The following is a 144,179-nucleotide window of genomic DNA, read 5'->3' on the forward strand; positions in this document are numbered from 1 at the left end:
AAAGATATTACCTCACCTACTGTGTCTCTCTAATATCCTGGATCCAACACAGCTATAACAACACTGCAAACAAGTTAGCAGAATCACTGATTCAGAATGCAGCTGCCTCCACTGATGATATGGGAGAATTCAAACAGTACTTTGCACTTCCTGCACTGAATTTTATGCCTAGAATTGCAGGAGATGGGAGAGGAGGATAGGCTCTTTGTACCACATTCTTTCCTCAGCAGGTGATATCAGGAGCTTACTCCTTAAGTATTTTACAAATACTAATTTATTAATTCTCACAATGCTCCTGTGAGGTATGTGAATATTATACTAGTATTTCTAGGAGGACTGAGATAGTGGGTAAATGGCTCGTTCAAGGCCAAAGACGATATATTTCAGTGCATGGATTAGGTTCCTCCAACACAAGAGAATCCCTAGGTGTGATAAAGCTGGGAGCAGAATATACTCCATCTCCCTGTCCCTCAACATAATAAAGACAGGGCTGAGGAGAGGAGAAGTGGCCCAAGCACTGCCATGCTCTGTTGATCCCTGGTTTTATCTTGCATTGGAGGCTGAACTGGTGCATGATAGCCTTGGGGTTTGGGAAGCACAGAGGCTTACCTTTTTGCCCCATACTCTTGCATCCTATCCTGTATGGAACTTGGCCAGTCCTGATATCCAGGGCCAGTGTTCTCAATAGAAATGTAATGAAAGTAAAGCTAAAAAATATAACACCTACAGTAACAGATGATCTGTTAAATAATCACATTAACTAATGTTGCAAAATGGTAACAGTGAGCAGTGAATGCCTCAGATAAGATGGTAATTAGGTTTAATCAGGCATCAATTCTGACATTTGTGTTGTTTGAGGTTCAGTGCATCCAGTTGCCTTGTAACTAAATGAAACAAAGTAAAAGGACATGTAACTGCTTTCTTGTTATAACCTTGGAAATAAGGTACAGTATTTCTAAGCTTCAGAATAGGGCTCATGCTTCCTTTTTATGTGCAGTTCTCTGGTTTTATAAGTCACTGTTCAAATCAACACACAGTAGACCTTCTCTAGTGCTCCATCACATAATCAAATGCATTCTTGTAAAGAAAATTTTCTCACTTTAATAGTATATTCAGAATAGATAATACAGCCACTAGTGACTTTTTTCCCTAGCCCTCCTGCGTGCTCCCAATAAATGAGTTATAATGGAAGTAAATTTTGGTAAGACATTTGAAGGTGTACAGCATAACATGGGGGAGAAACAAGGTTCAACAATGAAAAAGGAATTGACTCCTTCTTCATTACTAATCCCATCTTTTCAGACTTATTAGCACACCCAAATACTATCCTTAAGCATATGTGACATGGAAATTTATATACAATCTGAGGTCATTGAATAGAATCAGAAAACAAATGTAAAAAACCTGTGAAATCATACCCTCTTTCTTGTCAGTGAAAGAGTATGGTGTGTTCTCAAGTATTTTGTCTTGTTTTTGTACTAACATGATCATCACCATGGCATCTGTGTGTCTTAGTCCAGAATTAATTTTCGCATTGTGGGGCTTCCCTCGGCAAGAATATTCTGTACGGTAATAGATTTTACTGCTAAGAATTTGTTCTTGATTTTTATAGCCTGTTTTCTTTTGCTCAGTTTTAGCCCACTCATTCCTAATTATACAATTCTGATCCATCTGCAATAATTTCTTTATCCTTGAGTCTTGACCTTCATTTACTTAGCTGATCATGTTTTGCATAGCTGTAATTTAGTTAAACTATATATTTTAAGCTTTCTTCATAAAGGACTGCGGGGACTGATTTGTTTTCCTCTTCTGCTGTTGTCCCACAATATAGAAGTCCTCAGACAGGTACTGTCTTACTCGTGATGTACAGAGGAGGACAATCACTTCTTTGGTCCATGGAGTGGTCTCTGTATATGCTGCCTGAAATTGCATTAACTGACTTTCGTTTGTTTGTTTTTATTTTCTGGCCATATTGCATGGCAAACATCATAGATTAATTTCCTATTTGTTATTGTCATGAGTTCTTTTTAAGGCTTGCAGCTATTCAAATATTTATTTAACATCTTACTTTTGTGAGGTAAGATGTTAAATAAGATTGTGTCAAGAATAGATCCTTTAGGACAGTGGCTCTCAATTTTTCCAAACTACTGTAGCCCTTTCAGGAGTCTGATTTGTCTTGCGTACCCCCAAGTTTCACCTCACTTGAAAAGTACTTGCTTACAAAATCAGACATAAAAATACAAACGTGTCACAGCACACTATTACTGAAAAATTACTTATGTTCTCATTTTTACCATATAATTATAAAATAAATCGATTGGAATATAAATGTATTTACACATCAGTGTATAATATATAAAGCAGCATAAACAAGTCATTGTATGAAATTTTCATTTCAACTGACTTAACTAGTGCTTTTTATGTAGCATGTTGTAAAACTAGGCAAATATCTTGATGAGTTGATGAAACCCCTGGGGGTATGCAGAGGTCTTCTAGGGGGATGCATACTCCTGGTTGAGAACCACTGCCTTAGGAGTCATTAAATTTCTTCTTCCCTAAACTAATACTGGAGATTGGAGAACATCCAAAGGTGCAGATTATGGGTTGGCTTTACATAAGCATAATAAACATGGGCTCCCACCTCCTATTGATGTATTTCTCCATTAAATCCTCTCCTCTCTCTTCCTCCACATTGTGCTGTCGTCTTGGGAGACCACACTGCCATTTAGAGTTTTTGTTGAGAAGCCAGCTATCCTAGTCTCTAGTCATTAGAACTTCAGGTGCAGATGAGACTTTCCTCTCCTCCAAATCCCAGATAAGGCATCTTCTGGAATGTAGACAGCCTGCCTCATCACCTCATTCTTCAGCTTACAGACAAGTGAAATAGGTATTTTTGTTTTACATCAGCTTTAGTGTACATAATATTTTAAAGAATCAGATCAACAGGAAACAGAGGATCCGCTGGAACCCAGCTGAAGAAAAATAATGGGATTGCAGCTAGAAAGGCTTTTGGTTCTCCTAAAGATGCCTTACGAAAAGGCAGTGGGAAGAAATGCCCCTAAAGTACACACTTACACAAAGGCATAGTGTAAAAGCATGGTGCTCCCGAGTGGTGTGTGTGTGTGTGTGTATTCCCTCATTTCCTTTTAGATTGTTTGTTTTACATTTTGTTTAGAATTGTTTACGACTGTGCAGGACTGTTTCTAAAGTGGTTCTTAAACCTTTTCATGCTCTGAACCACTTCATAAGAGAAATATCTTCCCATAACCCAACTTCCTCTCCTCAAATGCCAGCCCCAACTGTCTGTCCCTTAAAATATTTGAATCTACAGACCATCAGCAATGTCTCTTCAGACTGTGTTTGCAGAACAGCAACGTATATATTTCAGTATTTAAGTGCCCATGGAATGTGTTCTGCTGCTACTTATAACATCTCACTGTAAAATGTCTTCATGAGTATATGTTAAAATTAATTGTAAAGAAGCATCACTGATGGTGTGCACTATAATGTAAAATAGCTGTGAATTTTGATTGTTTTGGGGAGAATTTTCATAGGGCTTGTCTACACAATGAAATTATACTGCAATAAGATAAGGTGTAAATTTAAATTGCAATAGATATTGCAGAATAGTGCCCTGTGTGGACACTTTTGTATGTGAGGGGGGGAATAAGGGTGCCTTTTCCTGGTTTTAGCATATTCCAGAATAGCTATTTTGGTCAGTTCCTCATATAGACAAGCATTAAGGAAAAAATTCTTGATTTGGTTTGTATCTGGTGCATAGGGGATATCCACCTAAGAAAATGAGCACCTACCTACCATTAGAGAAACACGGGGGGTAGTCTCAGTCAGTCAGGAAATTAGAAGGAAAAACACGGGTGACTTCCACTGTATACATTGGTCCTGTCCCTATACAGGAAACTGTGTGGGCAACTGTGCCTGTGTAGCACCCCACTGACATAAGTGAGGCTCTGTGAAGATGCAGGAGGCCACTCCTATGATTCTCTTTGCAAAAGCTGAACCTCAATGCATGTTGTGATTTTTTTCTCTGACTAGTAAAGATGGTGTCAAAGGTATGAATTTCATAGGCAACTCCAAATCTGAACATTCACAGAGTTCTGAGGTATTTAGATCCTGGATTCTGGTTAGGTCTCATTATGATCTTTGCTATGAATTTTAGATCTGGAGCTGTCAAATATTGCTAATATACAGTGGCTTTGGATCTAGATGTCTGTTTCTGGTCCTGTTGCCAAGGCCAAGTTGCTCCTTCCCCAAAGTTCAAATGTGAAGTGATTATGTTAGTAAAAGTGAGCCAGTGGAAACATGTTATTGCAAAAGAACTCAATGGTATAAGAAAAAATGTATTTTATAAATGCAATAACTTGTGTCCTGTCCTTCCCTCGCCCCGCCCAAACGAGAAGCATAACGCTCTGATCAAAACCCACTGAAGTCACTGGAAAGACTCCCACTGATTTCAGTGGGCTTTGGATCAGGCCCTAGGAGACCCAAACATAAGAGTTACAAGTAACACACTTTCAAATATACAGTTAAAATCCTTTTTGTTCTCCAGTTCCTACTCTGTTGAAACTTATGACATGAAGTAGAGCAGGGATCCAGAATCAGAAATGTCTTCATTAACTAAGAACTAACAAATTCTTTTTGGTCTTATTACATACCAATTAAAGATCTAAACAACATTTTCAAGCAACAATGGGAGTTCATTTTAAAACAATAAGAATATAATTATATGTGTATTGCAGAGGTAATTTTGCATAAATGAGTTAGCAACTTTGCATATCTCTTGTATTAATACTGAATTTCAGTAAGTGCTCTTTGAGCAATCAATATTTAATTAACTCACAATACAGCTGCTTTTTAAAATGCAAATTAAATAGTTATTTAAGACACTTAATTCAAGGTTGAAAAGTGAATGGACCAACTTATGTTGTGTGTATATATATTCACCAGCTATTTGCAAAAACTTCTCACTGTTGCTAACGCTGATTGCTAATTCAGTTAGCAATGCTGGAAGCTCAAGTATAGAACTGTTGCCAGTATTCTAGGCATTCTGTTGGTTAGACATGCTTAAAACACTGGCTGGCAGATTGTCAGCCTCAGGCTCCCGAAGTTGCCATTTCCAGTGGAGCTAAGTTGGTGTTGGCAACAGTGGTGATACTTCTGAAAACTTTCCATAGGGTAGACGTGTTGGTAATGTAGTGTAAAAGCATGTTCATAATGCAAAGCAAAGGGATATGCTTAGTGTGGGGACCGATTCCAAGATAGTTCAGAAGGCTCACTGCTTCAGCTCTGGCTTTTATAGCTTTTTGTTTAAAATCTTAAGCCATGAGTTAAGACTGCTATGATTGATACTAACATGTCAATCAGTCTGCTAACTTGTTAGTGCTCCTTCAGAGAAGTAGTGTATCCAGCTTCCATATATTAACTACATTCCAGTGTCTCAATGTTTCATGATTTGGGGTCTAAAGCAAAAATCCTTTTAAGAGCCATCCATGGTCATTGTTTAGATAATCTGTAGATGTAGAATGACACATTCATGTGAGTAAATGGGGTAAATGCAACTGGTGGGTGGCAGCTCAAAGAAGTTTAGTACTGCAACTACTGGCTCCTCTAGCATCTGAGACAAAACCCATTGAAGTCCCAATGACTTCAGTGTGCTTTGAAGAAGTCTCCAGGGAGAATTCCCATTGACTTCAGTAGTGCTAGACCATGACCCTGCCAAGAGGCTTGGAGTTTGAAATTGTGGCTGGGTTAACTTGAATGAGACACATGCGATGTATTCAGCTACTAGGTGGGGAGTGATCATCCATGAATTCGTTAAATAGACTCTTGTTGTATCTGCCAATTGGCAGGCAGAAACAAAAATAATGTTTTTTATTTGTATCTGGGCTGTAACATCTTTGAAACAGGGACTGTTTTCTTCTGTATCTTCTATATGGCTGAACATGATTAGCAAATATACGGTCCTGTCCACATCTGTGCAAAATCAGAAAATGCTTAGAGATACTCTACCATAAGTTCCAGGATGAGGGAGGATTTAGGTGAGATTTAAAGAGATGAAATGATACAGGACTGAAAGGGGATGTTCAGAAGCACAAGGTAAACAGTCAACTGAAGCAGAAAGTGTCTCACAGCTGTGATTAGAGAGGTAATAGAGAAAAGACTTCGATTGAGGGAGCAGAAATAGCGGTAACCAATGCCACACATTCAGTACAATGACAGACTAGAAAGCCATATTTAGTTCATTGTGAAAAGGAGAAAACAAGTGCTGTATCTTAACAATGAAACAGGTGGGTGATTTTTTTTTCTGACTTCTAAAACAATTCACTCGACTTGAAAGAAATATGTCAGGTTTTAAAAATTCAACAAACAATTGTTCCCAACTGTATACTTGTTTTTACTTTGTGCAGTCAAAATCATTCCAGATCTGTTTAATCAAAATTATAGTAATCAAAAATAACTTTATTTAGAAATGTGTCTACAGAAAGGAGAGATCATATGTTCTAGCTGCATAAGGGAAATGATATTAAGAATCTATAGGAATTTATAGCTCAAGTGAAGTATTTCAAGATTTGCAAAGGAGAACCTTGTTTAGACAACAAAAATAGCTCTGATCTGAATACCGTATGCAATGAATGCATGTGTGTGTCTGGTTCTGGCAACCTTAATGTAAGAAATGTTGACATTTTCCTTATTGGGTGTATGGGTATCGTGTGGAATTTGCTTGATAGGTGGAGGGAATAATTTACATTTTTAAATATTGTAAGTAACATCTTGGTTTTGTTTCTAATCTTTGTTTTCCAGATGCCAATGCAATGTGTGATACACATTTTTATATCGAGCTAATCATGTACTTCTGTTCCCATCACTGCCATTTCCTATACTCCAAAAAGGAGAGAGATTAAACTATATATTACAATACTCCCAACTGCCACTTCAGTGTGTGTTGCTATGCAGCTGTAAGGAGATATAATTCTCTGACTGTACTTTTAAATATAGATTAGTGTCCCTGGCTATTGAAGGATGAGTTGTGAGGGAGATAGCATTTCGTGTTTCATTTCAGATGCAGAATGTTACTCTGTTCTCTCTCTAATGGAGATTTTGGGACAGATTCTGTGCTGTAACCGTTCCCTAATAGGCAGCATGAGATGCATAAAGGAACAAGTTGCAGCTGTATTACACTCTGGCCAGGCCTGCAATGATTTGGTCTCAACATAGTTTAGAGAAGCCTCAAAATTTCTTTGAATTGCACCAGCTGGTAATAGCCCTCCAAAGCATCACCCAGCTGGTAGCATCAGCCTATGCCACGTCTGAGAATTGTCCCATGCTGAGGGAATTTTTGGAAGGGAGAGATTTAGCTAACTGCTGCCAGAGCAGTGATGAGAGGGCCAGACTGTAAGAGAGAATCTTTCCCGTTGTTTTTGTTCATCTTCTAGATTTAATGAGTGAGTTTTAAGAATTAAACCTGTTTGTTTGTGTGGCAGTCCAATCAGAAATATACTTTCCTACTTAAATGCAAATATTGAAGACAACCAAGAAAAAATAATGTGTAGTACTCTGCTGCTGCTCGTATTCAGGTCCCTTAGAGACTTACTACAGTGCACTGCCTCAATGAGCTTCATAAGTGGGGGGGAGGAGGGGGTGTTGGATTTTGTTCTTCTTAAAAAGAAGGCCCAATGTGCCAACCATGAACAAATTACATGCAGGCTGATGTTTGGGGTTTATGGCCCAGCACACTATTTGCTGCTTTCTTGTGAACCAGCTTGTTGGATTTTTGTTTTTTCAGAACACTGATGTTGCTTTTCATGAGATGTAGCAACATGTTACCTTTCCTGTTACCACCTCAGCCAACCACTTTCTTAACTGATAAGGCCTTGATGTTTGGGTCTACAGAGTAGTGAGTTTATGAGCATCTCTCACACATGGCAATGTAGTAGACAGCTTATTGAAGAGAAGATAGCACCCATTTTTGCCATTAGGGTATTATTATTTGAGTAAGTCTCTAACTTTGCAGTAGCCACGGGGCAGTAGAATAGGTAGCCCAATTTAGGGAGAAACAGAAGACTATACTCACATGTAACCCAAAGCAATGGTGGCCCTAGTGTTTGATCCACTGCTAGCAGCAGCTCTGTGCCATAACAGAGCAACAACTGAGGGAAAATGTACAACAGGTGGCATAGCATATTATCTCCCACTGAATGAAGCTGAATGACCTGTTTCAAAGACATTGAGTCACAGATATATGTGGATGCCTTAAACTCTAATATTTCATATTAGCACTTTGCTACTGTGCTATGAGGCAGCAATTACATGGAGAGCTGCAAGACAGTATAACTGGTAGCATAGCACAGCTACTGCCTTCTATTACTTTGGCATTGTGGGCCACTATTAACAAAATCTATCACTTCACAGAATCTGCCTGTAGAAGCACTGATTGACAGGACATTATAACCAGGAGTATTATCTTCTTCTAAAACTGAGGGTGGCAGAAATAATGTCCTGTGTGGTGCTCTTTTTATTTTCAGAAGATTTTATTTCTCTAGAACGACCTATTTTCCATATCCTCTATAATCTTTTTATTGAAATTTTTTATATCAGGCAGGTGGGGGTGTATGTGTGTGTGTGTGTGGAATGTCCAGTGTTTTCATAGGCGTTGTAACTTTTTTCAGTTATTTCCTTTTACTCTGAGTTTTGGATTGAAAATATATGTAATTTCCTCCTTTCTCTGATCTTTTTCAGAAAGTGTTTTCTAATAAAGAATAGTTCTCACCTCTGCTCATTTGACAGCGCTCCTTATGTTTAAATTCCATCTTTTACAGAGCCTTGGAGTTGAACAGAAGCGCTCCTTTTCTCTCTGATGCTTTTATAGAGGTTGTATGGGAGTTTGAAAGGTCCTTTCTGTATTTTGTCTTCTGTTTTTCTCCATTTCTTCCTGTAGCCCTCTTATACAAAATGGCCCCAACCACTTGACAGCCAACATAAAGGTTGAAGACTCTTGAGACAGCAGTTATTTCCAACATATTAAGCATTATTTCCATCCTTATTTCCAAACCATGGAGGAGGAGGAAGGTGCCTCTGGACTTCAAAAACTCAAGTTTTTAACTAGGAAGGAAGCCTGCATTTTGTTAAGCATAGCTGAAAGTGTTCAAGTCTGCAGCCCAAGAGACTCAAATGAGTACAAAGTAAGAATGGGATGAGACAAATTGCCCTGGCCAGTTAAGCTGGCCTTAGGGTTGCTTCACACTAGAGTGATGCTAATTGTCCCTAGTATACTGGTGAATCCGGCCTTCTATTCCTAAATAACTCCCCCCCCCCCACATAAGAGATTAACCACAATTGTGTGGCATTTGTCTATATCCAAGAGCCAGCCGCATGTTGTTTGTATATTTTACTTCCTTTGGTTTTTATGCACAAGAACATCTGCTCAAAGACAGACACTTAAAATAACCATGCAACAGACTGGGAGAAACAGCTGTTCTATTTGCAACAGACTCCAGTAGTACATAAGAGAAAGGTCACAAGGAAGGGTTCGTTCTCAGTTACAAATAGGTCAAGGAGACTGAGCGTGTGGCATGTCTCTATGCTACCTTCTTGACTTCCACTCTAGACAGAGAAAAGGCATACACCTAAAATGGCAATGAAATATCTTATAAACAAATTCCTCATCAGAAGACACTGTTAGCCCTCTTCCTTTACCATCAAGGGGTCTGCCCTGTCTGACTATCACCTGTCTCCCAAACTTGAGCCCATGCTGGGTTCCATTGTCACTTCCAGCCCCCCCACCCATGGAAGTTCTCAGCTGCTGCAACAACTGAAGGTTAGCTTGCAACAGTTGTGTAATGACACTAGCTTCTGTAGAAGGGGTTTGTACCCCAGACATCCCCCACCACAGCTACTAGGGCACCAGATATCCCCCTCCCCTCCCCTGTAGCCTATTGGCTAGTCCTGCTATCGTAGGAGGTTTGGTGTCTCCTGCACTCTGGGGGTAGTGGGGTAAGTGACCACCCTTCCCTCCGCACTTAGGTCCCCTGAGAGGAAAAGTGTCCCTGAACCCCACCAAGGTTTGCCCAACAGACACCCAATGCAGCATTCCATGACAGGGACTTATTTCACACCCTGCCCATGCTGCCTCCAGCTGGTCACACTCACCCCTGCCAGCTATGTTGCTCTCCTTTCCAGCAATCTGATTGTTCAAATGTTCTGGCTCTCGGTGACCCAATACACCTAGTAAACCTTATAGTGCTGTGGAAACAACTTCACAAGCAACTGAATCAATTCTCTGATGCATTCTCACAAATGCAGCTAGCTCACCACAGGGAGTATTTGATTCCCCAGCATCCTTGTTACTTCCCAGTAGAGGGGAATCCATTTGGTAGACAGAGCATAGTACACTGGAATCTGCCAGCCCCAGTCCTGGGTCAAGCCCTTTGCCCATACAGCAAGGATCCTACCCTCCCAATTTCCCATTGCCCTTCGAGCCCCACTCCATCCGTCCTGATCTGGGAGGAGTGGGGACACCACAACCCATTATCACTGGTCTGCTATGCCCCCATGCTGATGAGTTTGAAACTCCCTTCCCTTCCCTTCCCCTTCTGCTATAAAATGCCTGCTTCTGCCACTGTAGGCTGGAAGAGAAGGCCTCCTCCCTCAGTTCTCTATGTTCTCACCAGTCTGTTACCATGAGGTGCCAGGAGAGATCGAAGTTTGCTGTGCTGCAGTTCCTGCTGCTCTACCTGGCCTAGGTAAGAGGGCTTTTTCTGTATTGGCATGGACCTAAATATTACCCATTCTCTCCTAGTGACCTGGGAGGGGATGGATCAATGTACCCATGCTCACTTGGTCTGAAGCCACTCTCTGGCTCTCTAGCCTTTAAAGGGGCCACACACTTTTCCTGACAAGTCTGACAATGAATCCCACTGCTTAATGTGCAGTGATGTTATTTTAAAAGGCAACAGAATAACATGAACCATTCTTGGTTTTCTGGACTATTAATTCATTTGTTAATTCTTCTACTCATGGAGGATAGCGTGCACACTTTGAATCACCCGTATGACAGGAGACCAGGCTCTCTGGAATGTTCTGGCCTGCTCTATATGAAGGCTGAGGAGAGAGAGGTTGGAAGCCATAACATCCTTCCAGCATCTATGAGGCTGTCTGTGAGGTCTTCTCCAACCAGCGTGTATGGGACTGAACACACAAAGCTGGCAGGCTGGTATGGATTCCAGCATATGGAGCAGATGGCCAGGCACCTGAGCCAGCACTGATCATTTGGGAAGGTATTGGAGGGTGATTGGTCCAATGCCTGACCTCATTAGTAACATGAGGTATCACCATGGGCCTTCATTATGTCATTGCTATTTTCATCTCAAAAGCATCTAGCTGGTGCAGTTGCTTCTCTGTGGTGACCCAGGTTTCAGAGCCATACAAGAGGACAGAAGTCACTGCTGTTTGATAGATATGCATCTTAGTTTGAGTAGGTATGTGGCATTGACCCCACAGAGGCTTCCAAAGAGTGTGCTTAACATCCATGGCCTTGCTGATTCGATGTTTCACATCACCTCCCTCCTTGGTGACAACAGAGCTAAGATATTTAAACTTCTTGTCCATTGATTTATGATGGGTAAGAGAAAGAGGCTCATCAGTCACTTTCATCAATTTAGTCTTCTTCCAATTGACTTGAAGCTTACTTGCTTCTTCCTTAAATATATTCAGGGCATTGATGTGATTAGTTCATGAGGATGTGAATATACCTGTGTAATCTGCATATTCCATGTCTGTTGTGCAGAAGTCATGCAGTACTGCTCCCATGCTATGCGGCTAGTGACAGCTTCCATCTTTCAGTCAATAACAGTGTTAAACCAATCAGGGGCAGCCATGCCCCTTGACAGACACTGCTGTTGCACTCAAACCAGTTGGACATTCTAGTACCTAAGTGGAGATAGCTCTCACTTTAGCGATGCATTTCTATGAGAAGTTTTCTGGCAGAGCCAAAGGAAGTAAGGATCATCATAGTCAAAGGCAGCTTTTAAATCAGTAAAGGTTATATACACCTCATTTTTCCTGAAACTCTTGGGCTTTTTTAGATAATGTGTCTAATGGTAAAAAAATATTCTCTATGGTTGATTGGCCGGGCATAAACACAGCTTGCTGTAGATGGCATAGATTCCTTAAGGTGGTCTTAATATGCTCATGAAGAACCAGTGTGAACAGTTTTCTTGTAATAGAAAGAAAAGAGATGCTGCAATGATGGGAATACACCAGAGCATTGCCTTTCCCTTTCCAAAATGGGAGAATAATCCCCTGTCACCAGTCATCAGGCAGTTTTCCAGGAAGCCATACTTGGTTGATAATATAGGTCATTTCCTTCAAGATGGAATGACTACCATCCTTGACAGCTCTGCATGAATACTAGTAGCAAGGCCATTCTTGAGATTACAGGCTGTGCTTCAAACCTCCAACAGTGACATGCTCTATGTTATGTGGAGGTGTGGTCACTGGAATCTTTGCATCATGCTGGAGCTGCCGCTCTGCAGCTCTGATGGGGCAGTTAAGAAGCTCCTGAAGGTGTCTGAGTAGATGGCAAGAACATTCTGCCTCAATATTCAGCATGTAACAGTGTCCCTCTTTGGCAAACAAAGATTTGTTCCATAAACTGGCTTTTAACGTGTACAATTCTTTGTAGGAATTTCTGGATGATTAAGCCTTATTTGCCCAAAACATCTCACAACCCCACTTTATAGCATTGCTACCCATTAGTATTCTTGGTTGTTCCCGTTTAAGCAAGCCACACATCTTTTTTTTTTATGATGTCCAGAATCTGTTGCTTGATCCATTGGTGTTTGGGGCTATGACACCTTTTCCTCCACCAATTTGTTGGCAGCATCCATAACAGAAGACTAGAAACAGCCCCACAAATTGTTGATTTGCTTTCAGGTATTTCATCTGCAAGGTCTAGCACATCAAATCATCTGCAGATTTCAGCTTAGTATTCCATTTTGATGTCAACATCAATCAACTTCTGTCAATCTAAATGACTAATGGAAGGCTTTGTTTGAGTTGTCTTCAGCTTCAGTTTCATCAAGGCCACAAGCAACCGGTGGTCAGTATTGCCAATTTCAGCCCCGCTGAACACCCGATAGTGGTGTATACAGCTTCTCCACCTATTGGATGTGACAATGTGGTCTAGTGCTTTGAGGGATTGTCCATCATTTGAATACTAAGTCCATGCATATAAGTTTTTCCATTGGAAATCAGTATCAGAAACATGGAGTGCAGTTGTAGCACAAAGATTGAACAGTTGTTCTCCATTGTTGTTCATGGTTGCATCCACAAGGACATGTCCAATGCTTTCTGATCAAGCTGTTCTAGCATCAGCTCTCAGCATGCCATTGGTATTGCACAGAACAAAGATAATGTTAGCAAATACTCTGCTGATGTCATAATTGGTCATGCATGTTGTTCCTTGTCCTCCTGTCATAAAAATAAAGGGAAGGGTAAAACCCCTTTAAAATCCCTCCTGGCCAGAGGAAAAATCCTCTCACCTGTAAAGGGTTAAGAAGCTAAAGGTAACCTCACTGGCACCTGACCAAAATGACCAATGAGGAGACAAGACACTTTCAAAAGCTGGGAGGAGGGAGAAAAACAAAGGGTCTGTGTCTGTCTGTGTGATGCTTTTGCTGGAGACAGAACAGGAATGGAGTCTTAGAACTTAGTAAGTAATCTAGCTAGGTATGTGTTAGATTATGATTTCTTTAAATGGCTGAGAAAATAGCTGTGCTGAATAGAATGAATATTCCTGATGTGTGTCTTTTTTGAAACTTAAGGTTTTGCCTAGAGGGATTTTCTATGTTTTGAATCTAATTACCCTGTAAGGTATTCACCATCCTGATTTTACAGAGGTGATTCTTTTTTTTACTTCTATTAAAAGTCTTCTTGTAAGGAAACTGAATGCTTTTTCATTTGTTCTAAGATCCAAGGGTTTGGGTCTGTGGTCTCCTATGCAAATTGGTGAGGATTTTTACCAAACCTTCCCCAGGAAGTGGGGTGCAAGGGGTGGGAGGATTTTGAGGGGAAAGACATGTCCAAACTCCGTTTTTTCAGGAACCCATATAAAGTTTGGTGGTGGCAGTGGAAATCCAAGGGCAAAGGGTAAAATAATTTGTACCTTGGGGAAGTTTTAACCTAAGCTGGTAAAAGTAAGCTTAGGAGGTTTTCATGCAGGTCCCCACGTCTGTACCCTAGAGTTCAGAGTGGGGAAGGAACCTTGACACCTCCTCATTAGTGAGGTTAGTGAGTGCATAACCATGGACCTTTTACCCAGACAACCTTAATTCTGACCACTTCATATATTAAAGTCTTTTTAGTTACATGATAACATATTATTTTTCATATAGGATTCCTGCATCATTCAGTGCACAGGATGGACGGTGAATAAGGGACAGGATTGAAATAAGAGAGAGGACATTCTGTTGTGTTTAAAGCACTGGACTGTGTCCCATAAGAGATGGATTCTGTCCTTAACTCTGCTATCTAATTGCTATGTGATGTTGGGCAAGATAATTATGATGTATATGTGGAATAGGGCTAAATGAAGGTTGCATTGGCAACCTTAATTCTGTCCTTTCCTAACTTCTGAAGGCTTGTCTTCGTAATATTAACATTTTAATATAGTTTTTAATGTATTAAAGATACATGCATCTGCGCACACATCCCCACAGATGTGCGTGTGTTTAATTATCTATAACTTTTCATTTCTTTATACAAATCCACCCTAGCTTGCAGTTACTCAATTTAACAAACTTTAGGTAAAGCACTGGTGAAACAAAACCAGATCAACTCAGGCAAAAGTGTTTAATGTTTTTTTGTTTTTGAATCCTGACTTGGATCTTTGAAGAATACATACTTTTTTATCTCAAGGGCAGCATTCTTTTGTATGTAGACTCCTGACACCCCCTCCCTTTCATTTCCCCCACCACAGTGCTATTATGAATCTCCTGCTGAGGTTCAAATTCCCATTACTTTAATTACATATATTGTAAATAAAAGTGAAAAAAGCAGCATTTTTGCTTTTGCCATTTATGAACTAACTCTAAGATGCTGACAACTCAATAAAATAGTTTTTCATTTAATACACTTTGTGTTTTGATATTCCTTTAAAAATGGCATGTATATGCACCCTGTGTATACCTCAGTATTGTAATACAATGAAGTGTACCTCTCAATGGCAAATTCCATCAACAAATTTCTAAAGATTCAGGTGATTGTGATATTAGTTACCAAACCTACAGAATTCTTAGCCTGGCTCATGTAATCCACTGATCCCCCTGTGATCAGATTCCCAGTAAAGATGCACTGTGAGGCCCAGTGGTTTATTTCCTAGACTCTGGCATCTCTACACACAGTTCTGGCATGCACTGATGTGTGAAAAACCTCAAACCAAAGAGTACATGAGAAACAAATGTGGACCCCAGGACACATCTTTAAAAGGAGGAAAGGGAAAGAATTGAAGGACTGGGCAGTGCACAGTCACATTCTTGTGGCAGTAATAAAACATAGGATTTGTTTGGAGAGATCAGCTTTGGGGAAGGAACTGAGAGTTGTCAGGAGAAGGGGAGGAAGACAGGTAATGGGAGTCAGGAAAGAAGTAGAGGCCTATGGGGAGACTGCAGAGAAGAAAATCAGTCTAGTTAAAGTCTTCAAGTAGTTCAAAGAAATAAAAACTATTCTAATTCTTATAATCACCCATCCCTCATTACAATCTTCAGACAGACTTCAGTGTGTTTCCTTCACAAATATACCTACTACTATTTTACGTGTATTGTTGTAAATACTTTATATATTGTAATTGCAGAATCATGAAATGAGTTATAAAAAGTATCATTTATGCTAAAGAAATTATTGTACGCTTCCTGCACTACTACTTTTCTGGTGTCTCTCATTTTGGCATCTTTACTCCCACATCCATGTTCCACATTGGGCCATGAGAGAGGAAAGGTACATCTAAAAATAATGCATTTAAAGTACAGTAACCACTAAAGAGCAATCATTTTATAATCTCAATGGGAGGATTTTCCCTAATGTGAATTCAATGAGAGCAGCAAGTTTATCATCACCTCTGTAAATGCAGTCATTATACTGTGATGTATTTCCCAGTCATAACTCTTCACTGAAAAAAGGGGAAACCATATATTCCTAAATGCATGCATCAGTTTAATGCAGATATTGAAAATAATGTATGCAGTTGATATTGCTGGGGAAATTTAGGTAGGCTAAATATACTAGTGGTGAGTAAATGTTGGTTGGTAACATACTACAGGTATATTTTGCTTTTTATCAAGACGGCTAAACTGTTCTTTATCTCTTATCTGCAAAGCAATTACATTTTCAGCACTGCTTGTGAGTTATTGTCATGTTATGGCAATAATCATGCTGAGGACAGTTTAATGTAGAAAAAAGGTTGGATTAAAAATAAAACAAAACAAGCAGAATGTTAGCAATTATGTTGTCTTTTTTTATCTTAGGCAGTAAAAATACTCCATTAATAGAAGCACACAGCAGATTTGCTCCTCTATTGGGATATCACTGCTTTATGATGCCCTTTTGTTAACAAGGTGAAAAGCTATTTTGCCACATGCCAGTACCATACATCGAACACTGAACTATTTCTCTTTGTGTCACTGCTCTCACAATGCATAAAAACGTCTTCCTTTGTTCACTGTTGTTCCATTAAAATGTTTCAGCAATACTGCCTCTGTAAAGGGAACAAAACTTTCCTATTTTATAATGAGCTCTGAAGAAAAGGTTGCCTTTGAGCAGTTCAGAGAGTTTTTCCTTCAATAGGCTTAACATGTGTGACCCTACGAGCCCCTAAATGCCAAATGGCAGAGGGCCCGGCATACTGTAATTCCTATCAGACCTGACACATAACAGGTCATATGTCATAACATATCTAAAAGGTGTCATATTATGTATCAGATGTAAGCTAGGGACAAGCTAGTCCCAAAAATCATTGTGTGATCTATGTATGGGTTATGTACAAAAAGTAATATGTGTGTACTGGAAATAAGTTCTTTAAAACATCTTTGGGAGGCCATACACCAAGACAAGAAATGTGGATTTACCTCTGACTGGCTTGATTACAGGCAGAGGTCAATGAAAGTGCATTTACACATAAGGTAAACAAAGACACCAAGCTAACAAATGGCAGAGGAGACAACTTAGTACATATGCTGGGGAACAGTGTCTGCATCCCAGGAGGCCTTCCAGGCTCTTGAGACAATGGACTTTGGGTAATATGAGGGGAGCAAAAAAATTGAGTTATCCATCACATAGGAAACATTTGGTACAGAACCCTCTGAACCTGTGAAAGTTGGATCTTCTAGCCTGGAGGGCTAGAGATGCTGGTAACTTGGTGTAAGTTAGAAAACTGCTTAGGCAAGGATTGTAACCTCCTAAAGTTGAGTTTTAGTCACTAAAAAGGATGTTTTGTTTGTTTGTAATCATACCTCTTTTTTTTTGCTTAGTATAACTTTAAAATTTTGTTCTTTGTTAATAAACTTATTCTTAGTCTTACTATAAACCATTTCAGTACTATTTTATTGAATTAAAGTCGGCGTCCTCATCTAACCTAACAGGCTGGTGTGTGGTCTGTCTCTCTGGAGGCAGTAAACTTAATTTCTGTGAGTGTCCAGTGAGAGGGACTGGACATTGCAGATAAATGTCTCGGGGAATTTGAGAACTGGGATTCACTTATTGTTACTGGGAAGGTTTGACTGGCACAGTCTAGAGGAGTTTTCTTGTGAAGCAGGCAGACTGGTATGGCAGAGAACTGACACACAGTCTAATCTCCAGCAAAGTTCACTCTGGCTGAGTCAGTGGGGTAACAGAGTGGATCACAGTTCTGGGTGTCCTGAGCAGAATGTCACAACATTGTATAAGAAATGTTTAATATTTATTACAGAATTGCTGTTGTAATCAGCAATAGAAATTAAACTGTGGAAATAAACAACTGGAATTTAACCATGAGAAAGAAGACATGATATAATAAAAAACAAAAAACCTAACAAATATAGCAAAACTTATTTTTCAACCAGCTCTGCTGCTGATCTTTAGCGTTAGGAATAACAGGTTGTCCTTACTACTAATAAAGTTCAGGATAAGAGATCTATCTGGTACAGGGTTAAGAAAAGGGATGATATCTCCTTCCCACAGACAGACTTTTAAAGTTGCAAATATTTTTTAAAAGATTTTTTCCTGGAATACTTTTGTTTTTACTTTACATTGTATATAAACTCACATATAACTGACCTTAAAAACATTTAGAGTAAGCAAGTTAAGAACATAAGAAGGGCAAGACTGGGTCACACCCATCTAGCTCAGTATTTGGTCTTCTGACAGTGGCCCGTGCCAGATGCTTCAGAGAGAATGAACAAAACAAGGCAACTTATCAACTGATCCATCCCCTGTCATCCAGTCCCAGCATCTAGGAGTCAGAGGTTAAGGAACAGCCAGAGCATGGGGCTGTGTCCTTAACCATCTTGACTAATAACCATTGATGGACCTATCATCCGTGAACTTATCTAATTCTTTTTTTAACCCAGTTACATTTTTAGCCTTCACAACATCCCCTGGCAATGAGTTCCATTGGCTGACTGTGCATTGCGTGAAGTATGTCCTTATGTTTGTTTTAACCTGTTGCCTATTAATTTTGTTGGATGACTCTGGCTCTTGTGTTATGTGAAGGGGTAAGCAACACTTCCTTATTTATTTTCTCCACCACCGTTCATGAATTTATAATCCTCTATCATATCTCCCCTTTGTTGCCTCTTTTCTAAAATGAACAGTCCCACAGTTTTTAATCTCTCCTCATCTGGAAGCTGTTCCATACCCCTAATCATTTTTGTTGCCCTTCTTTGTACCTTTTCTATTTCTAATATATCTGTTTTTGTTTTGAGATAAGGCGACCAGAACTGTATGCAGTATTCAAGGTATGGACAACCATGGATTTATATGGAGGCATTATTATATTTACTGTCTTATTATTTATCCCTTTCCCGATTGTTCCTAACATTCTGTTGGGTATTTTGACTGCCAGTGTACATTGAGTGGATGTTTTCAGAGAACTATCCACAATGACTCCAAGATCTCTTTCTTGAGTGGTAACAACTAATTTAGTCTCCCACATTTTGTATGTATAGTCAGGATTATGTTTTCCAATGTGCATAACTTTGTATTTATCAAAAGCTATTATTTTTTAACTCTGTTTGACTATAATTTCAGTTGCTTCCCTACTGTAAATTTGAGCAAATGTAATGAATTTAACATAAGCAAGATCATTTGTCAAGTGTCAACAAAACGTAAAAGCATGTGACAAAACACTCTTACCTCAAGAGACTGGTACTTGGGATGCTTGGTTTATATGAGTATGTATTTCAGGTTTTCAGCCAGATAATTGTGCTAATCATTCAGACCTGTTCTGTAAACCTGGAAAGATGAAAGCATTATTTAAATAAATTAGGGTCATTGCTCAAGAGATAATAGCATTAAGGAGGCTCTGATTCAGAGTTTTTCCTTTTAATTCAATCCGTAGCAAGATCGTCACAAAAAAAGAGCTAGAAACCTCAAAGTGCTGCAAAAGATACTCTGCACCATTTAGCTGTAAGTAAGCCTCTAAAATTAATTCAAGAAAGGCTGCAATTCATGAAGGTTTGGACCATCAAAATAACAGCAAACGTGCTGTATATTACACTCCCAGCTGCGCAGATCTGTGTGTTACTAGTCACTGATCTGATTCACAATTGTGCCATTGGTACATCAAAGTTCAATTTTAAGATGACATTTAGTAAATAAGGCCAATGAATCAGGAGACTGTAAATTTTAGAATTATGTATGCAGGAACTAAACTGATTTAGTATCTTAGTGGTCACTATATTTGCCTATTCTAAACTTTTTCTGACTATTGTAATAACTAATAAGGACTTGTGTAGTAGTACATTTTTGGTGAGGATCTGAACTATTATCCCAATTTAAAAAAAGGAAAACCTAGGCATATTAAGGTTAAGTGACAGTGAATCAGTGGCAGAGGCATAAACAGAACGATGTCTTGAGGAGTTTTCTGGTGAAGCAGGCAGACTGGTATGATATGAATACTTCACTATAAACATACATAAAACTGAATTATTGAATAATTCATCTCTTTCAGTTTGAAACCTTTGCTGCAGGAACATTAAGAGTGTGAGAATGACACAGTAAGGATGTTTACTGGAACAAATGAAGCCACTAATATATCGATTAAAAACAACAAGGAGTCCAGTGGCACTTTAAAGACTAACAGATTTATCTGGGCATAAGCTTTTGCGTGTAAAAAAACCACTTCTTCAGGTGCATGGAGTGAAAATTATGGCCTTTCCTCTACAGAGTTGTCCATCACAGGTAAATGAAACTCAAATTATGGTGGGAGTTTCTAATTACTCATGACATTGCTAAATATCACATCAATGTTTTCAAGTGTATTCACATTTTCCCCCTTAGGGGCGGTACGAGGCATCCAAGCATAGGGTTGTCAGTTGTCCCTTGTATCTAAAACATATGGCAACGAGGTTCATAATAAATTAACCAGCCTAGTCTGAGGAGCATGGCTTTCACAACCACTTCATTCCAGACCATTTTTGTCCCTCTTTTTTACACACACAAACACACACACACACACACCTTCATGGCCAGATCCTTCTCTCTCTTCACACCACTCTTCAGCTGGAGTTTGCACGGTGGGTTTATCAAGGGCCACTGGCTGTAAAGAAACATGTCTCCTTTTAAGCCGCCAAAGTTACGTCTCTAAGATTTATTAGTCCTTTTGCATGCCACTTCAGAATTATACTTTGAGTGCAATTAAGGAAGTGGGATTGTAAACTCCCTGGGTCAGGGGCTTTGTTCTTCAAAGTACCTAACACATTGTTTGTGCTCTGTAAATCATAAATATGGCACCAATGGATAGGTACAGCCACTTTCAATAATGGAACATACAGAATGGGATCGAGGAGCTTACTAGTCAGCAAAATAAATACCGACTACTTAGCCTGTATTATCACATCATCATCAGTGGGGGTACCAGTATATTAGAGAACTCATCAATGACACTGAAAACTGTCTTATGTTTCTGTTGTTTGACAGGAGTTCTTAGGAAGTGTATGAACTCCCTCCTGTACTTCGACAGTGCCAATCAAAATCTGATAAGTGTTCTGAATATAGATGACTGTGACGTGTAACATATTCCCTACAGCTCAATGGGAAGATTCACCTGTTATAACAGACAGAAAGCTATACTAGTCTCTACAGACAAAGGAGAGCCTAATGTTGATTGAGGCACTTTTCTAGAGCAATTGACACTAAACCAGCATTGTACTTCCCTGAGTCTGGTAACATACTGTTCATCTGCCATCCTTAGTGCTGGGATGTACAGTTGATAGATATATGTCTCATCTCCCAGGAGGAGTCTTGTCCCCTTCATCACTAAACAACCCAAAATGTCAACAGCACCAGTTCCTCAAGTGTCTTCTGTGATGTTGAGTGAGTGTCCAGAAGCACTCAGTTAGAAATGAATGCATGTAAGAGACAAATGGTGGTGAAAGCGAAGGATAATCTCCACATTTTAAGCATGTGAATATCTATGATCACATTACAGCCAAGCATTACAGGTATTCATGAAACTTGTGTAATCCTCATACATGCAAGGTGACATAACTATTTTGTAAATGGCTGTCAGAGGCACTCATGGTATGATGAAACAGTCTGCTCATAGAGACAGCTAGACCTACTTATCACAGTATTTAGATTTTACCCAGCCAAAAAAGTCAAAGTCCTCTAGGCACCAACTGTGCACTACATACAATTTGTGGCATTTACTCACAGGGAGTAAAGTAAAATGGGGAGGAAGCATGTTGAAAGCTTGTTCATCATTTCTCTCCGTTTTGTGTAGAATGCTGTCAGTGCCCCAGAAGCAAATGAATCAGTTCCCTCATTAACACCAGAGCACGATGAAATTGTTTGCCCAATAAAATAAAAAATAGAGGAAAGCGAGATTTAGGGGTGTATTTTAGCTGAGTTTACCGCTGTTGGGTGCAGTAAATGAAGCATAAATGGTGGAATATATTGCATTCTGTAAAGAAAGATGGGATAAACACCTTAGCAAAGGCACTGGTAGATAACCATCCCCATTGACCCATGTTTGTCATTCACAGATCACGTGACAACTGAGACTCTTGAAATCTTCTTAACTAATACTCATAAACCACAAGCTGCTTCACAGTCAGAATCTACATTGCCGTATCTACTCTGCTACATGAGGTCTGTAAATCACTTAGTCTTTCATCTTAGTCTTTCATGTCTTTTGGATTTAGAGTCTGGAGTTCAATCCCTATGTTATTGTATTGTCCATATGTAGGATGCCATGTTCTTATGTCTTGGTAGGATTCCTGCCTACCTTTCCTCCCCACACATAGTGCACCTTGCAATAGTTGTGTGCAAGCTTCATAGGGGAACATTTCTTTTTATTTACCTACTTGTTTTCTTGCGTAATGCACAACAATGTTTCTTTATAAACAAAGAAGAAGTGACTGCTCAGTGGAACAATTGACCTTTGGGCCCATCATTTGTATTCTGCACAGCATGTGGCAGGATTCTATGTGTGAAAGCAGAAAATATAAATGTATCAGCAGATGTTAACTTACGAAAGCTTATGCTCAAATAAATTTGTTAGTCTCTAAGGTGCCACAAGTCCTCCTTTTCTTTTTACTCTTGCTTTGCTAGTTTCACTGACTCATTCTGGGTTCTCTGATCTGCTATGGCCACATTTCACTGTTTATGAAACACAAAGTGGCTATAAATAAGCTGGAGATTCCTAGTGGAGAATATGTCTTGTGTTGGTGGAATCTCTGCAGGACACAGCTGGTAAAGATAGCATAGTCCCCTCCTATGCTAACTACCCTCACTCACTCCTGATGTAAGAGGGAAGAGGGTGCATTTTGGAGGTAGGATGGGGGGTGGATGTCAGAGTTATGATCAATCCTTTGTTGGCATAAGGAATCTTATGCCAGCAGCACCTGCAGTGTTCTTTAGATCAGAACCTCTCCTGCTTTAACTTATATCAGATGTCGGTGGCCCTGAATCAGGGAGCTGTAGGCAGCTGTCACTCGTCACTCTGGCTGGTTTGGGCATAACTAGCACAAAGTTGCCTTAATGGACTGGAGAGTCCAACTCAGTCAGTGAAACCAGCAAAGCAGGAAGTGAGAAGAAGTGTGAGGAAGTGTTAGGCACTGGTTTGGGACAGTGCAATTCTGTATTCTGCCACCGACTTCCTGTCGGACCTAGTCTTTTTGTACCTCATTTCCCCATAACAACACTTCCCTACCGCACGGGGTGCTCTGAGAATAAATAAATTTAAGACTATGAGGTGCTTAGATACTATGGTAATCAGGGACATACAATTACGGAAAATAAAATCAGGACCATTATTTCATATAAAATTCAACATTTTAATTTACTGACTGGGTTATTTGTCTGTGACACTAAAACAAAATGACCACAGCTCTGACTGCTTTTTAAAACAGTGGAAAATAGAAACAAAGATGCCAGTTATGCTGCAAATGTGTGACAAATAAAAGCAAAATTTATTTTCCATGCTGATCGCAAAAGTAGAGTTTCATGCTTATAGGGGAAAACCTATGATGCAGTATTTGAAATATTATTAAACTAAAGTAATAAATAATGTATAAGTTGCATTGTGCATATTCATTGCAGAGTGTCTGTACTTCAGAGTGTCTGAGTTCTTTAAACAATTCATAATATTAGTTTCATTCTGACACAGCTCACCAGATGTAAAAGGTTCAAACTGCATGGATTTGAGCCAAGAAAGCAAATAATTGCAGAGGAGATATTTCCTTTTGTCTGTCCAGAGCAATATATGTGGGCTTTGCTGGCACAGAACTAAGTGGGTGCTGAAGTGCTGCTCTAAATATACTTAGTAACCTGATCAATCTGCATTATTCACAGTACCGGAAAAATACTAGTTGGATGTTTAGTAGTAGGGTAGTAGGAAAAATTGGCCTATAAAGATAATCCACTAAAATTATGGATGATTCAGCATATTTGCAAAGGTAAATTCTGTCCAAAACCCTTTCCCTCCATGTAGACACTAGCTTCTCTCTGTCCCCCACTTTACTTTAGAATATTTCTGAAGGGACTCCCAGTGATATATTTGAATGTATTGAGCAGAGAGTTGAATCTGTTTATGTGAATTTCCAATTATAGTTCTTTAAGCAGTTGCTTATGTTGACTCTGTAATACAGTGTATACACTATGTTTCTCTCTTCTTCTGAAATACAAGGCAAAGTCAGTCATCATGGCTCCAACCTTGTGTACGCGTCTGTGTTTCTGATCGGGGATTTGTGCTACATCCACCATACACAACAAATGGTGATGAGGATTTAAAGAACCTCCTATGCACAAGAGTAGAAAAACAATCTACAAGATTGTTTGCAGCCCAGGGGTAGCGGGGAGAAGAGAGGGAGGAGAGTCTGCCACAACTGTGAATACTCCAAGCCAATGAACTGACAGCAGGTAGGTGAAATAGGAGGCTTTCAACCATGCCATGGAAGACTGGCCCGCATATAGAGAGCGGCTGTGTTAGGGGGCTTATTCCTTCACCCACTTACTTCCCTGGTCCTTCTCGCATGAACAGAGAGCAACAATACCCGAAGTCCAAAGGTGCAAACAATTCGATGTTTATTGGGGTGAACTTCCAGCAAGCATGATTCCAGTTTCCTTCCTTAGTATCCTCCTTCCCAGCTCTGACACCATAGAGCCTTACACCTATGTCCCTGTTCCCATTCCTGCCCTTAGCCAAACATTATTCCAATTTCCTTACCCCCATTCCCTGGTCCCATTTCCTCCTTTAGCAAAACATTATTCCAATTTCCGCACCCCCATTCCCTGTTCCCATCTCCCCCTTTAGCAAAACATGATTCCAATTTCCTTACCCCCATTCCCTGTTCCCATCTCCCCCACCCACACGCCCACCCCCTCCCACCCCCACCCCTCTACTTCCTGATTGACTGCAGACTATATAGTAAGTGGGAACTATAATGACAAAACAATACAGAAGTGAGGATTTCACATCCCAGTATTGATAAGTGAGTTCTTGCCAGACAGGATGCTGTTTCCTTTTACATTTTCTAGGCACTTCCCTTTCTCTGGAGGTGATAGGCATTATCAGGACAGGATTGTATTCCTAACAGCCCAATAGCACCTTCTTTCAATGTGACTAGTTTGGAATGTGAGGATGTGACCGGTCGCTTCCTAGCTTATGGCTGCCTCTGCTGCTTAGCCAAAGGCCTTAGCCTAAGCACAGGGCCTCAGACTGTCACAGTAAGAGAAGGCCCTTACACCAGCAGACAGTGATTTTGATTCTTTCTTTTATACCTCTAGAACTAGCCAAGTGATAAGAATACACCTAAATTCTTAAAGTACAGGCCTTTGCAGACAGGCCTGAATATCTATATCCTAACAGGCTGGAGCAGTATTTTGAAGTAAATGAGATTCCCCCAGAAGAACATTTAGCAGCATTACTGAGTGTGATGGGTGGAAAAATATAGTTTAGTACACAGTCTGACTGCTCCAGAGAAGCCAACTAGAGAGAGAGAGAGAGTGCAAATTGTTCGAGAACAGTTGGTCTCTGAGCCCCTGACTATAGAAAAAAAGTTGAGATTTCAAAAGCTGAATCAACTGGAAGGAGAAACTATTTTCTCTTTTGCAACAGAGTTAAAAAGGTTATCAGAACACTATTCTTTTAAAGATGGGCTCAACAAGGCACCAAGAGACAGATTTATATGTGGACTGTTAAGGAAAACATACAGAAGAGGCTCTTACCTGAGGAAAATCTTGCCTTTATACACACAGAAATTGGCATAGCAATGCAAACTGCAGCAAGGGATGCCATGGAATTGCCTGCTGGAGCTAAAGCAGGGATGTGATGGGTTGGATCACGGGAAACCCCTCGGGAACTGACAACTGATATGCTGAGACTACCCATGAGCCTGTTTCCCTTGGCAGCTTGGGACTTCAGTCCCCTGCCTGATCTGAGCCAGACCCGCTAGCCTGCTGCAAACCCAGACCCAGCTCTGAACCACGTCCCCTAAAAGCTTCAGGCTTAACTGAAAACAGCTTAAGAAGTGTTCCTATCTCTGACACTCAGATGCCCAGCTCCCAGTGGGGTCCAAACCCCAAATAAATCTGCTTCAGCCCGCATAAAGCTTATACAGGGTAAACTCATAAATTGTTCACCCTCTATAACACTGATAGAGAGAGATGCACAGCTGTTTGCCCTTCTCCCCCAGGTATTAATGCATACTCTGGGTTAATTAATTAAGTAAAAAGTGATTTTATTAAATACAAAGAGTAGGATTTAAGTGGTTCCAAGTAATAACAGACAGAACAAAGTAAATTACCAAACAAAATAAAATAAAATATGCAAGTCTAAACCTAATACAGTAAGACAATAATTATAGATGACATCTCACCCTCAGAGACGTTCCAGTAAGCTTCTTTTGCAGACTAGACTGCTTCTAGTCTAGGTCCAGCAATCACTCACACCCCTGTGGTTACTGTCCTTGTTTCCAGTTCTTTCTGAAGACAAAATGGAGGGGTTTCCAGGGACTTAAATAGACTCTCTCTTGTGGGTGGTCCCCCTCCTCTCTAGAATTCAGCTCCAAGATGGAGTTTTGGAGTCACATGGGCAAGACACATGTCCATGCATGACTCAGTTCCTTACCAGCCAGGCCACATTCCTGGGAAAGCTCAGATGTGGACTGGCGTTGCCAAGTTCATTGTTGGCTTAAGTGTTTCTTGATTGGGCACTTACTGGGAATAGTCTTTTCTCAGGAAGCTGACCAACTGCTTCACGGAGGCTACTTAAAATTAAACAAGTACATAGCCAATATTCATAACTTTGAATACAAAGATGATACATGCATACAAATAGGATGAATATTCAGTAGATCATAACCTTTACAGAGATATGTTACATAGCATATGTAGCATAAAACATATTCCAGTTATATACATTCATAAGCATATTCCATAAAGCATTATGGGGTGCAACGTCACAAGGGGTAAGAATGTATAAACTATCTGTAACCCAAGGCCAGAGCCAGTCCACTCAGCGGGCAGGCACAGGTTATCGATGTGGAAAAGGGTTCCATGCTCCTTCTCATCGCCAGATTAATGATGCATAATGCAGAAGCTGTAGCACAAAAGGGCACATCCAAGCAGTCTGTCACAGAGAAATGAGGAAGAGATCAAGTCAGGATGTAGAAAAAGGAATATCAATGTACGCTCTGTAGAAAGAGGCAGTAGTGACAGACTGTGAGAGTAGAGTAGCCAGGCTGGATATGTATATCTAGTGTGGGCAAAAATGGTGGGAAGAATGCTCAAAATGGAACTGGACCCAGGCTCCGCAGTGTCCATTATGTCACCTTTGGACTATAAGAAAACTTTTAAAAAATACTAAACTGAGAGAGATCAATGTTGCTAAAACATATAAGGGAGAAAAAAAAAGGTGCCATTTGGAGTGATGCAAGTGAAGGTGGAGTATAACAATAAGCAATATCTATTGGACTTATATGTCATTGAGAAGTGGGGACTGGCTCTGTGGGACTGTGAATGGTTACGTAAGGTTCCTCTGGATTGGAAATCTATAAAGATGGTGCAGTCCATTTCAGCAGACCCTCACTATAACAGTTGAGCTGCAGCTGGAAGGGATACTAAGTCAGACGCTGGGAGTATTCAAGGAGGGGATAGGAACTCTAAAACACATGAAGACTAAAATATGCCGCGCAAAGGCAGCTCGGGCCAAATTCCACGAAGCTCTACCTGTCCCTTACAGTATTCACTTGAAGGTAGAGACTGAATTGGAATGTCGAGAAAAAGAGGGCATACTTTCAAAAGTAGCTTGCAGTGAGTGGGGAAACCCTATCAGTTTAAAAAAAAATGTGGCGTAGTGAGGGGTATGTAGAGATTTTAAGGTCACCATAAACTCGGTACTGAAAGCTAAAAAAAATACCCACTGCCTCAAATTAAAGATATTTTTTGCTACACTGGCAGGAGGACAATGATTCAGCAAAGCTGATTTGTCATAGGACTACCTGCAGATGGACACTGAAGAAAAGTGTAAGGCATACCTCACAATCAACACAAAAAAGTGTTTGTACCAGTACAAGCAGCTAGTTTTGGGGATTGCTTCAACTCTTGCTACACGGAAACAGGCAGTTGACCAAGTTTTGCAGGGTATTCCAGAGCAGTGTTATTTGGATGACACTATTGTGACTGGTGGAAGTGATGAAGAACATCTGGAAACCCTGAAAAGGGTATTGAGCCAATGGCATAAAATGCAAATTTTTCAAGGAGTTGATAGTTTATTGTGGGCACATTATTGATGCATAAGGCCTACATAAATCTTAGGAGAAGATTAAAGCAATCCTCTGCCAAAGGATGTTTCACAACTTAAATCATTTCTAGGATTTATTAACTAATATAGCTGATTTGTACCAAACCTAGCAATTGTATTGCATCCACTGAACTGTTTACTGCAGACTGGTCAAAAGTAGGTATGGTCACATGAGTGTTGAAGCTTTCCTGGAAGCAAAACAATTGGTCACATCAGACAGTGCGCTTACACATTTTAACCCATCCTTGTCTATCAAGGTAGCATGTAATGCTTCCTCACATGGAATTGGGGCAGTTATATTGCACACCATGCCAGATGGCAGTGAGAGATCCATAGCGTTTGCCTCCAGATCTCTCTCAGCAGCGCAATGTAACTATACACAAGTAGATAAGGAGACCTTAAGTCTGGCATGAGGAGTGAAGAAATTAAATCAGTAGCTATTCACCCTTGTCACAGACCACCAACCCCCATCTCTTCATCCCGGGAATGGAGTTTGTGTCAACTGCAGCACATATGCAGTGCTGGGATCTCTTTTTAGCCAATTACATCTATGACATTGAATTTAAAAGAACTGAAATGCATACAGATGCAGACCAGCTCTCCCACCTGCCCGTGCTAATTGAAGGTCAATCTGTAATAGAGACAGAAGCTATTCAATTTGTCAGTTTGTTTCTGATGTGACTAGTGACTAGTTTTGATTGAACAAGAAACCAAGAGGGATCCCATACTTGCTCAGGTTTCTGAAGTCACTCTGAAGAGCTGGAAATACACTGACAGCCCTAGTCTGACACCCTTTTACACACACACAAAGGTGAGCTCACCATACATCAAGGTGGAGTCATGTGGGGAATTTGTATTGTTATACCTAAACTGTGACCAAGACTCTTAGAGCTCCACGTATGTCACTGAGGGATAGTAAAAATGAAGGCACTCGCTGGAAATTTTGTGTGGTGACGAGGCATTGACCAACAAATACAGCAGCTTGCTAAGTATAGTTTGGGATGCCAATGGGTACAGTGTGTACCTCAACCAGTGCCATTACAAGCCTGGGAATGGCCATCAGCTCCCTATCAATGTCTCCTGTTGATTTTACGGGACCATTTTTGGGAATTATGTATCTAGTAGTGGTTGTTGCCCATTCCAAAAGGCCAGAAGATTTTTTGAATGAAAACCACCAAAGCTGCATAGGCAGTAGAAAAACTTTTGAAGTTTGTTTGCAAGAACTGGGCTTACAGAAGAAACTGTGAGTAACAACAGTCCTCAGTTTAGTTCAGAAGATTTTCAGTGGTTCATGAAGAAAAATTGTTTTAGACATAGCACCTGCGCACCATACCACCCACCCGCAAATGGCTTGGTTGAAAGATTTGTACAAACTTTTAAAGAAAACCTGTGATCCATGACAGATGAGAAGGGGTCATTACAGCAGAAGCTGGCATGAGTCTTGCATATTGAAATGCAATACATGCCACAAATAACCAAACTCCTGCAGTGCTGTTTATGGGCTGAAATCTCAAGTCATGCTTGGACTTATTAAAACCCAATCTACATCTACAAGTCAGAAAATGTCTAATAAGTCAAGCTATGGTAAGAGGGACCAATGCACCTCATCAGTTACAAGTGAGTCAAACCGTGTTGGGGAATGATTACTGGGGACCCAGGACATGGCTTCCAGCAATTGTTAGGGCAAAAACAGGTCCTTTGTCCTATACAGTATAAATGGGCCCAATACATTTTAGTGCTGCCACAGAGACCAATTGCAAGATGCAGGGGTGACTCCATGGCTGACAAAAGAAGTAAAATTCAGGGAGCCACCAGCTGTTCTGAAATTGGTACCCCAGCTTGATGCAACAATCAATAATGTTATACTGGAAGGCAGGTGTGCTGAACAACCAGCATTATCCGAGGAAACATCTGAGTCAGACATTGCTGCAGGCATGCCACTTCCTCAGTGAGGTGTTCAGAATGTTGGCAGGTGCTATCCAGAAAGAAAACGCAAGCTGCCTGGAACACTTGACTTGTGACTGTACCTTTGGTGTTTCCCCTCAAGTACTTCTGAAGGCTTCGGCATTTAATTTCAGGGGGAGGTTAGATGTGATATTTTTGAATTTATTGAGCAGAGTGTTGAATCTATTTAATAGTTCTTTAAACGTTTATGTATGTTGACACTGTTGCTGCATAGTGGTTACCATGTTTCTTCTGCATTACAATATAGCCAGTCTTCATGGCTCCCACCTGTGAACGTGTCTGTTTCTAATCAGGGATTTGTACTATATCCACCATGCACAACACGCCTCCCTCCTGGAATCAGATGGATCCCTCCATTTGTTACCTATGTTTTCAGGGATTGGTGCTGTTAAGCTGGTCATATAAGCTGCTGGGGTGGCATTCTGATTTGTGTTAGAACCACTTCTACTTTATAACAACATTTTTAAAAATCAAAAGATCATGCAGGGTCAGATTTCCAGATCCAACACCATGAGTGAATTGAAAATATTACCACACTATTTTTTGGGAAAACAATTGCAGAGAGACCATTTTTCAAGGTATTTGCTAGAGCTGATCAGAACTTTTTTGACACAATGAAAATGTGTTTTAGGCAAACTAACCATGCATGACCTTGTATTTAAATTATTTAAACTAACCTTAGGGGTCCTTAGTTCATGTCCCTGCTCTGAATCAGGCAAAGCAGGAACTTTAATTTGGATCTCTCACAGGCCAATGCCCTAACCCACAGCCTACAGAGTACTAGAGTTGGTCTCAGTCTCCCTCCCTCTCGCTAGAAGTGACCAGAATGCTCTGAATGTAAAAACCTTCCTGAATCAAAAAACTCAGGTTTCAGTCTGAAAATTGACATTTTGATATGATTTGGTTTTGTGAAAATGTTCAGAAAGTTTTGGGTTTCATTACAATATGGAAAAACAAATTTCAAATCCTCAAATGTTGTCACAAAACTGTCATCCCCTGGACAGCTCTAGTAGTTACCTGAACATCGCAGGCAGCTGGAGACTAAGGCCACAGAAGGTAAGTTTTAATAATTTAAATACTAGGTCACGTACAGGTAGCATAACTAATTCATAGGTCAATGTCACCTCTTGCAGAATTAAGCTCAGTTTGTTTTACCTAGCAATACCAGACACTAGCAATATCTATGCTGCAAGGTAAATGTCTGGGATTTGTTTGATACATAAGATTTTAGAAGTAAAAGAACTTACAGTATTCATTTGAGAGAACAAAGGATTTCCATGTGCAATGGTTATTTTAAACCGGATATTATTCTTCAGAATTAAATCCAATATTCTGAGCCAGATACTGGCCTTGATTTTCCTATACAAACCCTATCAGCACCTGTGGGACTGAGGGGCATTCAGAGTCCTTTAGAACTAATGTATACATAAATGTACAATATTATGTGAAGTTCAGTTATCTGGACTGGTATTTATGTTGGCTTTCTTTGCTTATTGAAACTATTCTGAATTAATATCAATTTCTAAACTGAGGGATTGCTCTGATAGATCCTTTTGGTTATATGATTTGAATATGCAAAATACTTTTTTTTTTTTTACTTTGTAAATACTCCATGTTTCCTTACTCAGGCAAATTAGTGAGTTTACAACACAGGTTGTGTGAAAGGTCTGATGGTGACCTTGGCAGGCCAGTGAGTATTGGTGTCTGTTTTTCCCCAAACACCTCCCCACAACTGCTTTCACTCTGGAAAGAAAAACCCTTTTTTAGCCTCTGGTTCCTCAGCCTGTCTGGGTATGTCTACACTGTAGCTGGGAGAGAGCCTACAAGCCCAGGTCGATAGATTTGTGCCAGTGGGGCTTAAGCTAGCATGATAAATATAGCAGTGTGAGCATTGCAGATCAGGCTGCAGCTTGGATTCCCATACCTAGGGGGTCAGGTGGGCTTGAGAGACACAAGACACTAGAAAATATACTTTAGATTACCTAATGGTTCTTTTTCATTTTTTTATACCACTGATCCAATACCTATTAGATAGAAGTTCTGCAGTTTGGCCACGCTGTGAAGCCTGAGTTGCAAAGGCCAAGCTGTGATTTTTAGCATGCTAACTTGAGCCCTACTAGCGTGGGTCTGTCTTCCTGGGCTGGGGGGCCACTCCCAGCTACAGCACAGACATACCCTTCTGGCCTTGGCATTGTCTTGTAAACAACCCTCAAGTGTTTGCAGAGGTTTGGTTTACCTTGGACCATCCTTTCCCCTGCCTGCATGCTTTCTCCTGCAGCCCCCTGTTAAACTAAAGCAACCTACTCATAAAGCACCCATCCCAGTAACCAGGTTAACATACTGTACTCAAATTATTACAAAGCAGCTCAATTCCATCACAACCATTTAATGTTTTGTAATTATGCAAAGCGAGAAAGAGCTTAAAATGCCATGTTTTAGGGTAAAAAGTAGATTGTTTCCCATTGGTTAGGTACTTTATCAAATATGTTTGGGGAGGTTGTTATTCTTCAGGTACTGGACACTAGTTGAGTCAGGTCACTGGACTTAATGGACCAGTAGTCTGATTCAGTATAGCAAAATTTATATTCCTAAACTACATGAATTAGTTAGTGGGACAGGACAGTCTGCCCCTTAAGAGATGTAGGGTCTAATGGTCAGCCCGCCCTGTCACTTGGCATAGCCCTTTAAGAACATGAAAAAAGTCAGATCATATATAAATGACCTGAGGGATATAGGGCGAGATGAAGCAGTCCTGGGAGTAAGAAGGGTTTGTAAGGAAATCTCATCACTGTTTCTTTAAGGTGGTGGGTCAGGAGCCTTGCAGAGAGGATGAGGCAAGGCTTCTTTTTTGCCCAACCAATTAGGGATAAGCTGAGAAAAGGGGACCAATAACCTGTCCCATAGCAGAGCAGACCCCAGGAGACATCAACAGGGAAAGCCTGGTCTGCTGAGCTCCCCGAAGCCTAATTAAGGAGAAGGGGCCAGCTGAGAGAGAAGCTGCACAGACCCTACAGCTGGCTAACTCAGAACCCAGCTCCAGAGAGGATAGCCGAAGGCTCCTGCTTAAGGACCGGAGACGCTGATTAACAGAATCCAGCTCTAGACAGGAGAGCTGGTGAGACTCCTGTTTAAGGAGAGAATGCGGGACTAACTAATGCAGCCCACTTCCAGAGAGGAGAGCTTAAGGAAGGAGTGAAAATCAGTAACCCAGAGTAAGCTCCTACCTGTGTTTATGGCTGTCATTAACAAACACCACCCTTGAACAGGGGGTGCTCTTTTATAAAAAGGACTGTCTGGACTTATCACCCAGGTGATGGGAAGTGAGGCAAGGCTCGCCTGCAGCACTATGCCAGTATCGAGCAGGTAGGATAACTCTTTTGAAAACTATCTTTCTTTGTTTCTGCTGAATGCATCCGATGAAGTGAGCTATAGCTCACGAAAGCTTATGCTCAAATAAATTTGTTAGTCTCTAAGGTGCCACAAGTACTCTTTTTCCTTTTGTTTCTGCTGTAATTCAGTGCAGAGATGATTAGTTCAAATGGGGAAAAAATACATAAACTGCCTACCATGAATCCTGTAAGCGCTCAGTGGTTTGCTGATCTTGTTTAATAACAGTAATTTACATTTTCTGGGCCAAATTCTGTACTTTGCCATCCCAGTGGGGCTGTAAACCAGTTTAACCAATCCTAGCCTAGCACCCTTTTCCACCATGTTCTCTGTGCTTGCAGCAGGAAAAAAACAGGAGCCACTGTGCTAAATGCACTGCTGAAGGATCCAGTATAGTGGAATAACCCTCTTATGGCCATGTGCTCCAGGTATGGCCGTGCCTTGCAGTGCAAGACAACTCCCAAAACGTAGGGGAGAATTTGGGCCTCTGTTTTCCATTTAAGATGCTGAGGTCTGAAAATCAAACCTCATATGTAGTAGCAACACTGGGGCTAGATTAAGAAAAATAGGGTTTCCCTTGGTTTGCTTTAGAGTGAAAGGCAGCTGCATAGCTTATTCCAGGTTTAATTATTCATGTGGACTGAGACTGGACAGTTCACAACAGTTAATCATTTTTTTTTCATTAGCACATACTATATATCAAAGCAGCATTAGTCCTACACTCCAAATAAGAAGGATTTATACTAGTAATGAGGTGGTGAGAAACCATCAGGTACCACCACATAGTCAGAAATCCTTTCATTATACCATTCCCTTCTCCAAACCGCACAGCTTCTAATAGGTATTGGATCAGTGACATTAAAAAATGGAAAAGGACCATTACATAATCTAAAGTATATTTTTCTAGTGTCTTGTCATATCTAGGCCTCCGCCACCTACTTTGGCGAACTATTCCACTCTCTAATAGAGTCTCAGTGTGAAGAAGCCTCATCTCCTTCCCTGGGTCCCAATAATATGAGTGATTTAAAATAAGCTTTCTCCATTTGAAATCCTTGGAGTGTGATATTAGAATATTGTGTTGTATTTTATATTCTGTTTATGTTTTGCTGTAAAGCATTCTATGCATTTTGGCATGGACATGAGTCACGGTATGAATAATAATAAGTCTAGGCCTGAGCATCCAGTCCTTACTCAGGCAAAAATCTACTGCAGCTTTTCCTGAGAAAAGATTGGGTTAATTATTATCCAACCTAATCTATCAAACTAGGTGCAGATGTGGCCCCCACTTCCATAGTATCTGAGCTCTTCACAAACATGAATGAATTTACTCTCTCAACTTTCCTGTGAAGTAGGGAAATATTATCCCGGTTTTACTGATGGCGGGGAACTGAGGCACAAAGAGGCTGGGCCTCAGGAAATTTGTGGAAGAGCAGGGAACTGAACCTGGAGCTCTGGTATCCCAGGCCAGTCACAGCATTAATCTTAAGACCACCCTATTTGTCACATTACTTCAACAAACTGAAAAATTTATAAGCTTGAAGTGCTATATCGTTTGCTATTTTATATATTTTCATCATATCTCCTGATTCATCTCCTTTTTAAGGTAAACAATTCCAGTCTTTCCAATCTCTGTTCACAGGAGAGTTTTTCCATGCCCTGGATTCATTCATATCACCACCCTTTTCTGAATCCCATCTTATTCTGCAATATCTTTTTTGATACGGGGTGACCAGTATCACACACAGTATTCTAGGTGGTGCCACACCATTGATTTATAAAGATACTATAATAGTCTCTGTGTTGCATTTGTATACTCTCCACAAGAAATGCTAAGTATTTTGTATGCCCAGTACATTTGTACCTAGGGTGGAGGCTACAAGAACTGTGAAACATGATTAATTCAGTCATTTGAGTTACTGGATGGACTAACCGTAATAACAATTTAAATATTTGTTCATTAAGTTGCACTGGAAAAATGGCTGCCACCTCTGAGCCATAAGTGGTTTCAAGCAACTGAAAAAATAAGGAATTCGAGCAGAAATATTTCACCCAAAGAATGAAACATCTATTAACAATTTGTCAAATAAGACCATTTGAGTTAACAATAAAAATGATGTCAGAAGTCACTAGATTTCTTTTTTTCCCTTCTGGGGAGCAAAATGGATCGAAAGACACATTGACAAAGGCAGGGGATAGGATTGCGATAAGCTAAAAGGACAGGCGACAAATATTTTTCATTGCACGTGAAGCTTAAATTTGAACCCGTTTGCTATTGCCAGTAGGATCTGCAAACCTAATTTCCTGTCCACCATGCAAAGAATATACACTTTCCTATCCGCAGTTTTCTTACATCTTTATCTCTTTGTGTCTCACAGGTGATATGTTACTTTCCCTTTCACTCCTTTTATCCCCATCTTAATCAGAGTCCAGAAACTCTCCCACTCTGGAACTGGCAGAATGATTACAACTGTTATAAGTAAAGGAAAGGGGAAAATGTGGAGAAGGTCCAAAGTGCCATATCTTGTCACATTCTTCCTCTTTCCCAGTATGCCACTCCGTTTATGTAAAACTTTTTTCTGGCACCCCTACTAACAGTGACTACTGCATTACTTGGCAAGTAATCCAACTGAAAGTAGTGAGTTCACCAAGTAAAGACTCACTTTGAAAGAGCTTGCCAGAATTGGGCCAGTAAGTTGTGTGGAATCTTCCTTCATGTCTTGTAGCATTAGCCCGTCAGCTCTTAACAAATAGGAGTAAAAGTCAGCAGCTGAATCCAAAGTGAGTTTCATGCTCAGAACAATTGCAGGATGTGGCTCAAATTTAAGAAATCACTCCAAAAACAGGGCACTGCCGGCATGTGTCTACTATAGACACGCAATTTTAGGATGCTTATCCCCACTTGCTGTGTATGATTAACTCCCATTAACATTAATAAGAATGACGTACATCCAGCAAAGGGAGAATGACCCTTTGAAACTGAAATCTGTAAGTGCCTCTTCCAACCTCTTTATTTAAGAAATAATCCATTCAAGTTACAGCAGCAATTTTATCGGAAGGAAAAAACCAGGCTTGTTTTGCAGTCTGTCTCCCAAGTACAGATCCATGTCAAGTTTATTTTTGTTAAGTACAATACTGTTGAGTTGATCTGTGATGCCGCAGCTGCTCTTGCCTGGTATAACTGTCCCTGAATAGGTCATTTTAGATTACCCTTTTCTTAATCAGCCCAAGAAACCTTTTTTAATGAAGCACTGGAACAAATGCAAGCCTGTTACTGTACAATTATTCCTAAATAAAAAGAAAAGAGTGCTATCACAGCACATCAAAGTAACAGATTTAGAAATAGCATCTTCTTCATGTAGGTGCTGTGTTCTTATTTTAAAATGCATCAGGCTTGTCACGCATGGAAGCTTACTTCTTATACTGTATGCCATGATTCATAGAGCTCCTTTTAGATTGGTCACAGAAGAAACAGGGCCTGATCCAGTGCTCACAGAAGTCAATGGAGATACTTCAATTGTCATCGAATAAGTACCTGTCCCCTAGTGACTATCAAAAGCTGCATTGGATAGAGGGTTTTTTGTGCATTTGCTTGAATTTAAATGTTGTTTGTGGATTAAGAGTCATTGTTCCTTCAGAGTAGTAGCCGTGTTAGTCTGTATCCGCAAAAAGAAAAGGAGTACTTGTGGCACCTTAGAGACTAACAAATTTATTTGAGCAAAAGCTTTCATGAGCTACAGCTCCCTTTATCGGATGCATGCAGTGGAAAATACAGGAGGGAGATTTTATATACACAGAGGACATGAAACAATGGGTGTTACCATACACACTGTAACGAGTGATCAGGTAAGGTGAGCTATTACCAGCAGGAGAGAAAAAAAAAACCTTTTGTAGTGATAATCAAGGTGGGCCATTTCCAGCAGTTGACAAGAACGTGTGAGGAACAGGAGGGGTGGGGGGGAAATAAACATGGGGAAATAGTTTTACTTTGTGTAATGACACATCCACTCCCAGTCTTTATTCAAGCCTAATTTAATGGTGTCCGGTTTCCAAATTAATTCCAATTCAGCAGTCTCTCGTTGGAGTCTGTTTCTGAAGGTTTTTTTTTGTAATATTGCGACTTTTAGGTCTGTAATTGAGTGACCAGAGAGATTGAAGTGTTCTCCGACTGGTTTTTGAATGTTATAATTCTTGACGTCTGATTTGTGTCCATTTATTCTTTTACATAGAGACTGTCCCGTTTGGCTAATGTACATGGCAGAGGGGCATTGCTGGCACATGATGGTATATATCACATTGGTAGATGTGCAGGTGAACGAGCCTCTGATAGCGTGGCTGATGTGATTGTTCCTTCAGTCGATAAGTGGATATTCTGTTTGTTAATGGAACAAGCATCAGAACATAAAAACAGCCATACTGGGTCAGCCCAAAGGTCTGTCTAGCCTAGTATCCTGTCTTCCAACAGTGGCCTATGCCACGTGCTTCAAAGGGAAAGCACAATATAGGGCTATTTAAATTGGGTGTTAAGTGAAGCAAATTGCTAAATGTTAAAGCAAAACTGTTCTTTTTAGCACAGTCTGGTGGTTGTACTGTGGGACTAGATCCTTGCATACTGTGTTCTTGATTCATTCTCTTAGTAATGAATGACTCTGTACACCTTACAGATTTATACAGCAGAATGTTGGACATAGAGAAACATTAGTGTACCTTTGTCAACCCACTGTATACCACTCATTCCAGTTCAGCAGGATAACATTTCTTTGTGAGAGTAGAAGCAATGGTTTTATAAATTAATCCAAGCAAGAACTGGATTAGTGATGGCATGTCCCCTTAATCTCAACATACATAAACAGTATTTCCAGTAGTTTTTACTTTCAAATACATGTGAAGCTCTTTATATCTACACTAACCCAAAAGCACCTTTCCCAATGGAACTTAATTTTGTGAGAATAAACTTTTTGCCATGTCTCTTTCAAAGAGTGCATCATTTTAGGGATACCACAAAGACAAATTGCATGTATTAGAACCAATTAAGCTGCCATAGATATTATACTGCTGTAGAGGAGCACCAGCTTTGCCTCGGGGCGGGGGAGGGGTGTCGTCCTGCGCTTCTAGGCGGTTAGGGTTTGCCTCAGAGGTTTTCTGTGACCCTCAGTGTAACCTCTCTCCCCTCCTAGAGGCAAGGGTTACAGCTTACTGAGTCACCTTCATCATCATCCAATCAACAGGTTTGGTGTAAGAACCCTCTTTAGTCCCTGTCTTCCTTCTCAGGGAGCATCGCTGTAGAAATGTTGGGGGGGACCCAGGCCCACCCTCTTCTCCGGGTTCCAGCCCAGGGACCCTAATTGGCAGCAGCTTCAGGTAGTTTTCCTATACTACTGGAGCTATAGCCCTTCCCTGGGCTACTTCCCCAAACAGCCCCTCCTAGCACCCTCGTTGGTACCTGACCACACTTGTTCTCTCAGCTCTTTTATTGCGCACCTTCTTTCTTCCTGTCTTCCCACAACACACCTACTTACTCCCAGCTCCTACTAGCTGGCCTCTCTGAAGGGGCTTCCTTTTAAACTAGTCCCAGCCGGTTCTAAATGGGCTTCAGGTGATCTGATTAGCCTGTTTCCCTCGATTGCTTCTAATCAGTTCTTAATTGGTTCCAGGTGTCTTATGGAGTCTGCCTGACTTAATTGCTTCTAGCACCTTCCTGACTGCTCTGGCCCCTGCCCTGGTCACTCAGGAAACAGAAGACTATTCATTCAGTGTCCAGTGTGTTTTCCTTCTACCAGACTCCTGCACCCAATCTGTCTGGGTCTGTCACACTGCATATACAGTAATGCATTTTGGGTGGTGTTTGTAGGCGAGGGGAATATTAAATGCATATAAACTAAATACCAGACACAATACATGGTGGCACAGCCTTCATTTCATTATGAGTGATAATGTGGAAGCCAGCACTGAGAGATTAGCTACAAACAACATTACTTAGAAGTTTTAGGATCGTTTTTGTACTTACTGTATGTAATTATCTTAATTTTGTTCCCATTTAAGATGATCATAGTGTCGCATAAGCAACTATTAAAATATACCAGTTTGTTTCCTTCATTCCTGCCATATTCAGTGACCAAGAGAGACTAAATAGATTGGAATAAATAGGATAAAGGTATTAACATAACCCAGTCACTGTCCAACATTAAACAGTGTTAAACAAGGTCCAGGGATTTGGTATATAGAGGCCTCAGCCTGTTTAGTACCCTGGCAAACACACCATTAAAAATCCTTTTTACCCTTTTATTAAAGATACAGAAAAGCATTTGAAATGTAAAGCATTAAATACAACTTTCATTTTAACAACATCCCTTGTTCACTTTCCCTTTGTTTGACAGTCTTTTAGATGGTATTAAAGATAGTAATAACTGTCCTTTTGGGGAGAGAGAAAAACAAAGAGTCTGTCTGTGTGATGCTTTTGCCGGGGACAGAACAGGAATGGAGTCTTAGAATTTAGTAAGTAATCTAGCTAGATATGCGTTAGATTATGATTTCTTCAAATGGCTGAGAAATTAAGCTCTGCTGAATAGAATGGATATTCCTGTCTGTGTGTCTTTTTGTAACTTAAGGTTTTGCCTAGAGGGATCCTCTATGTTTTGAATATAATTACCCTGTAAGGTATTTACCATCCTGATTTTACAGAGGTGATTCTTTTTTACTTTTTATTTCTATTAAAATCCTTCTTTTCAGAAACTGAATGCTTTTTCATTGTTCTTAAGATCCAAGGGTTTGGGTCTGCGGTCACCTATGCAAATTGATGAGGATTTTTACCAAACCTTCCCCAGGAAGTGGGGTGCAAGGGTTGGGAGGATTTTGGGGGGAAGACGTTTCCAAACAATGCTTTCCTAATAAATAAACCCAGATAAACGTTTGGTGGTGGCAGTGGAAGTCCAAGAGCAAAGGGTAAAATAGTTTGTACCTTGGGGAAGTTTTAACCTAAGCTGGTAAAAGTAAGCTTAGGAGGTTTTCATGCAGGTCCCCACATCTGTACCCTAGAGTTCAGAGTGGGGAAGGAACCTTGACAACCCTGTTCATGAAGGATGAGGGCCTCATGTGGAAAGCAGGTTCACTGTTTTGAGGAGAGGGTTAGTACTCAGTGGGGGATTTGAGTGATTCATGCAATGAGAAAGAGAATATTGGTTCTTTTTTAAAATATTTGGAAATAGGAACCCATCCATCTCAGACATGTGTAGGCTTTTTTGCATAGGGGTGAATTTCTTCGATGGGTTCTGGTAAATTGACACCTAAGACAGCAACAGAATTGTCATGATTTTTGGAAAAATCAACAATTTAGCAGTTTTTATCATGAGAAGTAGATAAATCCACTCCCAACCCAAATAACTTATCTCTTTTTTAGAAAGGAGCAAAAATATTTAAATTGTCCTGTTTCCCCAGTACAGAAATATAAAATTGATTTGCAGTCACTTAAGCAGTAATTGGGATTGATTTCTGTTGTTTTAGACAGAAGTTGGTTTGGTGTCTTCTCCCACTGCCTTGCAAACTATTATGCTCACGGCCACTGCAAATGATTGATGCGTTTATTTGCCTGAAAATATGCAGGATTGAGGGCTGGTAACTTTAAAGATATACACATAAGAATGGCCATATTGGGTCAGACCAAAGATCCATCCAGCCCAGTATCCTGTCTACCGACAGTGACCAATGCCAGGTGCCCCAGAGGGAGTGAATTTAAGAGGTAATGATCAAGTGATCTCTCTCCTGCCATCCATCTCCACCCTCTGACAAACAGAGGCTAGGGACGCCATTCCACAACAAATGATGACTTCATTTTACTTTGGAAAAATAGAGGTTCCGGAGGCATAAGCCACAGATTAACCTTTGCTCCTTGCTAGGCTAGTTGACATTTGTATTCATAGAACTGGATCACTAGATAATAATTTAGTTCCTTTTATTATAGAGTGTATTCAGAGCATTTAAGAATGCAACATGTTAAAATGCAATTCCTGTGTACACAAATGAAACAGGTATTCTGAATTTTCAATAGAAGTTTTGGTATTCCCAAAGTTCTTGCAGAATGCTGTATAAACTTAGCAGAGCACAGCACCATTCCATTCCCTCCCCCCGCCCCCCGATTCTCTAGTGCTATCTTTGAAATGATTACTGCAGGGGTGAAAGAAACTTAAAAGACTTACCGGTACGCCGGAGTCCTGAACGGGGGCATGGCCTCAAACGGAAGAGGCATGACCTCAACTGGGCCTTTAAATCACCCCGGAGCTGCCAGCTGCAGAGGTGACTGGAAGCCCCGGGACTCAGGGGCAAATTAAAGAGCCTGGGGCTGCAGCTGCGGCGGAGTTCCAGGCCCTTTAAATCACCTCAGGAGCCCTGCCGCTGCTACGCTGGGGCTCTGGCAGCACTTTAAAGGGCCCAGGGCAGTGGCGGCAGGGCTCCGGTGGTGATTTAAAGGGCCCGGGGCTCCCCGCAGTGGTAGGTGCACTGGGCACTTTAAATCCCCAGGGCTCCGGCAGCAATTTAAAGGGCGAGGGGCTCCAGCTGCTGCGGGGAGCCCTGGGCCCTTTAAAGCGCCGCCCAAGCCCCGCTGCTAGAGCTCTGGCAGTGATTTAAAGGGCCCGGCACTCCCCACATCGGCTGGAGCCCTGGCCCTTTAAATCACCGCCAGGGAAGCCGGTCCGGTCTGGCAGAGCGTACCAGCTCTTGCCGGTATGCCGTACCGGCCCGTACTGGCTTGCTTTTACCTCTGGATTACTGTGACTTTTGCTGGATCACACTTAATAGCTATCACTGTGAGAATGTGACCAACATACTCTTCTTCAGTGCTATCATGATACATTTGTCCAAATTTAACTTAACCCTATTTTCTCTAGATCTCTGGATCGTGGCACATCAATTCTGATCTTTTGAGGGTAATTCCAAACTACAATGGTTGCAACCCCACAGATCCTGGAGTATGTTTAGTCTCTTTCTTTTGGAATACTTTAATGGGCATAATGAACACCAAAGTATAAGCAGGTGAATCTGCATCTTCCTTGGGGGGTTTATTAAATATAGTCAGAAATGAACCTTGTTTGTGCAGATGTAGCTGCCAGGATCCACATATGGCATCTAGATTACTCAGTAACTGGGTGTCAGCCATTTTATTTATTGCACCATCAGATGTAGGTATTGGTTACTGCTCATGTTTGACTGCCTTGGTCATGTCTCATGGATCTAAGCACAATTTAAGCTCTGTTGGGACTGGTTTCTCCACTACCAGTATGGAATCCATTGTTTAGTAGGATCATCTAATTTGACAATCATTCCTCAATTTTCCAATATCAAAATCTTTAGACAATCTGTCTCGCAGTGAAAATGAAAAATTTATTTGAGCATTTTAGATCCATAGAGATCCACTTTAACCTTGAAATTGCCTATATCCATTGAATGCATCTTGCCTATTTATTTTAAGATGATCTGCTTTAGTATTAGTAATGGCCCTGGATCTGGGCTGATTCCCAATCTCATTACCAATTTGATCAGGTTATTCTCAGACCAACTATTAGTGGATCTTTTATATTTACAATTAGAGCTGATCAAAAATGGCAATTTTATTTTCCACAAAGCAACAACAAACAATCAAAGGAAACAAAACAACTTTTGTTTTCAAATGATTTCATGGAATTTTTCATTGAAACCAAACTATTTATTTCAATTTGATTCAAAATTTAAAATGTTGTTTTCGTTGGATTAAAAGTGAAAATTGAAAAAGTGTAATTGAAAATAAATTTGATTTGAATTGACGTGAAAGTTCTTTCTTTTGGGGTTCCTTGGAGGGTTTTTGGTTGTGTGCTTTTCCTCCTTTCTCTCCTCCCCCTTTCCCTTTTTCCACTGGAAAAGGTGGGAGGGTAAAAAATGAAAACCAAAACTCCAAAATTTTTCATTTTGATTCAAATCAAATTGAATCCAAATGATATTTTACATTTTGAATTGTATTGAAATGAACTTTCTTTTTCTTTTTTTGACAAAATTGGAAAACTTCAAGGTCCATTTTTATGAGCATTTTTGTATAATTTGAAAAGCCATTTTTAATCAGGAAATATGTCAACAAAATTTCAAGTTGCTCTATTTACAATGTGAAGTTTAACAAATGTGGTCCTGATTCTCCACTCTGTTATGCCACAACTAATGAAACAAAATGGAGATTCTAGCTTTTTGCATCCTCATTGTGCTTATACATTGCAGCACAGTTCTTTGTCTCACTTCCATCATCAATTTCCAGGTGATGTCTGTGAGGTGTTTTCAGAGCTCAGTCTGATCTAATGCTCTTGCTGGAATTACGTTAATTTGTATACCAGTGTCCAATTTAAATTTAGCCTGTTAACAGGGGGGAGATCAGCACACATCCTGGTGAGAAAGGACGAACAACTAAGCCAAGAGAGAGAGGACCAAGAGAGAGAGACTAATGCAGAGGGCTGATGGCTGTTTTGTGTTTGGACTTCTTTTTACACCAAAAAGAGAGGACTGTAATTGGGTTTGGCTAAAGGGCTAAACCCCAAAGCACTAAAATTCCTCAAGCACCAAGAGAGCCAGGGGAAATGGAGGCAGCACTATGTCCTGATGCCTGGCAGAGGTAAAGCGCTGTTACACTTAACATGCATTTGGCTTGTGTTGTTACAGGTATCGCCTGTTTTAGGATATCATGTAAATTTTGTTTTTGTGACGCTCTGAAAGCATGATCACTCTCGTCTTTAGTCTTGGATTTTAGTTCAGACTGCGTATTCAAACTACAGACAGTGTGTCTGGAAGTTACTGAGGTTTCTGAAATAGATATTGGTAACAAGCTATGGTACATAGAGTTTGAATAAGCTTGTGATCTTTTGTTCAGCAGCATGTGAGCTAAGTGCAAGGATAAAATATATTTCTCACCTCATTCAAGCTTTAAGATGAATCTTCCCCCTGAGATTGAAACTAGAAGGATACGAATAGTCTGATCTATCAAAAGCCATCAGCCAAGAGCTGTCACTGCTATTCTGATACTAAAACACAGGTATATCTCTTGCCATACTGAATTGTTTTAATATTAGCCAATGGTACACTTAAGCAGGGAAATCCCCAGGTAATATCAATGCAGCAGTTTAATTTACGTATCTTATTGAATTTGAGGGAAACCTTAATTCTCCTGCAATCAGAAGATCTGGCTTCTTCCCAGACTATCTGCAATTTTTACACCAGCAGCAAGTCTTTTCCTGTAGTGGCCCTTCCAGCTTGTTGCATGTCAGCAACTGAAATTAGAATTATTTAAACAATAAGAACAAAATTGTGATTAAGCAAAGATCTGATTAGACATAGTGCATTGACTGTTCTGTAGGCACATGCTAGAGACAGCCTTCTGCTTGTGGACAACTTACAAAAAATAGTATTTTTAAATGGACAACATCCAGTAACAACACAGTGTCACATATTGACTAAACTGGCTTTTTGTTGTCTGCAAACCACATTTATTTATTTTTTGTATTTATCGTCCCATTTGATTGAAATAATACAATCTGTAACAAAAACACAAATCAGTTTACCACAAAAAAAATGCAGTACGATGGGGTCCTTTGCTAAATGTGAAATTTAGCTGGTGTGTCAGTTTTGCACAAATATGGCAAAATATTGTTCTATTATTTTATGGCCAAATGCCTCTAACCAAGAAGAATACATGTGACTTATTTCTTAATAAGGGTAAGGTGTTTCCAGTTCTATCAGTGCTGCCAGTAGCAGCTGCAATGATGTCTGTGATCCCTATAATATTTCAGTCCAACTCTGAATAAGGAGTACATCCACAACCGGGATGAGTCAGAACAAAACAATATAAGATCAGTTGTCCCAAAAGGTAAATGATATGTCATCTCAACTATGTATATATCCCCTAGAAATGTTTGCATATCAGGTAATAGCCTTGTGCCACTGGCAGACATTTTCACTCCATGTAGCAGAAACTGTTGCTTGAATAGGATTGAAATAGTCCATTGAGAAATGGTCACTCTTATGGTATAGGCTGAATTCCCTCCTCCATTACCCCTTCTGTGTTTGTTCAGCCCTGTTTTTTTACAGACTAGAAATATACAACAGGGAGAAAACATGGTCTGTCCCTTCATAATGCTATAGAATAAAGTGTGGCCAATTTACAACATTAAGATGCAGAGAGGCAAGGCAAAACATGCATGAGGAGAATTGATAATAACTAACAAGTGCGTGAAGCACTATTGTGCTATCAAGGAACTGATTTCATAATGTGGTTCCCTGTTACCCCATGGCTGTCACTGGAACAGGTGTTTAGCCTTCCCTGTAAGATCCTGATGTAGATCAGACATAATTCTCAAGTCTTTAAATGTTTGCACAGAAGGTTTATTTTTGTTACATAAAGGCTTTCTAATCCCTGAGTAAGTATTCTCTTGTTTTTGTCTACCCAGATATTATACTGCAAAGTCTAAGTAGAGAATATAACAGATATCTATTAAACTTCATTCTAGCTAATGCCACCCTCTTCTTTTACATGCCCTTTCTCATTCACTTTCCTCTTCAGCAGCTGGTATTTCACTCCCCAGCTAACATTCCCAGTGTCCTTAAAATGAGTGAAGAACTCTATAGATTCTTCAGGTGTTTCCTCTCCTGGGCAAATAATTGACCTATTTAACTTTAGCAGATATGTTCAATAGTGCACGAAAGTGAGCTTTCATTTAACAGTGAACAAACATAAAATTCAATCCCATATTTCACTGCTGCATTCATTTTGCCTTCTATAAAATGGTGCCATACCTCTGTTATATAACATGAATTTAATACACCCAATAACCTATATTACATGAAGATTTTATCCTTAAATATCTCACCTCCTTAATAGGGTACACTCGCCTCTGATTGTTCTCCAGCTCATCATAGTTATTCATTAATACCTGATGGAATGAGGCCAGTTGGCCCATATAGCCTTCTCTAACATTCTTACTGAAGGTACCTTACTGAATGTTATTGAAGGAACCTTTCCACTTAATATGTTTGTTAGAATTTTCCTTCAGATGTTGTCTATGACTAGCATGATCAATTCTTTGTCACGTTAGCATCTGATCATTAAAAGGAATTTTCAAGAATGTGGGAGCTAGAGTCTTGATTCACAAATTCTTTTATCCTATCACTCCCACTTCTTTTGTTAGAACCGCACTATTTTGACATAAGGTATGTAATAAGTAACCTATTATAGAAATATGTACAATTTAGAGATTATATCAAATTAATCTTCAGAAACATCCTCTGCTTTTGAACCAAAACATAAAATGGCTGCTTCTCCTGCATCAGGGAGGTACTCCTTTATAGATTCATAGATATTAAGGTCAGAAGGAACTATTATGATCATCCAGTCTGACCTCCTGCACAACGCAGGCCACAGAATCTCACCCACCCACTCCTGCGAAAAACCTCTCACCTATGTCTGCGCTATTGAAGTCCTCAAATCATGGTTTAAAGACTTCAAGGAGCAGAGAATCCTCCAGCAAGTGACCCGTGTCCCATGCTACGGAGGAAGGTGAAAAACGTCCAGGGCCTCTTCCAATCTGCCCTGGAGGAAAATTCCTTCTCGACCCCAAATATGGCGATCAGCTAAACCCTGAGCATATGGGCAAGATTCACCAGCCAGATACTACAGAAAATTCTTTCCTGGGTAACTCAGATCCCACCCCATCTAACATCCCATCACAGGCCATTTGGCCTATTTACCATGAATATTTAAAGATCAGTTAATTACCAAAATCATGTTATCGCATCATATCATCTCCTCCATAAACTTATCGAGTTTAATCTTAAAGCCAGATAGATCTTTTGCCCCCACTGCTTCCCTTGGAAGGCTATTCCAAAACTTCACTCCTGCGATGGTTAGAAACCTTCATCTAATTTCAATTCTAAACTTCCCAATGACCAGTTTATATCCATTTGTTCTTGTGTCCACATTGGTACAGAGCTTAAATAATTCCTCTCCCTCTCCGGTATTTATCCCTCTGATATATTTACAGAGAGCAATCATATCTCCCCTCAACCTTCTTTTAGTTAGGCTAAACAAGCCAAGCTTCTTGAATCTCCTTTCATAAGACAGGGTTTCCATTCCTTGGATCATCCTAGTAGCCCTTCTCTGTACCTGTTCCAGTTTGAATTCATCCTTCTTAAACATGGGAGACCAGAACTGCACACAGTATTCCAGGTGAGGTCTCACCAGTGACTTGTATAATGGTACTAAAACCTCCTTATCTCTACTGGAAATACCTCACCTGATGCATCCCAAGACCGCATTAGCTTTTTTCACAGCCATATCACATTGGTGGCTCATAGTCATCCTATGATCAACCAATACTCCAAGCTCCTTCTCCTCCTCCGTTACTTCTAATTGATGCGTCCCCAGCTTATAACTAAAATTCTTGTTATTAATCCCTAAATGCATAACCTTACACTTCTCACTATTAAATTTCATCCTATTTCATCTCTAAGAAGGAGATCAGGTTGGTTTGGCACGATCTACCTTTTGTGAAACCATGTTGTATTTTGTCCCATTTACCATTGACCTCAATGTCCTTAACGACTTTCTCCTTCAAAATTTTTTCCAAGACCTTGCATACTACAGATGTCAAACTAACAGGCCTGTAGTTACCTGGATCACCTTTTTTTTTTCCTTTCTTAAAAATAGGAACTATGTTAGCAATTCTCCAGACATACGGTACAATCCCTGAGTTTACAGATTCATTAAAAATTCTTGCTAATGGGCTTGCAATGTGCCAATTCCTTTAATATTCTTGGATGAAGATTATCTGGGCCCCCCGATTTAGTCCCATTAAGCTGTTTGAGTTTCGCTTCTACCTCAGATATGGTAATATATACCTCCATATCCTCATTCCCATTTGTCATGCTACCATTATCCTTAAGATCCTCTTTAGCCTTATTAAAGACTGAGGCAAAGTATTTGTTTAGATATTGGGCCATGCCTAGATTATCCTTGACCTCCACTCCATCCTCAGTGTTTAGCAGTCCCAGTTCTTCTTTCTTTGTTTTCTTCTTATTTATATGGCTATAGAACCTTTTACTGTTGGTTTTAATTCCCTTTGCAAGGTCCAATTCTACTTGACTTTTAGCCTGTCTCACTTTATCCCTACATGTTCTGACCTCAATAAGGTAGCTTTTCTTACTGATCCCTCCCTTCTTCCACTCCCTGTATGCTTTCTGCTTTTTCTTAATCACTTCTCTGAGATGCTTGCTCATCCAGCTTGGTCTACAACTCCTGCCTATGAATTTTTTCCTCTTTCTTGGGATGCAGGCTTCCGATAGCTTCTGCAGCTTTGATTTAAAGTAACCCCAGGCCTCCTCTGCCTTTGGATCCATAAGTTCTTCAGTCCAATCCACTTCTCTAACTAATTTCCTTAATTTTTGAAAGTCAGCCCTTTTGAAATCAAAAACCCTAGTTGCAGATTTATTTTTGTTAATCCTTCCATTCAGTTTGAACTGAATTAGCTCATGATCACTTGAACCAAGATTGTCCCCTACAACAATTTCTTCTATGAGGTCCTCACTACTCACCAAAACCAAATCTAAAATGGCATTCCCTCTAGTCAGTTCAGCAACTACTTGATGAAGGAATCCATCAGCTATCGAATCTAGGAATATCTGAATCCTATTATTATTACTAGCACTCGTCCTCCAGTCTATATCTGGGAAGTTAAAGTCTCCCATGATCACGCAGTTTCCATTAGTATTTACTTTATTAAAAACATTAAAGAGGGCTTTTTCCATATCCAAATTAGATCCTGGCGGCCTATCGCACACCCCAAGCACTATCCCAGGGGAGGCTCTAGTAGTTTTCTTCCCCAATATAATTTTTGCCCAGACAGACTCTGTCTTAGCCATTCTATCGCTTCTTATTTCTTTACATTCTACCTCATCATTGATATACAATGCTACTCCACCACCTTTACCTTTATTTCTGTCTTTCCCAAACAGCACGTACCCTTCAATATCCAGTCAAGACTACTATTCCACCATGTTTCTGTTATCCCTATAATATCTGGTTTCACTTCCTGCACCAGTAGCTCTAGTTCCTCCATTTTGTTATCTAGGCTCCTCGCATTGGAGTACAAACATCTTAATTTTTGCTGTTTGGCCTCGCTCACATTCTGTACCCTATTAGGCACGGTCATTCTACAGCCAGTATAACCTATTAGACTGGTATCCACACTGCCCTTCCTCCTTATGTCCATTCCCCTACCCACGGCTCTATCCTTTCTTACTTCGTTTTCTTCCCTCTTAATGCTAAAATCCAGCGTGGAGATGATCTGGACAGCTCCCAACCATCTCCCCCAAATTCCTAGTTTAAAGCTCTCTTAATCAGTTGTGCCAGCCTCCATCCTAGAAGTCTATTTCCTTCCCTACTCAGATGAAGTCCATCCCGAGAGAACTGTCCTCTGTCCATGAATGCCTCCCAGTGGCCATACATCCCAAAGCCCTCCTTATAGCACCACTGCCTAAGCCATCTGTTGATAGTCATAATCTTGTCACACCTTTGTTGCCCTTCTCTAGGAACAGGCAGAATCCCACTAAAGATCACCCAAGCCTCGATTTCCTTAAGTGTCTTCCCCAGCCTAGCATAGTCTCCCTTAATACTTTCCAGCGAGAATCTACCTGTATCATTTGTTCCCACATGAAGGATAATTAGGGGATTCTTTCCCGCTCCCTTTAGGATCCTTTTCAACCTCAGGTCTACATCCTGTATCTTAGCACCTGGAAGACAGCACACCCTTCTATTCTCTGGGTCAGCTCTGGTTACACGCCTGTCTATTCTTCTCAGTAAAGAGTCCCCGATCACACAGACCTGCCTTTTTCTGGTGACGGTGCTATTCTCAAGTCTGTCCCCTGTTCCCTCTGGCTGCAAGTTCTTTCCATTCCTATTCTCCCTTGTAATCCTCTTCAACCCATCCTGTATCCTCCTGGGGCTCATATTTGGTGTAGTCTCCATTGACTCTTCCCCTTTTCCTCAAGGTACATTTAAAGGTAAAGCACACAAAACGGAATGATATCTCTTTTAATTTTACAGCTACATATACTTAAAATTAGGGTTTTTCTGTTTTGGTTTCGGGTTTTTTTTGAGCTCTTGCCTTTCAAAGATCAAGCTGTCAAAAAACAAATCTTGTAACTTGTGGCCATTGTGAAATTACATAGGGCTTGAAGGATACAGGTGACCAGTTGCTAGCATTCAAATGTGTACAAATGTATGTGAGGCCTCCAGGTGAAAATGAAAGTCCAACAGTGCTAGTTTTGATGTTTATCCAATTTTTGAAGCAAGCAAAGAGGTCATGAGAGCTGTTGTTTGGACCTACAGGCACAGTATTGGACCCACAGATGGGCAGCCAGTTTTCCTTGAGGTTCAAAGCTAGGCCTTGGCAGTGAGGTGAATCTGAGCTGGCATAGGCATGTTCTGGGACCTGATTATGTCATTCTTACACTCTTTGACAGCCAGAAAGCAGCTGCCTGAAATGATTATTGTACACCGAGGCAAAAGTGATTTGGGATTTTGTAAGGGGGTTGAAGAGAGATTTAGGGAAGATTCAGGATTTTTTCGTAGGGGTCACAGTAAATTGATCTGAAATTCTACAGCAGAGGGTATGATGGGGAGCTCCCAGGCCTCCATGGACTGAGAAAGCCAGAAGATGTGTGAATCATTGGGGATGGGAAAGTAGGGTAATTACCCACCAAAATATGTTGTTTGGTACCTGAGTTATCCAAGAACAAGGAGGCACACTTCTCCAACTGGGAACCTCCTCCATTTTTCGTCAGTGTTCAGGAAAGAACTGTTAATTATTTGGAACCTGTTTGGGGGTTGGTGGGGAAGCAGCCTAGCTGTTTTCTGGTGCTTCTTTGTGGCTGGTGCCCAGTGTTCATTCCATAGGGGGTTTGGGTCCCTGATAAACCAGAACTGAAAGTAGACTTAGGGGAAGACATCCCCTAAAGATGATACAGAATGAGGCTGGAGTTCCTAAAGTCTGATACAGTGAAGGGACAACCCTCTTTTCCTAACCCCTTAACCCTCACATGTGTGGAAGTTAGTGGGGTCCCAGCAATTGTCTGGGGACCAGCTGTGGGGGTGGGGACTCAACCAAGTGGAAATGATTAAAGAAGATTCATGACCTGCACTGTATGGGTTATTACCAGATAGTTCCCAGATGGGCAAAGTTAATAAAGTTGCAGCCTAATTGAACCACACTACTTGCATCTTGCTTTTCTTCCCGTGTGTTCGGGACTATGTGAATTTGCAGCTCCACTGTCGCTCTTAGCTTCAAAAATGGGAAGTACTGGTAGGTCTGAGCTGTTCCATCTGTTGTTTTTCTTGAATTAGCTCAATGTGGCCAGCAGCTAAAGTTGAATGTGAGTGATGTTTGGGGCTGCTGGGGACTATACTTGTTTATGCTAGAAGAATCCCAAATAAGTTAAATTGTTAAAGCAAAATTTCAAAAAGTGGGGCTGCAAAAGTCAGGAAATACTTGTCTAAAAAAAAACTACCTGAAAAATTCAGTTGTCCTCTGAAGAGTTATTGTGCCAAATTTTGGGACTAAATTCAGACCTTACAATCTATCATTAAAGTGTAAAACAGACAGATTTTAGTCCTCCTTTAAGTGCAAATCTCAACACAGCCTTAGCTATGGTATTGCTACAAATGGCTGTGTAATTCAGATGCACTCTTTCCTGAGCACCCTGAGATTCAGTGTTAAGGTTTTGGAATTTCATTGAAATTTACAATATTACTCCCAAAAGGGTCTTCAAATATTACAAGACTTTCTATATAAAGAATAACAGGAATTAGTAAGCTGAAAAAAGAGTGGTAGATAACTTGGCAAACAAGGACCTTGTGTAAGAAAAAGATTTCTCTCGGTAGCTAGGGTTCTGAATGGTTAACTTATCATATAATTTACAAAAACTACTTATGGATGTCTGCATCACTGGAGCTGCATTGACATAGTAATTACTCTTATAAACCAAATGATGTGTCTGCTTGTTCCTGCATGTTCTGTGTCTACCTCATAGTTTTGCAAAGTGCATTGCTATACCTTTTTTATGTACACAACCAAATTCTATTATATGTCTCAGTATAATACCAAGTTAACGTTACATAAAACAATTTCACAAAAGATCCCTTTTGAAAAAAGCCCTTTTCATAACATTGAAAAATATTCTTTCCTAAGGAATTAATTTCCATTGCAGTGATCAAATTGTAGCTGATTATAGCGTAACTGAACAATTGCTGCTAAACATTCTGCCGTTGTGCAAGATATAGTGAAAGTTTCAGCTAGGTAACTGGAACGTGCCTGTAGGGACAATGCAGTATAGTTGTAGCTATGTCAGTCCCAGGGGAGACAAGGTGGGCGAGGTACCTTTCCCAGACCTGAAGAAGAGCTTTGTGAGGTTCAAAAGCTTGTCTCTCTCACCTACAGAAATTGGTCCAATAAAAGCTATTACCTCACCAGCCTTGTCTCTGTAGAGACCATAACAGTTCGCAGTTAACTCATAAATCCTTCTCTTGCTAAAGTAGTCCGAAACACATTTTTCAAGAATTAAAACTGTGCACATAAATTCTTGAATCTGAGATTATTAGATTTGTCTTCAGCCTCTTGTCTACGTTTCTCACTAAATTCTAGACAATTTCATCTTTAATTCATGATTAAATTCCTCAATAAATCCTCATTAAGTTCTAGTGTTTCACTGGAGTTCCTAATTTAGTTCTAGTCTAAAATTAGGAAAATATATTTACATCTTCTAGGGCCAGTGGACTGTTACAGTTTAAGATTCATATGCATTCAAAGGACTTTTATTCTGTGATTAAGAAAAATATGCTTCTTCCTCTCCAGAGACATGCCAGACTTCTTGAATATAATTCAGACACGGAGAATACAGGAGTATTGATGAATTGTTTAATAAAGTTAGTTTAATACACACACATGAAAGAGTGCTTGCTGGCAAAGACAGATTTATGGCATTCTTCTCATGAACATGGAAACATGAGCATCAACAAGGACTTTTCAGTTACCTTAAAACAAATACTTTATTAATATTTATTATTTTATACCTTGGTAGTTCCTAAAATGTGCAAAGACCTCTACGTGCAGAGGTAGGCAGAACCTGCCCCAAAGAGAATAACATTTAGGAAGACAATGGAATGGGGGAGAGAGGAGGGGAAGAGAAGCGTAGAAAAAAGGCTCAGTACGACGTACATTTAAGTCTGCTGGAGTTTTTCCATGTACTTTAATGAGCATTGGGTCAGGCACAAAAAGATCGGGTGATGACAGAATCATGTCTTGTTAGTTACAATGAATTCTTCTCTGATCATTCTCCCTCTAACATTTAACCCTCATGTATTCCTTAGGGAAATCTCCAACTTAATTTCCAGTGTCATTATGCCCCTGTATATTTACACTCAATGCCTTCCATCAGCATAGATGAGCAATTTTTCTCATAAGATACATAAAGCAAGTGACTTAGTCAGGTAGCTTCTTGCCGACATTACAGAGGTAGTTCTTCAAGAGGGATTAAAGTGAGGTTAAATGGCTTTGCAGACCAGTACAAGGGCTTTCCATGCATAAGGGGGTGTTGTAAAAGAAAGCTTGGGGGCAGTTTTGTTAGAAACAGAGAACTGGGTAGGTTGTGCCATAGTCAACAACTTTTAAAGTACTGTACTTATTTTACTATTGCAATGGGTCTTCCTTCAGCACTCATGTTACTCTCATCTGTAGAATTTCTAAGTTTTCTTTCAGTTATTTTTAAGTGCGTTGTTTTGGGGCTCAGTCCTACAAAACCTACAGGTAAAGTAAAATCTGCACACAGAGGACCTGCAAGATTAGGTCCTTTATTTGCATTTCAGATGCCGTTGAATTTAACAAAAATACTAAAACCTCCCTCCTGATGCAAGCTGTAGGCCCTATTTTTCCTCCTCAGTTTGTGTATTGCACAAGAAGGAAAAACCAGATGGCTCTTTCTCTCCATTAAGGTTTCTGATTGAGTCTGGAGAGAGCTAATGATTTACAGGAACCCACTTAAGCAGAATGATTCACAGGAATCCAAAACAAGCAACACTTTTGGTTCGGTCACAGCTTATTTGATCCTGAGGGACTACAAAAGGAATAAAAATGTCACTAAAGTCATGTAGTATCTCTAGGTTTCTCAGGTAGCACCTTCCCATATCTAGCCAGTCTTGAACTAACTTCCATAACAAGCAGGAAAAACTGTACAGAAAAATATTTTGTAACTTGTTCTATACAGAGAAACAGTATTAGGGGAGTTCTGTTATTCATTCAAATACATTACAGCTTCTTCAAACTTCCTGACTTGAGTTTTTAACCTTTACAGTCAGATGGCATAAAATACTTCAATAACATTATTTCATAGGTGGATGTTGAATATTCTACTGAATAAACTATAAACACAGCCTAAATTATTTAACTAACAAATAATCTTGAAGATTGGTGGGTAAATGTCTCTCTAGCTGGGTAACCTTTCTTTGAAAAGGTTCCTGGATGATTTTTTGATTGCGGGGTGCAATTTCAGTAGTCTGCTGAACTATGGCATTTATAGTAAACTCAGGGGTACTGGTGGCAATGGAGCTATGACGATTTAAAATAGTGGAGGCTCTGTCCTCTTTAATTAGTTATCACTCTCCTTCCCATGACAACGGAGAACCTGTAGAAGTCTCTACAGTTCTGTCTTGTAACTCAGGACTCTAGAACAAGTTATAGAGTAGCAGCTGTGTTAGTCTGTGTCCTCAAAAAGAAAAGGAGGACTTGTGGCACCTTAGAGACTAACAAATTTATTTGAGCATAAACTTTCTGATGAAGTGAGCTGTAGCTCATGAAAGCTTATGCTCAAATAAATTTGTTAGTCTCTAAGGTGCCACAAGTCCTCCTTTTCTTAGAACAAGTTAGTGGCTCTGCCATGCAATTAATCTGTATGACTGCACCTGTCTGAGTCTTTGGCATTTGTGTCCTTTACTGTGTACAATACAGGACTTAACTGTGGCTGAGCAAGTTGCTTAGGATCATATTTTGGTCTCTATGGACATCTCTTGCCCAAAGAAAATGTAAATAAGATGGCAGCTTGTTTTACTTGCTTCTTATAAAGGGATTCTCATTTCAGGAGTTCCAGTCACGGATGAATGTTTCATTCTATGAGTGAATTAGCTCTTACTTAAATAAAATTATAAAAAGATTGCAGGCACAACAAAAGTGTGTCCACTTTCACAAAGAATGGGGTTGATTTAACTGAGGTGTAGGAGCTGTGGTAAGAAGGGAGATGTGGCTTATGCTTGTCAGGCACCACGTCAGAGAATAGAATTCAATGAAAGATAAGTGTATGCCTGCTGTGATAGAGATTCCCAGATCCAGAAACCCACTCACACATGCTAGGGAACACTCTGCTGTGGGGTAGAAGGGAGAGGAGGGAACCACTTTGGCTGCTTACTCTAAAAAGGCCTGGCTAATGCCATAGAAAACCAACAGCAAAACAATACATAGTTTGGCCTTCTCCAGGTTGGGAGGAAGTGAAGAGATGTTTCTCCCTAAAGCAGCAGGCTCCTTCCATCCTATTTGCCTCTCTATCTACTCCCTAATGATGGAAACCAACTGTTGCAGCATCCTGATCCTTGATAACTACATTTATCCCACATTTTCTCTCATTCTGGAGTGCATAGCCTGTTTTATAAGGAAATCGGAACATGGGGAAACATGACCCTAATGGCATCTCTGTTGGACCCAAAGGTTCTGTACTGCCTGTCACTACTGTCCATTTCAAGATGGCTAATGATTTTATAAATGTTTATAGTGCACAGTAAGTGGGATTCATCTGCTCAATGTTGATATGAGAACAATATGCTGTACACATGAGAGTAGAAACTGATACAGGTGCTGGCTGCGATAAATGTAAATTCTCTAAAGATGCACAGAAGAAAACTTGCTAATATTATGCTAAGAAAAACAAGTAGTGTTGAAAAATTATAGTCAAGGTGAGATAAAAGTTTTATGATGCTTTCCGGTAAATGTAAAGTACAAGGGTACTTATTTGCTGACTGTTAACATTAACTTTCAAAAGAAAGTGGTCCTTAACTAATTGCAGTAAGTGGCTTAACAAGATAAACCTGATTGGAGCACTGAACATTATATATGGGATCTGATGACTATATTAAAAAAAAACAATAACAACAAAAAAACCCTGATGAAAACATGGTTTAGTGAAAGGCATAACAGCTAAGCAACATCAATAGAAATGTCATTCCTAAATTTCTTAAGGCTTATCTGGTGCTTTATGTTTTCTTAGAACCTGCAGAAAGGGGCTTAGAAGAATTGCAGAAAGATGGAATCACTTTAGCTGCTGAGTTTAGTGAAAGGCTGCACCAGTTGTATGTTCCTAATGAAAATACAGGGATTTATGGGGGGTATGAAGTCATTTACCTTCCGGTTAGACAAACCTGACCTAGAATTTGTTATTGTTTGAACTGGCAGGATAGTGAAGTTTATTTAGCATGGCTTGTCTCCAGCATAACAATCAGTATTAGAGGCAGATTCTTAGGTACATAGGAATTACCATACTGGATCAAACCTGAAGTTCATTTAGTTCAGTATTCTGTCTCCAACAGAGTCCGGTACCAGAAACTTCAGACAACATAAGAAGATAAGAATGGCCATACTGGGTCAAATCAATGGTCCATCTAGCCAGGTATTCTGTCTTCTGACCATTGCTGGTGCCAGATGGTTCAGAGGAATGAACAGAACAGGGCAGTTATCGAGTGATCCATCCTCTGTTGTCCAGTCCTAGCTTCTGCCTTTTGGAGGTTTAGGGACACCCAGATCATGCAGAAGTGTCCCTGAATATCATGTCTAATAGCCATTGATGGACCTATCCTGCATGAACTTAAAAACTCGGCAGCAGTTTTAACTGGAGTTGGTTTGAAGATGTTAGCCCAGGATGAAACAGCCTGGATTTACTTTTGGAAATAAGGATGCTAACATAATTATTTTTGTTATTTTATTTTAATCTTGTTGTTCTCATGAATTAAAGATACTTTGATTTATTAAAAACCTGTCAAATTTACCAAACTTAACCAAAGTTAGCCTTATGGGCACACATTTAGTTGATGATCAATCCCTTATATGTAAAGTGGAGTTACCAATCTAAGGAACAGGTGCTCTATGAATACCCAGATTATTGTGATCATAATGTCATTGGTCAACTATGAAACTTTATGATATATCTAAAGAAAATAAGCTTTCTAATAGTGTTCAGCATGCACTGCAACTCCAAACTGGCAATGACAAGTTTGAGTGTACTCAGCATTCATATACACATTCATTCCAAATTCCCAAATGATAAAAGTGGAATATGTATGCATTTTATGGTAGATAGCCTAATGAAGGAAGCTGGAACAATGATTCAAAGGGTTTGATTCTCCTTTTCCTCACACTAGTGAAATAGGATATAGCTCCATTTTCTTCACTGAAATCATATATGTCTGGTCTAAACAGAGTTGCACTGGTTTATATAAAGGTTTTATTTAAATAGATTTGGTTAAATAATTTTGTTATGCAACTTTGTGTGTGGACACACTTTTATATTGATTTAAATCTGGTTTATATCAGTTTAGCTTGTGCCAGTAAATTTACAAGGGCAAGCTAAACTGGTAAGTAGTTTTAAATGATATGTGCATCCACAAAGAGGTTTGCACGGTTTAACTTAACAAGTTTAACTAAATTGGTACCAGTTTGTGTGACAGCAAGCCCATAGTTACACTAAACTGGTGTAAGTGAGAGGAGAATCGAGCTTAAATATATAGGCAGAGCAATATTATAAGTGGGTATAATTTTAATAGGGTTTTTGACTTTTCATTATATTCTGTGACTTGCCTGTATAATCCTGTAATAGTTTGATATATATGTGCAGTTCATGTACATTACCAGCTCCATCTATAATTCATTTCTCCCCGAGGAAGACATAGTAGCTGAAACAGGGGAGCGAGCAGATGAACATGAGACATAGTGCTGACTGTGACAAAGTTCCTGCTCTACCTTGGTGGGTCTTGTGCTTACTGGCAGATTTGCTCGCCTTGGAGCTTCACAGCAGCCCTCAGCTTGGCCGTTTTTCTGAATTCACAGTCCAGGTCGACTCCTCCTGTGTCTGACCAGGAGTTGGGAGGATTTGGGGGAACCCAGGCCGGCCCTCTACTCTGCGTTCCAGCCCAAGGCCCTATAGAACGCAGCTGTCTCGAGTGCCTCCTGGAACAGCTGTGCAACAGCTACAACTCCCTGGGCTACTTCCCCATGGCCTCCTCCCAACACCTTCTTTATCCTCACCATAGGACCTTCGTCCTGGTGTCTGATAATGCTTGTACACCTCAGTCCTCCAACAGTCCACGTTCTCACTCTCAGCTCCTAGTGCCTCTTGCTTCCAGCTCCTCACACGCATACCACAAACTGAAGTGAGCGCCTTTTTAAAAACCCAGGTGCCCTGATTAGCCTGCCTTAATTGATTCTAGCAGCTTCTTGATTGGCTGCAGGTGTTCTAATCAGCCTGTCTTAATTGTCTCCAGAAGGTTCCTGATTGTTCTAAAACCTTCCCTGTTACCTTACCCAGGGAAAAGGGACCTACTTAGCCTGCTCTCCTGCTGCTGCCCTCTGGCCTGGGCTTTCCTTGCTTTTTGCCCTTTGCCTTTCGGCTTCCCCCCCGACCGGGCCAGACGCTCTCCCCCCTTTCTTTTTTTTTGTTGTTTTTTTTCTTTTTCTGCTGTTGCTAGAGTGCTGGCCAGCTGCTGGCTGGCTGTTACCCCCCTGCCCACCCTCGGACGCTGCTGCCGCTCCAGCTGAAACTCCCCCGAGAGAGGCGGGGCCTGCTGACCCGCTCCCCAGAGGGGGGAAGTGGAGGGACCCAGACCCAGCCGCTTGCTGTTTGTTTGTGGACCTGTATTCGGCTGAGAGGAATTTTTATCATCTGCTCTGGCATCCCTGGAATGTTGCAGCTGCGGAGAAAGCCCGGAACAGAGAGAAAGAGAAACAGCCGTCTACCAGAGGAACACCACCCGGGAAATTTACAAATCGCCGTGAAGGGGGCCCAAGACTGAGTAACTTTCGAACTGTGTTCTTGTGTGAGGGGAGGCCTTGACTGTGTCTTGACTGTATTTGTAGGGACACAAGGGGTGTGGCACGGAGTTGCCCCCCGATCCATCTGTGTCCTCCCAACCCCCACACTACGATCTTCCTCACTGCCCCTCCATTGTCATTGCTGGCTGTTTAACATCTCCCTCTGGACTTAGCTGCTCGCCCTGATTCCACTGTGTGGGCCAGAAGCACCAGCCAACCAAACAGGACTCTCCGGACAAGCGTACGGTGGTTCATGTGCCCCCCCCCCCCCGAACAGCCCATCCCACAGCCTGTCCCTTTTTACCTGACCCCAACTCCTGTTAACCACCTGTCACCGCCACCGCTGGGGCATCGGCAATGGAGGGCACCGGGGTGACCTCCGCTGCTGCCATGCCCACCGCCTCCCCAGACTCTAGGGGAGCCCCCCCCCCAGCTGGCGGGAAGGGCCAGGGCAAGAAGAAGGGGAAGGGCCCCACTAAAACCACCAGGCCCTTTGTGGCAGGGGCCACCCCCAGTGTTGCGGCCCTGCCACGAACCATGGCGTCCTTCCCCACTACCCCCTCCACCAGCTCTGCCCGTGTCCCTCCCTGGCCCCCCGGGATGTATGCCCGGGCGGCAGCAGCCCCTCCGCCTGCCGCCTCGTCATCTCTCCCGCCCACCGCCTCTGCCACCATCAACAGCGGCCGGGGCCCCTTCCCCACCATGACAAGGAAGCATGGTGTCCGATGCCTCCTGGTGCCCACCTCGCCCTATGTGGAGACCTACGTGCGAGCGTTGGCGAGGGTGGTGGGGCCCTCTGCCATTGTGGCGGCCTCCAAAATGTATGGGAAGGTCGTCTTCTTCTTAGCATCGGAGGCTGCCGCCCAGGAAGCGGTGGAGAGGGGCCTGGCAGTTGGGGGGGGGTGTTTGTCCCCCTAGAGCCGCTAGAGGACCTGGGCGTCCACCTGGTCCTGACCTCTGTCCCTCCTTTTCTCCCCAGTGCTGCCCTGTTACCTGCCCTTTCCACCCTGGGGAAACCTGTTTCTGACATCAGCCCTCTCCCATTGGGCTGCAAGGACCCCACCCTCCGTCACATCTTTTCCTTCCGCTGGCAAGTGCAGCTTCTACTGCCGTCGGGGCGCGTGACAGAGAGGCGCTCGAGGGGTCCTTCCTAGTCCCCCACCAGGGGGCCCGTTACCGGGTGTATTTCTCCACGGGGGAAGCCCAGTGCTACCTCTGCCGGGCGTCAGGGCATGTCTGGAGGGACTGCCCCTTAGCCCGGCAAGGAGGGGCACCTGGGATCCCCGAGACCCGGCAGGACATCAGCCCTGTTATTGCCGACACCCCTGGCTGCCTGATACCCGAACCCGCCCCCCCCCTCCTCTTCGGACCACCACTTCTCCCTCTCAGGCCCAAGGGGTGCCTCCCCTACAAGGCCCAGATGAGCGGGAGAGCCCCGCCCTCGCTGCTGACAATCTGGCGGGGCCTATGGAGGAGGGTGTGGCAGAGATACCACCAGCCATAGGAGAGAGCCTGCCCCAGGGAGAATCCTCCCTCCCTTATGCTGCCCCACTGTCCCCCCCAAGTCCCTGAGCCACCGCCTTTACCCCCTGACACGACCCCTACTAACCAGCCCCCAGATGATGCCATGGAGGGCTTGGCCCTAGTCCAGGGGAAGCAAGGCAAGCGGAAGGCTCGAGCTCCGCCTCATTTACCCAAGGCCGAGGCCCCCCGGAAGACTAGGAAGGGGGGCACCGATGCCAAACCTTCCGCTTTGCCCACGAGTGTGTCCCATCCACCGGTGTCAGCTGGGAAAGATGTGGTAGCACCAGAGGGTAGTGTCTCCCCTCCACGGGAGACCCTCCCCTCCAAGACCTTCGAGGAAGCTCCTTCTGTCTTGACACTACCCGAAGCCCCCATGTACCCTGAGGCAACCGTTGTGGCGGGTGCCAGCGGGGAGAACCCTGTGGTGATGGAAAGTGTCCTCTCCTCCATGTTCGAGGAGATCGAGGCCCTAGATCTGACCCCGGTCGCCCAGGGGGAGGACGACCTTTTGCCAGCAAACCTCGATTTGGGCGACCGCACTCCACCCCTCTTTTCCCCATGTTCCCTCCCCCTAACTGCTGCTTCTGCTCCCACCTTCGATGAGCCCCTGGACTCCTTCATCGACCTGGCCACTGATGGCACCCCACTGACGACCACCGAGCCTGTTCAGGTGACAGCCGGCGCCATGCGGCCGGGACACGAGTCGCATGGGGCACCCCTGGTTGGTACGGAGCAAATGACTTCCTTCCCGGGCGGGGACCCAACAGAAGATAATCCACCTCCTGATGCTGTGGCCGCTAAATCCACCATAGAGCCCGCACCCAGTATCACTGAGAGCTCCCTCCCCACCCCCTTAACCGTTGAGCCTGATCGGGAGGCGCCACCATCCAGCTGCTTGCCTCCCGAAACCCAGAACCTCGCCTCTGCCCCTGCCCCTGCCCCTACCCCTACCCCTACCCCTACCCCTATCCAGTCTATCTCCTGCGATGTTATCGCCGCCCCCGGGGCTGTCTCCTTCCATTTTCCAACTGATGACCCCCAGGGAGCGGCCTTTGTGTTCTCCTGCCCCGACCCATTAGGGGCTGCTATTTTCCCTCCACCGCCCCCTATTGTCCCAGGGCTTGAGGCGGGCCTAGAAGCTCCAGCCCATCAGGCACCCCGTCGGGGGTCCGCACCCTGCTTGCCTGTTTTAGTGCACCAAGGGCCCCGCCGGGGAACAACCGGGAAACCTTAACCCCACCCCCCCATGAGCTGCGAGGAGAGCTGCGGAAGTTTTTAGAGGATGTCTGTGGCTCCCGCAACAAGGTACAGCTTGCTCTCTAGCGATGGGGGGACTTTTTTCAAATCCTCCGGGCTGCAAGGGCCCTCATGGGGGAAGGTAAAGGGATGGGGAAGCAGGATGCCGTGGCCTACTGTCAGGTCCGTGTCTTCCGTGACCAATTACTCACCTACGGGATGGGTCAAGGACTGTTGCGCGGCCCTCTGGGGGATGCGAGCGTCCCTGTCAGTGAGGATCCCCCCTGGCCCTCCCCATGAAACCTCTCACCATCGCAACGTTGAACACCCGGGATTGTAGGATGGCTCTCCGCAGGTCCCAGGTGCTCTCCTTCCTTCGGGAGGGAGGGTACTCTGTGATTTTCCTGCAGGAGACCCATACAGATCCGACCACCGAAGACAGTTGGCGACTGGAGTGGGGGGACAGGTCTACTTTAGCCATTCCACGGTTCGGCAGGCTGGAGTGGCGACCCTGTTCTCCCCCGACCTACGGCCCGAGGTGCTAGGGGTCACCGAGGCCGTGCCGGGTCGCCTGCTGCATCTCCGGGTCCGTATAGAAGGGCTCGTGGTTAACCTCGTTAACGTCTATGCCCCGACATCGGGCCCGGAGTGGCTGCAATTCTATCAGCAGGCGTCCACCTTCCTCGGCACCTTAGATTCTCACAAGTGCCTGGTCCTGGGAGGGGATTTTAATACCACCCTCGAGAAGAGAGACCGCTCGGGGACCGAGCAGAGCCCGGCCACCGCGGACACCCTCCAGGAGATAGTTGAACATCACTCCCTAGTGGACATCTGGCGTGACCACCACCCGGATGACACTTCCACATTCACCTTTGTCTGGGTGGAAGCCCATAGGTTGAGCCACTCCCGATTGGACAGCATTTATTTATCACGCTTCCATCTCTCACGAGCCCACTCCTCCAGCATTTGGCTGGCCCCATTTTCTGACCATCACCTAGCCACCGTGACAGCCTCCCTCTGTGCGGAGAGGCCGGGGCCAGCCTATTGGCATTTTAACAACAGCCTGTTGGAGGATGAGGGCTTTGTGACGTCCTTCCAGGAATTCTTGCTGGCCTGGCAAGGGCAGCGGCGTGCCTTTCCCTCGGCGTGGCGATGGTGGGACCTGGGGAAGGTGCGTGCCTGGCTTTTCTGGCGCGACTACACCCGGGGCACCAGCCGACGGAGAAATGCGGCGATAGAGCAGTTGGAACAGGAGGTCTTAGAGCTGGAGAGGCGTCTGGCCACCAGCCCCGAGGACCCGCTCCTCCTCCTGTGCCGGGAGAAGCGGGAGGAGCTCTGGGCCCTCGAGGACCATCGGGCCCAGGGCGCCTTTGTTCGATCCCGCATCCGCCTCCTTCGGGAGATGGATCGCAGCTCCCGCTTCTTCTATGCCCTGGAGAAAATGAGGGGGGCCAAGAAACACGTCACCTGCCTCCTGGCAGAAGACGGCACCCCCCTCACGGAACCAGCGGAGATGTGCAGGAGGGACTGAGCCTTCTACGCAAGTCTTTTCTCCCCGGATCCGACCAACCCTAGCGCTTCCAGAGTGCTTTGGGAGGAGCTCCCTATGGTCAGCGCGAGCGACCAAGACCGGCTAGAGTTGCCTCTCACTCTGGCCGAGTTCTCGGAAGCCCTCCGTCGTATGCCCACTAATAAGTCTCCAGGCATGGATGGGCTGACCGTGGAGTTCTACCGCGTGTTTTGGGACTTCCTTGGCCCAGACCTAGTCACCGTCTGGGCCGAGTCTCTGCAGAGCGGGGTCCTCCCTCTTTCGTGCTCGCCTTATTGCCGAAGAAGGGGGACCTCCGCGATTTACGAAATTGGCGTCCTGTCTCGCTCCTCAGCACGGACTACAAAATTGTAGTGAAAGCAATCTCGCTGCGGCTAGGGTCTGTGCTGGTGGACGTGATCCACCCAGACCAGACCTACACCGTCCCGGACCGCAGTATCTTTGATAACCTATTTCTGGTTTGGGACCTTTTGGAACTCGGTCGTAGAGACGGTCTGTCATTCGCCCTCCTGTCCCTAGATCAGGAGAAGGCGTTCGATAGGGTGGACCACGGGTACCTCCTGAGCACTTTGCGGGCGTTTGGCTTCAGACCCCAGTTTGTGGGTTTTCTCCGGGTGCTGTACGCTTCCGCAGAATGTCTGGTTAAGCTCAACTGGACCCTGACCGAACCGGTCAGCTTCGGGCGAGGAGTATGGCGGGGTGCCCCCTCTCGGGCCAGCTGTACACTCTGGCGATCGAGCCCTTCCTCTGTCTCCTCCGCAGGAGGTTGACGGGGTTGGTGCTGCGGGAGCCGGAGCTGCGGCTGGTCCTGTCGGCGTACGCTGATGACTTGCTCCTCGTGATCCAGGACCCCGGTGACTTGGCGTGGGTGGAGGCTTGCCAGGCCATCTATTTGGCAGCCTCCTCCACCCGGGTCAACTGGGTCAAGAGCTCTGGCTTGGCGGTAGGAGACTGGTGGCAGGCGAGCTCCCTCCCACCCGCACGTCAGACCTTCCGGTGGAGCGCGGGTCCGCTGCTCTACCTCGGCGTTTACCTTTCTGCCACACATCCCTCTCCACCGGAGAACTGGGAAAATTTAGAGGGCGGGTTGATAGAGCGGCTCCGGAAATGGACGGGACTACTCCGATGTCTCTCCCTCCGAGGGAGAGCGCTGGTGCTTAATCAACTAGTCCTGTCCATGCTCTGGTACCGGCTCAACACCCTGGTCCCGGCCCCGGGTTTTCTGACCAACCTCCGGACATAGATTCTGGGGTTCTTTTGGTCAGGAACGCACTGGGCCCCTGTAGGGGTTCTTCATCTACCCCTGAAGGAAGGAGGACAGGGTCTGAAGTGTCTACACACTCAGGTCCATGTCTTCTGCCTCCGGGCCCTACAGAGGCTCCTCTATGGTGCAGGCAGTTTGGCGTGGAGCACACTGGCGCACACCATCCTGCACCGCATCCGAGGGCTCGGATATGACCGGCAGCTCTTTTATCTCTATCCGGGAGGTCTTTTGCAAGACCTCTCCAGGCTGCCGGTCTTCTACCAGGACCTCCTCCGGACTTGGAAACTGTTTTTAACGACCAGATCCATGTCGGCCACCGAGGGGGTAGATCTCCTCGCGGAGCCCCTGCTACAAAAACCCCAGCTCCGTGTGCAGGTGGTGGAGTCCCGCTCGGTGAGCCAGAGCTTGATCCTGGCAGAAGTCACGAGAGTCGGAGACCTCCTGGACTACGACCGGGGAGAATGGCTGGATCCCCTGATGCTCGCCCGGCGCATGGGGCTCTCCAGACCTCATACCTCCTGGCGCATACTTCAGGAGGTGGAGGCTGCTTTGCCACCCGCTGCTCGAGCTTACCTCGACCGGATCCTGCTCGAGAGCACGTCCTGCCCACCCTCTACCCCAGGCCCGCTGGACCTTTTAATTGGACCCCTGCCCCGCAGACCCAATCGACCCCATCACCCCTTTACAGCGAGCTGGCTTCATGAACTGTAGCTGGTACGCTTCCAAACCACGCCAAGGAAACATCTATACATGCTCATGCTTCATGCCCTCAACCTAGTGTCCCACCCCGACACAAAGTGGCGAGACCTTCTGCCACCTTTGGGGGGTGAACAGCCCTGGTGGGCCAGCCTATATTCCACCTTGGTTCCGAGGCCCGTCGGGGACATCAGTTGGCGGCTTCTTCACGGAGCTGTGAGCACGGGCACGTACTTGGCACGGTTCAACCCCATCCCAGATACTTGTCCCTTTTGTGATGTGAGGGAAACCCTGGTGCACGTATATTTGGAGTGCGCCAGGCTGCAGCCCCTGTTCCAGCTCCTCACGAATCTCCTACTATGTTTTTGGTTGCATTTTTCCCCTCACCTTTTTATTTATGCACTCCCCATCCGTGGCCTCACAAAGTCGCAGGATCTCCTAGTTAACCTCCTCCTGGCCCTGGCTAAAACGGCCATTTATAAAACCAGAGAGAGGAGGTTGGCTGATGGAGTTTCCTGTGACTGTGGGGTCGTTTTCCGATCCTCGGTCCGTTCACGTATCCGGGCGGAGTTCCTCTGGGCAGCGTCCACCGACTCCCTTGATGCTTTTGAGGAGCGGTGAGCGCTGTCCGAGGTTCTCTGCTTGGTGTCCCCGTCCAGGTCCCTTTGTCTGACCCTTTGATTGGGGGAGAGAGTAAGGGACCCCAGCCCCAGCCATTGCTGCTGCAGACACCACCACCTTAGAGGGGTCCTTTCACACGTGGGTGCACCTGCCCCAACCCCCCCGGATTGTCCACCCCACAGCCTGCCCCTCTTGTTGGGTGCTTTCAGAGGAGGGAATTGTTGGTGACACTGGGCGCGGCGCCAGGTAACTCGAGGGGGTGGCAGTCCTTGAGAGTCGATGAAGCCCCCTCGCTCTGGGCCACCAGGTAACTCGGAAGGGTGGAAGACCACGAGAGTCGAGGAAGCCCCCCACTCTGGGCCCAGGCAAGCTCGAACACTTCCCTCCCCTGAAGCTAATGAGAAAACAATTGTGACTGGTTGCTGTGTTACACATTGCATATGCTGCTGTTTTTACTTTGTAAGTGTGTTATGCAAATAAAAACATCTTTTGCTTCAAAAAAAAATTACTCTCCTGTAGCCATCTGACCTGACCCTATCACATGACATTGTTAAGAACTCCTGTACTTTAAGATCTTATTCCAAACACCTACAGGATTTAGACAATAATGAAAAAGTTCCCACTTACCAGGTCCTGGCTTTTTATATCTGAGAGGAAAATACATCATTGCTTCGATGTCAAATGGAAGAATGCTTTTATTTCCACAAGAGAATATATTTCTAATCTCCTTCTTTCTTTGTTATAAACACAAAAACACTGAGTCATAATCTGTCATAAAAGAAACCCATACTTACTAAATCCCTCTATATAGTCAGCTAGTCTAACTGCAGCAAATAAAGCCAACTTTTTCTGTTTTGTGCAGTTGGCTGAAATAGATATTAAGCATAACTTGCTCCATTCCCTTACAAGATGGTACTACTGTACTTGTCTGTCTTTAAACAATCTCCCTTACATACTGGCTTGGAAAATATTCTACAGGAAACTCATAAAGGAATTGTGACATAATAAGTTTAAAATGAAAGATGACGTTCTGACACCCTAGTCCATGGAGGTTTATTTGACACAGTACATTATATGGACTCATTTTTTCAGGTATTATGAATTTGGAGAATTGGAATAATGTTTTTTCAACGTTGGATATTGTGATGATCCACTTTACCTTAAAGTATTCTCATTCACTTTGCTTACAGTCTGTGGCTCCAATGCTACAATATGATCCAGATGGGCAGAACTTTATGCCTCCACAAAGCTTTATTAACATCAGTGGGACTTTGTGTGCTTGCAGAGGTCTGTCTCTGCAGTTCATACTGAATAACTGGAGGATTTTCCCATAGACTTTTTAATGGCAAGTTTTAGGAGAATGAACCTGCCTAGCAGAGGTAGCTGTCCATCGAGTGGAGTACACCCTGAAGAAGTCTTTGTTCATCAAATATCTTAAAAACAGGGCAGTATATGGGAAATCTCTGTTTGGGGGCTATTTTATTGTAGATACTTGACTTTCTGCCTGTCCTGTTTTCTGAAAGTTAACTACCTAAAGGATATCAATAATTGGAAAATAAAATAGGTATCTCATGCTCTATCACAACACTTAAAGACCATTTAGTTTACTCAGATTTACTAGCTATTGCAATTTTATCCAGCCAAATTATACCAATATAAAGTTTGTACAGAATGTAACCTGTATTTAGGGGATTAACTGGCTTGTACTCCATTTAAAAGTACTTTTAATAACATAGTTTATAGAATTTCATGTTAAAAAAACATTAATTAAATTCTCATGTGAATCTGTTCTGATCTGGTTCAATAGTCTGGAATTGATGATTATTACAGTGAAAAATCTATCTTCCTCCTCCAACAAATTAAAAAAGCACTTTAAGTATAATAAGATTTTTACTCAAGTAAAGATGTGCTTAAGAATTCAGCAGAATATTTCAAATAAAATAAAAGTTGATTTAAAGAGGTCAGATGGCCTTGAAGAGGTCAGATGTTCTCTCTCTTTTTCACTCAGATCTTCTTGGTATTTATGAAGTGGAAATCACTATTATATCTATGCATTAATTACATATTTTAAAATCAAAATAAAACTTACTATATAAGATTCTAGCTACTTTTACTTAAAGACAGAAATACCAGGTTGTTCTTTATCTCTGTCAATAAAGGAAGTTCTTCTTGAATTAATGGATCTTATATCACACTCTGAATTTAACTCCAGGCCATTCAGACCTTTGAAGACTAGAACCAGGATTCAGAATTGAATGAGGAATCAATGAATTGTTTGGAACACTGGAGTGATGTATTTTTGCCAGAGTTTCTTGATCAAAAGACTGGATGTTACTTGTTGAGCAAGTTGAAAGGCACCAGATCCTGAGCTAGCATAAATCACCGTAGCTTCACAGAAGTCAGCGATGGCTTGCTGATTCATACCAGCCCAGTATCTGACACATACTCCGCTTATTAACATATGTCAAAAATAGTCCCGTAAAGAATTGATTGTGTAGTGCAATTTTCTTGACCATGTTAAGGTTTCTTAATCATGTCATTTGTTCTTTCAAACTAAGCTTTACATCTTTTTACCAGGTTTCAGAGTAACAGCCGTGTTAGTCTGTATTTGCAAAAAGAAAAGGAGTACTTGTGGCACCTTAGAGACTAACCAATTTATTAGTTATTCATCGGATGCATCCGATGAAGTGAGCTGTAGCTCACGAAAGCTTATGCTCAAATAAATTGGTTAGTCTCTAAGGTGCCACAAGTACTCCTTATCTTTTTACCAGTGTCTTACAATTATATTTTTAGCAATCCTAATATTTACATTTACCCATATTAGACACGCTTTATCTAATCCTTGTTGTTTATACCGATGATGTAACAGACACTATTCAGAAATAACATAGTATTGTATGTTTTATATGACTAATTTTCCAGAGTATAGTCGAATAATCTTTTAAAGGGGCCATCAAGGGTTGACCTTACATATACAGATGACATGGCAGTGATCATGGAAAACACAAAAAGATGGATAATTTGGGGGGGGGGAGGATGGGAGGGAGAAACTACTGAGGAGGTAGGAAAATCAAGGCCATTCGTTCTTATATAGCAATTTCATTTATTTCCGGATATGTATTCTGAGTCAATTCAAGTCAATGAAATACCATTCATTTACCATGTTCATTGATAAATGTTTTGCAAAGGTACTTTCACTTGTCCAATAATTATCCATCATTTGTAATTTTTTTAAAATTCACACTGTGTTTATATTTTTGGGTTTTTAGATGAACCACCCATTTATCACCAAAAAACAGTTCTGGGTGAAAACCTACATAGTCTTTGTTCTGTATTTCAATTTACTCAGCCTATCTATACTCCCCACATCAAAAAAAAAAGCAAGTACCCGGCTACCTATTTAAACTGTATAGGCTAAGAGTAAAAAAGGTGACTAAAACTCAGAGCTGGATCTTTAAACAAAGAATTTAATGGAGAATTTATCCTTTGACTCTTAGTTGTTTAGAAAACACAGTGATAATTTTGAAATTTGGTCTGTCATCTACAAAACATGGACTCACTGAGTTAGAGGAAGAGCTAAGAGATGGAAACACAGAAAATTGGAATAAAGGTGAAACTGAACAGATATTAAAATAAGAGTTGAATAGCAGACAGAAGGATTTAATACAGAGTAGAGAGTGAGGCAGAGAGGGAGAAGGTGAGGGTCAGAAACCCATTACTGGCCATTGTGACAGGCTAGAATGTGAAAGGAACAGCTGAAGGAAGTCTGAGAAAAAGGTGTGTCATAGGTTTAATGGAAGCTTCCTCTTCCCGGAATGCTAACTGTTGGGAGGAACTGGTGAAAGGAACCAAAGAGACTTCAGCCTCCACAGAGCCATTCCTACTGCTGCAGTTGCCACTCCAAAAATTCAGAGGTGTGAACATCTGCAATGGAGGTGATTTTTCCAAACCAGAATTCCTGACAACTAGAGGGTTAAAGACTGGTGAGGTGTTCTCTCTTCTCCCCGCCCCCCATTCTCTTGAAAATACTTGAAAGTAACTAAGTTTAATGGAAGCTGTTCTGAAAGGTTTCTGCCCAAGAAGTGGGATTACACTTCATTCCAATTTGTATCTATGTTTAATTTCCATGAAAAGATTATGTGCTGGGTACATCTGTAATACTGAAATGCAGTGCAAAGATTAAAGATAAAGCATGATGCTCACTGACAAAATAGAGATGCATTTTGTTTCAGATACAAGATTTGCTAATGCCCACTTAACCTGCTGAATGGAGCAAAGGTGATGGCCATTCCTTTGTTTAAACTCCATTTTTAGATATACTGGTTTTTGCACACTGTCTATAGATTGTTCCAAATCTATAGGATCCTACCAAATTCATGATCCATTTTGATCAATTTCATGGTCATCGGAATTTAAAAATAATAAATTTCATGATTTCATCTATTTAAATCTGAAATGTCATGGTGTTGTAATTGTAGGGGCAGAGCTGCCGCCAGCAGCAGTGCAGAAGTAAGGATGGCATGGTATGGTATTGCCACCCTTACTTCTGCACTACTGCTGGTGGGGTGCCATCTTCAGAGTTGGGTGTCCAGCCAACAGCCGTCGCTCTCTGGCTACCCAGCTCTGAAGTCAGCGTAGAAGTAAGGGTAGTAACACTGCAATGCTTCTAAAATAACCTTGCGACCCCCTGCAACTCCCTTTGGGGCAGGACCCCCAATTTGAGAAATGCTGGTTTCCCCCATGAAATCTGTATAGTATAGGGTTAAAAGCACACAGAGGTCCAGATTTCATAGGGGGAGACCAGATTTCACAGGCCATGACATGTTTTTCATGGCCTGTGAATTTGATAGAGCCCTACAAATCTATCTTCACATACTAGAGGTCCTTACTTCCTATAATTTGAACATATGTGCAGGAAGTGCACAAATGAGCCCCAAATATATTAAAACAGTACAAATACAAGAAATGAAGGCTAAATCCTGAAAGCCTTCTGTAGAGCCCAATTCTGGAACCCTTATTTTAAGAGGAAGATACTGCCCAAACTTAGGGTGGCAAAACTGGGGCCTTATTTTTTTACTTAGTCCTTACTTAGACAAGCTTCCATTCACTGCAGTGGAAGTCTGTGAGTCCTTCCAGATGAGGAACAATATATGGAACGATAAGAAAAAAAGCAATAAAGTTACATTGCAGGATTTATTAGCTTCCAGAGTAATGAATTTCAGCAGAGACTGGTGATTAATCTGCAAATATGAACGGTGGCACAAGGGGCAGAGTTAGTCAGGAAAGCAGCATGAGAGCAAATGTCACTGATATGTGGTAAAACAAACTCAAGCTATGTCTAAGAAGCAGTAGTGACTCTTTGGACAGCTATTTGTGAATTCCTATTTCAGGGTATGTCATGCAAATAAATAACAATAAAACTGGGTTTTCATTTGACTTCATATTATTTCAGACTCTCTTTCTTAGTAATAAGAGGAGCTGGATAATCCTCACCCAAATAGGCTTTACCTGTGTTTTCTCTATATGGAAATAATGGGAATGAATCAATCCTGCAGATTTGTTATTGACAAAGTAAAATTACAAAAAAATGATATTGTTTCTTATCGTTCTAAGTACAACTATTCCTGTAAAATAAGAGAGTCAACATGATACAACAGAACTGCTGGGTTCTATACAAGAATATACAAAGCCAATATGGTAAGGAAAACTTCAGATTAGCTTTGCTATTTAGCTCTTCATATAGTAGCTAGTGGCCTAGAATTCTCTGTGTAACAATGAAAATCCCCACCCCGTTGATAAAAATAGATTGATTTATACTCCCTTGCCCCATTTTCTGGTGGTGTAGGTTGTGTACACTTTGCTTGTCTGGTAGCATTTTTTGTTGGACTTTCTGGAACGAATATGTTAGAACCTAAAGTGAGATGGCCAAGTGTTAGTTTAATGAAGTGGATGTATTCTTGTGCTCCACCTAACTCCAGCTGCTTATTTTCCATTAATGTATCCAAGGGAGTAGTGAATGACATGAAAAAGCTTCATATGTAGGAACAGGCAAGGTGAGTAAGCAAGTTGCAGGCTTATACAGTGTAGGTGAAAATCACCAAAAAAAATAAAATCTATGTGCAATTACTCAGACTCTCATTGGAAAGGTTATTATCACTGACAGCAAATGTCTAGTATCTTTCAGATGTGAAGATGACAGTAACAGTCTTTGGGTTTTTTTTTAATTGTTCGTCACAGAAACATTTTGGAGATGCTGGTTTTGATGGAAGAATTTGTTCCCCTCTTATTTTCTCCTAGCACAGCCAGGCTTTACTGGAAAGGATTAACTGTGAGCATATTTATTTTGGCTCCATAATTAATGATTTCAGGAAAGGACTACACATACATGAGTAACAATAGCATTTACAGCTATGGGCCCTGATTCCAAGCCAGCTGGAGTCAATGAGAGTCTTTCCATTGACTTCAATGGGCTTTGACTCAAGCCTATAATCTTGAGCATAACATTACTAAAGTTATTAATTATTATGCCTCAGGATAGCTGATCAGCAGATGGGGTCTGAAGAAATTCTTCTAATGATATAATAATGCACAATTGGGTAGATGAAAGGAGTTACCTTTGAAACATATCTCACTGACCACGGGAAGACAGAACAATGGGCTGGAAGGACCATTGGCCTCTTACAATATAGCAGTTCGTACATCCTTAAAGTGGCAGCTTGCAGTGGGCAAAGCAGCAGATATACATAATGATTCCATCTGCCTATGTCTTCCATAAACACCTCTACCCCGATATAATGCTGTCCTCGGGAGCCAAAAATCTTACCGCGTTATAGGTGAAACCGCATTATATTGAACTTGCTTTGATCCGCCGGAGCGCGCAGCCCCGCCCCCCCCCACCCGGAGCGCGGCTTTACCACGTTATATCCAAATTCGTGTTATATCGGGTCACGTTATATCAGGGTAGAGGTGTATTGACAACAGTCAGACCAATACCAGACCCTGTTATGTCAGTTCACATAGGATTTTGGAAGACAAGTGTTCTATGCTCGCTCTGATTGAGCTAGTGTTCTAAAAATAGAATGTAGCTATGGCGACGTGAGCTGCAGGATGGGGTAGTCACTTTGAGTGTGTACCCCGGGTCTCTGATGGTCACACACTAAGGGCAGGTTTATGGAGCTCTGATTCCATTTCAGCCTGTAAGGTGAATTTTCCATGGTCCTTTCCTTTCCTTGGCTATCATCTTGAAATGGTGAGTTGCCATCTGGCAGACACAGCAGACTGGAGATTGTGGAGGACAATATAGTCTTAATATGATGTAGGCTCAAACTGTGTTTGCATTTCTTTCAGATACACTGTGCAGCAATGAGACACCATACATATTCTCTGTCCTTCAGTACGGTCACATGAGTGTGAATAGTTTTCTGTTTTTGATGAATATTTCCAGAATGAGTTCAAGCAGTTTGACATATATTTCCATTAGAAAAAGAGATGGGCTCAAGCCACAAAATTTAGATTAAGATATAGATTTAAAACCTTCCAAAATTTCAGAATTACACATGTTCAACATACCTATAGATATAAAATGTTGGGCTTTCCAGGGGTTGAGTTTGTCATGCTGAAAAACTCAGGGGTCAGCTGTAAAATTCAAATTGGGTTCAGATTCCAAAACATCCCCCCAAACTTTTGTGAATGTTTGGATCCACGGTTTTGGTTTATTCCTATCTCTAGTTATAATCATTGTGTCTGTCCTGTGGGAGCTGTAAATTCTTTGAGGATCTGCATGTATTATTCCAAGTCATGGCTGTTGTGATTTTTTTCCACCAAGCTATTAGTTGTTTAAATGGGAAGAGTGGTGCAGTCAACAAGTGAGTGCTTTCTCTTTGAGTCTCAGTGGCTAAAGGGTGCCTTTGTCTTAAAAGTTTGCCCAGTTCTTCAGGATATTGGCCCAGTTCTCAGTCAAAGGAATTTCTTGTAGTCCTCTAGCATTCTCCACCATGTTTCTCTCTGATGCCAATCTATGTTGTTCACATAAGGAGTTCTGCCATTCTACTCTTGTATTAACAGCTTCAAGGCTCTGATGTTTCAAACAACACTAAATGAGACTTTAACCAATGTCAATACTGCTGTCTAAAAACCTAAGGCCAACTGATTTACAAAGAATTAGTGATCCGGTGCTAAATAGGGTAGTATAACAAGCAAAGGCCCTGTGGAAATCACTACTTATTTAACAGGAAAATGTGATTAGTTAAAGATTGTAGCTTCTGTCCCAACCTAATTTCTAACTAATCTGCACAAAGGCACCTCAAGAAAATAACAAAGTGTTTAATGAAGGCTCCTTCTTCTTGTGGCAGGAGACTTACTAAAATTTGCAGCAACTTTTTAAAATATAGCTTATCTTTTATAAGCAAATTGAAAAGGAATGTATGTCTGAAGGGTCATGAGTATTGCTCTCCACAGCTCTGCAGGGCAATTTAATTATATTTAAAAGACTGTTGGCTATTTTAGTTCAAGTGTGATACATGTACAGTGAAATAAGACAATAACTCTCAAAGGACCTGAACCCACTCAACTGACAGTGAAGAAAACAGGAATTGAGCGTGGATAGCATCTTCCAGGCAGGGGTCACCACCTCCTAGTGTGGGACCCACGCTATTCAATTATTTTAAATATTTTAAATATTAAATGCAATGGGTCTCTGTCTTCTTTCTCCTACCTTCTATTGACCTCAGTTAAGTTACCACTGACTTATACTTGTGTAAGGGAGAGGAGGATCAGACCCATTTGTATCTATAGTATAGTTATTTGTAGGCCAAAAGCTCCTCTCCTTTATACCAGTGAATATCTGGAGAAATGAGACCTACACTAGTAAAAATGCAGACAGAATTTAGATGCGGATGGTGTTATAGAATCTATTATACATACATATACATTTGGAGTATACATATACTTCTACATACATATACATTTGGAGTAAGTAAAAGATGAAGAGACTAGGTCCTCTACTTAGTAGGGAAGGAGAGCTAATAACTGATGAAATCAATACAGCTAAGGTGCTTAATGTGCTATTTTGAGGTGCTTAATGCCTATGACATGTGCAAACTATCTTCATTCCATACAACCTGCCTCAGAAAAATCCTCCATATCTTTTGGCCCAGAACAATCTCAAATCAAGATCTATTGACACGGCACAGCCAAGAGGATCTGAGCACCATCATTGCCAAGAGGCACTGGAGATGGATTGGCCATGTGCTTCGGATGGAAACTGATTTTACCAGAGTAGCAATAAGATTGACACCTGAAGGCAAGCAAAAACAAGGCCGCCCGAAAACAACATAGCGAAGAGCTGTGGAAGCCGAGCTGAAAAATCTGGGGCACAGCTGGGGAACCATTGAAAGACTTGCCAGAAACAGACAGGAGTGGATCAGCTTCATTGCTGCCCTAAACACCATTTGGATCTAATCAGAAACAAGTGGGGTTTTCTTAGGCACAGAGTTTGGGATTCATGATCTACTTAACCAGCTGTGGGGTGACACCACCAACCAGTTTACCAAGGCAAGTAATAAGTTCATTGTCACTTGAAGTCCCTAAGTCAATATTGGATGTCTTTCTAAAAGAGATGCTATTTTTAAACCAGAAGTGACTGAACTCCATGGTGTTCACTTGCATAAAAGTGAAGAATAATTCCTTTCACTGCAGGAATTACTGGGTGAAATCCCATGGCTTATATTATGCATGATGTCAGGCTAGGTGATCGAAGTAATCCATTTTGGCACTCTCACTTAAAATGGTATAAACCAGGAGTTACTCCTTTGAAGCCAATGAAGTTACATCAGTGCTAAACTGTTGTAAATGTGAAGAGAATCAGCCCCTATGGATTCATAAAAAGCTAAGTCCAGCCCCTTCCTCTGTGGGTGAAGGTGTCTCCCCAGGAACAGAACTGATGTTTCGCTACACTAAGTGGAGTAGGATTTGAGAAGCCCGTGCAGTCTAGACCAGTGTATGCATTGCTAAAATTATTTATTGTGAATTGCAGAGGTGCATTGCTAAATTAATTTGATTCTGAATCATTTACCCAATTTTATTTGTATCTCACTTGATGGATCACTCACAAAGCTATTCACATGTAAAATCTCAACACACTCCTGTATCCCTAAATGTTTTATAAGAACATAAGCCCCAAAGAGACCCTGCTACCATAGAAAGCAGAACTGAAAACATTATTCTGATCCATTTTACATGACCTATAATCCAAAAATGTTCACTCACTTCTATTCCGTATTATGTTTCTTACAGGAACCAACTTGGAGATTTCAAAAACCTCTGCAGGAAAATGTCAAACCACAGAATTCAGTGTTCATTCCTGAGATGACTAGCATGGTTAATGAGACTCTTCCAGCAAACTCCTCATTCAAGGAGTGTAATGTAGAGATGGAATCAAACCAAAACATCAAATTCCACACTCCCACACTGTGTAGCTCTGGCTTATCTCTATTATAATTAAACATTTTGGCCCCATACCCCAACTTCAACCAAAACTGAGCACATCTCAAAGGGAAGGTTGTTTTTAAGGCAGTTTAGTATCCTCACAATTCTAAGGCCATACTGTTCTGGGCCAGTTGCCATGACATTAGAGTATCCTGAGAACTAACTTAACCCAAGTTCTTATAGGCCCAAAGACACCAGCCTCAGAGCAGTTCAAAGCTACCGTAACACAGGGGTAGGATAATGAGATCTATACAGTGAAATATGCATGGGAATCTGCAAGCTTGCACTGAATACATTATTGTCCCTGAGGGTCATTTTTTCAATCCATGGGGTAATAGTCTTGCACAAAATAATTCTCATCTCCAGTCAGTGTGATATGTCGTATGCTGTATCTGACTGTGGCACGGTGTATAAACCCTGCACCAGCGATGACAGCATTAAAGAGCTGCTGTGGACAATGTTGGTTCTGTCCCTGTCAGTCATGTCAGGGGTGGAATAAGGGCTTAAAAACAGGAAGTTCCAGATAGATTCTGAGCAGCTCTGGGAGAGAGCAGTCAGTGGCTCTACAGCTCCCAAGAGAGACTCTGGAAGCCTTTAGGGGAACTGCTTTCAGGAAGGTCATTCACTGATCTCTCCCACGCCACCCCCAAGTCCTACCTGGAGAAAACAGACTGGTATACCAGCCAGGTAGGATAAGTTTTCCAAGCCCCAAGGCGAGCCATTAGGCAGTTGGTACTGCTAGCCTCCACCAATTTTGGGGTTAGGGACTCTGCGGCTATACTAAAGGGACTAGCAGAATGGGAGCCAAGAACCCCAAGCCCTTCAAATTCAGTTGGGCCATTTGATTCAATTTTGTATCACAGAGATCCCTGCTTAGGCAGACAGTGGCACCCTAAGGATTTTTCAGTGTCCAGACAGTAGGAGGTGCCTGTCAGCAGCTTGAGAACTGTAACAGTGACCTTCAATTAATAACATCTGTTCATTATCTGCATATTACAACAAAAGCTAATATGTATACATCCAGTAAGAGAAATCCAACTACACATTATTTGTAATCAATAAGAGATACATGAGCTGAATCTGACAAGTCTATATTGTCTCGTCATCAGTTCAACCTGGGTAATTAGACTGAGTTAATAGTTATAGCTAATTGTTCCAAGTAAAAGACATTTTGTTCCAAGCAAAAGTCCCATTTTTAATTAGAACTATCTGTGGCAATCCTCATTACTGTAGTATTTGATTCTATATCCTCCAACATGCTGTCCTTTAGCAGGGGTCGAATCACTGCTTTGTTAGTTTAGCATTCTGTCTTCATGGCTTCACAATTTCCAGCAGTAAACACATCACTTCCAGATGTTCACTCATAGTATACTAATACACCAGGGATTCTCTTTGTGCCATTATTGTGGTAGAGTTGTTTTTCCCTATCCAGACCCTTCTTTTTCCAAGGATTTACAACTTGATCATAAAACCTTGCTCCAGGCTAAAACTTGACAAATGAATTTCAAGCCAGGAACAACTTCCCCCCCCAAATTTGAAAACAATAAACCTTGCTTGAGAACATTTGGATGATGTAGTCACATAAGTTTAAAAACCAACCCTTTCTTTAGTAAATGTCTTCACTGTTTTTACTGAGAGATGGAATGGAATTTTCAAAAGCACCCATAGGGATGTCTACACTGCAATAAAACACTGGTAATAATAAAAGCTGGTGCAGGGCAGCTGTTGTGGGATTGCAGGGCTTGGGCCGCAGGGCTATTAAATTGCAGCGTAGACGTTTGGACTCAGGATGGAGTCCTGGCTCTGAGACCCCCCATGAGGGGAGAGGGTCCAAGATCCTGGCTTCCAGCCCGAGCCCTCATGTCTACACTGCAATTTTATAGCCCCGCAGCCTGAGCCCTGCGAACCCGAGTCAGCTTACCTCTGCCATCTGTGGGTATTTTATTGCAATGTGGACATACCCTATGTGATTTAGGAGTAGAGCTGGTCAGAAACATTTTAGCAAAACACTTTATTGTCAGAATTTACCAACCAGTCAAAATCTAAATGTTTCACAACACAACAAGATTTAGTTATTTCATACCCTGATAATACATTCTCAGGGCAAAGTCACTAATGAAAATGGAACTTCCACATCTAGGCTCTATAGGTGAATGACCTGTCCTTGAACTAAAATAGCTTTTTCTCATATTTGCTTGGGTGAGCCATTAGAATAGCTTATCCATTCATTATTCATGAGTAAAAGTATCCTCAATTCTCTGTTTCTGGATTTTAAAAAATCCATAGTTTATCAGTTCCCCTCACTAAACATGTATTCATTTGTGATTCTTTCAATCGCTATACTCTGTGATCATTATCATCATATTAGTTTGTGATCACTGTAACGAATCTAATATCTAACGGCATGCTTTATTTTTGGGCTTATGCCAGGGAATTTGATTGAGATGAGTCATCGCTTTTAGTTCACGTCCTGGTGATCAAGCTTCTGAATGACAGTCTTACTCTACCTTATTATTATACAATGCTACACAAATACAATCCATGACTGAAATTGAATCTCTGTCTAAATCACCTAATAATTTCTACACATTTCAGATGGAAATTACTCACATCAGACACATCCAAATGTCTTTTGAAGTCATTCCACAATAATTACAGTGAAATATAGGAGCAGTGCCAGCGTTCGTCATACATGTTTTATTTACATGAGTAGATAAATCAAAACTTCCTTCCTATGTAAATGCCATAGGGTTTCTGGGGTGTTGATAATTAGCACCCTTAACCACATCTCCAAAGAAAATAGAATTCTAAATATTCTCTATGGAAAAGCTATTTTGTATAATTTGAGTTTTCTAAAATGTATTAGTTATCATATCCCTTTCATGGGCCAAAATTTTCCAAAGTAGCCTTTGATTTTTTGGGGTATCTCAGTTTTTGGGTGCCCACCATGAGACACCCTGTGCCTAAGTTGTGATATGATTCAGGACACATTGTGATTGCATCAGTTACTGACCTTACAGTCACAAGCAATCTACATATTCAGGACTGTGTTTTGTGTTTTTCTGTATTGCTTCATTGATGAGCAGAGAACATTGCCTTTGGCACTCAGAATATTTGGGAAATGAATTTATAGTAGCATACAGATCTTTCAAAATATTCTGTTAGTTCCATGTTTCTGTTGGGAAATGAATATAACTAGTTTTCCAAGAGAGGTGCATCTAGAAGCTGATCAATAGCATAATGTCGACGGGCTCACTTCTGTGGTGTTTCTTACTGTAGTGTGAAAAGATCCTGTTGCCAGGAAGCATAAAATTATTGTCTCTTACCTAGACAACCACAGGTGAGGCAAGATTAGGTTTGACTCTTCAAATCCCCATTAAATTTGCTTTAGAAATTAAGAATGATTTGTCAAAACTATACCTCTGAAACTTGTCTCCAGGAAAAATTTAAAAATCTGATGATTTGCCTGTATATTTTGTGTTCTGGATATGCCTTTTCTCTTGCATTTGTTTTACTACAAATAAAAATAAAAATATTTTCTAAGTGCCTCTGAAACGCTGTGCTCGCTCACTCTCCTGCTTTCTCATACAGGATGTGTGTGTTTCTCAAAGATTGGGAACAAGCATGACACACCAAGGGCTTTTAAAGCCAAACTGATTGATTCCACATGCAAATCCCATGACTGCAGTTAAACGCTTAATTAGATGACCAAGTCCATTTTGTAAATGCTGAAAATTACAATTATGTGCCTAGCTGGAGAGCCAGGCCTTTTCCTTCTGGAGGTGGTTCTATTCAGAGTCTGAATCAGAATTATTTCTCCTTTTTCCGTCGTTAGCTGAGACTTGTTTGAATGTGCAAAGGGCACTGATCCAACCCCAAAAACGCACAAACTCTCAAAACAACTTTACAAATAGTCTCCTTGTCCTTGTCCTTTTTCTTCTGATTTTCTTTCCTTCCCTTGATCCCCTTGGGAACCTCTTGAGTAGCACTCCACAAACTCAGTGCCAGAGGTTCTGGAACCATTTTTATAGTGGGGATGCTGAGAGCCATTGAACCAAACTGTAATCCCTATATATAATGGAAACCACTTCAAGCCAGGGAGTGCAGCAGCAGCCCCCAGCATCCCTAGTTCCAGCACCTATGGTCAGTGCTCCAGGGAATTGCAAACACAGCATGAAAGGGAAGAAGAAGTGGAAACAGGGAACCAGTCACTCTCCATGGAATGCTCCTCTCTGTAGCTCCTGGATTCCCAGCTGGAAACCTGATTGGATATTAAAGCTCTTTGAAGTTACAGTTGTGTAGCCATGGGGAAGTAGCCAGTATAGTTGCTAGAGCTGTTGGTTTGTCACGCTTAACTGCCAGAGCTGGGGAAGTCAGCATTGTGGAGATGACAGTCGGGCCTTCACATTTTTCCTGAGATCAGCAGCTTTTGGATCTGGATCCTTTGCCATTATATAGAAGTACTGAGGAGTAGGGGGGAAAAAAATCTCATAACCCTACAGAAAAACCACCCAGTAGCTCCATGAGGTCCACCCTCTACACTAAGAAAAAACAGTGTAGGTGACACTAATGCCAGCATTTGGTTTCTGTGTATATACCTACTCAGAACTTGCACATATTTCTTATTCTTCCACTTTTATCATATTTCAGTTCTAAATATCAAGCTCTATTTCTGGTGGAACTGTCTGTTTTTTTGAGAATTGCATTGTTGACTTATTGTTCCATTTAAAATGAAAGCTTAACTTTTCATTTGGCCAATTGCTTTTCTTTTGAATGTAGTTGTTCTTCTGTGTTATATTTTAGATTCAGCACTTTGATGCTTGTGAAAAGTGTTTTATTTAAGTTGCAATAAAAGAAAATACAGCAAAGCCTGGCCTATATAAAAGAACTACTGCCTGAAATGAAAAGGTAGCTCAGTCTCCATAGCCTTTCAGTTCTTGGCCTCCTTTCTAGTGATATTCCCAAGAAGGGTAGTACTTATAAGTCTGTTTTTTATTATATGGAAATGCACTGACCACACAAATTCATTTCAAATAAATCACTACGCATCAGATGATAACAATACAAGCCCCAAAGTGCTTTGTAGCACTTGTTCAGTATCTGTCTTGGTACAATTCAAATCTGTGACTTGTGAAATGCTCTGTCTCCTCTTGCCAATTTCTGGAGTCATCTGATCCCTTACTGCCTGACATGTAGGCCTCCACCTCAGAATGATGCTCTCACAGATGGCCTGAGAAACAGCGTCTCCAGTGGTTCTGTAAGAGCCAGAATAGGAGCAGACCAAGGCAACCAGTCCACCCAGGTAGGCTAGTAACTAAGCAATAGATCACCTGGTGGGGGACTTTGATAATCTGACACGGCTGATCAGGAGTCACCTGACCAAGAAGACTGGAGGTTATAAAAGACAGATCTCTCATGGGGCATTTTGGAGAGAGGAACAGAAGAGGGTGTTTTTATAGCTGAGCAGTATTGTGGGGGTAGCTGAGGAAGCTGGACCGATGGGAGAGGGTAGACTCCCATTTTCTAGAGGAGAAGCCATGAAAAAAGGTGTGTGGAGAGGGGGTTTGAAATCTTGCAAGGAAACTGACCCAAATCCTGGAGAATATGCCAGTATAGTGAGGAAACTGATGCAGGGAATGGCATATAAGTATTGTTAATTTGTCTAAAGCTCTATATTTCTTGTGGGGTCTAAAGTAAAGAATGATTCATTTTAGAAACTTTTTTGCAAAGTCTGTGTGTTATATGCTTCAGTTATCTAATGCCCCTGGAGAGGTAAACTGTAACCCAGAGTTCCGGGAAAGGGTGTGCTTAAGTAACAGGGATGTAGCACTTGTGTACAGTAAGAGGGGATGGAAGCCTTTCTGTACTAGGTATTGGGCCATGCTATCCAGGTAAAAGAGATCGCTTGGCTCCTCCCCTAGCCAATTTCAATCCCAGGGTGTAAAAACTCCTGTGAATTACATAAAGGTCTGCTATGCAAAGCACATTTATTTGTTCTTTGTGCATGATCCCAGATCTGTTCCTTAGAAATGGCAAAATAACAACTTTAGAAAATAAACTGCAGTTTTGTTGGTGTTTTCTTTGTTCTTTGTCTTTCCTATATTTTATTTTGAGGTTTTTGAATGTTAACTCTCTTCTTACATCTATAGTTTAATTCAAACAAGGGTCACAAAATTGCTAATTACTAATATCTATTACAAAACTGGAAAGTCATTAGCTTTTTGGCAACCAATATAACATGCTATCAGTTGTAATGCACTCTATATTTTATTTTATATTTTTTTACATGGGGAATAGCACTAAGGAAAGGAGACAATGCACCCAACTAGGAATTACAATATAGATTTTCATGCCTGGAAAAGTGATAGTTGGCAAAGTTTGCTCTACTGTGAAACAGGGAAAAGAATGCCTATAGTCTGAGGGGACTAATTCATTGGTTAACACTCCCAGCTAAGAGTTTATTTCATCTCCCCAGCAACACCCTATGTATGTAGTAAAGTATTAAGTGGCATAATAGCATTTATAAACAGAAAAGAAAAATACTAGGAATCAAAGTTCTTCTTAAGGCTAAATCCTGAAACTCTTTCATGGTTGCTGAAGGCCCCCAAAGCAGTGAAACCTCTGTAGCTCAATTACATGGGAGGGTACATCATGATTGTTTCACACACCTCTGCACCACAGAGTGGAAAGGAGACACTGGATTGAAGGACTGGGAATATGAGAACTGCTGGTGAACTCTGGGGTAAGATGTGGGGGCTTGTCTGTAGCAGCGGTTGTGGAACAGCTGCACATATGCTATATGCCCTTGATTGGAGGGTGCTATGGGGATCGTCCTAGCATCCTGGATCTCCACAGAGTTTCCCCGTGTATGGCTCTCAAACCCCAGGCCTCCTTTGTGTGTCCAGAATTTACCCTTTAATCTACAAGTCATTTTACAGTGGTATGCAAACTGCTTGAGCTGCATGACCAGGGTCAGAGCCAGAAATCAACAGGAGGGAGAATAGGATCCTAATCATGATGATTCATGAACCTCAGGGCAAAATTTATTCTCTCATTGAAATAAACTCTTTGAGAATGTTATTTTCTGGATTGAAATGAAGCAGTTTGTGAAGTCCTCCTCAGCATTTTCCTCTTTCATCTCTGGGAAAGCAGCTTCCAGTAGTTGATCGAAAAGTCTAGTAACCGAGAACCTAGCTCATCATCCCTTAGATAATAAAGAAGGGAAGCACTGGAAAAACTAATTTAACTGAGTCATAAATAGTCAAACTAGAAAGATTTCTATTTTATAATTTGCACACACATAAATATTATATACACTATGCTCACTTTAAAAGACGTGTACCAGGGCAAAGGGAGTGTAAATAAATTAGTGAGATATCAGGGCAGGTACCAAGTTATTAGTGTGCGAGTAACTATGTTAATACCTGTGTTGTTGAGCATGCCCAGTGTGAACTAGAAGTTTCTCAATGACTAACCAGACTCTGTGTTCATGCAGTTAATAAGTGCCATTTGAGCCTTCTTCCCTACCAGGCTCCAGTGTGAGTGCTGACTAAACTTTACAGATACTTCTTGAACCTCTCAAATCCGGCACGCCCTGGTCCGGCAACAGCCGTGGGCCAGCACAGGTACTGACCCCGTGGGTGCTCCAGGAGCATCCATGGGGAAAAATTAGTGGGTGCAGAGCATCCACCGGTGCCAAGCTCCCCCCTTCGCCCACTTCCCACCATGCCTCTTGCACGCCGGCGGTCCCACACTTACCATTTCCTCCTCCTTCCTCCCAGCACAGCTGATTTGCGGCGCTCAAGCTCTGGGAGGGTGGGGGAGGACCTGGGGCCAGTGGCTAGGACCCTGGACGAGCAGCCGAGACGCCGGGTGGCAGCGGAGCCCCTGGGTGGGGAGCCATGATGGGTGCAAAGCCTGGGGTGCCCTAGCAAACCTACTTCCCACGCCTATGGAGACCCCCGCTGGCATTCTGCATTGACCTCCCCTGGTTTGGCAAATTCTCTGGTTCGGCACCGGTCGGGTCCCGAGGGTGCCCCACTAGAGAAGTTTAACCTGTACCACAATTGGAAATGAACATATTAAGACATCTGTTTTACACTCTGATGCTGAATTACATCCCGCTTACTGAAGTGCTCCTAGAGCAGTACAACAACTTGCTGCTCCATATGCTGGGCTTGTAGCAAAGCTACAATGCAACCCTTTCTTGGTAAACTGTGTCCTTTCCCTCTCCTTATATCTGTCTTTCATTTCTTTAGATTATGCCCTCTGCAGAGCAGCGTCTGTGTCTTCCTGTGTTTGCAAAGTGCCTCACACACTCTGATTACTACTGAAATATAAATAAGAATAACATACAAAGTAAAAATACTTTTCCATAATTCAGTGCAAATTAGGGTGACCAGATAGAGAGTGTGAAAAATCGGGACGGGATGGGGAGTAATAGGCACTATGACAGACTCAGACCAGAAGGATAAGAGAGTAGTCAAAGGCAGGTATATCAGCCTTTGAATGAGCAGGTCCCTGTTCCCTGGATAGCCAAACAAAGGCTACTCCAGGCCAATCAAGACACCTGATGCCACTTAACCAGTTAAGGTCATTAGGCTAATGCTGGCACCTGACCCCAATTAACTGGCAAAGGGTCAGTTAAGGCTGGTAGGCTAATGAAGACAGTTGGAACCAATCAAGGTCTCATACTGCTTAAAAGCTCTCCTTTCCAGTTCCCTAGGGAGAAGTCCAGGTGAAAGGAGCTGGAGGTGAGGGTGAAGTTAGGAAAAAGGGGACTATGGGGGAAGTGGCCTAGGGAATCAAAGCAGCTGCAGTGGTGAAGGTAAATCCACCAACAGCTGCTACCATTGGGGTCCCTGGGCTGGAACCCAGAGTAGAGGGTGGGCCTGGGTTCTTCCCCCATGTCCCCTGCTCTACAGAGATCCTCTTGAGAGGGGAAGCAGGCCTCGGTCCAGTCAGGAGGACGAACTGTGCCTACTGAGCTCGATGGAACGAGGAAGACTGTGGGGTATTTCCCCTTCCCAACCCCCATACTGGCCTGTGATGAAAGTAACTCAATAGGCTGTGACTCTTGCTGCTACACTGTGAAAGGAAGGTCACATTGGGGCCTTAGTGAGTTTCTGTGGACACTGAATCCACCCAGAAGCACGGGACCCACCAATACAGGCTTGGAACTTTGTCATAGTACCTATATTTAAAAAAAAAAAAAAAAAAGAAACAAAGCCCTGAACATCAGGACTGTCCCTATAAAATTGGGACATCTGCTCACCCTAGTGCAAATTGATGATTCATTGTTTGCTAATGTCATTGCAGAAGCAAGTGCTTCATTTCCACAGTAAACATTATTTAAACATCAACTCCCAGTCAAGTCTAAACTCTATCAGAATTATCTCATGGGCAAGTTAAGGCCCAGGGCCTGTGGAGGGATGCACAAGGATGCACTGAGTAAATAGGAGTCCATGTGGAAGTAAAAGCCAGCCGCTGTTTGCCCGTCTTGTTGAAAGACAGAGGCCTGAGATGATGTCTAGTACATCCTTGTCTTAAGAAGTGGTTAGCTGGAGAACATATAGGATATTTCAGTTCTGTCATCTCTTGTTTCCTTGTTCTGAAGGAAAAGTAATGAAGGTGGAGGACACAAAACAAGGATTTTAAAAAAAAAATCCACAGAATATTTTTTTAAATCCGCCTCAAGGTGACTTAGTGAAAATAAATTTCAACCATCCAAAAATGAAATAAACAAAATTCTTGCCAATAATAGCAAATGCTCAAGTAAAGAAAATACATTATTGTAATTAGTAATGATGGATTTGTAATATAGCAGTTATTCCAATGTGATTAATTTTAGGTCAACCTTAAGCTTTCAAAAGTAATCCGTTCACTGCACCATTAAATAAGCCACTTGCCAGCCAGATTCACGTTGCATTATCAACTTAACAGACCATAATGTTAAAAAGCAACTTACTTTCCAAAAAATATTACTTTGTAATTATAGAGATAACATTGAACATAGCTGAAAATGAATTTTAATATCATTACGTGAATATCCCCATGATGCATTTTTTTAAATTAATATACAATTCTTTCCGCTGATCCATGACTCTGCATTGTCAATTAGCACACGTTACTGAGGTGCAAACCAGATAGAATTAACTTTTGTTAATGGAACATATTGAACAACTATAGAATGCTGCCTAGCAAACACACTTATTAAAAATGCATTGAACGATAATAAATAATGATTTTGGGAACTCGTTGCTTTTTCTAAATACCGACCAAAAAACCTCCAGATTGTGTTGTCTCGAAACCCTAGGGAAGACTGAATATTCTAGACCCCACTTGCTTGCTGTGTTTGGAGTAATAATACAAGATAACTCCACAGGCATTATGGAAAAATAACATGACACCTTGTATCAAGGAATCTTAAAGAGCAAGGATGATCAGAGATCCTGAGGGCAGGACCTCCATTATTTAGCTTCTACTTAAAAGCTCATTATTATCCCTCTCCTGCATGTCTTGTACACCCTATCCTTGAACTATCTTATTTTGAATTTCTCCACAAGAGGAAAAACTGTTTCCCCAACACTAAAATGTTGCATTTATATAAAAAGAAAAGGAGTACTTGTGGCACCTTAGAGACTAACCAATTTATTTGAGCATAAGCTTTCGTGAGCTACAGCTCACTTCATCGGATGCATCCGATGAAGTGAGCTGTAGCTCACGAAAGCTTATGCTCAAATAAATTGGTTAGTCTCTAAGGTGCCACAAGTACTCCTTTTCTTTTTGCGAATACAGACTAACACGGCTGTTACTCTGCAACCTGCATTTATATAGTGTCTGGGAGTAAGTAATTAAACTCTTTGGCATCTGACATGCAAGCTGTTGGTCCAGCTATTGGCAATTGAAGATCGTGTGTTCTAATGCCTGATAATCTCTCACTGTTTCTTCATGTGACCCACCAGTCTAAATTAGACTATTTGCTATAGGAAATTTCAAATTTCTGTTATAAATATGAAAACAACTTTTATGAGACAGAGAAGAAAAATTCAGGCGAGAAACAGTTCAGATGCTTTTAAACCACACAAAATTTTACAAAGCTAATTTACACCTTAACTTTACAGTATTTTCAATAAAACTCCTTGTACCAGTGGTTCATACACTTGCAGAGAAATGGGTCTGGATCTGAGCTTTGGATCATTTTCTTTCCACTTAAAAAACAAAAATACTTTATCATAACCATAACCAAGTCAGGATGCAAAAGTCTTGGGCCTGATTCTCCTCTCACAGTAGCTTAATTTTCTACTTCTGGTTTACACTGGTATGAGTGTCCAGTTGGACCCAACATATCATTAAATGTTTTTAAGCATAAGGGTATTTTTCTACACAATTTTCTAACAAGAAAATCTTGGGCGCTGATAGACTATCCCCAAAGCCCTGTGGAAGCCATGAATTTTGTCAGATAAAAGATATGTGGTTTTACGTGTCTCTTCCACAGCACTGACTTCAGATATTCATGAGTATATTAGGATTTTGAGAATAGAGTAAGATTCAAAGATAACAGCACAATGCCACCAGGCTCTTCCAACTAATAGTTGGAAGCTAATAGTTGATTCTGCAAGATATGGAAGAATGCATTCTTCTTTATTAAGAAGCAATATGGAGCTCTGGATGTGGAAAGTTGATTCTTTCAGCTTTGTGTTGTAAATACTGCCTGTTAAGTAAGTGTGTGTGGGTGTGTGTGTATGTGTATTACAACATCAGTGTACTTAAATTTGTCATTTAGATTTAAACTAGCAGACACCTTCACCTCACCTTTTCCTTTTAGACTCTTGCAGTAAAACACAATGGAGAACTGATTAGCTATCAGAACCTCCTACTGAGTTCTCAGAAAAGATTCTAAGCAATGTTTTTGTTCCAATTTATAGCATTGTTCTCTGAACTTGGTCATGGCGTTAGTACTAACAGTTATTGAAAATTATGTTGAATTATATTTTAATAGTATTTTTGTGTTTTGTTGTTTTTGTTTTGTTTCTCTTCCTTTTCTGCATGGTTGTCTCATTTTAATGAATTTTAGGAGAGCAGAAGAACTCACTTTTCAACAGGAGGAGAGCAGTAAGCAAACAAGGCAAAAGGCTTTCTTTCTGTTGCATCCGAAGCATGATGCCAGATAAATTCCCCAGAGATTAATCTGTGGAACCATCATCTGTCAGGGATGGTCTAGATAAAACTATGCCCTGCCATGAGTGCAGGGGATGGGACTAGATGACCTCTTGAGGTCCCTTCCAGTCCTATTATTCTATCTCCATTTCAGTGAGGTTAGTCTAGAGATAAGCAGTTTACAAATATTTCATTTTTGTTTATAGGACAACAAATGCAAACTAAATTTAAAATATACAACTCTAGCAAACCTAACCCTCCCTAATGCATTTGAGCTTAATTTTGCATTTCTCAGTCTGTGCATCATGGCAGATGAAATTCAGTGTTGATAAATATGAAGTCATGAACATTGGAAAACATAATCCCAACTATGCATACAAAATGATGGGGTCTAAATTAGCTGTTACCACTCATGAAAGAGATCTTGGTGTCATCATGGATAGTTCTCTGAAAACATCTGCTCAATATGCAGTGGCAATCAAAAAGACGAACAGACTGTTTGGAACCATTGGGAAAGGGATAGATAATAAAACAGAAAATATCATTGCTGCTGTATCAATGATCACCAAACTGTGGGATGTGCCCCCATGGGGGGGGGTGTGTGCAGAGGAACGTGTGTGTGTGTGTGTGTGTGTGTGTCAAGGCCCAGGAAAGTGCCCACAGGGGGTGGGGAGGGAGCATTCCCCAGCCCTGCTCTACCCTCAACGGCTGCTCTGCTCCCTGGCCACGCTCCCAGCCCTAGCCCAGGTCCGCTCTGTCCCCTGCTTCACCCCCAGGTCAGCTCTGCCTTTGTTCCCTCTCTGACTCCATCCCCAGTTCTGCCCCCAGCTCCACTTGCAGCCCTAGCTCCTCTGCTGAGCCAACTGTGCAGAAATGGAGACGGCATGCGGAGAGACTCCATTACTGGTAGGGTGGGGGGTGGGGCAGGAAAAGTTTGGGCAGCACTGTGCTATATTAATCCATGACACATCCATACCTTAAATACTGCATGCAGTTCTGGTCACCCGCCTCAAAAAAGATACATATTAGACTTGGAAAAGGTGGAGAGAAGGGCATTGAAAATGATTAGGGGTGTGAAACAACTTGCATATGAGGAGAGATTAAAAAGACTGGGACTGTTCAAGTTTAGAAAAGAGACGACTGGGCGATGTGATAGTTTTCCCCACACCATTTGTGGTTTTATAGTCCTCTAAGCAAGTGTTGTTTACCCGTTCATGTAACACAAGAATCAGGGATCACCTGATTGCTTTAAATCTGCAGCCTATTAATTTCAAACCAGGCCGTACTTCTTCACACTATGCACAGCCTGTGGAACCTGTTGCCAGGGGATGTTCTGAAGGCCAAAAGTATAACTGGGTTAAAAAGAGAAATTTAAGTTCATGGAGGATAGGTCCATCAATGGCTACTAGAAAAGATGGTCAGAGATGCAACTCCATCTGCCCCTAAACCTCCAACTGCTAGAAGCTGGGACTAGATGACGGGGGAGGGTGGGATGGGGTGGGGTGGATCACTTAAAATTACCCAGCTCTGTTCATTCCCTCTGAAGCATCTCGCACTGACCACTGTCAGAAGACAGGATAGTGGGCTAGCTGGACGTTGATCCCGTGTGGCCATTGTTATGATACTAGAAAGAAAAGGAACATTTCTGTTGTCTTTTTATGGACATAAGAGGTACTTTTATGTAAGTCTCACATTTAGTAAAATAAAAGGCATGCCATTCATTCAGTTAATCTACCACTATAAGAACTGTTGTCCTTGGGGTATGACTATACAGTATTTATCAAACTAGGGGAATCTAAAGATTGGAATTGACATGACAACTGCCAGTCATATTATATAATAAACCACTGTGATTATATCAAGTATAATCAATATGGACCAGATCTTGCAGTCCCACTGATGTCAATGAGAGTTTTGTTCTGTCAAGGACCACAGGATCTGATCCGCATTGGTGTTACTTGTGAAGAAAATATGAAAGTTTTGATTTCACATACTACAGAAATGTTTCACATATACCATTTTATGAACTTTGCTACCAAGTATGTATAAGTGCAAAAAGTATTCAACAAATGAAAGTAGATATGCAAACAATTTATACATTTAGTGTTTGTTTCATAACCATATTTTGAATATCATGCTTTTAATATGGGCCTAATCATGACCTATCTTTTCTCTCTGTGATGGTATATATATGCCCCACACAGTGACTGAAGCAGGTAAGAAATAGTTCTGGGCCCAGGGGGCTCTGCCCTGTCACACCTGCAGAGCCTGCTGCAGCTGGAGGGGAAGCTTAAAAGAGAGCCAGACATCTCAGAGGGGGGAAGATAGGAGAGGTTCTCCTAAATAAGGGTACAGCAGCACTCCTGGGTCTGCAAGCAGCTCCTACGTTGGGCGCTAAAGGAGGGACTAGCCTTTCTCTAAGACTAAGGAACACTTTGCTCTAACTTCTGGTGTGTCATTTGCAAGGCTTTTGACCACGCTCTGGAAAGTGAGGATAAGGAATAGGAAGTGGCCCAGGGAAGCAGCCCTGAAGCAGTCTGGGGAGTTTGCTATTGCTGTCTCTTGTAGTGCTGTGGGTCAGAGCCTAATGGAGAGGCAGGGCTAGGGTTCCTCTAACTACCACCCTCTTGTGAAGGGAGCACAGACCCCACAGTTAAGTGGCGGTTAGAGACTTTGTAATCCCTGGGAAAAGGGTGTGCAACTTACAGGGGCCTGGGGGAGGGGGGATGAAGGCCCTTCCTTTTTTGGGGCCATTGTAATGTATATATTTTGTTGGAGTCTGTTACTCCATAATGGGGAAAACGCAGTTTGTGAGTTGGCCACAGAGCTGAATCACTTCCTTCTGAAGGGGTACCACTATAGTGTTAGAACAGTGAGGGCTGCTGGAGACTGGGGAGCTGGGACCCAGTGACCTAATCACTAGGCGCAGCATTGGTAAGCCCAGCCTGATCACACTCTTCTTGCGAGTCTTAGGCTTTTCCTAAAAAAAATTCATCTGCCCAGAGCTGATAGAATTAGCTGTAAAACTCCCGTACAGTCTACTGGCCTATCTGATCTTCCTACAGTTATCTTCGAGGTTCATTCACCTTGCCCAAGGACTGATTTTTATTACTGAATTTCCAGAAAAATAAAGTGGCACCACATGGCAACATGTTTGTTCCATTGATGCTATAAGGAGTTACATGAAAATGCAATATTTCTTTGTCCTGGGTAGACAACAAGATATAGATATGCTGTATGACAGGTGGGGTGAAACCTTGAGCAGCAGAAGTGGTTACATCATTAAAAGCAACAGAAGAAGAAAATAATTTCCTTTTCATATGATTGTTAAGGAAACATCATAGAAATTAATTTGATGGTGAATGAGCTCAGTGAACCAGAATCCACTCTGTTCTGATGGTGGTCATCATAGCTTGTCACTCTAAAACCATCGCCGAAGACCTGGTGTTGTCACTTATCGCAAATAGTTCCTTGGGAGTACAGGATATTGACAGGGTGACACTCCATCAGACAGTGTTCAGGTGTTTGCCTAGGGCCTCCACATAATTGAGTTCAGGATTAATTGAGTTCAGTATCATTTTCATGAGCATAGCTCACATGAGACCATACTGGGGGATAGTTCTCTAAGAGTGAGACTTGCTTGGCATGTTTTGGGGTCAGCTCTCCATTTTGTGTTGGCCAGTTCCTGTTGTGTACAATTCCTGGAGTTCACTTTGTTTTCCAGCTACTTGATGTGCTCTTTGAATGTCAGTGTTTGGTCTAATATGGTGTGCTATGATGGTATAAATCCACAGGAATGATGCTGAAGTTGATGGTGGCATTACTCAGGTTTACACTGGTGCAACTGACCGATTTTTGCCTTCCATGAACATCTACTATAGCTTTTATGTTTGTTCTTTTACTCTCAGCTTTAAGTAACCATTATTTTATTACTGTACTTTATGAAAAAGACATCTCTAAACCAGACAGCTGATTACATTGAACACCCATTTTCACAGCAGGCTCATACTGTAAATATATATGTAATTGTCGAATAAAGATGGGTACTTTACTTTTTGTACTGGCCTTGAGGGGCTTATTCACCAAAACTTGAATCTATTGCAAACAGCTTGCAGTATCTGCACTAGGAATAAAGCCAAACCCATAGCTGCTTATGGTTTGTAAAGGATGCAAACAACAAAACACTCAACATACTTCATTCAGCTTCAGATTTCTTTCCATCTCAATGAATATTAACTGGGCATGTTGCTTCATTTTGAATCTAACAATGCAAAGTGAATAAGTATAATAGTGCCTCTTATCTGATAAGTATCACTATAAACCTCACATTTATAGTTTGGGTATCAGTTTATGGCATCTCCAACTGTGAGCTTTGGTGAGCAAACGGGAGATGAAAATTGCATATCTGGGATAGAAGAGGCATGGCAGAGGTAGGAGCTAGCTCTGGAGCTTGTTCCCCTTTGTCCTAGATCTCCTCTGGAAACCCAAATCCATGGCCGGGCTGCACGCACTTGCCAATATTCTTCTATCCTCCAATCCACAAGGGAAAAAGGAGTAAATTAATGCAAAGTGAGTCCTCAGTCATTTGTTTGATTAATGTACCATTGTCATGCTCTCTTCCTGGGGGGCCCTGTGACCACAGTGGTTGTGCAGTCAATGGCAACAGTGCTCCTTGAGGAATGATGTCATCAAGGTTCAGCAATAAGTTGTGATTGGTAGTGGCATGTACCAGTGCAGATTTCCCCTTGCCTGCATGCTGATCAAGGACAATCACTGGATTTGGATCCCCAGCCTCTTGCACAAAGGCTGTGGGATGGCTAATCAGGATGGAAGACTAATGAGGAAACTACATTTAAATTGATACGTTTCCGCTCACCTACATATGAATAAATTGACTTTACTCCTTTGAGACATCAAATGACATCATACCTAGGCTTAATGCTAGACTTGGTTTGTTGGGTATCAGGACCAAATAGCATAAAAAATTAAAGGTCTTATGAAGTATTTTGCACCTTCTTTCCATGTTCAGAGACCAGATACCATAATTTTCCTATATATATTCTGCTTCAGTAGAAGGATATGCTAAAGGAAAATCCAATCTCACACACTCTTCAAACAGTATTTTATTTAATCATAAATAACTAGGGCCAAGTGCTGCACTCCTCTGCGTGGCATGGAAGAGAGCAAATTAAGCCTAGACCTGTGGAAAGAAAAGAACAGATCCTACTGATTACACTTCCCACTATTCTCAATCCACTGCCAGCCAGTATTAATGAGCAATGTGTATTTAGGATCTATATGGTTTTTGTTGTTGTTTTTGGGGCTGGGTGTCTTTTTTTTTTTTTTTTGAGGCATGGCCAATTGTAGCAGCTAAGTTATCTTGAGATCTGTGGAGCTGGGGTCAGGATTTCCGCCAGATATTCAGACTCTGGGAAAATCCTACCTCATCCCCTGTGATTATTGCATTGTCTGCATCAAAGGAACTGAGGTGTTTTTTCTCCATAGGAGGACAAGGACCCGATGCAGTTGGTCTGTTGTTTCCCTCTTCATGCAGTGGAGTGGAGTTCTCAGGGGCCCTATGAGACAAAGGTGGAACAGCATTGGCATGACCAGTGGGATTCCCACTGATAGGGATTCCTAGGTCAACTCTCCCTTTGGAACCCACAGGTAGGGTGAGAAGGTGTGATTATAGCAGTGGTGGAGCATGTTGCAGCCCAATGGCAAGGAAGCAGCCATTCTCACAACTTGGAGAAAAGGAGATTCCTGACTCCCTTGTGCACAGCCCAGGATTTAATCCCGTTTGGAGGCAATATCCTCTGACACTTTATGCTATGTACTCCCTCCTGAGAGAATACCACCTCAGGCAGTCCACATGGTGAACCATGCCTACTTTTCCACTGAATGCATCCGATGAAGTGAGCTGGAGCTCACAAAAGCTTATGCTCAAATAAATTTGTTAGTCTCTAAGGTGCCACAAGTCCTCCTTTTCTTCATGCCTACTTTAACAGTACACTTTCTCTTTTCATGGATAAACCCATCAAACTGAAGCAAGGCACTCCGAGGCCAAAATGTTTCCCAAAATATTCCTCTTTCCACATTCCCTTTTTAAGTATAAATTGTCTCCTCTTCTGTTCTCAAACATTTTTAACCAGTAATTCATTTTTATTCCAGTTGTCATGTACGATATCTAGTACCTGTCGAATCTCCACTGCTCTCAAATCAGGGACATTGTATAGAACTTGATCCCATTAAAATCAGTGGCACAACTCCTTTTGACTTAAATTAAAGCAGGATATCACCCTAAATAAAATATTCATGTAATCAGTTTAACAAACAATTAAACATTTTAATATTCCCCAAGCAATTGGCATGGAGAGACATAATTACTTTATTTAAAAAAACTGTACATATTCTATTGCTATAGTTATTTTCTGACCATGGATGGATTAGAAAACCAGATTCTTTCAAGTGATCACACACTTCTTTTACAAAAACAAATTTTAAGGTGGAACTGTAAAAAAGAAAACCGCAAAAAGAAATTGTATTTCAATACACTTCTGCCAAATGAATGCATTCGGAATATTCAGTTTTTCAGTTCTCTTGCATTTGAAGTTTTGGCTGCTAATTTTAGTACTCTGGTGTGAATCAGGAGTATCTCCATTGACATCCATGAATTTCCACAGCTGTAAATCTGTAACTGAGATAAGAATACTTCTCCATTGTAGTTATAACTCTGTTTGCCAATGCTTAAATGTGGGAGGAAAAAACCTCAGTAAAAGGAAGTAAGCAAGAAAATTAGTACTGCAAAAAAGCTTAAAATATTGTTCAGAAAATTAGTGGTCAGCACAATCACCAGGACACAGAGACATCCCCTCGTGCACCCTTCTCTCTGGCACACCCCCTCTTCAGAAAAGACTGATGTAGGAGGTGTGGTGGTGGCTGTACTCTCCTCATGAATCCTTATGCAGAAATTACTCTGGAGCTATTAGCTGAAGTTATGGCTGCTTTGTGTTGCCAGAGGGCACTGGCTCCTGGATTTTAATTCAGCTAATGGTTTATGAACAGGTTATGAGAGTATAGTGAACAAGCTCCAAATAAAAGTAAAATACAGCTATCTGTGGGAAAGAGAGAAATTTGTATGTACTATGGAGGGAAAATATGCATGTAGTTGAATTCTTTTTCCAGCTATGTTGTTTTTTCAGTTCTCAGTGTTAATGTCTATGTTCTCTCAAAACACTGACTCCAAATAGTATTTACCCCTTTAATTAATTTTTGATGCTCTGTACAGTGCCAGTTTAAGAAGTTACAAGAATTAAAAGAAGTTCATTCTTCTTGGCAAATACAAGATGCAACAGTTTATAATTTATTTAACTTCATTGCATCCTCCAGCATTGATAGTTAATAATTTAGTTAGATATTTGAATTGTTCCTTTGTATTTATTTATTTTTTCACTTTATTGGTGTTTTTCACATTGCACTCTTCATGTTTATTACATGGCCCAGAATGCATTTACTACTTTGCTGAAAGGATTTTTCTAAAGTATTGAACCAAATATTATTTCTGTTTTACTTTTTTCTCTTTCTCTGATACATTTGAGTTACTTTTCTAGTTCACAGTGACTAAGTAAGAATCTGGGAAGAATTAAAGTAATTAAAGCTTACTAAGACTGGATAAATCTTTATGCTTAAGCAAATCAGAGGCTACAAAAACTGGGTTAAAATAAAAACCAGTTACACATTTCTATTACAGTCTCCACTATAGCCATCATGCACTAATGATGTGTATGGATCAAACCAATACTTACTCATTTAGGGCCAGAGTCTGATATACACCAGTTATTTATAATGAATAGTACCTTTCTACGTGAACAGCTCCACTGAAGTCAGTGGGTCTGCTCATGAATAAGGGACTACTAGCCTTCTGTAAGGATATCAGAATATGGCCCTTAATAACCAATGGAGTGATTCTCCTGAACCTGGATCTTCATCCATTTAATACAGCATTCTTCAGCAGGAAAAATGCAACAATGTAGAATCGAATCTTGATTTCAGGAGACATACATTAAATACAAAAAGGGCCATTCGTTGTGGTAGTCAGACACCATTTGAAATGATGAATCTTAAAGTGATGAACTCTTGGGTCTAATAGTAATTTTTTCTAGCTATTATGCTTGATTATCTGGATGTTTTTTTTTCTCAACTGCATCACGGCCCTAATATGACTGCAAATGAAGTCAATGGTCGAGTTTCTACTGACTTCATTGGGAGTTAGATCAAGACCTCTTAACAAATGTTTCCTAAAAAGAGACTGTTATATTTAGGTACTGAGCCAGCTCTTGATTCCTCATGGTAAGTGTTTCTTTTCTCAGTTTTCTTTGTGCTTTAAAAACTCAGATTTCATTCTTATGAATAAATTGCAAGCTACACGATACTGCTATCTGAAGCTGGAACATGCTTTGAAAATTAAAATTTCTCCTGTCGTTGTCGTCAAGTAGCTGGCGCCATGGTAATGAAACAAACAAATAACAATAAAAACTCTGTTATAATTTCTGCCTAGAGATACAAGCACACAGCTTCCATTGAAATCAATGTGGTTACACAGGTTCAAGTAAGAGCAGAAGTTATCGGTGTCCCTTCTTTTCTCTGTAGGCATGCATGATTTCTCACAATGACCATCTGTAAGGTGGCATTTGTAAGGTGTAATTTCTCCTTGCTGAGGGGGGAAAAACATCACTGGCTCATCCAATATGAGACTAAGGCATCAAAGCTCATGGGAGAGGCAACTTCATGTCTCAGAGTACTGAGGCTGCAAGCAAAGAGGAAAATTATGGTGCTGTTCATCTGCTGATAAATAAATAAAATGTAACACTATGGACCTATGCCGATCCCATAAAAACACACACTGAGTTTTGAAGAATTGGCAATACTTAACTAAAATTCCAAAGAGGCATAATACTTTTTCACACAAATGTGTTATTAAACTGTGGAACTCATTGTCACAGGACGTCATTGACACCAAGAACTTAAAAGATCCAAAGAGGGACTGGATATTTATATAGATAGAAAGAATATCCAGAGTTATATTCACAAAAATATATGTAATTTAACAAAAATGGTAGCAAAAACTGTGGGAAAGGATCTTAAACTTCGTGCTTCTAGGTTCAAGCCAATCTCTAACGGAGATCAGGATAAGACCTACTGTGGGATTAGTTTATCCCACTGTTGCCTGCTCAGGGGTACTTACACCTTTGTCTAAAGACTGTTACTGGACCCTGTCAGAGACAGGATCCTGGACTAGTTGGACCATAACTGATCCAGTATGGTAATTCCTATGTTCCTATAAAATTCACACACTTAAAATTAACTAGAAGTTGGTGAATCACCTGGGGATAGGACAAATCCCCAGTACAGTTTTACTTTGATCACAAGCTTACTCAAATCCCTGAGGAAGAATTGGGATTCTGCAAATCTTGGCGCTTGTCTTAGGGCACATAAATAGAGCTAACACATATTCCAGTCATCATCCTGGGCCTTTTTGCTTGTTAAGTTCTGCTCTTCCTCCCTTTGCTTGTTCCTTGTCTTTTGAGACTTGTAAGCTCTTTGGGGCAGGGATGTTGTCTTATGTTTGTAAAACACACAGCAACATACAGCCCAGAGCCTGGTTGAAGGTCTGGGTGTTACAGTATAAATAATAAAAATATTCAAAATGAGAAATATCCTCTTCCCTATTTTATGTCCTACAGCAACTATGATCATCAAGCTTTAATTCTTTTTCTTGTGCTCTTTCTACTAGTTGCCAATAATCATTTTCATGATAATAAATTTGTATTATAGCCATTTTCATTCAATACTCTGAAAGTGTTTGAGGGATGTAACATCATCTCCATTTTAAAGAAGGAGAAATGGGTGGCACAGAGAGGTGAAGTTACTTGCCCAAGTCACACAGTAAATTAATAAGAAGAGCCAGGAATGGGACTCAGGATCCTGTCTCCCTATTCTCTACTCTGACAACTCAATCACACTAAGGCCCCAGTCCTGCAAGTGACTTTGCATGTGTGCACTGACGTCCCCGGTGACTTCACTTTGTATGATCAGAAGGTAGGCCTATACTGCAGCCACAGAGTGTGATTTCAGCTCAAATAGACCTATCCAAACTCACTTTAATCTAGCTAGCTGCATCATAGAACAGTGAAGCTATGACAATGGGCACTTCAGCACAAGCTAGTCTCATAAGAAATTACCCAGGGTTCCAGGATGACTTATACCATCCATGTTGAGGCATATGCTGCTATGGCTTCCTTCCTCTGGTCCCCCAGTTAGCTAAACTAAAGGTGTGTCTACAATCACAGTGCAGACATATCTCGAGCCTAAAGCTGTACATGCTGCTGTTTTAATGGATCAGGAGTGAATGTGAACACAAGCCACGTAGTGCTCCCTAAACCCCAATTCTTTTAATTTCTGTGATACTGCCAATCTGAGGAGTCAAAGTAGCTACTGAAACAAAGTCACTTTCCAAGCTTTCTCCCAGAGGATAGTGTTGCTGACCAACATCACCTGGCCATCAGTCATCAGGAGACTATTAGACACATCTTTTGTCAGAACCCATTGGCATTCTTTCTGGTGGGAAAATAAAAGACAGGAAAAATGTGTGTGATATGTGGGGTTAAGATCTTTATCCAAAATAGCTAGCATCTAGTGTTATCAATGTGATGGTTCTCACTGAAGACAGATGCCTGTTGTAACTAAGACTAGAATTGGAACATAGAAGACTACTTGAAAAGAAATGGCAAGTTTGGAAAGCTAGCCAAAACTTTCAGGCAGTGTTGACAACTTTTCCCAGCATACCTCATGCATAAAAACCTTTCTCTTTATTGGGTAGGAACCCCCTATGATGGCTAGTAACTGACATGGTCATATCATTTCAGCAGTGAAAGGTATTCTGGCTTTTGAATGTCAAAACTCCTGTTCCCCACAGAGATTCCACAGCAATATAATTACCACTCTTGCTTTATTTGGTATCTTTGATTTAACGTGCTCTCAAAACACTTTACAATAGAACACAAGAGTGAAGGAAAAGCAATAGAAAATAAGTAGATCTTCCACTGGGATTCAAGTGGGGCTTCAATACACACAAAGCTAAGTCATGAGTGAGAGTTTTCTTCATAAGAGTGAAGAATTTTGACAGTTTTACCTCCTTGTGTAATAGAACTTGCAAGGGAAGAGCCTCTGTGGAATGCAGAAGTGTAGATATTAAGGATGAAGAGCTTTGTCTTTTCATCCCATATGTCACATGCATTACTGTGTAGCTTAGGAAACTGGCTGCAGTTTTTTTAATTAAGGTACTGGCCAAGGTATCAACACTGAGAATTTTTGTAATATATCCCAGTGCTAAACTAGCACTGATACAATTCCACTTGTGGTAATGATGATAGGAATGTCAGAGTGGACCAGCTGCCAGTGTTTTTATTACTATTGTCTAGATCTGGTAGTGCAGTTGTGGAACTTGCACTGAGCTCTTTGTTACAGACACAGCTGATAAGCCTGGCAGATCAACAGTAGAATTTTCAGATGTATCCCTTGTTAAGTGATTGATTCAAGGATGCATAGTTTCTCATCTTTGCACAATACAGCATATTGACAGCAGAACGTGCAGGAGCTGGAAATCAATTTTGTTGGCAAACCAGCAGGCTAACCATTAGAGTAGTTAAGAATGGAGGAGAGAAGAATATTGCTGAGCTTACAAGAATCAGATCAGGCAAAGGCCTGGCAATATGTTTGCAAATAGAGTTGCATTTCTTTAATGATTTTGAAGTACACTATGTTGTCATCTCAAGAGAGATTAGAACTACTAACTACCACATTATCGCATTACAATAAGCATGGAGGTTAGATTTATCTGTTCACTTTCATATGAAGCATTGTATTCTAAGTTTTCCGTCTTGGGTTTCCCTACCACATTATAGAGGTCATTTATTTGTCTCTGGTTTCTTTTTACACTACTGACGCATACGCAAGAATGGGAAGAATACATTTTTAAAATGGCATCTTCAGCAACTCTTGCCTTTCCCACTCCCCTGGTCAGTTTCACCGGCTCTTTGGGCAAGTCTGTGGGCCTCCTGGAAAGGAGAAGTTCTATCACCTTTCAAACACTACAGATTCCCTCCTACTCCAGTGGAGATTATAATCCTGATCCTGCAGTCATTGAAGTCAATGGCAAAGCCCCCAGTGACTTAAGTCGTGCATCATCTCACCTTATACCTGAAACTTAACAAGCACTGGCAGAAGCCACAGCTGAATCTAGCTTTATATGACAAGTCCAAGTCAAACTGTATTCTCATATTTACATTTTGATTGTATGTTTCCAATTATCGATCAATTCAAGAATCAGAACTGAATGGCTTTATTTTTATTAACAGTAAATGGTTTTAATTTTTCCCTCTGCTCTCTTTAGTGTCAGGCAATACTTATCGTGAGCCATTTATTATTTCTGTTGTCAGCCATCAGTCATCTGAAATCAAACAGACAGCTGCAATGAACTGAATCCAATTGTTTTTAAATCACTGACAAACCAGTATGGTTTATAATTCCATTTTATGACAAATTCTTTTAGTAAACTGTAAACATAATTAAAATTACATTTTACTATGTCTATTTGATCTTATTGCAATGTTGAATTTATACTGGACAATTTGAATTCAATAGATCCTGCTCTCTCAACATGTAGAAGATCTACATAACATTCACCAACAATAGCTACAGTTAATATACTGATTGCTTTGCAGCCAATTGCCATGATTTTCTGTTTAGGCCAATTAACACAACATAAAACTCTGACCTGAATTTGGCAAATTAGCTGATATTGAATGAATGTGTTTACAGTAATACTTGGATGCGAGGGGGAAATATCTGTATTTTAAATAAGCTACAAATGATACTGAACGTATCAATGTTAAAAGTTGTAGATACCTGTGCTGTGCTATGGAAGTTTCAGAGTTCAAACCCTGATGATGTATGATGCGGTATCTGTTATAATGTTAAGATTCTGTCAGGGGTATTTTTAGTAAAAGTCACAGACAGGTCACTGGCAATAAAAAAATTTACAGAAGCTTGTGACCTGTCCCTAACTTTTACAAAAATACTCTGGGTGAGGGGAACTAACAGTGGGAGTGCTGCCAGGGGCTGACAACTGGCGGCAGCCGCTGCTCCAGTAGGCTTGGGGGTCGGCTGCCAGCCTGCTACGCTGGCAGCTGGGGGGCAGCCACGGGGCTGACAGCTGCTCCAGCCCTTCCACTACAGAAGAATTCAAGGAGGTCCTGGAAAGCATGGAATCCATGACCTTTGTGATAGAATCGTAGCCTTAGTTATGCTGCTCATAATTACCTTTTTTCTGCAGCACCCACACACACAGTTAGGAAATAACACACAGAAAACTTATGTTAAAATAATGTTGTTTAGATTGCAAACTCAAGCACTTGGAAGTTAGGTTGTCTCTGTAACCTTAATTCTGTTCCTTGGGCATCTGCATTATGAAATTCTCTAATTACATGATCCCATGCTATTTTTACCAGAGGACTCTTGTGTCATTCAGGATGGATGAAGAATGGGGCAAAATTAAAGTTTCATGGGCAACCATAAATCTGGCATTTCCTAAATATTGAATGTGCAGCTTTGCAACCTAAATACTACTCTTTACATAGCTTGTTTGATTATTAATGTAGTTCTAAATTGGGAATGAAAATTACTTAGATGTATTTACTCTTCACCTTCATTGGGCATAGTCAGGGCTGCCACCAATTGGAAGTTTTACTTTCTGTTTTTGCTGAATGTTTTCAGAGATTTGAACATTTCCCAATTTGAACAGTTTTTTTTTTCTTTGTGGGCAAAAATATTTTTCTTCATTCACAAGAATGCAGCCTCCGAGGAGAAAGGCAGTGTAAACTGACAGTTGAGATTTCCATCCAGGTCTTTGGGAACAAGTGCAAATCATTTTTATAATTAATAACCCAGCAAAATGTTGTTTCAGCACCAGGCAAGTCACTTACTATAACAAATTGCACATTTATTCAGGGGGAAAATGAAAAAAGTCAATACAGTTCGAGAATTTCTTAAAATAAATCCACTGGTGGGATTTCTACATATATCAGGAATAATGGAATGAAACCTCTAATGGCTTCAGTCCAAAAATACCAATTACATTTTACATCTTTCACATTTTCTTGATAATTAATCAGGCAGAAGAGACACTTGTGGTGATAGTTTTCATTTTTGTCTTGAAGTACAATGGGAAACCTGCACACTGCGTACTCTTACTCTATTTCTGTGTTTAATGGCTTTTAGGCATGCTATATCTGCTTTTGATGGGATTCAGTAAAAATGAAGAATAATCCTATGGTGTTTGGGGCAGATCCAGGCCCCGTTCCTCACTCTGGCAGCACAAACCAAAAAGAAAACTCACTTAAGGATACAACAGGGATCCCTTGTCTCTGCACTACTCTTCTTCCTGGTCCCATTATAGGAGATATGCCCAGGAAAGTGGGGGCATGACCAGAGTTCTGCTATGCTCCAGTGATCCATATGTACGTGGGGGAATAGTCCTGCTATTGTGGGGAACTTTCCTGGCTTCTGCACTACCCCGGTGAAGTGGGCTAGCGAAAGGATCCGAGTCCTCACTCCCACTTCCTTTACCCAGTGGCCTCCCTCTCCTTGAGGACTCCCCTTCCACTCTCCTGTCTGGCAGAGTCCTCGTAACCCCAACAAGGCTGGGCCCAGGATTCCTGGGGGGCTCGACCCCCAACCCTGCTGTGGTCACCTAGGACAGGGACTAGGGGTCCCCACTCCAGGGTACTCTCTCTACACTGGGCACTTCTCTGACCCACTGACCATTACATACAATTTAAAGCAAATGCAAGTTATTTAATCAACAATTAATTTTAAAAAGAATAAGGAAACATGGGAAAGGTTAAAGGAAACACATCAACCCACTCCGTGGCAGGGAACATCACAAACAGTGTCTCTGGAATGTCAGGTCAGTTCACAGTCTGTTCCTTGTAAGTCCCAGGCCTCCTTCTCAGGCCCTGGCTTTGCTGCAGGGATGCTGTGGGTTGGACACTTGCTCTGGTGGTGGCCACACACTCTCAGGCTCTAAGTGGTAGGACCCTTCTTCCCAGTGTCGCCCCCGCCCTGTCAGGGTTACAATCCAAGCCTGGCCTGCAGAGCCTCTTGGCTGAGGCGTCTCCCTGTGCTGGGCCTGCTGTCCAGGGTGCCCCTCGCTCTCCCCAGCTGCTCACCGCACCCAGCTCCGGACTGCTCCAGCCCCAGCTCCACCACTCTGTCTCAGCACTGCTGCTGCTGCTGCTGCTCTGCCTCCAGCTCCCTGGTCTGCTCCTTTGGCCCCTCTGCCTCTGGTTGCTGCAGCTCTGCTCCCAGGACAGGTCTGCTCTGCAGGCTGCTTCTCTGACTCTGCTCCCAGCACTGACCTGCTTCCTGGGCTGCCTTTCTGGCCCCTCTGGCTCTGGTTGCTGCAGCTCTGCTCCCAGGACAGGGTCTGCTCTCTCTGGGCTGCTTTTGTGGCCCCTCTGGATCTGGCACAGCACTGCTCCCCAGCTTAGCTTGGGCCCCTGATTTCTCCTTAGCTCGGCCCCACTCTGTCTGACCCAGGCAAATCCAGCTCACACAGAGAACGGGACCTCCCTGGCTTCCTGACTCCCTGATTAGCCTGCCCACCCTGTCATTCAGGCTGACCTGGAGCAATGGCCTCTCCCCATTGTTCCTGGGGACTATCAGTCTCAGGGTCCTGATTTCCCATAGACCCTTCCCCTTTTAGTACTGGGAGCTAGCCAACCAAAACACCCCCACTGAATGTTAGTAAGGAAGCAACAGTCCCCTTACACATAGAAGGCATAACAGTCCCTTGGGGAGCCATCACTAACCAGCACATCTCAGAGCAGCCCAGAGGCTGCTCTATGCGCTGAAGAGGAACTGCCTCTCAAACAGCCCTAGAACAGAGGAAGCGGAATATAAGAATGGCCACACTTGGTCAGATCAATGATCCATCTAGCCCAGTATCCTGTCTCTGACAGTGGCCTGTGCCAGATGTTTCTGGCAGTTGGAGGTTTCAGTACACCTGGAGCAAGAGGTTGTGCCCCTTACCATCTTGGCTAACAGCCATTGATGGACTTATTCTCCATGAATAGATCTAATTACTTTTTGAAACCAGTTATATTTTGTGGCCTTTTCAATATCCCCTGACAATGAGTCCCACAGGTTGATGTGCATTGTGTAAAGTTCTTCCTTATGTTTGTTTTAAACCTGCTACCTAATAATAATCCTTAAGCAATGAATAAGATATTCATCTCAATGCCATAAATCTTAATGCCAATCTTTAATTATATAGATAATGAGGAAATCCACGGTTACATTATATAGGCTGCAACTTTTTAAAATGGAATTTAATCCTTCAAGTTTCAGGACATAAATCAATCACTAAGTGTGTAGGGTTAGAAGAAACTATGACCAAATTGTTCCATGATCTGACTCATCTGCTGCTGGCCACTGAAAAAACTGGTTTATGGATTAGATGGTCCATGGAAATAGTCTGGCAATTCTAGTGTTCCTAAATTGGCATCTTTTCCTCATGGTGGGGAGAAGAGATGTTGCCCTAAGACTGTGCATGAATTCTAGAGAAATCTCCAACTATTGCCTAAGCTTATAGGCAGCTCCACCCGTGCTGACAATGCTGGAAACACAACTGTAAATGGGCCACCAGTGGTTTTTTCATAGCTATGTTATCTTACTCTATTCAGAGCAATTCTAGCCAGTAATGATATTATAAAAATATTTTAAAAAATTAGAAAGTCAAAATTGGAACAATGTTTTTATTTTTATCAAAACAAAACATTATGATGGACCCATAACAATTTTTTAAAAATCTTATTTAACAGGAAATTTTAAAAATCCATTGTTCTGGGATTTACCTCTCAATGCTGAGTTTGTTAAAGTCTGCCTTCTTGAAGTCTGTTGTCTTTATTCTGCTGTTTTTCTCTCTTACCAGAATCATGAACTCGATCAATTCATGATCATTTTCACCCAAGCTGCCTTCCGCTTACAAATTCTCAACCAGCTCCTCTCTATTGGTCAGAATCAAATCTAGAACAGCCTCTCTCCTAATCACTTTCTCCGCCTTCTGTAATAAAAAGTTTTCTCCAATACATTCCAATAACTTGTTGGATAATACGTGTCCTGTGGTATTATTTTCCCCAACAGATATTGGGTAGCTGAAGTTCCACATCACCACCAAGTCCTGGGGTTTGGGTGATTTTTTGTTAGTTGTTTAAAAAAAGCCTCATTCACCTCTTCTTCCTGGTTAGGTGATCTATAGTAGACCCTCACCTGACACCTTGTTTTTTATCCCTTTTTCCTTACCCAGAGACTTTCAATAGGTCTGCCTCCTGTTTCTATCTCAACCTCAGTGCAAGTGTATATATCTTTGATACACAAGGTAACGCCACCTCGCTTTTTTCCCTGCCTGTCCTTTCTGAACAAGCTATAACCAACAATGCCAATATTCCAGTCATGTGAATTGCCCCACGAAGTCTCTATGATGCCAATTATGTTGTAATTGTGATTATTCACTAATATTTCTAATTGTTCCAGTTTATTCCCCATACTCCTTGCATTAGTATACAGACAGGTAAAATGTTGGTTAGATTTCCCCTCTATAGTCCCTGTTCTCTCTTCTTTATCTCTGCTATGATTGCCCCTGTTTCCTACCTACCCCCATCACCCCGGATTCTGACTCTTTACACAGGTCTCCATGTTTTGGACTTACCTGTGGGTTTTGTCTTCTGCCCCTGCTGAACCTAGTTTGAAGCCCACTTTACTAGGTTAGCAAGTCGAAGATACTCTCCCCGCTCCTTGATAGGTGGACCCCATTTCTGCTCATCATAGAATCACAGAATATTGGAAGAGACCTCAGGAGGTCATCTAATCCAACCCCTTGCTCAAAGCAGGACCAACACCAACTAAATCAGCATTCAGTGGTCGAGGAAGTTGAAGCTATCCTGGTGACACCGTCTGCACAGCCATGCATTCACCTCCAGGATCTGTCTGTCTTTGCCTCTGCCTGTCTACCCTTGATGGGAAGTATCAGTGAGAATACCACCATCCCCCTTAACTTCTTCACCCTCACTCCCAGAGACCTGTAGTCAGTTCTGATCTACTCCGGGTCATACCTCACTATATCATTAGTGCTCACATGGATGAGCAGCACAGTGTAGTAGTCAAAGGGCTGGATGATCCTGGGCAGTCCTTCCATAATGTCTGAGATATGGGCCCCTGGCAGGGAACACCACCTCCTGGGTTGCCATGTCAAGCCAGCAGATCAATGCCTCCATCTCCTTGGAAGGGAATCCCTGAACATCGCCATCCTTTGTTTCCTCTTGGGAGTGGTGGCTGCGATGCTCCCAGCCTTAGGACTACCTGGCTTCTCTTCCATCTTTGGGGGAGATTGCTCATCCCCCATTGCCAGGGCAGCATACCAGTTTTTTCTGTCTATGGACAATATGTTAGGGACAGGGGTGGAGCATTGTTTGCTGCCAGAAGTAACCAGTAGCCAGTTTCCTCCCTGTGACGGAGCCATTTCCTCCCAGACCCTCATAAAGCATTCTGAATTTTGTGTTAAAACCATGAGAAATTGTAAAGCTGTTGTATGCAAATCATTAAACCAGAGTGCTAAATTTTCCCATCTGGTTTAAATAAGAACCCACTTGGCTCTCTTTAAACTAAACCCTTTTGTTCTCTCACGAAGTTTGCTCATGACAGCTGAAATCTCAAGCAACTATAAGTGCATGGTAACTCTCTTAGTGAAGAAATGAGGAGCCAAAGTGCAGAAGACAGGATCGATATGAATGGAGCTGTGCTGATTTATACTTACTGTCAAGTGTATGTATATTCTGTTCAAAATAAGTATTTCTGACTCTTACTGTAGAATAGAGTATTTTTCATGAGAGTGGGCTTAGAAATATACAACCATAGCATTCAACAATAATTGTCAAGCACAGCAATATATTGTTGCCCCTTTTTTTGATCCGAGTGGCTAGTCAAAGTTCTGGGCCCTGCCTTCTTGTCTCTCTGTTCTTGTCTCTTCAGTTTCTGTATGATCTCTCTTCCCAACCATCCCTCCCCCCGCCCCAGTATTGAAAACTCTACTCAGCCCAAAGCTCCTGAGCGGGGGTCACATATATCCTTTTCTTTTCTTTTTAAGTGGGGTCTTATGCCTACAGTTATATTAATTGAAGGGTGAGTTCACAATCTCACTTTTGGTATAAAAATGTTCCAGTTGGAAGCAGAAATTGATGAAGTCTGGTATTTTCTTTGATGCAATCTTTGTTTATTTACAAAGAATACACAAAGTTCTGTTCCAAATGCAGGATGAACCAAGAGCAAACAGGGCAGTTTCTTAGCTTACAGCCCCAGATTCTTTAGCCAACAGACTCAAAAGTTCTCTCCTAGCTCTTTCCAGGGTCACACTGTGTTCACAACCTCCTGCCTGCCTTCTTGTCTCTCCGTTCTTGTCTCTTCAGTTTCTGTATGATCTCTCTTCCCAACCACCCCTCCCCCCGCCCCAGTATTGAAAACTCTACTCAGCCCAAAGCTCCTGAGCGGGGGTCACATATATCCTTTTCTTTTCTTTTTAAGTGGGGTCTTATGCCTACAGTTATATTAATTGAAGGGTGAGTTCACAATCTCACTTTTGGTATAAAAATGAATCAGCAGGAGTCTACACCTCTCGGAATTATTCAGTTATTTTCTTTAAAAAAATGTTATTGTGTCTCTTAATAGTGAATAAAGCAAGTATGACAGCAAAGATTTCTCTAAAGATAAAGCATTCAAAACTACAGTGCCACAATAAATAGTTAATTTGAAGACACCAACAAGATTTGCATAAAATGTTTGCTATTATTAATAAAATATGCATATTAAATGGGATAAATGGATTTATACCAGGCATAAACTTTGGAGTGCTTCAATAGCTCATTTCTAAAGCCATAGAAATGTTGCTGATACATAAAGGGGTAGTGCCTGTAGATACCTGTAAATTAGTCCGTGTTGAACTTCATCAGATTTCTTTTGGTCCAATCTTCTAATTTGTCCAGGTCCCTCTGTATCCTATCCCTACCCTCCAGTGTATCTACCTCTCCTCCCAGTTTAGTATCATCTGCAAACTTGCTGAGGGTGCAATCCACACCATCCTCCAGATCATTAATGAAGATATTGAACAAAACCGGCCCAAGGACTGACCCTTGGGGCACTCCACTTGATACCAGCTGCCAACTAGACGTGAAGCCATTGATCACTACCCACTGAGCCCAACAATCTAGCCAGCTTTCTATCCATCTTATAGTCCCTTCATCCAGCCCATACTTCTTTAACTTGCTGGCATATTACCATGAACCTAGACCCCATTGTGCTAGACACTGTACAAACATAGGGGGAAAAAAGACCACCACTCTCTGCCCCAAAAGCATCCAATCTAAATCAGAGGGGTTTCAGTAGAGGGAGGATATTTAGGGCCAAAAGGGGTGTGGTTTAACTAAAAGGGAACACCAGACGTCTCCGGCCTTTGTTTGGGCTCAGCAGTACTATGCGGTAACAAGTTGTAAGGAAAACTAAGTCCTATCTCTAAAGTGAAGTTGGCTCCCTGTGGCGGGGTGGTCACCCGCTCCTGCCTTAAAAGGCTTAAAACAGCCCCGGGAGAGGGCTGTGGCAGGGAAGGAAAAGCAGGGCTGATTGGGAGAAGCAGCCTCAGCTGGGGGCCATGCCCCAATCAGGCCATGGCTGTCTTAATCAGGGCCCAGCTGGCCCTTATAAGAGGGCAGTAGCCCAGGAGCACACAGAGTCTCCTCTTGCTGTGGAGAGAGATGGGCCTGGCTGCTGGGGAGTGTACTAGGGTACCTGAGGTGAAGCTGGGCTGGGGAAGGCCAGAGGAGCTGTGAGGCTCCAGACTAGAAATGCCCCAGGCTGCAGGCCTGGCAGATGGCCTAAGACAGGGTACTGGGGTTACAACAGGGCAGTCCAAGGGTAGGCAGAGGCAGCAGGTCCAAACCCCTCTTGCCTATTGTCATAAATATAAAGGAAAGGGTAACAAGCTTCCTGTATATAGTACTATAAAATCCCTCCTGGCCAGAGGCACACAATCCTTTTATCTGTAAAGAAGCTCAGGTAACCTGGCTGGCACCTGACCAAAAGAACCAATAAGGGAACAAGATACTTTCAAATCGGGGGGGGGGGTAGGTTTTGGTCTGTCTGTGTGCTTGCCGGACACAGATCAAGGAAGCAAGCAATCCAACTCCATTAGAATTAGTAAGTACTAGCAAGGGAATGCGTTAGCTTATTTTTGTTTTGGCTTGTGATTGTCTCTGTGCTGAGAGGAATGTGTATTCCTGGTTTTCTTTTGTAACTTTAAAGTTTGGCCCAGAGGGAAATCCTCTGTGTTTTTGAATCTGTTTGCTCTGTAAGATTATCTTCCATTCTAATTTTACAGAGGTGCTTCTTTTACCATTTTTCTTTCTAATAAAGTTCTGTTTCTTTTAGAATCTGATTGGGTTTTTTTTAGTGTCCTAAAAAACCCCAAGGTTGGTCTGTGCTCATCTTGTTTATTCTCAAGCCTCCCCAGGAAAGGGGATGTGGAGGTTTGGGGGGATATTAGGGAGGAGTAGGCACTCTAAGTGGTCCTTTCCTTGAGTTTGTCTAAATCACTTGGTGGTGGCAGCATTCCATAATCCAAGGTACAAGGGAGAATTTGTGCCTTGGGGAGTTTTTTAACCTAAACTGGTAGAAATAAGCTTAGGGGGTCTCTCATGCGGGTCCCCACATCTGTACCCTAGAGTTCAGAGTGGGGAGGGAACCCTGACACCTATGATGACTGGCTTATACAGACTGCAGTTGGCCCCGTGAAAGGGGGCTAGATGGTGACAGGCATTAGCCCATAGGCTGAGGCAGGGTGGGGGGTTCCCCGGGGAGGGGAGACCCAGATCTGTGGGGTATTGCCTGGAGGGGCAGCACCCCAGGTAAAAGGGCACCAGGGACTGGGAGGGACAGCGAGACACCGGCAGAAGGTGCTCTGGAGCTGGTAAAAAGAGCTAATTACCAGACATCCAGCAGGAGGTGCCGCTGGGTGAGTCTGCGCCCTGTTACACTCCCCACTCTTAAAATGATGGTAAACACCATATGCAACCTCATTACTTTCACATAACCTCCACGTAGATCCAGACAACATAGTTGGGTACATAAATATGGTGCTGGACAAGTGTTAGCTGCAAATCAGACAATAAGTTTCTCATATACATGGATTCTCCACATAACACATACTCATCTGACTCTTTTCTCTGGGCAATTTGTTCAGGGCTGGGAATAGATGTCTGCCTGAAAGATTCCCCCAAAGAAATGTTTCTGGGTCGTATCCAAACACACTGAGACCCCTTGAGATCAAAAAGTAGCAGATGTTGAAGAGGATCCGCTAGGAAATGTAATAGGGCCCCAAGGCAAGCATAGTGACTATCATTTCTGCAGATGTACAGAAAAAGCAGTTTCTTCACATTCCTGACCTAGAATCAGGGCTAGAGTTCTGTATTTGATCTAACGTGTTTAAATACACTAATTGTGATATATTTAAAATAGGGCAGTCAATTAATTGCAGTTAACTCACGCGATTAACTCATAAAATAAATTGTGGTTAAAAAAATTAATCATGATTAATCGCACTGTTAAACAATAGAATACTGTTAGAAGAAAAAGGAGCAGGTCAACCCAGAGGTGGATGTGAGTACAGGCTTCTTTTTTGCGATACTTGTTCCTCTGGACCGAATTGTCCAGTAAGCACTGAATTAGTTACAGCACACTCTCTTTGTTTAGGTTAGTATGTACATGCTTACATCCATTACAACACCCCAAAAACCCTTATTAAGTAATAGAAACACCCACTGTTAGTAAACCCACCCCTATCTATTATTCATAGCATTACACGTCATACAGGCATTTTTACTTTGAAGATAAATTTCTTTGCAACAATTTGTTGCCATAAATCTCCCTCATTGGCAGTTCTCAGGGGAATGAGGGGGAGATAACATTTCTTTTACTTTCTTTCACACAAAGGGCATTTATTTGACAACTACACTTCTCCTGCAGCTGTATCCTTATCAATTCTTATAAGCAACAGGGAAGCGAAAACATGGCAACTTATTTATTAAACAAAGAAATACAGCCTACTTATGCCTTTGTCCCCTAAAGCCATGTCAGCACATTAGCAGCTTATTGCTATGGATTGTTATCGAGCAGAACCTGTCTTCAGTATGGACACACATCCCCTGGAATGGTGGTTGAAGCATGAAGGGAAATATGAATCTTTAGCGCACCTGACACTTAAATATCTTGCAACTTCAGCTACAACAGTGCCATGAGAACACCAGTTCTCATTTTCAGGTGACATTGTAAACAAGAAGTGGGCAGTACTATCTCCTGTAAATGTAAACAAACTTGTTTGTCTTAGTAATTGACTGAACAAGAAGTAGGACTCTGTGGACTTCCAGGCTTGAAAATTTTACATTGTTTTATTTTTGAATGCAGGTCTTTTGTACACAATTTTACATTTGTAAGTTCAACTTTCATGATAAAGAGATTGCACTACAGTATTTGTATTAGGTGAATTGAAAACTACTGTTTATTTTGTTTTTCTACATTGCAAATACTTGTAATCAAAAATAAATATAAAGTGAGCACTGTACAGTTTGTATTCTGTGTTGTAATTGAAATCAGTATGTTTGAAAATGTAGAAAACATCCAAAAATATTAATAATAAAATAACATTTATTTAAACAGTATGATTAATCACAATACATTTTTTTAATCGCTTGACAGCCCTAATTTAAAAGTATTTTAATTTTTAGACTCTCATATCAAAGGGCAGTATGGCTTTAGGTCACTAGCCTCACTATAAATTTGTTTGCTGTGACACAAATCTCTGAGGCAAAAGCCTTATGAGCTGGGTTTAGCAGCTCTTTCCTTAGGCATCAGGTCCAGGGAAGGGCATGCCTGCCTCCTATGAAGCACTAGGATGACTGCTGGCTGGGGTTGGTTTGGAGCCCTTCTTAATGGGGACCTGTTTTTGTTTGTTTCTTTGTTACTTGGGTTTTGGCCTCCCCTTTTTTGGATCCTATATAGGTTGCATTGGTGTAACTAAGAGTAGAACTGGGTCCAATATATCTGAATTTGTTTGAATTCAAAACAATGGTAATTTGTGCAATATGGTTCATAACTTGGCTTTTTTCCTCCTTTTTCAGCTTCAGAAAATGTACATAATGCAACAATTCAGTCCTGACTTATATGGTGCTGTAAATGGCAAAGCATAGTACATTATACCCATCTGGCACTCTGCAGTAGTGCAGCGGGTCTAACTCCACTTACATGATGGTAGAGAAGTGCTGCAGGGAAAGTGCATGTAGCCAGCCAAAAGGCAGCATTACAAGAAAAATCTCATGAAGCCTATCCTGCAGTGAGGCAGATGGCTGAAAAGTGACTAAAGTCAGGGTGTAAAATCAAGCAGCCTTCTTCCACATTCTAACTAACAGCCAAAATACAGTAGACACACCCCAGAGTCCCAGCATGAACACACAAAGGCCCACACCAGTCCTTGAAGTGTTCTAAGAAAAAGTGCTGTCAGCTCACTTAAAAATGTATGACATATTTTCTGTCTCTTCATATAACACTGGTACATTGAATGTATGAACCTTATATTTTTGTCATATAGACATACAAACTACTCTGACATCATAATCCAAAAGGCTGACAAAGGAGGTGCTGTTGTCATCATGAATAGTTCGGAATATGAACAAGAGGCTGCTCAACAGCTCTCCAACACCACTTTCTACAAGCCATTACCCTCTGATCCCACTAAGGGCTACCAAAAGAAATGACAGCATTTGCTCAAGAAAATCCCTGAAAAAGCACAAGAACAAATCTGCACAGACACACCCCTGGAACCCCGACCTGGGGTATTCTATCTGCTACCTAAGATCCATAAACCTGGAAATCCTGGGCGCCCCATCATCTCAGGCATTGGCACCCTGACAGCAGGATTGTCTGGCTATGTAGACTCCCTCCTCAGGTCCTACGCTACCAGCACTCCCAGCTATCATCAAGACACCACTGACTTCCTGAGGAAACTACAATCCATCGGTGATCTTCCTGAAAACACCATCCTGACCACTATGGATGTAGAAGCCCTCTACACCAACATTCCACACAAAGATGGACTACAAGCGGTCAGGAACAGTATCCCTGACAATGTCACGGCAAACCTGGTGGCTGAACTTTGTGACTTTGTCCTCACCCATAACTATTTCACATTTGGGGACAATGTATACCGTCAAATCAGCGGCACTGCTATGGGTAGCCTCATGGCCCCACAGTATGCCAACATTTTTATGGCTGACTTAGAACAACGCTTCCTCAGCTCTCGTCCCCTAATGCCCCTACTCTACTTGTGCTATATTGATGACATCTTCATCATCTGGACCCATGGAAAAGAAGCCCTTGAGGAATTCCACTATGATTTCAACAATTTCCATCCCACCATCAACCTCAGCCTGGACCAGTCCACACAAGAGATCCACTTCCTGGACACTACAGTGCTAATAAGCGATGGTCACATAAACACCACCCTATACCGGAAACCTACTGACCGCTATTCCTACCTACATGCCTCCAGCTTTCACCCAGCCCACACCACACGATCCATCGTCTACAGCCAAGCTCTACGATACAACCGCATTTGCTCCAACCCCTCAGACCGAGACAAATGCCTACAAGATCTCTATCAAGCATTCTTACAACTACAATACCCACCTGCTGAAGTGAAGAAACAGATTGACAGAGCCAGAAGAGTACCCAGAAGTCACCTACTACAGGACAGGCCCAACAAAGAAAATAACAGAATGCCACTAGCCGTCACCTTCAGCCCCCAACTAAAACCTCTCCAATGCATTATCAAGGATCTACAACCTATCCTGAAGGACGACCCATCACTCTCACAAATCTTGGGAGACAGACCAGTCCTTGCCTACAGACAGCCCCCGAACCTGAAGCAAATACTCACCAGCAACCACACACCACACAACAGAACCACTAACCCAGGAACCTATCCTTGCAACAAAGCCCCTTGCCAACTGTGCCCACATATCTATTCAGGGGACACCATCATAGGGCCTAATCACATCAGCCACACCATGAGAGGCTCGTTCACCTGCACATCTACCAATGTGTTATATGCCATAATGTGCCAGCAATGTTCCTCTGCCATGTACATTGGTCAAACTGGACAGTCTCTACGTAAAAGAGTAAATCGACACAAATCAGATGTCAAGAATTATAACATTCATAAACCAGTCGGAGAACACTTCAATCTCTCTGGTCACTTGATTTCTGATCTCAAAGTGACTATCCTTCAACAAAAAAACTTCGAAAACAGACTCCAACGAGAGACTGCTGAATTGGAATTAATTTGCAAATTGGATACAATTAACTTAGGCTTGAATAGAGACTGGGAGTGGTTGAGTCATTATACTAAGTGAAACTATTTCCCCTTGTTTATTCCTCCCCCCCACTGTTCCTCAGATGTTCTTGTTAACTCCTGGAAATGGCCCACCTTGATTATCACTTCAAAAGATTTTCTCTCCCCCCACCCCACTCTCCTGCTGATAATAGGTCATCTTAAGTGATCACTCTCCTTACAATGTATATTTTTTCATGTTTTTTTTCATGGTCTGTGTGTGTATATAAAATCTCATCACTGTACTTTCCACTTTATGCATCCGATGAAGTGAGCTGTAGCTCACGAAAGCGTATGCTCAAATAAATTGGTTAGTCTCTAAGGTGCCACAAGTACTCCTTTTCTTTATACTCCTTTAGTTGATATTAAATATCTTATTAATATAGGGCTTTGCAGTCCAGCCTGAATAAGGGGCAGCATGTAGCTGTACTGTCTCAGGAACAGAGAATGGACCAACAGACCAAAGTCACAATTAAGTCTGTGCTTCTCACCTGCTCTAGGGTAAGTAATTGCACCAGGTCTTTTCTTGACATGCTGGCCAGTGTATTGGGGGTGGAGGCACAGAGTCAAGGCTTTGCCCAGTCTCCAACTCTTGCCTGCTTCCTCTACATCTACCTGCTTTGGACAGGAAGCACCAGTCTGGTGGTGGTGATGCAGGTAGCCTGTGTTGAGGACTTAGGTGGCAATATATGCTCTTTTTTGCTCCCTTGTGTGGGCATAAGGCAGGTCACAATTCAGCACTTACTGATCATATACCAGAATAAATTACATATTTTTACAACAGTTTTATATATTCAAAACATACCACGATTTTACAAAGATATGTATGAAATCCATATATATGCTATTCATATAGTTTAATACACTCTGTATATATTTTACATTACAAACAGGTTCCAATATTTTTTTTTTTAAATATTCTTGACAATGTGTTGGCCCTAGACTATATGTGTTATCCTCCATATGTGGTAGTCTGAGCATCTGAGCGGGTTGCTTTTATAGTCCTGCTTTGTTCTCCTAGCTTTGGCTGCAGGTTTGTCATTAGTGTTTATATACTGGGATATGCCACACTCTTAGCCTGTCAACTACATTTTTCCAGCCTGCTAACTCACTGTGCCTGAGATTTTTAACCTGTTTCAGGACTTCAGCCTATGAAATGCTGTGTGCCTCCTGCAAGCTGCTAAGAACCCATGAACTCCCAGTATATTTAAGGAGTTGTTACATTCAGAAACCCATAGGACTGGACCTTTTTATTTTGTTGTTCTTTACCACAGAATCTGTTTAGACGTATGTCCTTGAGTATTGTCAGTTTACCTGGTTCATTCATTTTGCACCTCCTCTATATAATTTTTCCCATCACTATGTGTGTTATAATAATGTGAATTTGAACCAGTGGTATTGGTTGGGCTGTTAGCCTGTTTGCCCTGGGCTTGATGAATTTCAGAGAAACTACTATAGATATTTAGGATCTGGCCAGAGAATGGAAGGAAAATACCCTGGTATTTATGAAGTTAAGTGTCTTGCTTTGTAATAAAGGTTGAATCTGTCCTTTAAAACAACTTAAAGATGCAAGACTGGGACTTTTCTACTTCTGGTATTCTTCTACAGGAAGATACTGCTATAAAAAAAGACTACTTTAACAGGAAGGTGGTGTAGGGCTTTGATCTTCATATTCCAAGGGAATCTGTGACCTGGATTTAGATTGGGGTAAAATGCTGCTTTTAAGAATTTCTTGACATGCTGATGGGGAAATAAATGATCTGGTCTGTCTGATCCAATTACCCTGTCAACACTTCAGTTACAGCTTTAGCTCTAATGTTAATCCATCATTCTGAAGAAATTGTAAAATGTGTTTGGATCTGATGTTTTTTTATCTGATCATCAGTGCTTGAATTCCAATCTATTCATACCCATCTATAGTAATTCAGTGTAGTATCTAAGTGCTAGCTATTTTTTTCCTATTTTAAATAAGATCTACTGGGTGAGTCTTCTAACAGGTTGACTTAAGCAGATCTAATCTTGCTGTCTGCTGGTGCAGCAGTGACCTTTGGCTCTGAGCCTGTTGGAAGAACTCAGGAAAGATCTGTTTGTATGCTGATCTGGCCTTTGATGCCCATGAAGCCTGTGGTCATAGTCTGTGTCCTGACTTTTGGAATTCTATAAATGTGGAGGCTAATCTCATTTTAGATCAGATTAAATGTCTAGTGGAGGAGGAATGAAGACAAATCCACAACAATAGAATATTAAATAGACAATCATATTTCCTTTTACATATTTACTTTTTTCAAAATTTCTGACCAGTTCTAAACTCTAGATCTTTTATCTTTGAAAAGAGCTTTGAAAATATTAACCAATCATAAGAGTTGAAAGTTTCATGGGGGATCTTTCTGACATATTAGGGGTTATTCACGGTCTATGTACAGCTGATCAGAGCTGGCCTTTGGTGCCTATGAAACCCATGGTTGTGGGTTTTGTCAATTTTGGAGGAAACACCAGACTAATCTGCAGCTTCAGAATAGGAATAATGGCTGGCTGCTGCCAGTACCATTATAGCTATTGCAAACTCCCTCTTGGATGCTGCTCAGCTGCCTGCAGCTGAGATAGTTTCTCTTCTGAACAGCCAAGGTATTCTCCAGCCATATGAAGAGGCGCAGCGAGAGGCAGAATTATCGAGTGAATTAAGCATAGAACTGAAAGAAATGGAGTGCTTCACTAGAAGATGGCATCAATCAAGAAAAATACCATCTCACTGAGCTGCCATGAGGCAGTCTCATTTGATCTTTGGTCAAGGGAATGCCCATGTTCCCATTAGAAAAATCCAACTGCATTTTTAAATATAGTCCTCCAAACTGTACTACAGTAGCAGCTCTTCACCAGGGTGGTAGAACAGCAAATTCTATTATCTCCATTATAACATTTGCTTAACAGCTTAAAAAAAAGTGACTTATTTGACAGTTTTATCTTGAATTTGTACTATTTTCCATGAAAAGAATAACTGCAGCTTTCATAGACAAGAAACTGTTCCACGGGAACAAAATAAATCAGAAAAACAGGAATGAATTCATGGCAACATCTCAATTTGTCCTAAAGAGAAATCTTACCATTTTCCTTGCAAAAACTATATTTCCTAGTGGAAATGGCAATTTTTTTACTGGTGGCTAAATCGTTATGAACATTGATGGTTTCACACCACTCTACGTGCCTCTTAGTCATGAGTCTGGCCCATATACAGTTAGAGGACTATGAAGCACAGCTTCACTGTCATGAGGACTCTTCAGCCTGCATGCAAACAGCAGATGTTCATGCATTAGACCTGGAGAATTATGTATCTCTTCATAATGACATGTTTTATTGCTGTAATTGAGGAGAATAGAAATCGGCCAACTGTGCGGAGGAATTGGGAAATATAAAGCACACATTTGCAAATTGAGGGTTATAGTCCCTGTGACAACTCTCTTAATGAAAAATTAGAAGCTGTTAAAAACTAAATGGATTGTTGAACTCTTCAATCCTAACAAGTTTAATGAGTTAGTGAGATGAGTCTTGATCAACAGGAGGCCGCCCACAACTAGAGACTTTTGCTGCAACCAGTGGGTAAGTATGTTGTTCAGAGCCACAAGGGGCCACAACAGTGGTTCCCTTAACTCACCCAGCAATATTGTTAATCTATCCAACTATACTCTTAGCCCAGCAGAAGAATCAGTCCTATCTCGGGGCCTCTCCTTCTGCCCCTCCACCCCCATGAACATGATACAGTTCTGTGGTGACCTAGAATCCTATTTTCGACATCTCCGACTCAAGGAATATTTCCAACACACCTCTGAACAACATACTAACCCACAGAGACCTTCCTACCAAGACTACAAAAAGAAGGATTCTGGGTGGACTACTCCTGAAGGTTGAAACAACAGACTGGACTTCTACATAGAGTGCTTCCGCCGACGTGCACGGGCTGAAATTGTGGAAAAGCAGCATCACTTGCCCCACAACCTCAGCCGTGCAGAACACAATGCCATCCACAGCCTCAGAAACAACTCTGACATCATAATCAAAAAGGCTGACAAAGGAGGTGCTGTCGTCATCATAATTAGGTCGGGATATGAACAAGAGGCTGCTAGGCAGCTCTCCAACACCACTTTCTACAAGCCATTACCCTCTGATCCCACTGAGGGTTACCAAAAGAAATGACAGCATTTGCTCAAGAAACTCCCTGAAAAAGCACAAGAACAAATCCGCACAGACACACCCCTGGAACCCCGACCTGGGGTATTCTATCTGCTACCCATAAACCTGGAAATCCTGGGCGCCCCATCATCTCAGGCATTGGCACCCTGACAGCAGGATTGTCTGGCTATGTAGACTCCCTCCTCAGGCCCTACGCTACCAGCACTCCCAGCTATCATCAAGACACCACTGACTTCCTGAGGAAACTACAATCCATCGGTGATCTTCCTGAAAACACCATCCTGACCACTATGGATGTAGAAGCCCTCTACACCAACATTCCACACAAAGATGGACTACAAGCGGTCAGGAACAGTATCCCCGACAATGTCACGGCAAACCTGGTGGCTGAACTTTGTGACTTTGTCCTCACCCATAACTATTTCACATTTGGGGACAATGTATACCGTCAAATCAGCGGCACTGCTATGGGTAGCCTCATGGCCCCACAGTATGCCAACATTTTTATGGCTGACTTAGAACAATGCTTCCTCAGCTCTCGTCCCCTAATGCCCCTACTCTACTTGCGCTATATTGATGACATCTTCATCATCTGGACCCATGGAAAAGAAGCCCTTGAGGAATTCCACTATGATTTCAACAATTTCCATCCCACCATCAACCTCAGCCTGGACCAGGCCACACAAGAGATCCACTTCCTGGACACTACGGTGCTAATAAGCGATGGTCACATCAACACCACCCTATACTGGAAACCTACTGACCGCTATTCCTACCTACATGCCTCCAGCTTTCATCCAGACCACACCACACGATCCATCGTCTACAGCCAAGCTCTATGATACAACCTCATTTGCTCCAACCCCTCAGACCGAGACAAACACCTACAAGATCTCTATCAAGCATTCTTACAACTACAATACCCACCTGCTGAAGTGAAGAAACAGATTGACAGAGCCAGAAGAGTACCCAGAAGTCACCTACTACAGGACAGGCCCAACAAAGAAAATAACAGAACGCTACTAGCCGTCACCTTCAGCCCCCAACTAAAACCTCTCCAACGCATCATCAAGGATCTACAACCTATCCTGAAGGACGACCCATCACTCTCACAAATCTTGGGAGACAGGCCAGTCCTTGCTTACAGACAGCCCCCCAACCTGAAGCAAATACTCACCAGCAACCACACACCACACAACAGAACCACTAACCCAGGAACCTATCCTTGCAACAAAGCCCGTTGCCAACTGTGTCCACATATCTATTCAGGGGACACCCTCATAGGGCCTAATCACATCAGCCACACTATCAGAGGCTCGTTCACCTGCACATCTACCAATGTGATATATGCCATCGTGTGCCAGCAATGCCCTTCTTCCATATACATTGGCCAAACTGGACAGTCTCTACGTAAAAGAATAAATAGACACAAATCAGATATCAAGAATTATATCATTCAAAAACCAGTCGGAAAACACTTCAATCTTTTTGGTCACTCGATTACAGACCTAAAAGTGGCAATTCTTCAACAAAAAAACTTCAAAAACAGACTCCAACGAGAGACTGCTGAATTGGAATTAATTTGCAAACTGGATCCAATTAACTTGAATAAAGACTGGGAGTGAATGGGTCATTACACAAAGTAAAACTATTTCCCCATGTTTATTCCCCCCCACCCCACTGTTCCCCAGACGTTCTTGTCAGCTGCTGGAAATGGCCCACCTTGATTATCACTACAAAAGGTTTTTTCCCCCTGGCTTTCCTGCTGGTCGTAGCTCACCTTACCTGATCACTCTCCTTACAGTGTGTATGGTAACACCCATTGTTTCATGTTCTCTGTGTATATAAATCTCCCCATTGTATTTTCCACTGAATGCATCCGATGAAGTGAGCTGTAGCTCATGAAAGCTTATGCTCAAATAAATTTGTTAGTCTCTAAGGTGCCACTAGTACTCCTTTTCTTTTTGTGGATACAGACTAACACGGCTGCTACTCTGAAACCTGTCAGCATCAATGCGTTTCTCAGAATGCAAAGGAAACCCTAGAATTTTATTTACATGATCCAAGAGCTGGAAGTTGAAGCTAGACAAATTCAGATTGCAAATAAGGTACAATTTTTTAACAGTGAGGGTAATTAACCATTGGAAAAACATATCAAGGGTTGTGGTAGATTCTCACTATATATAGTAGATCTCTGATTATTTTTAAATCAAGATTGGATTTTTTTTTCTAAAGGAGATGTTCTAGTTAAGACAGCATTAATTCAGGGAAGTCCGATAGGTGTGTTTTATACAGGAAGTCAGATTTGATTATCACAGTGGTCCCTTCGGCCTTCTAATCTAGGAGTCTGTTGATACGGCGAGGTATGTAAGTATGTGTGTAACTTTTAAGCATGTAAGTAACCTCATTTAAGTCAATGAGACTGCTTAAGTGCATGCTTAAGTGCTTTGCTGAATCAGGAACATGTATCTATATGCTTTTTCAGTTGGCCAAGGGGAGTCACTAAAGAGTGATGCTGTTCTTTCTCTTCCCTCTCTCAGACATTTCTGGGGGCTGTATTAATTTTCTCGTCAGCTTTTCTCAGTTCCTTCTGGCCCAGAAGTGAGAGATATCAAGCTCAGATCCTGAATTTGGACTTCCCCATATAACAGCTCATTGCATTACCACTGACTGTCGAACACCTAGTAAGACCTGCCAAGTTGTATCCTGCTAGTGCAGCCATGTGATACCAAATTTTAGCGTACTACTTTTCATTGTGTCACTGATGTAAAGTTATTTTCTCTAACAAAGCTGTGTTTGACAATTCTTTCAACCACTCTGAGTAAATTGGAGGTGTTTGATTCAATTTTTTGAGTATTACTCATCGGTACTTTTTTCTCAATATTCATCTATTAATTCCAGTATACAGACTTTAGGAGAGGAGTAGAACTTGCATTCAAAGGCCTTTTCATGTATTGCTATAGTGGTTTTTAAAAAAATTATGCTAAGAAAAAATTGTATGAATCACATTCATTGATGGTTGATGGCTTCTCCAGAATTTACTGTAGTTAGCTAAACTTGCTTTATTTACATGCTCTGATGTCCAGTAAAATCTGTGTTGTACTGAAAAATGTCCTATACTAGACTAAATGTATTTCTGAAGTTCTGTCATATTTCTTCCCAATTTTCTTCTGACAAGGAGATATGTCACTTCACTTTCCCCTTATATTTTACTTTCATTTTTGGTGGGTATGACAAAGGGTTAAATCCATTTTTGTATGTATTTCTTTCAAGGTGACGTTTATTGACAAACTTCCTAATAAATTCTTCTCATGGTCACATAAGTTTATTTTCCCCCTTGTACTGCCTAATTGCTATGGTACAAATGATCATAGTAGACTATGGAAAGTGATATGGGCAGATGCTATTTTGTGTGCAAGAGATTGAAGGGATCTCGTTTGTCAGTAGACATTAAATCTGCAACCATATATATTCAAGTTAATTCTTTCTGAAAATAAAACAAACTTGCAAATCTCAATTTGAAATGAATAAGAACTGCAAAATTCTTTGCATAAAAATTAGGTTTTCACTTTTAATTTTGCAGTTGTTACTGGAGAGCCTCACAAGCCACAAAATTTGGATCTCGATTTTGCTTTAAATCATATTTTTCATAATATTTGTATTAAGGCGTCAACCAGGATCAGGGCCTGAGTTTGCTAAATGCTGCACAGATGCAAAGGCAGACATGACTCAAGCCCTGAAAGCCTTCTCACTCAGCTTTAATAATTAGCTACCATAAGTTTTTGTCTCCGGTAACTGGGAGCTCCTTAAATCAAGACATTGTTGAAACTTCCATTGACTTCACTGAGGCCAGGATTTCACTCACTGAGACTTGATAGGTCTCAATCCAATTTAGGTTCCAATCCTGCCAGTACTTATGCTCATACTTAACTTTGAGCACATCAGGGTCTAAATGGTTTGCAAGATTGGCACCATAAAGATGAGCTTTTTTGATTGTGCTTACAGTGTAAAAGTATTCAAAGCACTTGCCAAAGGCCTAATCCACTGCACTACCCATGGCAGCATGCCTCCTAGCCTGGGTAGAGAGACACTATCTATGCTTGAGCCAGTGCATTAAAAATAGCAAGGTGGACATGGTGGCAGCATGAGCTAGCCACCCTAATTCTGAATCAGGAGGTCAAGCAGGCTTGTACTTGGCTGGCTTGCCTGAGCCACTGCCCATGCCATAACATCTATACTGCTATTTTTAGAGTGCTAGCTGAGAGGCATACCTCAAGATGCAGTGTAGACATACCCTGTGAGTCTTTCCATTGAGTTTAATGGGTTTTGGATGAGGCCCTAAACTCCACAAATCTATCCCAACACCCAGAGGGCTCTGTATAAAACCTAACAAAGATTTTCTGAGGGCAGTGTCCTTTTTGATTTTTCCAAAGTCCTGGTCTGAGGTAGAGGGGAGATTATAGGTGTTTCATCTACATGGTGGTGACTTCTAATTTTAATTTAAAATCGTGTCTTCTTAGTCTTTGTCTTCTGAGTTCTTAATGTTGACTTGAAAAATAAACCACCAATCCCCCCTAATTGTAAATGCTAGCCAGACAAGTGTTCCATTAAATCATGTACAGTCAACACGGGGTGGGCAATAGAAGGGGTGAGAGCTCATATTCTTTAAACAGGAGACCTTAATAAGAGGTTGGAAGGAACATAAGTAAGCCAAACTTACCCCAATGTATTTAGAAAATTAAATTCCATAGTCTTCATTCTCGACAAGTCCTAGCATCTAAGTCTTAGGGATAAGTCAAGCCTTAGAAGTTTTTCGGTTACAAATGAAACAATTATTTTGAGGTCCTAGCAGTACCAAAAGCCAAGAGGATGCTGTGACTTCGTTTGTGGGTACTGTAAGCAGATATAGGCAATTAGCTGGCCAGGAGAGCCAGGGGCCACCACTAACAGCACAGCAGGGACTGCCAGCAAATGTATATGAGCTACATGCGCTTGGCAGAATGCCAGCATAAGGAGGCCCTGTGAATATTTTCTTTTCCATTTTTAAAAAATAGCCGTTGTAATTGTAGCTACACATGGGCAGGAGAGAGGAAGGTGGGGCATGAAGGTAAAAAATGCAGTTTGACATTTTTGGAAATTACAATAATGCACACTTTGGAATATTTATACTTTAAGAAAGTAAAAAAAAAAATAGTTTCACCCAGCTCTAACTGTAATTATTCAGCTATGAGTTGAGGTAAAAATACCAAAGGGGAGACAGGTTTCAGAATAGCAGCCATGTTAGTCTGTATTCGCAAAAAGAAAAGGAGTACTTGTGGCACCTTAGAGACTAACAAATTTATTTGAGCATAAGCTTTTGTGAGCTACAGACCACTTCATCGGATGCATTCAGTGGGGAGACTCATGCTTCTAGTAGGGTAGGATTGCTTATTTAGGCAGATTGTCTAACTGTTAAATAATTCCAGACTTTTCTTGATCTAATCCTAATAAATAATCAGGCTGAAAATGGGAGACTGTTTACTGCATGATGATCATGAACAAGAAATATGTTGTCAGATTTATAATAGTGAAGCTGAGCACTTTAACGATACAAAATGGAAGTGTTTGACATTAGGAAAGTTGACTGTATAGAGTTCTGTAGAATTCTACAACCCTTATGAAATCACCAGCAGACCAGTGGAAAATATTTAAGAAACATTTGGAGGGGCTGCAATGGAAATTCATCCTATTTAAACAGGAAAAGGAGAAACTGGGGCCAATGTGGTTAAGGGAGGATGTAAAGAGTTAGCATAAGCAAAAGGCTTTTAAATAGTATAAACAATCTGGAAAGGAAAAAGAGTGGGAGTCTTAAAAAAGACGGAAGTTAAGAATAAAGGAACAAAAGAACAGTGTTGAATTATAGGGGATATTTCAACTAACAATAAAGGTTTCTTTGAATACATCCTATTTGCAGTAAACAGAAGGAAAAGTTATTGGCCACAAAAACGAATTGTGAATAATTCAGTACAAAAGATGAGGCAAATGGCAGATTTGTTAGACATTTATTTTACTTTACAAAGTAGAAAAAGGAATTAGAGTTGTTTAAAACTGGGAATATTTTCCCAGTATGATCAGGGAATTAGATAATATGTATAGATAGAAATGACTGGGAAAAGATTATACACTGTTAAAGTCCAGGGGTTTGAATCACCACCATTGCAAAGTGCATTTCCCCGAAACAGCAGGAATTCATCTCTGGGGAAGAGTAGGTAGTGTCTGCATCACTGCTTTCTTTTAGGTGCAGATGGTGCTCAACAAATCCCATTTTTACACCAGTTTAAGAACGGATGTAAAGAGCAACCAGAGGAAGCCACTTACAGTGCACAACAAGATGTTTTATTGACCCTACAAAAGGAATGAGATTACATGGGTTTCAGTGTCATCTACTGAAACCTTACCTATTAATTATTTACATATATTCAAGTAGGACACTAACAGTCCAAAGGATCCAATAAATCCTCTTGACCACACCCCCTCTCAGGCTGGCACTATTTTTGCAAGTATGCTCTCAAGCTGTGCGAAGACCTCCAGGCACACCTGTGGTTGCAGGTACCTTGTGCTCTTATGATTCCTTCTTCCCATTCTCAAATTAACATTCTGTTGATTAAAATAATGACAACCCAAAGCTAAATCTAACCTTGGGTCCACAGAATATTATAGGTGAATTCTAGAGTATTTATAAGCTCATGCAGGTGATGGGGCTTCCTTCCATCACTTCCCTTTTGCAGGCTTGTAGGCCTCATTGTTAGGAATTTTTTCCTGTCTTCAACCTGAATTTTCCATTGTTTGATTTCATCTGGTTGCATTGTCTGCCTTTCTAAGCATTGCTAATGTGCCTATCACAATAGTTTCTAAGCATTCCTATAGGACCACCTACATGATTCCTTTCTCCACAGAAACTAAGAAATGGTCACGGATGTTTATTTTCTCTGACTTGTCTCCCATGCTGGCAGGCTGGATTCTAGAAGTTGGAGATAGGAAGTGTAACCCTCCCCAGGGGTATCCAGGGCTGTGAGGCATCTTGCTACCACCTACTCTTAGTGGAGGAAGCTTTGTCTGTGCCTGCAGTGGGTTGGCCCCTCTATTCCACTGGCCCTGGGCAACACAAATACTCCCCTCTAGGTCTAGGCAGGCCTCTCTCTCTACAGGTTAGCTATAGGTACACTCCAAACCCTCCGAGTGTCTCCAGCATGTCTAATCCCTATTCACTGAATACTCCCAGTGTTCACAGAGTCATTACTCCCAAAGGAACAGTACAGCCCAGCTGACCAGTTACACCTCAGATCACCACTCTGCTCAACTCACAGCACTTTGATAAGTTTATCGTGAATACAAGCACAAGTTTATTTAACAAAGAATAGAGATTCAAGTGACAGCAAATGGAAGGATTGGAAACAAAGGGTTACATTAAAAATGCACTCTAGAGCCTTGAATTAATTAATTAGCTATTCTCAAGTCTGATGACCTATTGCTCACCAGCATTTTTAGCCATCCAGGTTGTGATCTCTTTTTCATGAGAGGAGCCACACTCTTAGCTTGTCTCCTAGGTGAAAGATAAAATCTTGTCCCCTCTCCTCCTGATGCAGACAATTGTCTCTTACTCCAGGAAGTCCCTTCTTCAGAGACTTCTCTTGGAGGTTGTGATGGGGCGCCCATCCCACACAAGGCCTGAAAGGGTTAAAGTGGCTCAACCATTAACCTGAAAGGCTGCACTTGGGGAAGAGCTAGGGATTGAAGGACTGATTGAAGAGGAAGCTCAGCTGGATGGAACAGAAGGGGCGTCTATAAAGCTGAGACTAGACAGGAGTTACAGAGTGAGTGAGTGCGTGCGTGCGTGCGTGCGTGCCTGCCTGCCTGCAATTCCTGTTCTAGTTAGAGTGAGTGAAGGCAAGACAGGAAGTAGTCTAGGTATACAGCAGTAAGGGATAGAACTGTGCACACCATGACTGCTTGTTGTAAGGTTCCAGGGGTTGGAACCAGTGTAGAGGGTGGGCCTGAGTTCCCCTATCTGCCACTGGGGAAGTGGCACTGTTAGGGGCAGTGAAAAAGAAGACTGCCTAGGGCAGTGGGTCCTGTGAGACTTTGATGCATGTGATTTCACTGAAAGGGATAACCACAGTGACCTGGCTGGAGGGGCAAGCTGCAAAGTAGGAGCACTTGAGTCTTGAGAGAGAGAGAGAGAGAGAGAGAGAGTGCAACTGCAGAAAGAGGTGATGGCCTGGTAGAGCTAATCACCCGATGTGGCCAGAAGGAGGTACGCCAAAGGTGAGTAGAGCACCTTGTGACAGGGTTCCTTTCTTTTTATAAAATTCTCAGACTTGCACCTGTCCCAGACAGTAAACATAGCCTCTCTCCCTTTGGTGAACTATTATGTATATATCTGACCCATAAAAATCCCTATAAAACTCTGCACCCTTTGTGCCCTCTGTCAGTTGGCACCAAGAAGTTCCTGAGTCACAGGAAGACACTTCAGTTTACAAATGACTTTCTAGACCAGTTATATGTATATTTTAATACAGTAATTGCCCAGATCTTTTTAGCCATCTATATTTTGTATTGGAGGATTTTATAAAAATGCTTTGCAAAAATTCAGTGGGAGACTGTTAGATATGTTTCTGAAAAGCTAATAGGAGCAAATTTATCATCCTATATTTCATTTCATCAGATTGAACTTTGAAAAAATTGAAGTAAAATGCCATTGGTTATCAAACACAATATGCCATTCTGTGCAAGTAGACAGACTTTTCAGTTTCAACCTTTTCTTAACATGCGTGAAAACAAATTGTTAGTTCATATTTGCATCATTCCTTCAGCTAAACTTAATGATACACAGATATTTCCCCTTTCTTTCCTTTGGTAAGCCTCCTCCAAGGATGCAAAAAAAAAAAAAAAAAAAGCTTTGAAATGCAAAACCTACAATCTCAACAAATGTACTTGGAAATCTCTTATAAATAACCTCCATAACCACATCTTGTTTAAGTCAACTAAACTATGAAATATGTTGCATAATCCCAGAAGAACCTTTTACTGTAACTATGCCAGCTCATGATTTATAAAAGTATACAACAAATTGTTTGCTTTCACTGACACCATAGTATTTTAGAGTCAGATGCTCTTTTTTCTGGACTAGCCAGTGACAGCAGGATTCTTTTCACAAGTGTAACAGTATGATTTGATCTTTTAACAGCCTCTCAGTTTCTCATAAATTCATGATGATCTAGTTAGTAAGGCATGCTAGTGGATAAAGAATCTGAGCCTTACTACGAGTAGTTTTTAGTGGTGTTTTTGTAGTAGTGGTGTTTTTCGCCCTCCAAAATTATCCATCATTTTCACACACAGGAAGCATTGCAGACAAGTGAGCATCTAATATACAGGATATATGAAATTAATGGAAATTTTGATCATTCATGAAGTGACTTGTAGGACTCTTGTGTTACAATATGACTACAAAGCATAGGACAAAATGGGGACTGGTATAACACTAACACCTCAGTCTGAAGGGTGATTTGGTCTCACCTCTTAGTCTCTGCCCTGAAGTCTGTCTTTGCATATGCTTGCACAAAATATGCAGACCTTGCAGTAATCCCACCAATTTGAAAGACAATCCCTGGTACTGTGACAGGCAGAGAAGAAGAAAAACCTGCTACAGCTCATCAGAGAGCAGGCACAGATGCAACAACAGTTAGTACAGAATCTGATGAATCCCAGTATGGAGACTGAGTTGTACACAGGGAGTGACCATGAAAGATGGACCTAACGGATGACCCGGATGCATTCCTGCTAACACTTGAAAGGGTAGCTACAGGAGCTGGATGGGGTAAAGAAACATGGGCCCCCTATCTCTGTGGAGAAGCTCAGGCATCTTGCATGGCCCTGAGCAAGGAACAGGCCTTGGATTATGATGTTATGAAGGCAGCCATTTTAGATTGGGTAGAGCTCTCTGCGCCCCTCCCCCCAGAAAAACCAAACAGACAAAAAAACCCAGCAGAAATTATGGACTGCTTGCTGGATGAGGGGGTACAACCCAGGGCATATGTGATAAAGGTAACAAACTTGGCAATCTGCTGGCTGAGGCCAGATATTCGAACTGTGGGGAAAAGTATTGACCTAATAGTACTGGAACAATTTCTCCAGAGCATCCCTGAGAATACCAAAGCCTGGATAGGCAGCACCAGCCCGACAACCGTGAAGACCATGATTAAACTCTCAGGATTGTTCCTAGAAGCTAATTTTCCCAGAAGAGAGGCCTGACCAGCTATGGGTCCAGAGCCGGGGAGCAGGAGAGGTGAACTGAAAAGCCATGATAAGAAAAAGGAGGAGGCAAAAGGAACTCTTTCAGAGAATTGGGGAATAGTGTGTGATATGGATGTGGAAGGGCGGCGGGCTGCTCTGAGAAGGAATGCAGACTTGCAAAATTCTGCAGATGGACTGGGACTCTCAGGGATGAGATAAAAAGGAAAGCACCTACTGTTGCTGCCAAGGTTCCTTCCCCACTCTGAACTCTAGGGTACAGATGTGGGGACCTGCATGAAAGACCCCCTAAGCTTATTCTTACCAGCTTAGGTTAAAAACTTTCTCAAGGTACAAACTTTGCCTTGTCCTTGAATCCTATGCTGCCACCACCAAGCGTGTTTAAACAAAGAACAGGGAAAGAGCCCACTTGGAGACGTCTTCCCCCCAAAATATCCCCCCAAGCCCTACACCCCCTTTCCTGGGGAAGGCTTGATAAAAATCCTCACCAATTTGCATAGGTGAACACTGACCCAAACCCTTGGATCTTAAGAACAAGGAAATAGCAATCAGGATCTTAAAAGAAGAACTTTAATTAAAGAAAAAGTAAAAGAATCACCTCTGTAAAATCAGGATGGCAAATACCTTACAGGGTAATCAGATTCAAAACATAAAGAATCCCTCTAGGCAAAACCTTAAATTATAAAAAGACACAAAAACAGGAATATACATTCCATTCAGCACAACCTATTTTACCAGCCATTTAACAAAAGGAAATCTAATGCATTTCTAGCTAGATTGCTTACTAACTTTTTACAGGAGTTCTGAAGAGCATTCCTGATCTGTTCCTGGCAAAAGCTTCATGCAGACAGACAGACCCCTTGTTCCCCCCCCCCCCCCGCCTCCAGCTTTGAAAGTATCTTGTCTCCTCATTGGTCATTTTGGTCAGGTGCCAGCAAGGATATCTTAGCTTCTTAACCCTTTACAGGTGAAAGGACTTTGCCTCTGGCCAGGAGGGATTTTGTAGTTCTGTATACAGAAAGGTGGTTACCCTTCCCTTTATATTGATGACAGTTGCTATTAAGAAGGGAAGGAGGTGCCCAAGGAGAGTTGTGGACACTTCCTCGGGATGCTCATTGATCCAGTGGGATTTAGTGAAGCGCCATTGGAGGCTCCCAGGGCAGAAGTAGAGTCAGAATACATTAATGAGGAGACAGAACTCTGTCCTATGGCAGAGGTACCCTAGAGGTAAAGGGGAAAACTTAGGTGGAAGCAGGTACAGGTAGTAGAGAGGTTACCCCAACTAGTCATAGTGGGTACGGACTGGAGCCCCTTCCTGTATAGAAAGAAAGCTGGTGGCTGGAGCCCTACATGGGTAAAAAAGGCCAAATGAGGAAAGAGGAAGAAGGGCCTGAGTCAGCAGAATCAGACCACCCTAGATACAACCCAGGAGGAAAATAGAACTGGCCAGGAAAAAAGCATGAGGAAAAAGAAAAGGTAGAACTAGGCTTGGGAAGGAAGAGCAGCCCACACTCAGTCCTAGGAATTGAACAGCCCTGTGAATCTGCATCACAGGAAGGGTGACAGGAGAAATGCCATTACCCAAAGGCTAGACCATGGGACTAGGAGAACCAGAGGCCTTAAGGGAAGGAGGAGAATGGGGGACAACAGCAGGCCCTACCCCAACACAAGGAGGAAGAAGACAAGGAGAGTAGGCCTATAGGCTGCCCATGGTGCAAAATCTGTGGGCTGAGACTGAATTATGGGGATGTGATTTCAGAGGGTGGAGACTGGAAGGACCCGGAAAAGGTAGCCTATAAGACCATGGTAGGGGCAAACAGCAATGTGCAGAGGCAAGTGCCTCCTACAAGGATGGGGTGGGGGTGGGGAATCTTGCTCTTAGGTAAGCAGGGGAGATGAGTGACACAGTGCTGATACCTAATAGATAGGTCAGCACTCTGATCACTGTAGCCTCAATTAGTTTCCCCAGTCATGGCTGGCTGAGGAAATAGGGAGGAATGAGCTAGTCGGAAGGGAAGCTGGGTGAGTTAAGGAACTAAATGGCCCATCAGATGATTAGGTTGATAAAAGGTGGGAAGGAATTGTTACTTGGGGTCAGAGTGAAAACAAGGCTAGCTATGCCCATACTGAAGAAGATCTGTTCATCAGGGCCCTGGGAGGGGGGGAAAAGGGCTGAAGATAATAGGGTCATAGGTGTCAGACTTGACTGTATAGGTGTTGGTGGAGGGGACTTGAATAAATTAATATGGTGTGGACACTAAAAGAGGAGAATCTGAGCAGTTTCTGTGGTGATCAAGAATGGGGGGGGGGCAAGCCCCATTACAGCTTTGCACAGTTTGTCCCCAATCCTGACAGGAGTCTGGATGCTGCTGTAAGATCCGTAATAATTTCTCACTATACTATATTATTGCTCTCCTTTTGAGAACCTCCACTTCTATCTCCATATTTATGATAGTCGCAGGTCTGGCCTTGGAACTGCTATCACATGCTCAACCAATAGTCCTCTCTTGTGGATTCAACACTCCCTGGCATGAAATCAGCTGATGTTACATTACTGCCTCAGGCTTTGGGCTGGCTGCTTTCACCCCTACTATGCTACTGCCTTTGAAACTGCAAAACAGATTTTTATGCTCAAATCTGATTTCACAGAGCCAGAACATTTTTAGAAAACATTTCCTTTCAAAATGTTTGCTCGCTGATTCTAATTTATAAAATGGAGAAATAAACATAATCCATCACAACCAAACAAAATCCTCTTCAGAAATGGACCAGCTGAAGTATACACTTCCAAATCATCTCCCTCACATCAGCAAGCTTTGTCAGAGAACCATTAACTGCTATACTCTGAGGTCCTAATGGACTTCTCCTTTGGTCCATCACTAGTCAGCCATTGCTGTAAAAGTCTCTCTTTTTGAAGCCATTTTGTGTTTCTAGTCTGTTCAGTTTCTTTTCCCCCTTGAGTCAACACGGTACTGGAGCACCAATAAGATCAGATGCTTTGGCTTTCAGAACTCTGCTGTTATGATTTATAAACCCTTCTGTCATATAAACCATCTTCCAGCAGGGATAGTGACATTCTTCATTGGCATGTAGCGATTTGTTGGTTTTATCCAACCCATCAAGGGGACACTTGTATGGTGCCTGGAGCTGCTTTCCATGGCACAAATCATGTAAATCAAATACATCATCAAAGCAACTAAGACAAGTGATGGATATGATTCATGCCCAGTAAATCTTTTTTTTAAAAAAACACCTAGAATTTCAATATTTTAACTTTCCTTAATATTTTCCATGCTGCAGGTTCTCAAGTTCAAAGGTTTCCTGTCAGTAATACACACAATGCAAAGTTATGATACGTGAAAAGAGAGAGGCGACTTTTTTTTTTTTTAAACTAGACGTCTTGGTGAAGACTGGTCACCTCTTTTGTGCCTCCACCGAAGTGAGTAATCAGCAAGTAGAGAGTCCATCAATGGTTCTAGCCTTAAAATCACAAAAGTTTGGAGGCTTGCTGAAAACCATATACGAGGGATTATTTTCTTTCTTGGCATTCCTTGAAGATGACAGAGTTCTGGGTCCTGAAGTTCTGAAATTCATACTAATTTGTCCTTTAAATGTTGGCTGATACTTCTCACCCCACTGATGAAAGAGCCCTACCTACTAAAAATGCTAGAATAATTTCACACTTTTTTTTGTTAGCTGTGAGGTTACAGCTCAATATGAAAGGTTTGAAAACAGAAAGGAATATTTTCCTGGAAAAGAGTGTTTGATTTGGCAAATACTTATGAAAAGATCACAGATTATAAGAAAATGGATCCAATTATTTTATACCATTTATCTCTGCTTTCTATTGCTGTATTACACAGACACAAGACAACCATTTTCAAGCAATCAGGAGACCCAATAAATAAATATTATTTGGATATTATCTATGTGTACATTCTGTTCCCATACACGATTAGCTCTCCATTGTGCTTCTGGATTTTTCTGATGTGGTAGCAGTTTGTGTAAATTTACACATTCTTTGTACTTTTGTTCTCCTTTGCCTATCCTTCATTGATCCAAACATTTGACTTTCATCTGTTATCTCTGGAAACCAAATAAATAGTTTAAAAATAATATTTACACACAGCAAATAGCCAAAAACTTGGCTACTGTGATAGCTTCAGCCCCTTCCTGGGGGTTTGTATAGCCTGAGATTAATTTGGTGCCTTGTGCGTTATATTTCTGAAACGCTAAGTGAGTTTCTTAGCTCCCTATACAGATGCACTTAAATCTAAAATTCCACTTATTTCTGATTCCATGGTTGTTCACAATAATTTACAGCCTGTCAGCCACTTCCACAATGGGTGCCTGAACACTTTCCTAAAAGTGCAACTTTCATGGCCCAGTGTTCTATTGAAATATTCTATGCCAAAGGCTGAATATGAACTTGCAGACCATTTTGAAAAGATACAGAAATCCAGTTCTGGGTAGTCTTTTTAACACGGAGAGTCCTCAGGCATACAGTTTTACTGTGAATTCTTTCATTGCAGGCAACTCTCATATATTCTCCATAAAGAATATATATAAATCCTTTTTAAAATAAATATTTCTAAGTTGTGTTAGAAATATAATAGCATGCTGTTATAAAACAATAAATGGGAGTATAGGAATGTCTCTAATATGTTATTTTACAGAATGCTGCTTTTTAGATGGACTTTTGTTCCTCTTGTGTGAGGTGTAACGTATCCATGTGCTGCAGACCGTCACAGTTACAAGATAAATTACACAACCATCACACTTACTTGATAAATTACACAAAGACCTTGATATGTGGCATTAGAACCCTGTTCCTTCAGCTCCAAAAAACACAGGCTTCTACTTCTTCATATGAAGGAGACTACCCTTGGCCCCAAATCCAGTGATTACTGAGGGAAAAGTTATTTGAAATTACCTGAACTTCCCATGTTTGTGGACCTGGATGCTAATCCAATGTTGAAATCCACATAGATTCTATCTACAGATCACTCCTAGCATGTACCAGTACTAAAGGCTCAAGGTAACTAAACGGTACTATAACCCTTCAAGATAATGTCCTTACTGCCTTGTCAATATGTGCATGTGTGTGCTGGTTGGTAATGATGGGATACAAGTACAGGCCAACTCATTATCTATCCGCTAATAGAGTAAATCCTGTTAGCCAGTGGAAATTGTGCAAATAATCAGGGTAACTCCCTGAGAATGATCATTAGAGTCCTGTTTAAAATTTATGAACCTGCAGTATGTGTTATACTGGACACAACCAAAGACTAATTCTCTCCTTTATAAATACATACATGCATGCTCACTGAGAGATGTATATGTATAAAATTGAACAGAAAGTTTTTCCTGGAACTGTTAGTAAAAGAAGAACAAATCTTTCGATCACTCTCTCTCTTCTTTCCCCTCTGCCCTTCGCTCCCACCCTGAATTCTGTGGTTAAAAAGATGCCATTATGCCAGTTTCCAGTAAGTATGACAAACTGTTCTAATTAAGCCATTTAAAACAACAGTTTTATTGCAAACATATGTGAAAACAAATGTGTTTCTAAATTAATTTTCCATTGCTCATTTGTGCAAATTAGACAGTTTCAAATCAATTTAAATGTGATTTAGGAAAATTAGAATTGCTAAGACCCACTATTTTGTAACAAGAAAATAAGTTCTTGTTATTTGAAATATGTACCTGTAATGCATGCTTAAACTAATGTTTTTTTTTAATTCAACCATCATAACTATTTTAACTACAGTAATTTGTAAATATTTTAATTTAGGGACGATGAATAACCTGTGACTTACCATGCAGGACTTTTAAAACTAGTAAATTCAGATAAGAAACGTTTTTAAGATTGTAATTCAATTGATCTAGCATGACACGCTATTTAAGTACTACTCTAAGGATCTATTGATGTCTTCATTATAAAGTCATTTTAAGGGGGTTATTATTCAGCCAGTGTTTGTGGTATTATCTCCAGTCTGAAGTCACAATTAAGTAGGAGATAGCTGCAGAAACTTCTAAATTACAAATTAAAATAGCATGAAAATAAAGAAGTTGTTGGAAATGTACTTTAGGAAAACATTTTTTTTTAAAGTACATAGCATAAACATGAATAGAAACAATGAGCAATGCAAAAAAAGCAAAAGCTGGGCTGTGTGGGTGATGAGGTATTGCACATTCCAGAAATAAGTGTTCTGTATATTGGTGCACATATAGAATCTATAACTATCATTTTTCAAAAATGTGCAAAGCACACAATCTGTATACAGTTACAGAAAATGATTCAAGTACAGCATGAGGTAAACTGTGTTAACTGAAACAGTGTTCCAGGTCAACATGGAGGGGCAAAAAAGAATGGACAATAACTTTCCAATTGAATGGAGAACCTGTCAATTAACTTGAAACAACAACCCAGGCCAGCATGCTATCAGAAAATCAAAAATAAAACTGATTTAGAATATGCAAAAATCAAGTTCACAACATAAAGTGGAGAGAAGTTGCCGGTGATTGGGATAGCAAGTACATATTTATGTAAAGACCATGTGAGATTATGTACCTTTCTAACTAGGTGTGTAAATTCAGCCTCTCTAGGAGATTAAAATGTATCATCATCATCATCATCCAGTGTTTGGGGCAGCAACAAAGCTCCTCCAACTGCTGTCTGTTTCTGGCAAGTCTTTCAATGGTTCCCCCGCTACCCCAGGTTTTTCAGTTTGGCTTCCACAGCTCTTCGCTATGTTGTTTTCGGGCGGCCTCGTTTTCGCTTGCCATCAGGTGTCCATCTTATTGCTACTCTGGTGATGGAATCAGTTTCCATCCGAAACACATGGCCAATCCATCTCCAACGCCTCCTGGCAATAATGGTGCTCATATCATCTTGGCTGCACTGTGTCAATAGATCTTCGTTTGAGATTGTTCTAGACCAAAAGATACAGAGGATTTTTCTGAGGCAGGTTGTATGGAATGAAGACAGTTTGGGCATGTCATACTTTCTCATTCCCCAGCATTCTGCACTATAAAGTAACATGAAAGTACGTAGCTCTGATAAATCTTGAGTTTGGTTTTGTATGTTGATGATTTCCAGACTGTATTTAAGCTCCTGAAGGTGTTCCTGGCTTTATTTATTTTGTTCTGGATGTCCTAGCTTGTTCCACCACCCTGGCTGATGTACTGCCCAAGTATGTGAATGTTTCTACTTGGTGAGAACATAATCCTCTATCCGTACTGGTGATGGTGAGGCAATAGTAAAGGTCATATAATCTGTTTTATTGCGGTTGATTTTTCGGTCCAATTTGCTGGCGGGATGTTTTTTCTTGTATATGGTGTTGGGTATGTGACAGGAGAGAGAGATCATCTGCAAAGTCCAGATCTTCAAGCAATGAGAAGGGTGTCCATTTAATGCCTCTTGGCATGTATTCTGTTGTACGCTGCATTACCCAGTCAATGGCAATGCTGAAGAGGATTGCAGACATGACACACCCCTGATATACTCCTGTTTTGACTTCAAAACTGAGCTCACTGTGATCAACACTGCATGTGAAGTTGAAATAAAAGCTTTTGATTATGTTGATTATACAGACAGGGATTCCATATGCCCGCAGAATGTGCCATAGGCTGGTCCTGTGAATGCTATCAAAAGCCTTCTCAAAGTCTATGAAATTTATGTAGAGTTGCCATTGCCATTCTAAGCACTGTTTTATTATGTTTTGTAGAGTGAAGATCTGGTCTGTGCATCCATGCCCTTTCCTAAAACCAGCTTGCTCTTTTCTGAGAATGCTATTGACTGCCTCTGATATACAATGGACTATAATCTTACACAATACTTTGCTTGGCACAGACAAAAGTGTGATACCACACCAGTTATTACAATCACTGAGAGTTCCTTTCTTTTGGTATCTTCACTATAACCCTGTTGGTCCACTCATCTGGCACGTTTTTCCTTTCCCAGACTGATGTACATAGAGGGGCCAGGATAGATGCTGCTAACTCAGGATTTCATAGAATCATAGAATAACAGAGTTGGAAGGGACCTCTGGAGGCCATCTAGTCCAACCCCCTGCCCAGAGCAGGACCAATCCCAACTAAATCATCCCAGCCAGGGCTTTGTCAAGCCTGACCTTAAAAACTTCTAAGGAAGGAGATTCCACCACCTCCCTAGGTAACGCATTCCAGTGTTTCACCACCCTCCTAGTGAAAAAGTTTTTCCTAATATCCAACCTAAACCTCCCCCACTCCCCCATTACTCCTTGTCCTGTCATCTGCTATCACTGAGAATAGTCTAGATCCATCCTCTTTGGATCCACCTTTCAGGTAGTTAAAAGCAGCTATCAAATCCCCCCTCATTCTTCTCTTCCATAGACTAAACAATCCCAGTTCCCTCAGCCTCTCCTCATAAGTCATGTGTTCCAGACCCCTAATCATTTTTGTTGCCCTTCGCTGGACTCTCTCCAATTTTTCCACATCCTTCTTGTCGTGTGGGGCCCAAAACTGGACACAGTACTCCAGATGAGGCCTCACCAATGTCGAATAGAGGGGAATGATCACGTCCCTCGATCTGCTGGCAATGCCCCTACTTATACACCCCAAAATGCCATTGGCCTTCTTGGCAACAAAGGCACACTGTTGACTCATATCCAGCTTCTCGTCTACTGTCACCCCTAGGTCCTTCTCTGCAGAACTGCTGCCGAGCCATTCGGTCCCTAGTCTGTAGCGGTTCATTGGATTCTTCCGTCCTAAGTGCAAGACTCTGCACTTGTCCTTGTTGAACCTCATCAGATTTCTTTTGGCCCAATCCTCCAATTTCTCTAGGTCCCTCTGTATCCTATCCCTACCCTCCAGCCTATCTACCACTCCTCCCAGTATAGTGTCATCCGCAAACTTGCTGAGGGTGCAATCCACACCATCCTCCAGATCATTAATGAAGATATTGAACAAAACCGGCCTCAGGACCGACCCTTGGGGCACTCCGCTAGATACCGGCTGCCAACTAGACATGGAGCCATTTATCACTACCCGTTGAGCCCGACAATCTAGCCAACTTTCTACCTACCTTGTAGTGCATCCATCCAGCCCATACTTCTTTAAGGATTTACCTTGAACAATTCTGCATTCAAGTTATCCTTGCCAGGAGCTTTCCCATTTTTAAGGATTTTTAAGGATTTGATGGCTTGAATGATCTCTTTCTTAGTTGGGGTGTCTGTGTTGATATCAAGATCTTCTTCTGCCTCCTGGATGTTTGCTTCCTCTTTAGGTGGCTCCCTGTTAAGCAGTTCTTTGAAATGCTCTGTCCAGAGCATTTCTTGTTCTTTTTCAGTTATTAGTAGGTGGTCTTGTTTGTCCCTGATGAGAGTGTTTATTGGTGTCTGCCATTTGCCACTGATAAGCCATGTCATTTTGTAGATCGGTCCTTGTTCACCACGAGCAGTTGCATCCTCTGCTTGTGTTGCCAGATTATCAATATAATGCTGTTTGTCCACTCTCACAGGGTGTTTGACCTCCCGGTGTGCCTTGCTATACTGCTCGCGGTATTTGTCCTTTAGCTTCTGGGATTTTGTGTCTAAAACTTTTTTCTTCAGGGCTCCTCTGGTTTCTATGGCGTTCCATGTGTTGGGTGTAATCCACTCCTTCCTTCTCTTCTGCTTGTAGCCTAGACAGACTTCACTGCAATGTTTTATAAATTTTGGTTACTTTATCCCACTTCTTGCTGATCTCCTCATCTGCATTCCCTTCCACTTCATCAAGGTTTGCAAGAGCTTGAAACCTGTTCTTTATCTGCAGAACGAAGGCTTTCAGGGTATTTTATTTTATTGTATTTCAGGGTACTTTAGCTTGTCAATGTCATAACATCCACGTTCCTTGTTTGGTGGACCCACAATTCTCAGTTCCAGCTTGATGGAGGCTGTCACAAGGTGGTGGTCACTGCCAACATCTGCACCCCTTCTCACTTTCACATCTGTCAGCGAGCGTTGCCATTTGCCATTGATCATGATAGGGTTAATCTGGTTCTTATCTCTGCCATTTGGATAACACGTCAGCTTGTGAATTTCGCGATGCTGAAATAGGGTTCCGCCAATGACTAGGTCATTCATATTACAGAAATCAAAAAGCCTCTCTTCATTTTCATTCATGGTGCCACACCCATGTCTTCCCATTGCTCTGTTGTTTGTATTATTCTTACCGACCTTGGCATTTAGGTCTCCCATGACGATAGTTAGGTCGTGGCGTGGTACTATCTCCATCTGCATCTGTAATGTAAGGTAGAATTTGTCCTTTACTTCTTCATCACTGTCATTTGTTGGAGCATAACACTGAATCAAGGTGATATTATGTTTTCCTTTCAGTCTGGCTCTCACAAGTCTGCTGCTGATGGACTTCCATTCAAGCAGGGAATGTTCCACTCCCTTCTTCAAAAGGATGGCAACACCCTCATTGTGTTGTCCATCATCCCATCCAGAATACAGCAAAGTTTCTCCCAAGGCTGTTGTTAATCTTCCTGATCCCGTCCATCTGCTCTCACTGACACCCAGGATGTTTAAGATGGAGCATCTCATCTCTGCTGTGACCTAAGCTAACTAGACTAAAATTTATACCTTTGATAATTTTTTTCCAAATGGACATCCTGTCTGAACTAAATAGAAGTTAACATGCAAAAAATCTCTCTGGTGTGTTTGAAATTTGTTACAGTGCAGGCACACAACCTTGAGGTTTATTACTCCACCTAGAGTAGGAAAATTCCATCTAAAGTGAGACCAGCTATAGAAGGAATTAAAATGGATGGAGGAAAATAAATTGTAAGTGTCCATGAACTGAAGTGGCTATATCCAATGGTGCTGGTAGAAAATAAGTCTCTGACAATGGGTCTGATCAAAAGAAACTTAATAATTCTATAGAGAATTCTTTCTGCTCCCAACTGTGGCAGAAATAAGTAAAACATCAGTTGGAGTGAATATTTTAATATTTGGACACATTCCAGAGAATTTGGCAAATGGAACTTTCCACATCTAGAGCTAACCACCACATTTGCTACAGAACTTGGTTTTCCTGCAGTTACAACTTAGCATCTAAATGCACTAGGCAAGTCTGTTTGTCCAGGTAATAATATGGCTCCTACCATCATAGTATTTGAGTGCCTCCCAACTACTTAAAAATGCAAAATACACTGATAGTATCTTGTTTTCTTTCCAGCCTATAAAAGCATCACTCTCAAATGCCCAATCTATGAGTATCTTAAATGTGTGACAAATGATCAAAATACAGAACATCTGAGTCATGGTGTATGTTGCACCATAACTGACAGATTATAATGGTTTTAACTTTCTCATTGTGTGAAATGAATAAACCAATTTGTTTAAAAAAGAAAATAGGAAAAAAACCCACACAAATTCTATCATTTGCCACCATGGAAGCCTACCGCATGACTCACTGGGAGGCTCTGAACCCAGAACTGACCCCTATCATCTGAGCTAAAGGAATGTGTGATCCTCCTGAGGACTAGCTAGGAGGGGGGATGTCTGTGTCAGTGGGTTAAATGACGATTTGCTAGACAATAGTGGAATGTTGGGGATCAGGATACCACTCCTGGTCCTAGAGAGAAGGGTTAGCTAGTGGTTAGACCAGCGGCAACCCATGCTTGCGATATTACGTGTTTAAGTGCACAGATATACAAGCAATAGTCAGTGGAAGAGTATAACTTAGAATTTATGGGCTCCTGGCTCTCTGCAGTGTATCCTCTCCCAAGCCAAAGCGTCTTTAAAAAGTGAATCTTTCACTTTCCTTTTTCCTCTTTCATTGCCTGGCTTGGCCATTCTGCAGAATAAGGAAGCTGAGTCACCCAAAACATACCATTCCAGGACAATTGACTTCTGCATAGAAGATATAGCTTGTTTTTTTTATTTTTTTTTTATTTTTTAACAAGAAGTAATGGTCTCAAGTTGCAGTGGAGGAGGTTTAGGTTGGATATTAGGAAAAAAACTTTTTCACTAGGAGTGTGGTGAAGCACTGGAATGGGTAACATAGGGAGGTGGTGGAATCTCCTTCCTTAGAGGTTTTTAAGGTCAGGCTTGACAAAGCCCTGGCTGGGATGATTTAGTTGGGGATTGGTCCTGCTTTGAGCAGGGGATTGGACTAGATGATCTCCTGAGGTCCCTTCCAACCCTGATATTCTATTATATGAGGTTTAAACAATGGTTTAGAATAATAAACTTGACTTCTATAGAAAGAATTATGTAAATTGAGTGAGTTGGCTGCGAGAGGTGTTCTGGACTAATTGTTACAGTAGTTATAATTTAGCAGCACCACAAACGGTTGCACCAGTCTTTCCATTTGGTAAAAACAATTTTCAGTTTAATACAGTTGTAACTTTATTTTGATGTAGCATATGGTGTTGAAGTCCTACCTGGAGTACTATTTTTAAATTGGATTGGCCATTTTGGATAAAAAAAAATCCAGAGGGTTTTTGGTGAATTCAGAAATCTCTCTATTTTAAAAAGAACATTTGCAGGCCATGGGCTAGTTCCTCAACCAGCATAAAACAGCAAAGCTCCACTGAAGTCAAAGAGCTACCATTGTTAGTTAATAACAGTAGGGGGGCTTCCCTGAGAATGGATACATAAGACCCATTTCCCCCCATTTTATACAATGTAAAAAACAGTCCAGATAAAATGCAATAATCTAATAGTCCAAAATGTATTTGTCAAACACTCAAACTTTTGCATGAACTGTCCTGAATCTTCATTTGGATGGAAAACTTCCATCTGTTCCAATTTCTCCCCCCAGCATACTACGTCAACTTTTCACTGCAGAACATCCCCAAAGTCCCAAGAATATCATACAAAGGAGACGGAGTCCATCAAGCCAGGCTGCCCTCTTTTTGGAGTCTTAGTGCTGCAAATTTCACATACTTCCCAGGAGGTTTGCAAAGGCTTCCCTTAAAATCAGGAACTGTTCCACAGGGATTCTGTTGGCAAATAAATGTTTAGGCGACAAACGAAACTCATGCTGCAGTGTTGTCTAGTGCATCATAGCTGGTATAAGAGTCACTGGTATCCCTCTTTTCCAAAACAGCTGGTGAAGATGGACCACTTTTTTCCCCTCCACTCCCATCCCCGCACTGTTTGAATATTGGACAAGTATAGAAAATTGTCTAAATTCTCATTTTGCCTGGCTTACAGCCATGGGTTGGTCTTCTGGGAGTTCCAAAAATGATCTAAACGGACCGAGGAAGCAAATGGCATAACTAGAATTGGATTTGCTAGTCTGTCTTCTGTTAGTTTGTATCACAGCCTTAAAGTCATTTAAACTTGGGGAGTAAGGAGGGAGTGGGTGAGGTTGATCGTGTCAATAGATACTGCACAGCTCAGGAATCATTTTCTTGGGTTGTGCAAATGTACAAATCTGTAACACAAGGTTTTACAGCCTATGATGTAAAGGAAATAGGCTGTAATTAATAACTAGAGGATTTGAACATAAATGATTTATGTTCTATGTTCCTGTAAATGAAAGAATTCTATCTGTTTACCCTT

The 144,179-nt window shown here is 41.7% G+C and overlaps 1 long non-coding RNA gene across 1 annotated transcript; it reads left to right on the forward strand.

Annotated features, from left to right (window-relative positions):
- Positions 1–20,287: 20,287 nt before the first annotated feature.
- LOC141988197 (uncharacterized) lies at positions 20,288–114,422 on the forward strand. The gene is made up of 5 exons (XR_012639693.1): positions 20,288–20,445; positions 22,251–22,356; positions 24,395–24,627; positions 95,073–95,234; positions 114,370–114,422. It is a non-coding gene; the product is annotated as an uncharacterized LOC141988197 (long non-coding RNA).
- Positions 114,423–144,179: the final 29,757 nt, after the last annotated feature.

Source organism: Natator depressus, chromosome 5 (genome assembly GCF_965152275.1).
Source record: "Natator depressus isolate rNatDep1 chromosome 5, rNatDep2.hap1, whole genome shotgun sequence".
NCBI classification, from domain to species: domain Eukaryota; kingdom Metazoa; phylum Chordata; order Testudines; family Cheloniidae; genus Natator; species Natator depressus.